The 105,093-nt window shown below is 44.1% G+C and overlaps 6 protein-coding genes across 12 annotated transcripts; 3 read left to right on the top strand and 3 right to left on the bottom strand.

Annotated features, from left to right (window-relative positions):
• Positions 1-1,803: 1,803 nt before the first annotated feature.
• On the top strand, positions 1,804-7,370 carry ccs (copper chaperone for superoxide dismutase). The gene is made up of 8 exons (XM_029526525.1): positions 1,804-1,928; positions 2,192-2,264; positions 2,739-2,876; positions 3,555-3,729; positions 4,352-4,412; positions 4,812-4,889; positions 5,167-5,270; positions 5,681-7,370. The coding sequence occupies exons 1-8, from the start codon at positions 1,905-1,907 to the stop codon at positions 5,838-5,840; spliced, it is 813 nt and encodes a 270-aa protein (XP_029382385.1). The 5' UTR covers positions 1,804-1,904; the 3' UTR covers positions 5,841-7,370.
• Positions 7,371-7,543: 173 nt separating this feature from the next.
• On the top strand, positions 7,544-17,318 carry rbm14b (RNA binding motif protein 14b). Of its 5 annotated transcripts, none has more exons than XR_003842147.1 (5): positions 7,558-7,742; positions 9,177-9,529; positions 9,824-10,895; positions 11,090-13,783; positions 14,244-17,318. XR_003842147.1 is itself a non-coding variant. In XM_029526648.1 (4 exons), the coding sequence occupies exons 2-4, from the start codon at positions 9,181-9,183 to the stop codon at positions 11,409-11,411; spliced, it is 1,743 nt and encodes a 580-aa protein (XP_029382508.1). In that variant the 5' UTR covers positions 7,558-7,742; positions 9,177-9,180; the 3' UTR covers positions 11,412-17,316. The 5 variants fall into 5 exon arrangements, 3 of the variants coding, with proteins under 3 accessions (XP_029382510.1, XP_029382508.1, XP_029382509.1); XR_003842148.1 differs by having other exon boundaries at positions 11,090-14,369; positions 15,197-17,316; XM_029526648.1 differs by having other exon boundaries at positions 11,090-17,316.
• A 671-nt stretch (positions 17,319-17,989) lies between these two features.
• On the top strand, positions 17,990-41,426 carry actn3b (actinin alpha 3b). The gene is made up of 21 exons (XM_029525797.1): positions 17,990-18,124; positions 31,770-31,884; positions 32,371-32,490; positions 33,031-33,117; positions 34,170-34,257; positions 34,450-34,528; positions 35,150-35,231; positions 35,662-35,747; positions 35,861-35,953; positions 36,431-36,661; positions 37,060-37,207; positions 37,502-37,652; positions 38,400-38,508; positions 38,603-38,743; positions 39,296-39,478; positions 39,785-39,919; positions 40,091-40,270; positions 40,367-40,513; positions 40,644-40,709; positions 40,811-40,969; positions 41,268-41,426. The coding sequence occupies exons 1-21, from the start codon at positions 17,990-17,992 to the stop codon at positions 41,424-41,426; spliced, it is 2,694 nt and encodes an 897-aa protein (XP_029381657.1).
• prkd4 (protein kinase D4) lies at positions 38,352-50,271 on the bottom strand. Its single transcript, XM_029525798.1, has 19 exons — positions 50,176-50,271; positions 49,652-49,818; positions 48,512-48,650; positions 48,055-48,186; positions 47,800-47,954; positions 47,522-47,717; positions 47,017-47,100; positions 46,435-46,585; positions 46,008-46,131; positions 45,594-45,671; positions 45,276-45,489; positions 45,073-45,098; positions 44,904-44,976; positions 44,548-44,654; positions 44,295-44,456; positions 43,972-44,070; positions 43,615-43,882; positions 43,278-43,363; positions 38,352-43,046 (listed from the first exon to the last, which is right to left on the bottom strand). The coding sequence occupies exons 2-19, from the start codon at positions 49,805-49,807 to the stop codon at positions 42,882-42,884; spliced, it is 2,415 nt and encodes an 804-aa protein (XP_029381658.1). The 5' UTR covers positions 49,808-49,818; positions 50,176-50,271; the 3' UTR covers positions 38,352-42,881.
• A 1,268-nt stretch (positions 50,272-51,539) lies between these two features.
• klc2 (kinesin light chain 2) lies at positions 51,540-60,530 on the bottom strand. Of its 2 annotated transcripts, none has more exons than XM_029526184.1 (14): positions 60,331-60,530; positions 57,430-57,675; positions 56,982-57,303; positions 56,436-56,652; positions 56,154-56,343; positions 55,805-55,978; positions 55,601-55,700; positions 55,151-55,200; positions 54,898-54,965; positions 54,528-54,636; positions 54,099-54,251; positions 53,786-53,910; positions 53,638-53,695; positions 51,540-53,374 (listed from the first exon to the last, which is right to left on the bottom strand). In XM_029526184.1, the coding sequence occupies exons 2-14, from the start codon at positions 57,655-57,657 to the stop codon at positions 53,291-53,293; spliced, it is 1,878 nt and encodes a 625-aa protein (XP_029382044.1). In that variant the 5' UTR covers positions 57,658-57,675; positions 60,331-60,530; the 3' UTR covers positions 51,540-53,290. The 2 variants fall into 2 exon arrangements, with proteins under 2 accessions (XP_029382044.1, XP_029382045.1); XM_029526185.1 differs by lacking the exon at positions 60,331-60,530 and adding an exon at positions 59,812-59,888.
• A 3,675-nt stretch (positions 60,531-64,205) lies between these two features.
• Positions 64,206-104,612, bottom strand: pacs1 (phosphofurin acidic cluster sorting protein 1). 2 transcript variants are annotated; one of them, XM_029526241.1, is made up of 24 exons: positions 104,097-104,612; positions 80,846-80,933; positions 79,842-79,931; positions 78,375-78,500; positions 74,316-74,460; positions 74,132-74,223; positions 73,195-73,272; positions 71,558-71,617; positions 70,111-70,271; positions 69,720-69,813; positions 68,901-68,984; positions 68,535-68,656; positions 68,224-68,359; positions 67,786-67,890; positions 67,542-67,648; positions 67,225-67,379; positions 67,024-67,134; positions 66,834-66,936; positions 66,704-66,746; positions 66,568-66,610; positions 66,338-66,479; positions 65,935-66,173; positions 65,549-65,668; positions 64,206-65,431 (listed from the first exon to the last, which is right to left on the bottom strand). In XM_029526241.1, exons 1-24 carry the CDS (start codon positions 104,252-104,254, stop codon positions 65,313-65,315), a joined length of 2,721 nt encoding a protein of 906 aa, XP_029382101.1. In that variant the 5' UTR covers positions 104,255-104,612; the 3' UTR covers positions 64,206-65,312. The 2 variants fall into 2 exon arrangements, with proteins under 2 accessions (XP_029382101.1, XP_029382102.1); XM_029526242.1 differs by having other exon boundaries at positions 68,901-68,981.
• Positions 104,613-105,093: the final 481 nt, after the last annotated feature.

Raw genomic sequence — 105,093 nt, 5'->3', positions numbered from 1 at the left:
TCCCTTCTTCCTCTTTTCCTCTTGCTCCCTCGCTCGCTCACTCCTCCTCTCATGCGCTGGGGACGGGGTTCATGTCGTGATTAGGTTTCACGCCATTTCTAGCCCTCTCTACTGTGTGTTGTTCCTGTACGCATATCAATCCCTCAGGCTCAGGTGTCACTGCGGCTCTCCTTCTCTCTCTTCTGCTCTTTAGCGCGTAGCTCATTGCTGCAGGATCAACGTAAGGGCAGAGGTTTTAGACAGTTTCCCATGTAGTGAATAAATTAACCACTGCTGTGTGGTTGATGTATGCAAGACTGAAGGCCACTAAGCTCTCACACACTCACATGAAAAGGCAGTTCTTATGCGTTTTTGAGTCTGGCACACAGTAGTTCAGCCTGTGGTCATATTACTGAGGTCAAAGGTCAAAGCCAATGAGCCGACATGTACAGAGGGAGCTCTGTTCTAACTGAGCTGCTGCTCGGCTCTCTTCTGTGTAAAACATTGGCCTCTTGGTGCTGTTTTGACGTGACAACGCCCGTGTTTCTATATCAACATGCGTGCCCAGTGAAGAATATGTGGCACTCTCTCACACTTATCATCCCAAATTTAGTTGGAGGTGACCCAGATTTTACATCATATCACGGTCATCTGCAATCTCCTGTGGCTTCTTCGTGCTGTCAAAAAGATGCCACGAGGTATCAGCGGTATATAGACACACACACACACGCACACATCCACTGGTCTCATATGAGTCTCTAAAAACCTGGGAATCAGTCATCAGCTTAGAAGTGGTCTCCCAATACGACACACAGAGCTTTAATCTGCCTTTGCAACAATAATCTGTTCTATAAACATTATGAAATTGCAGGAAGCAATCATCATTACTGCTGACAACTTTGGGGTCGATTATTTTTATGCATATGCTCCAATCCTGTGTGTCCAGATAACCCACTCACATCTCAGTCTGGCCTTGATAAAAACCAGGGAAGGCGGTTACTGTGTGGTTGCACACCTGCAGTTTTTGTGTGTTTGTGCGTCTTTACATGGCTCATGGCATCAGGAAAGATTTGAGGTTACATTTGAAAGATGAGAGTTATTTGCTAACACCAGAGATCGTGTCTTGCTGAGACAGCTCTCCACCAACAAGATGCCTAATGTTGCATATCAATCAGTATGAAATCCCGCAACAAAGCAGAATATCATTATCATCATGAAGAATTATCACATCGACTTCAGTGAAGTTTAAAGCAACGATACTTTTTTGCCCCACAGGCAGCAAAGCACGGTGATAGTGTTGGGCAGGGGAGGACACCATGATTAAATACAAATATAACTATATGGAAAGTCACAGAAAATAAGTACAATGAGCAGTTATTAAAAACATTTAAAACCACTGCTTGATTAAATGGAAATCTTTTTTAAAGAGTGAAATATATTCAAATTGCAACATTAAATTTCAACAATTGATAATTTAACCGAGTTCAGCCTGCGGTATAAATTCTCTACTGTTTTTTTACATTTTAAATACTTTTCACAATTTTCTAATTTAAATTAATCTGAATTTAATGTTCTTTTTTCCCACATTTTTAAACGATTCAAACATAGAAAAAAAATCCAATGGTGAGTGAACATAATATATTATATTTAACTGGAGTTTTTTTTTTTATTATTTTCTATTTTTCATACAAATATTTCCATTTTAATTTAAATCTTTTGGGTAAGTTGATGAATAAAACCAAACCCAGTGCAGTGACAGGCAATCGACACCTGGCGGCGGTAAAGCGCGGTGACGTCACGGTGACCTCACAAACATGGCGGCGCCCTTACTAAGATGCAGTTTGTTCGCTTCCGGGTGCAGAAAAGTCGGAAGTTTTCTCTTTAATTCGGTTTTCATCGCTCAGACGTCGACGTGCAGACACAAAATGGACACAGAGAGACCCGCAAAGGTTTGACCGTGGTTTGTTGTCATGTGTGTGTCCGTCATGACATCATTCAATCAGAAATTATGTCGTCCAAACAAAAGCCATCCTGTTTCAGCTTTTGTTTTGATGACACTGTTTTGTTTTGTTTTGTTTGTTTTTATCAGCAGCTCCTCTGTTGTATTGCGTTATACAACATGTCCGACCAAACACAGACATCGTTGTAGTTCTTATTTATCAGAAGTATTCAAACATCCACGGATGCTGACTGGTTGTTTCCTCCTCCACAGCTGGAGTTTGCAGTGCAGATGACATGTGAGAGGTGTGCAGAGAAAGTCAGAGCAGCTCTGGAGGGGAAACCAGGTGAGAAAGCCTGGCCATGTCCAACAAAATTAAGAAAAACCACTTTAGCTGAGCTTTTAGCAGCCACTTGTTTCTTTCTGACCTTCGCTGCATTTACAGTCTACTTATTGTGTTGAAGGTGAGACCGGAACCAGTGTCTGTTTACACAACCTTCCAAAAACCTGACAAAAATTACACACAGCAACACATTAATGTACTTGCAGCAGAACTCGTTAATACTAACATAAAGGTTAGTTCAGACATTTAAAATTGAAATAACTCACATGACAGGCGACATTTATGAACACAGAAAAACAGTGAAGAAGCTGAAAATGGATAATCAAATGGCTTAAACGAGTTTTTATTTGGTCTACTGTCAGTATGTTTGCATCACCGTGTAGGTCTCTCTCTCTTTCTCTCTCTCTTGTTTTTTTTTTTTTTAACTTGTTTGTGTCTGGTTGATGGCAACACTCATTAGTGCCACTGTGCTTGCAGGGGTGAAGTCTGTCAGCATTGATGTCAGCAAGGAGGAGGTGTTGGTGGAGTCAGCTCTGACCAGTGTGGAGGTGCAGGCTTTGATAGAAAGCACCGGGCGCAGGGCGGTACTCAAAGGCATCGGAGGATCAGAGCGAGGTGATAAACAGCAGGAGTGAGGCAGAGACTCAAACCTTTTGATCAGATATTTATTGACGGATACTGTTTAAGACTATATTTAATATTTGCGATCTGTGGCAAAAGGATTTGTGTTTATTTGCAGTTGAACAATTTTATTTTTGTGGATAGATGTATAAAAGTCTGCAGAAATACACGTGACTGAGACGCTGTCACTGAAATGCAGCTTCAGTTGTTCAGTCCCTGCCACTGTCCCTCAAGTCAGTAAAATACATCCAGGATGAATAAATCAAAAGTAGACGACGTGAATGCACATATTCCCAGAGCACTGGGGCTTGGACGTGGTCAAGGGCATGCTGCATGTGATCGGATGTGTACTGTGAATGTTAATATGTCCCTGAGGACAGAAGGAGGAGGAAGAGTGCCAGATCAACTGTGTGGTAAATATTTATTACAGTCGCACACACTTGGTCATGGTTGATGTGCCCCTGCCCATCACGCAAGGATCAGGAGTATGCATAAAAAAACATTCAGTGTCAGCAACATGAACTGATCTGAGCAGCCACCTTAGATTAATTTGTAATGCTATTTACTCCTGAGCGTTTCTAAACGCAACCTGATTGAATCTCCACGTCAAGATACTAAAATTGAAGCTGTGTTGTTTAGAATGTGTGTGTGTGTGTTTCTTTTAAATGATAGATCTGGGTGCAGCAGTGGCCATGCTGGCTGGTGTAGGAAAGATCCAAGGGGTGGTGCGTTTCCTGCAGTTGTCAGAGGAGCGTTGCTTGATAGATGGGACTATTGATGGTTTGGTGCCTGGACTCCATGGCCTCCATGTTCACACTCTGGGGGACCTCACACAGGACTGCAGCAGGTAGAGTCAATGAATTATAAGAGCTTCAACTGAATTTTACTACTACTACAGCAGTCCCAAGGTGTACAAACGCCCTTACTTTAAAGTAACGGTGCCAACTATAACTTATGGACCACCTCATTCATAAATCAAAGTAATACTTAAGATGAGGGTTAGGCTTTTTCCTTGTTGGCTTCATGACATGGAAAAAAATTAGAGGATGAGAGAGTTGAGCCTTGCAAAAAAAAAAAATCTGACTGAAAATACAGAAATCTCCTGGATACATGCAGAGTGGAGGTAGATGGCTCCAAATACCATAATAACCAAGGCTTTGCTGTTTGCAAGTGGAAACAGAAGAGTTGCCAAATTCATACTTCAGCAATTCGTGTCAAAAATCCCCCAAATTAAATTTAAAATATGGATATTTTTCTAAAAACAGTTAACTCATCTAGGAGAATTTTATGCGTCGACAAGTTTCAAATGTATTCAAACTGTCAATTGCCGTCCATGCAGAAAATGAACAGACCTCTTCCACCCCTCCATGCCACAAACTCTCCTAATTATTATGACCACAATAGCACACACGGAACTAATCTTGCTTACTCAATTCAAAATGATTATGATTTTGGCTTCTTTTCTGCAGCTGTGGAGAGCACTACAACCCCTTTGGGAGACAGCACGGTGGACCGGAGGACTCCGAAAGGGTACAGTTATATCGGCTTCTGGACCACTATTTTAAAAACATTATTTGCAATAGCTCATTTCATGTTTTACATTTAGATGTAAGAGGATCAAAGAGCAGAACATAAAGTAAATAAATATTCTTGTCTAATACATTTTGACCCATTTGCTCCTGAGATATAATAAAACTTAACAACACAAGCCAAATGGAAAATGGGATATCCCTACCAGATTGCCAAATTTGTCCCATGGGGGCTGTTTAGAGCCATTGCCGCTGCAGGTGTTCAATTCTCAGTAAAGCCTGTGAGAGAGCAGCAATTTTCTTTTCTTTCATGCTGAGTGCTGCTTGTGTTTTTGTTTTTTGTCTGCATGATTTTTTCACTGTGTGTAATGTTGTTATGCATCATTCCATTGTTGTGCAGCATGTAGGTGATCTGGGAAATATTGTTGCTGGACCAGATGGCAGAGCCTCATTTAGACTAGAAGATACTCAGTTAAAGGTAATACGCACACAAAGTCATATTTGGCACAAGGAGTACATCTTCGTAACTAAAGTATACTGAGCTCAAAGAGGATTAAGGGAGCAAAAACAGGACAACTCACATTGCACAACGATGAACAAATACCATCTGTGCCATATGTACATTTATGTGAATATCCAGGTGTATATAATTTATCATTATCAATGATTTATCGTTTTTCTTTATTCTCATACTGACATTTTGGGATTATATTACATGACCTGCTATGATTGATGCGTTGGTGCCTTCGCTGCAGGTGTGGGATGTGATTGGCCGATCACTGGTGGTGGATGCAGAGGAGGACGACCTGGGTCGAGGCGGTCACCCTCTCTCCAAGCGGACTGGAAACTCTGGGGAAGGGTGGGTTTTAGTCAGCTGACTGAGTGGAGAAAAGCAGTGACGGGCAGCTGCTGATCCCAGATCTGTTCTAATTATTCATGCTGTGGTTTGCGTATTGGAAGGTGTTTGTGGTATTTTGTTTACTCCCTATTCATACACTGATCTTTACTTCTGTCGTCTTATAAGTGGGTTATTCAAAAATGCAAGTTTAGGATTAAAAAAAAATTCAAAAACATAATTTATTCATAGCTTTGGTTGCCGTGCTTAGTATTGCCCTGCAGTGAATAAAATTAGTATCCATTAATTCATAAATAATTCATTTAAAATAATGCATGTTAAACTACAGCACAGTCAAATATAAGCATATGCACTTTAGAAAGCTCTAGTAAAATAACAAAACTGTTCCACTGTGTCGCTCCCCTGCTTTATAGACTGGCATGTGGGATCATCGCCCGATCTGCGGGCCTTTTCCAAAATCCCAAACAGATCTGTGCCTGTGACGGGGTCACGCTGTGGGAGGAGAGAGACAGGCCGATTGCTGGGAAAGGTCGGAGCAAGACCAGCGCAGAGACGCCGGCAGCACACCTGTGAACAAATACTAAACACCGCTCTGGCCAGAGAGAAGCAGAGGATGTTTGTCGAGAGGAGGGTGTGGAGGAGGAACGTGTTGGAAAGGCAACAATTGATAAATTGCCTTATTTTCTTGAACGTCCTCTCTGCGATAAAATGAAATGTTCCTGCCCTCTAAGGGATTTAATGCACTAAAGCTGATTAAATCAGGCTGGTACTTTGTAAAAGTCACCTCTAAACAGCTAGATTATCCATTAATGCTGCTATGTTTGTCGTATCAGTCGCCTCCAACACGACTGTCTCGTCACCATTTTAATTAGCATAAATGTGAGATCCTAGGTATCCATTTTATCTGTGTGCTTTTGGGGATAAATCCCTTTGAATCTCTGATGAGAGCATAAAGTAAAAATAACAATTTCTCATCGGCCATCTCTCACAACCAGAGGTACTTATCTCTGAATGTGTTGATGTAAAATTTAGTATGAAATATGTTTGTATTTCAAAGTTTTTAGGAGGAGAAAAAGAAGAATCAAAACCAAAACAGGATTAGAAATGATCTGACAGTGAAATCAGTCAAATCACACACAAATTGAACAGAATAATACCTGAAATATCTGAGAAGTATTGACTCCAGCTGGACCAAATGTAGGGAAAGAAGAACGAGACTGAGCCCAAACCAGGATGATTGAGGACCATCGAGTCACTCAGGCAGTGTTAACGTCAACACAACAGAAGATCACAAAAAAATGGAAATAAAAACGGAGGGAACAATGTAGCTTTAATGGAGGCGAAGTCTCGAGACACAGCTGCCACATTGGGGTGTTCATGTTAAATTCATAAATTGTGTAAAGAGATTAGAGCAAGCAGTGGAGAGAGTGAAAGGGCAAAGGAGGGGGGTAAAAGTTTCAGTGGGGGGGGGCTTGTAAGAACTGCGTGGTCAGCAGTTTTCTCATCATGGTGTCTGAGTGTGCAGTTTCTGGGGATAACTTTAAAACCATAACGCTGAAGGAAACACTGCTTTTTTTAAACTTTCCTGTCTAAGTTTGTCTGCGATTACGAGGAATGATGAAAAACACTCGTTGACTTCTGCCTTGTTCTTGATTAAGACAAATATTTGAGTATGCGCAAAGTTGTTGCATTGATTTCTCAGTTTGACCATCTGTCTTGTCCTGGAAATGCCTGAATGCACCTATTGAACAATGTTCAGTTGGTGTCTTTTTTCTTTTTTTGGTGAGAGCTGTGAATGCAAATAAGGATTATTTTGAATGTAATACATGCTTTGTGCTTAATTTTATATATATATACACATAATTTTTCCTTTTGAAATGCCAAACAATTTATGAGTAATTGCTTCAATAAGGCTTCTGTCAAAGAGAACCATATATATTCAGCTGTTGTTGCTATAAAACGAAACATTGAAGGATGTTTGTTGTTTTTGTTTGATAAATTATTAATTTCCTGTTCTTAAACAACACATTATAGTTCTTCCTGATTTATGAATCTGTCAGTCTTAAGAGTGTAAATGCTACATTAGCAGTAATCGTGCGTCCTCGGTGATTAATATATTTCTTTTCTTCCTGGCTTTTTTTTTTTTTTTAATTGAACTAACTAACTCACTTGTTGCTTCCTCCCTGTGGACCCGAACCGTGCTGCGTTCAGGTACCCTTCGTCCATCTGGACCGTGCTGGAAATGAAAGGTTCTTGTGTGGTGTTGTTTTTATTTATTTATTTAATTTTTTTTTAAGCATGCATTTGTGATTTTGCACGGCTGGGTTTAGTCTGGATCCAGCATCCTCCGGGGTGCAGCAGCGGTGGCAGCCCCAGCCCCCACCCCCCACCTCCTTCCTCTGCAGGCTTTCCAGCAGTATGCCCGACGCTCAAACGGAAGCAGGCGCTACCATTTTGAAACGCAGCACCGCCTAGGTAAGATGGTAGATCCTCTTTTTTTTTTAATGCAATCGCCCCTCTTTTCTGCAGCATTATTCCCATCCGAGCCGTCCGGGAGGTAATTAAATCCGATTGGTGTCAAAGCTGGACTGTTTTCTTCGGGTTTGTTGCGGAGACGGAGGCCGTTTTGGCCGCCTTGTTGCACTGTGTGTCCGGTCCGGTGCGGAAAAATGTGATTGTGTGTTGATACACTGTATCGATCTCCTCCTCGGAGCCTGTTGTTATGATCAGCTTTTCATAAAACTAACATCCGGCAGTGCGCTTGAAATAGTTGAATTACTGCTTTTTATTCTTTTCTTTATTTTTCCTCATTGCTTGTATTCGCCTTAGTCCCCCCCCCCCCCCCCCCCCCCCTCCCTTAAAGCATCCAGTCTCGCCATTCAGTTTCCCAGCAAACGTGGACAAAGCCTCAGTTGTGTATTTGAAACATATTTTCTCATCGTTGTTGTTATTTTATTTGCTTTTGAAAGACTCCAGCGGTGCAAATGTGTTGACTCAGCGTCGTGCTGCGTCATCACAAAAGCGGCTTCTCCTGTCTGTGGCATTATGGATGAATTACTGCAGCTCTCTGCATGTTTTCAGGAGGTGTAGCTGAAGAAATAAATACATAAAATAATGATAAATAGAAATGTCTTCCTCTGGTGCTTTGGCTGTAAAGGTTGTTCAGGTGTTGGCCAGCCTGGAGCAACACTCCTCCTCACTTTGACCTGTAGATCCAGTAGATCCACAGGCCGCTGAGGAAGGATGCTGCTATCACCCCCCCCCCTCTGTGTGACTGGACAGGTAATCACAGCCAGCTCAGAGATGGACAGCTGATAGTGTCCAGCCGTTCAGAGGTAGAAGGTGTTTGTTATTATGAATCTGGATTTATGGCCGTCCTGGCAGGAAAATGTGTGGGATTGTATCTGAGAAATTTGAATGTCAGCCGAACATGCTGTTCATTTTCTTTGCAGCAAGCTTCGCCACCGAAACCTCAAGGACGCGAGCGCATTACATTTATTTTCTATTTCAGAGATTGTCTTACAGTTCATCTGTGTTGACCTTTTGTGTTTTGCTTTTTTTTAAATATTATTCCAAGAACTGTAACCATAAAATGATCACTTTACTGGCATTAATCAGGTTAGTTTCTTCCGGCGCTTGTTGGGATCAGATAAAAGTTTCATGTTGGGGAAATATTGTAAATCTGAGTTAATAGCACCAGCTCCCTTACGGACATTTTAAGCCCCACAAAAGAAAGCAAATAGCTTGGTCGGCCACGTCCTTTTGTAGTTGTGTGTCTGTTTGTATGTTGAAACACCAGCAACACTTCCTCTTTGTCAGATTACTGGAGGGCCACAAGTGTGGTTTAGTTAATCCGCTCCCTTATCTCTGAGCAAAGTCAAGCACGCCACGTCTTTTGTTTCTCTGCAGCGCCATGGACAAGAGCCACACAGTGAAGCTCTTCGTGGGCAACCTGGCGTTGGACACCACCCAGGAGGAGCTGTCGGCCATCTTCGAACCTTACGGCCAGGTGGTCAGCTGCAGTGTGCTGCGACAGTTCGCCTTCGTCCACCTTCAGGGCGAAGGAGCCGCAGAGCGCGCCATCCGGGAGCTCAATGGACGAGAGTTTCGGGGCCGGAATCTGGTGGTGGAGGAGTCGAGAGGACGCCCGCTGCACTCCACCAAGGTGTTTGTGGGGAATCTGAGTGGGATGTGCACCACCGAAGATCTACAGCAGCTGTTCCAGACGTTTGGAAAAGTTCTCGAGTGTGACAAAGTCAAAGGTGAGTGAAGAGCCCGGAAACAGCCGGATTGTTTTCAAACACTCGCTGCTGGTTTGATCAAGCGGTGGAACCGGTGGAAGAGTGAGGCTGTGCTGGTCGGCGATAGTAGCTCAGTTTTATTTCACCTCCAGTACAAAGTTCTGTGTGCAAAACAAGATAAACTCCCTCATGCTTGTTTAAAGATAGATGAGAATCTGAGATAGTGTCCTTTCGTGCTGATGATAGCAGTGAGTGAGTAAGTGCTTGTGGCGATGCCACAGTGATCCTAATTGTTGTCCCTGCGCTCAATGACAGCCAGGCATTCCTCTTCTGCAGGCTACGCCTTCGTTCACATGGAGAACAAAGAAGATGCTCTCCAGGCCATCGAGGCCCTGCATGGCACCTCGTTTAAGGGCCGCCCATTGTCTGTAGAGCTGTCCAAGGTCCAACCCAGCAAGCAGGCCCCGACAGGGAAAATCCCCTGCGTTAACTGTGGAAAGCAGGGCCACTATGCCGGAGAATGCCCTGTGGGCAAGCCTTCTCTGGAGCAGTACCAGAGTCAGGCAGCAGTCCTGGCCGCTGCTGCAGCTGCAGCCGCCGGACTTCCTCTGCAGGTCCAACAAAGCGTGCACAATTCGGTCTACAACACCTCCACTTTTGACCCCACGTACGCGGCTCTCACTGGGATCACCACAGGCACACGCACCGATGGGAATCCGGTGAACCCGGCTGTTTATGGTGCCCTTGCCAGCCAGGTGTACGGTGCCAATGTCGCCAATCAGCTTTACGGTACGGTGGCCAGTCAGGCAGCTCTCACATCAGGTGCCACCCAAGTGTACAGCTCCATAACACCAAACATCTACGGTCAGGTGGCTGCAACTCCCGCAGCGGCAGCTGCTGCCGCCGCCGCTGCCGCAGCCGCCTACACGACACCAGTTTACACCCCAACTGTGGCCAACCCCCCCGTCTATCTGGCTGCTGCACCTGGAATAGAAATGCCAACAGCAGCGGCCGCGGTAAACCCCACCTACTCTGTAGCTCCAGCAATTTACGGTGCTGCCACACCAGCTTACACTCATTTAAGCGCCATGGGAGCAGCGGACCCTACTACAGCCATCTTTGAGGCAGCCAGACAGGCGCACTACTTTGCCCAGGGCCAGCAGGTTGTGGCCGAGCAGCAGACGGCGGCGGCAGCGGCGGCGGCGGCCGTGGCAAAGTCCGGCGAGAGGGACCGTAGTCCCCTACGAAGGTCGGCGCCTCTGCTACCAGACCCGGTGATGAAGCCATTCATGTACCAGCGAGCCAAGCCGCGCCGACCTCTGCTCCCCACACCTGCTGGGCGAGCAGCTGAAGAGGCTGTCGAGGCTGCAGAGGACCCCATGGCCAGGTAGGAGGCGATCCTAGAGATGATCCCCTGAGTCAGGCTTTTACAACATTTCTCAGAAAGGATTAATGCTTGGTGTTAAAGCCCTCTCTTATTACGCTTCCTGTTGCTAAACGCTACCATCAATGCCTTTGCCCTCTTTCTTCCTGTACCCTCCCTCCCTTCCTTAACCGGCCCCCTCTCCCCCCTTCCCTCAGGTACTATGCGGAGTACTACCAGCAGCTGCAGCAGTACCCTCAGTTCCAGTATGCCTACCCCCCACCGAGCACAGTGACAGCCATCCCGGGCATGCCGGGGGTGCAGGCCATGCCAGCAGTCCCTGCTGTGCCAGCGATGTCAGCCCAGCCGGTCGCTACGCTGGATGCCCTCAGGCCAGTGGTCCCCACTGCTGCGGCAGTGGCAGCCGCCATGGCTGCGCCCAGGGTGTATGAGCCGCCGTTGCCGCCGCCCACGCGCAAGGAGGCCATCCTCCGCCGCCCTGAACTCTCCCTTCACACGCCTGAGCCCCCCTTCCGATAGTCGCACACAGCTCTCTGCCCCCCATCCTTCCCCTCTTTGCCCTGAACCCCCAACCCCCACATCTCCTCTTCCACCCCAACTTGACCACCTTACAGCAGCTGTATGTGTGTGTGTGTGTGTGTGTGTGTGTGTGTGTGTGAGAGAGAGTGTGTGTGCGCTTCTGGGGGGCTTAAAGTGTGTGTGTGGGGTAGGGTTTGAAAATGGGGGCTCCTTGGTTTTATAACCTGCTTCATGAGGGACTCTATCAGAGAACCTTGGTCCTGTTTGCGTACACACAGTGCGGCCATGAAAGGGAGGCTCTCATCTGTTGTTCGGGCATTCTTTGTGCTTCTCAGTTTTACTTTTTGATCGTGCCAGTCTCACACTTGTGCCAGTATTAGACCGACCCAGTCGGTCGTTTCATATGCCTTTATTTCCACAACCCAGTTATGATTTTCTACGGCCAAATCTATGACAGACGAGACATCGGTTTTGAACCTCTCAGCCATCCTCCTTAGGCCTAGATGATCAGTTAGGGCAGCTAATTTGAAACCTTTTTTGCCTTATGTTGAAGACTTTAGATTTATAATGTAACCAGAGGGGGAGTCAGAAAAACACATCTTGTGTACCGGCTGCACTGCATCGTATCCAACAGAACCAAGGTTGGCGTGTTTTATTGGGGATTGGGGTCTTTATTTTTTATTTTTATTTTTATTTTTTTATCTTGAATGTGAAGTGGATGTAGTATGACTGAATGGAAGTGAGAGAGAGAGACGTGCAGGCTCCTGACCTTGCAGCACACAAACAGCAGCGTGGACTGCGCATTGCAGGAGAGAGAGAGAGAAAAAAAAAAGCAACGTAAAGCACACATAACACGTACTGTAATGTATGTTTAGATCTCTCCTTGACCTTTTTCTATGAATCCCTTCTTCATCTTTAACTACGAAGCTGAAAGACACTGCTTCACCTCTCTCTCTTTCTAACTACAGCTGCCTACCTCTGACAGTAAATTTCAGTGTAGAGTCTATTCTCTTCTTTTCTATTCTGTTCTCTTCTATTCCTGCACCTCTCACCCAGTCAGCAGTTTATTTCCTGCCTCCTCGAAAAAGGTACAAGTTCAGCAGTTTAGCGGGGAGCTGGATTTCAGTGACAATGATTTTTTTTTTTGGTAGATAGTCCTCCTTCACGTTCAGAGGCCTTTCTTTTTAAAATCGTTTGCATTTTGTTTGTTTCTTAGCGTAGTTTACATGTGATTAATGGGATGTAGTGAACTGTAAATGCGGAGGGGGAAAAAAAAACAAAACAACGTATGTGACTACTGAATGAGCTGTTTACAACAAATCTTTACACTGCATCCTTTTAGGAATCATAATATGTGACGAGCTCGATTATGTGCCTATCAGCTTTGAGTGAAGTGCATTAAGTGGAGGGATCTCCCATCTTTTTAAGTGCTTTTCGACGTTACTTTTTAAACATTTCAAGGAACTGAGTCCCCAGAAGGCTGCAGGCGTTCTCGTGGACTTGTAGTTGTGTATTACTTTAGTTTTGTACCGTCGGGTTTTGAAAAAGCCACAACTTGAGCCTTGCAGGTTCACGATTAGCCGCTGGTTCTAAGCGAAGCAACGATAGCACCAATGAATTGAGAGATGGGGCAGTGTCTTCCAGTTGCCCTGGCTATCCTCATTTTTCCAGACCTGCTTCAGATTGTATTTGTTAAAAAAAAAAAAAAAATGTCAGTGTCTGTTTTATCCCGGTTGTTGTATCCGATAGGTGGGCTCCGCAAATTCCACACATCTGGTTCTACAATCCCTTAAAACAATCAGCTTAAAATAGTTCCCCGCTCCCCCCCTTTTTTTTTTTTTTTTTTTTTTTTTTTTTGCAACTGCCATTTGACAGCGGTCTGATGCACACAGACACCCCCCCCCCCACCTCCTTCCCCCACCCCTCCCTCCCTGTGGTTTTTAGTGGCTCACAGTGTAATCTTTTTGTGTCTTATATACAAACACATACCAGTTGCATCCTTTGTAGAATCATGTGGTTTGCGAAATGTCTTGTTTGCCATGTTTGAGACGTTATTTTTAGAGAAGTATTTTAATTTTGCCTCTTTTTTTTTTTTTTTTTTTTAAGGAAAGACAAACTAAAGTTTAAAAAAAAAAAAACAGCATGCTTTTTATTGAGAATATGTATACTATAAACATTATTATAATAAAACATGTTTGGCTGACTGTTGTGGTAAAAGAAAGCAAAGGGTTTGGACATTTCCCCTTCTTGTTTATTTTGTTCTTCTCCATTATCTGTCTCTCTTGTGTAAAATGACCACCAGACCCATTTGACTGGGGACCCAGGGGGAGACAGGTGTAGATGCGGGCCCAGCTTTGCTCTCTTTGGTCAGGGTAAGTGCGGGTTGGTGCTCCTTTCTCTCTCCAGCCTCTCAAACAGTGTGCATCATCTCTGTGGCGGGAGTTTGCTTGAGCAAATGCATTTCGTAACTGAATTCTGGCAAGAAATCCTTGCTAAGGTACTTTTTTTTGTGATTTTTAATGCAGAAAGGATTTTTTTTATGCACTGTGAAATCACATTGAGAGCTGGGGAGAGGCATACAGATAGAATGGCCTGGGTGCATTTTGATCTGTGGAGCAGTCCTGTTCCTGGGGTTGATGGGTGTGCGTCTGGTCTGGTCTGGTCTGGTCTCTCCCTGCTGCACCAAATTCTACCCCTCCGTGTGTCTTTGTGTCCACTCTACTCTCAGACCTGCATGTGTGATAATCTGTAACTGCTGCAAAAAGAAACTTTATAAAAAAAAAAAAGGCCCGCGACAGTCCAGCTCTGAACTAACTATCTCAACTGAATTAGGTCACCGTGCCACCTGGAACGGCCGGCGTGCAGCCGTGCGTGAGCGTGGCAGCGTGAGCCATGGGGACGACTTTTAGCGCGACGCCAACGCAGTGGGAACTTGTTCTGTCTCTCTTCACCACCAAGGTAAATGAAAAGCAAAACAGAAACAAAAGCACTGACCTCACCTCTCCCCACCTGCCACCCCTCCTTTGACTGTGCCTGACCAAACAACCCCTCCACCCACCTCCTCTCCTCCGCCATCAACCCCTCCACCCCATCCCCACCCCACCTGTCCCTCTCCCCAGTCCGTTACTCCTCCGCTGCAATGGCAGTGCCACAACTACAGCCTTGGGCTTCTCCTCGGTGGGGGTGGGCGGGACTGGGCTGCGACCACCTGCCCCGCCCCCCCTCCCCTTCCCTCCCCTTCACAAGACTGACTCCTGTGCTCTCTGTCCTGCTGGTGTCTTATTGTGTGTGTGCGTGTGTGCGTGTGCGTGTGCGTGAGTGTGTGCGTGCATGCGCAGGAAGAGAGTGTGGATGTCGTAAGAACTTTTTGGGGAGTACTGTATTGATCGGTGAAGCTTGGCTCATGCGGACACCCCCCCCGCCCCCCCGACCCCTTTGCCCCTTTTGCCCGCTAGCCAACTCCTCTCCACCGCCGTATTCGCCGCCCTCACCCAGCTCCCTCCCTGTCCTTCCCCTCCCTCCCTCCCTCCCTCCCTCCCTTCCTCCCCCACCTCTCCCCCCCACTGTCCCTTTGCGCCTCTCCTCTCCGCCGTTTACACACACACACACACACACACAGAAACACACTGAAACACACACAGCGCTTTTTTCCGCCGCCACCGCCGTCGCCACCTTGGATCTGGGTTTCGTTGGCTCTGGCTCGGACTCAACTTCCAACCAGAACCACCCACCTGACCCAACTCCCCCCTCACTCCACCTCCCCCCACCCTCCTTTGTTACTATAGAGGCCTGGGTGTGCCGCTGCCGGACTGGTAACATGACACAGAAAGACTTCAATGGTGGACAAATCGCTTTGCTAAAACTGTTGAATGCTGGGTTTGCGCCACATGGCTGCCGAAGAGATCTCATCTCCTGTTTCCCAAAACTACTTAGCCTCAATACGTCCAAAAAAGATTAACCAACCTTTAACTGTAGAGGTCAGCAATCCCCTCACCTTTGGGGCCTTCGCAGCATGCGTGCCAATCAGAAACGTCCTATAAGATGGGCCGAGGTACGAGGCCAGCCTGACCTGTAGATTCTCATCAATCTCAGGGTTCCTATAGGACTTTTCTGGGATGGCGGCTTTATTTCTCTAAAACTGTGATCAGCTGGACCGGGTGGATATATGTGTGCGACTTGACTTGTATGTGTTCTGACCTGTTCAGATTGTCCGTGTGCTGAGGTAGAGAGCTAAAGCGGGTTTTGTCTTCTGTCTGCCTAACAAAGAAAGGGGAGTGAATAGGTGAGTTTGTAGTGGAAGCTGCTCCTTGGCGTCACCTTCCTGATCTTGGGGGAACCTATTTGTTGCTGATAATCGATACACAGGCCAGAATCGTTCTTTTAAACTGGACAGTTGAATGTCCAGTGTGTGTCCTGATGATGCTGCCTCATCTCTTTCTTTTTTTTAAATTTTTGTTCATGTGGGGAGAAATGACGCACAACCAGCCAGTTGTATTTAAATCCCTCTTTATAACATGCAGCAGCAGAATGAGCCGACCTGACCCCCCCCCCCCCCTTCCTCACCTCCATGATCAGGACGTACGGTTGTTTCTTTTGTCCATTCAGGTGTTTGTGTGTTTGGGGCTTCTTGTGCTCGGTTGAATGCAGCCATGCATCTCTTAAACGCTCCCCCCCCCCCCACCTGCTCTGAATTCACGGTCACACTGTACTGACAGCCAAAGCTCGCTGCAGCCTTCTCCCTCCCTACTTTCCTACCTCCCTCTGCCGTCTGCAGTTTGGACAGCTGAAGCTTTATAAATCTAGATGCTCTATATGCATCTCTATATGGAGATATGTCTCTGTGTTTTGTGCGTGTGTGTGTGTGTGTGTGTGTGTTGGTTTTGTTTTGTTTTTTTTTTTTTTGTGTTTGTTTGTTTGTTTTTTGATGGGATCCCGCAGGTTACATCAGCTCTCCTGCAGCAGCTGAGATGTGCAAGTGTGCGCACATTTGGAACGCAAACCGCTCCGGTTAGGTTTGAGCACAAACCCATATTAGACCATATTGCCTTTTGAGTTTGCAAATGGCGTTACAATAGGTGTCTTTAATGTGATGGTGACTATTCCAGCCCTTCTAGCACAGATGAGAATCACAGGTATCAGACTCTACTGCAGCTCGCCCTGGCCGTAGAGTCGTACCACAGCATTACCTCTGCCACAGGGGACGGACGCCACATGAACTCCTGCAGAATGAAATACAATTCAGTACAGTATCCTGCTGCAGGGTGCGGTGGCGATGCTTTGTATTCTGAGGGGTCGCTGTAATTTTGTCCTCCCCCGAGCTGAATGTGTGTTTATTCGCCACCAGATGGGCAAGTCTGTCTTTTTTTTTTTTTTTTTTTTTTTTCCTCGTGGTCCATATTTAATCAAAAATTTAAAAAGCATTATTGTTGTTGCTGATCAAATGATTTCAATCCCTCAGCTTAGTAGCAGCACAGTAACGTCTCTGATGGTAACTACAAACAGCCACACAGTATCTAAATGGGTTAATGGACCAACCTGAGTGTAGTTACATTCAAATGCCTGTTTAGTTATGATATGAAGCTTTCTAGTTTCCAAAGACACATCGGGGGGGGCCGACTAATGTGTCACCCTGAGAGAATAGCAATCTGGATCTGCTCATTTCAAATACAAAGTTAAATGGGATGGGGAGATGGGGGGGTGGGGGGTTTGTAGTTGATGAATGTTAGATGAAATGTTTGCATCAACATGTTTACTGTGAATGACAAATCCTCATATAAACACCAATTATATTGTACCGTTGTAGATTGCATATATATGCCTTTTAACTTGTATTTCTTAAAATGTCGAGGCATTCTTTTTTTCAATCTGCATGCAAAATCATGAATAAATAAAGTTTTAGCTCACAGACGCACCTGAATCTGTTTTTTATTATTATTATTATTTCTTTAGGCCATGAATATCAGCTGATGGGTTGCTGGATACGCTTCAGTCTGTTTTGTGAAAGAGAAATAAATAGTGTGGAACAAGATGGTTTCAGGTCCAGGTCTGTTTTACAGTGATTTTATTTATTTTATTTTGGGTGTTTGAGGTTCAGTCCTCTTATTTTTTTTTTTTTTTTTTTGAGGGGGGGCAGGAAGACAAACTACAGGACCAGGGTTGCCACTGCGGATCAGTAACAGCAACAGGTGCATGGCACAGGCCATAAAAACCGCTGTGGTGCGAAGGGGGCGTGATGGACAGCTCTCCCCGCCATTCACAGGGGGGTCACCCCGCCCATTCCACCTTCTTAGGGTCAGAACCTGATACCCATGCTGTCGGTTCCCATACTTATTGGGGTGCGGTCACGTGTGCCACTTTTGACCAGGAAAGGAGCACCGGCCGGCAGGGTCTTCTGGTAGTGGGAGCACCACCTCCGCACAGGCACCTCGCACCAGTGGAGTCTGGTCTCTGCAGCCCCGACCTAAATCTCCCCCCTCATATCGAGACCCCTCACGGCGTCGTCGTCGTTTCTATCGCTGAATACTTTTTTGTCACTATAAGCTGAGGGGGACCTGAGAAGTCCTGACAGAGGCGGCACGATGACAGCTGTCGAGACCCATATTACATACAGCAACTCCTACACGATCCACCATGAAGACGCGTACATGACCCAAGAGGAGGACTGGGACAGGGACCTGCTGCTGGATCCTGCCTGGGAGAAGCAGCAGAGGAAGGTAGGTTTGGGGAAAAAGCGGGCCACGCTTGTGCCACCGCCGTGCGTAATTACGCACAGAGCCACACATGCTCCAACGATGCTGGCAAGTCGTTATTTATTAAAAAAAAAAAAAAAAAGAAGCATTTTAGCAAAACATCAGGACAAACGTGACTGTGTCACATGAAAGGGGGCATCTGCGCTGTAGCTGTCCTCTCACCTGGCACTTCAGTCTGCTGGAAGCTGCATGCGCAGATATTTTAGTTTCTCAGTGTTGTCTTTCAGTTCCCCCCAATTGCCTTGCGAAGACGTCTAAATATAATCCCTGCCCTCCCCACTCTTCAGCCCTCACTTGAATCATATTTTTTTTTTCTTAAAATACCAACTGTTTTAATGATATTAATGCAACCTGGAGCAGGTTCAGAACGCCATACTGGGTGCATAACTAAACATAACTAAAGTCAGTTTGATTTAAGTGCACTTGCTATTTTAGGCCGCATAAACAGGATTGTGGACAACTGGACAAAGTGTGTGCCAAACAGTCCCTGGCACCTTTTATTTCAGTTGTGGTGTCATTGTATTTTATCAAATTGGTTTTATTTTTCACAGAAAATTTCTGACAAACGATCACAATTTTCAGTCAGTCAACAAATAAAAGAACAAATCAATAATTTCAGCTCTAGAGTGTGTTAGTTTCTAAAATAAAGTATATTGTGGTCAGTGGGGGCCCTCAAAACAAATTTTTGACCCCGGGCCCCTCTGGAGTTTAATCCGTCTATGTCTGTGAATAAATATAACAATATAAATATAATTTTTCTATTAAATGTAAGAGGAAAAATTCAAGAGTTTGAATCGTAATAAAACAAATAAACAAAAAATAAGATAATTATCGTCCTTCGTTGACTCTCTGAATGTTGGTTCCAACATCATGGTCGCCCAACATGGCGACGGCTTGAGCAGATGAGCAGCCTCAGCGTTTTCCTGAAGCTGAAGATGACAATAATGTCAGGTAGTTGTTTTATTGTGTTTTTGCTATAACGTCTTTCATTTAGCCAAAGTCACTGCTTTTACGCTTAAGATGTGAAAGAAATATTTTACTCACATGCCAGAATTAGCCAAACGTGTTGAACGTACAATCAGATCCTTAAAATGGCTTTTAAAAAGATATTAAATCGGACTATAGGAACCTGACAGCGAAACTTCTTTCAACAAAGTGTCTGCTTGACATGTCAGGCACAATTATTGCAGAAAAAAAATCCCAGCAATTGTGAGATTACTTGACACAAGATGCACAAAATGAAAAGCCAAATTTCACTCTGGGGTTTGGTGTTATTTGTGTTATTTGATTACGTCAAAGTTTTTTGTGAAGAAAATGTTGATCATTTTCGATAGATTGTTCCACCATTTCGAGATGTTGGGCTTTTTAAGTTTTGAAGAATGTACTTTATGTTGCTAATTTATGAGCTTGTTGGCGTCTCACAGCTGCTCAAATGTCAATGATAAAAATAATCAGTCACGATCATTTGAAATCTGTTCATGTCAAAAGTATGCTGATGATAATTTATAGCCTTCACAAGAGAAACGGCACCAACTTCAATTTAATTTCATCTAATAACACCTAATCTGTTTTTTTTTTTTTTTTTTTTTTTTTTTTGGTACATTACATCACACGGCAGCAGGAAAGCAGCCTGGCGCGCTCAGATGACACCTCGCAGTGAATATGCAGAATAGTTCTGTCAATGCAAACTGCCTCCTCTCCCCACTTTTAGAGCTGAGACACTGTGACAGGCTGAGAGACCTCAACAGATGGCAGAGAGAGAGAGAGAGAGACAGAGTAGATGTACACCCCGGGTTGGTTTCACAGACCTACAAATAAACATCATCCTAAAAATACTTTTCAACTTGCTCAGCTCCAGCTTTGCTCCCTCCCTCCTCGTCTTCACCGCTCGCTGTCTTTTTGTCTTTTCGCCCCTCACTTCTTCCTCATCAATCTTGAAATGTCTCGATTCTCTTTTGTCTTTTTTCTGTCTTTTGTCCATCAGAAGAGATGCCTCTGTTTATTTATTGAATTTTTTTATTAAATCTCATGCTCCCGTTAGTCTTTTAAAGGTAAGACGATATAGCAGGCCTTGAAAAAACCTCGCTCAGCCAAGCAGGCCCCTCTCTTTAGTCTTCACCTCTTAACGTCCCAGGGGGAGTAGGTCATCGTACTCCGTTGCTCTTCTCGGCATGTAAAATCAAGCTTAAGGAGCTGATATCAGCCCATAAATATAGCCAGCGCATCATTTCGCCATGTAATGAATATGAAAGGGAACCCTCGCTCCACCTGTTCTCTTTTCTGTCCTTGAAATTTCAGTGGAAAAAGCTGCTCACCACTTGACGAAGTAGTAAAGTGTTTGTCAACACACAGCGCCGGCTGAATCTGATACACGTCATTAGAAATAGTGCGTACATGCTGTGTGTGTGTGTGTGTGTGTGTGTCTGAATTCTACATCTTGACATTGGTTTATATTTATCACGGAGCAGCTCCTGTGGACTGCTAGCGAAATGATTCATGGCTCGGTTCGGACCAGGAATTTAATTTAATAGGAGCAGGCAAATATGGTGTCAGATATTGCATCTACTGAGGGGAGTCGGATGGAATGAGCTATGAAAGGACGGCGTGATTAGATACCGCTACATCTTATGTCTGCACTTTCATCGTATCAAAGCCAGTGTAAGCCTAGAAATAAGAAGGCCCGGGTTGTCGGGCTGATTCAGGAGATTAGGCGAACAGGCCAGCCTAGGACAGAAGTAGATATTTCCATGATCTCTCAGAGCTTATTGATGTCGGCCTCATTCAGATGTGCAGCTGAGAGGTCTTACTTGAGCACATCAACAGAAAACTAGTGGATTTCCTAAGCTGAATCGATACCTGTTTAAAGATTAAGTCGGTGCAGAGGACTGTCTGTAAACCTGAACACTGGGCTTTTCATTAGAGAAGGAAATATTGTGTTTGTCGTGGCTGTATCCTGGTGCACACTTCATCAAATAACCTCCACCCACACGCTGAGGTGTGTTTGTGTAATGTATTGGAATTTTCAAAATAAACAGAAAATCCCGAGGTGACTAAGCTCGTCGTCTGAGTCGCATTTTTAGTTTTAGAGTTCAGCTGCTGACTGACTAACAGAATGACTGGCTGCCAGCACTAAACTATGAATACCCATTACATTAAGATGACTAACATCCTGTTAGCCACCCGAGGAATGCTTAGTGTATACATAAAGACGTAAGAAATAAGATTAACAGGAAAGCTCTTTTTAAAGCTGCGAAATTTCTCCTTGTACTGTATATATATATATATATATATATACATAAAAAGATATATTCCTTTTTTTTTTGCTCTTCTATTCCGCAGGGTGTACAATGAATGAAGTGGCAGAAAGCGTGATCATCTTCACAAGATTCACGTGTTATAAAGTTCTCTTCAGAAATGTGATACTTATTCAATCAGCCTAACGTGACGTCCCTCTGTGTGGGCGAGGAGAGATCTTAGGGCGCCGCGTAATCACATCTGTTCTCGTCTAATCTCGTTTCGCACTTTTAACAACTCAGCCAGCGGTGCAGCAGCCAGACAGGGTCATTGATCTCACCTCCTACCTGACGTTTTTTCTGAGACAATACTAAAACACCGGCCCCTCCGTAGGTAATTATTGAAGGAGGGATTTGCAATAATTCAGCGGTGCAAACGTTGGTTTCCTCTCTTAATAATGATTAGCATCTTAAAGTAACTCATATATCAGATCCTTCCACATTCCCTCGGGGCCAATACATCGGTGACGCTGCTTTCTGCAGTTGTGGGCAAAAGTTCAACAAAATGGTTTAGCCCTTTCCATCTTTCATTCATTCTTAATTAAACTGTGTGGCATGTTTTTTAAAATGTGCCCGACCTGCACATCAAGCTGATGGACAGTCAACCTGAAAATTTAATCACATTACTGATGTCGGGTTATAAATTTGACTTGCAGTCCCCTTCACAGCCAAGATATAGCGTTGCTACATAACGGTGCATTATAAGGTGCTGTCTCTTATTAGATGGATTACAGATGAGGTGGATTCCTTTGGGCCAATAGCGAGGGGATGAAATTACACGGTTTTAATGTAGATTGATGAAAAATAGACAAAAGAGACGTTCCCTCTTCTTGAGTGACCATTAACGGGGAAACTGATTTGAATTTCCCAACATTGGACCTGCATCTTAAATTCTCTCCCATGATTCCCTCTGTCAGGGTCATGTGATCTCTGGTCCTCTCAGCATATTTTCACTCAGTTAATCAGAGACACGTACAGACAAAAATCACGCCACAGAGCAGGAAATCAGCTTTTTCTGACCTCAGTATCTAACAATAAGAAACTAGACCGGGAACACTCGAGTGGAAGGACGCAAAATGGTTAAAGAATCTCCCCCGTTTTCTTCCCTTGACAAACCTCATGACAATCCACCACACTCCCTGACACACACGAAGCAGAAATTTTGTGTGAAAACAGTGGGATTAATTAGTGCAGTGCGCTGCATCTGCTTCTTGTGAGTATGTGTTTGAGGGTTAAACGTAAGCGGAGAGGTGAGAGGAGCTCGCAGTCAGATCAAATAGCAGTTGCTATTCCAGAAGCTGTGTCCATGTAGGGAGGCTTCTATAAACTGCTTTAGTGCCGTCGCAGGATCCGTGGGAGGCCGCAGGAAGGGCTGAGGAGTGCGTGTGCGTGACATATTCTTCACATACGCTGTATTTTATTAGAATGAAATGTCTGGAGTGAGCCGCTGTGAGAGCTGGGATGCTGGTTGAAAATGGAAAAGTTCTCGTCGAGTTTTGTAATTGCAAAAGAGGACACATGATACATCGGCGGTGTCAGAATCAGCCGGTTAAAAGAAGAAATGATGATTGATGGGCTCCGAGAGCAGCCACGTTGATCCGATCAGAGCAATCCTCCGGGTCTGTAAATAGAATAAACGGTTGGCTCTGTTAGAGAAAATTACCTGGTTGACAGTGGTATTACCTCAATTACAGTTATGTCTGCAGTTTTGTGTCTGTGCAAGCGAGCTAAACTGAAGTAAACTGTGTTTGAGGTGATGCAGTTCACCGCTGCAAACATCCCAGATTTAGTTATTATTCCTCAGGCTCCACGCCGATGTCCAAAACGGAGACTCATGTTTATGAGCAAGCAGGAAGCCACAAGCTGCCAAGTGTGTGACCTCAGTAACGAATGACTCACGGAGGATAAATGTCACCTCGACCCCTCATGGTGTCAGACCTGAACGCTTGCATTTATGCCATTCGGCCATCCTGCAGTAATGAGACGAAACCAAACACAGAAGACACTAAAATGTGAACTAATCAGGGCTGAACGTCGGCTACAAGCGACAGATATTTATAGGTTTGCGGCAGCAGAAGTTACAGTCGTCAGTTGGGACTGTGCTGAGATGTTCGGTCTCTTATAATAGGTCTGAGGTCAGGATGATATCATTATGTACTTTATAATGGCTTTAAAAAGCTGCAGCCGGCTCCAGCTGAAATATCCAATTATGAGGAGAACATCATCTTCTTTGACGTCGTCCAACCCTGAGAGGTAATTTTACGTGTGAAGTGGAAGATGTTCCTGAGCTGCAGGTGGTTTTCGTTAACCTAAGACTTCCTGAATGACGAAGCGTCCAGCGGCCGCTCGCTTTCCCAACCTACGAATAACAGAATGAAATCAGAGTTGGAAGATCGTCCGACGGAGCGATTAGGTGACGCTAATGGATGCAGAAGCAGAAGCACGCGGTCGGCGGTGACTTGCTCTTTTGGGTGAATGAATAGCGTGTCACTGTCGACAGTCATAGATCAGTTCCACACATAGACTCATGGTCAAGGTTCCTGTTCACATGGAATTAGCTGACCCAAGATCTGCCTGGACAGTTTTGCCTCTTATTTCAGAGAAAGAACTCACCCACTGAAATTAGACCCACCCCCCCCACCACCAGCCTGCCTCCCCCTCTTGCCTGTACCCACAACCCGTTCTCCCCCTCAGGCCAGCCACGGCGTCATAAATCCTCCACAACTGCTTACACCGATTTATCTCCCTCGTCATCAGTCTCCGAGTCCAGAACTCATTAAACAACAAAAGACTCAGCGCTCCGCCGCTGCCAAGCGTGAACCGGTACACTCACCTTTATTCCCCGCCATCGATCTCACAGTCAGTCAATCCATCTGTCAAGACAAGAAGGAGGGTTAAAGCTCAGAGTGAACAATGAAAGATATTGATGCCGAGCGTGTAATTGGGTTCGTGTGTGTGCAGTTCAAGCTGAAATGGGTATTACATGCACGCTTGTTTACAATTTAAAGACCCAGTGGCATAAAAGATGACTTTTGAGGTTGTTAGCTTGTTTATCAAGTCGTCGGTTTTCACAGTGCAGATTAATATTCTTGTAATTTCACATCAGAATTTCAATCATGAGGGCGGCGTGTTGAAATGTGTCAGCCACAGTTTGAGTGACGGCCATTAAATTTTGTCTCTGGTGATTTGCTCCAGTGCTTCCATTAATTTGAAGGTTTTGAGAGAAGTACTAGGCTGCCATGAAAGCAGGTACAGACAGTTTCACTCCGTCATGATAAATCTGGCTTTCCTTCTGGCGCCACCATCAGGTCGGCTTCTCAGTTTGTTAACCAATTTGGTTCATCAGTCATGATTTTCAAAATGGCCTCCCAATGAGTCTCAGCTGTAGTTTGACTTGATGTTAGCAGGTGTTTCCTGCACACACTGCTGCAGGGGCACGTTGTTCACTTCTGATCGGTATCAACCTGGACCGTGCGGCAGAGGAAGCATAATGTAAGTCAGCAGAAAGGAGTCGAGCAGGTAACAAAGTTTTCTCGAGCACACAGACGGACGGCTTTGTCAAAACAAGTGATTGACTGAACCAGGTTAGCCATCCGTTTCTCTGAGGAAAGGACAGAAAATAAACCCAGCTTGGGGGAATGATGTGGTGCACGATTGTCATTTTTCATTCTTAGAACTTGGCTTCGTGTGTTGGTGTAGCTGCTTCTGCTTCAAAATCAGGTGGCTTTATTTTTAGGCCTTTCCACGTTGCAGTGCTGTCGATGATGCTGTGTTTTGAGGGGGAAACACAGTTTGGGGCTGTGGAGACAAAATTTTTTTTTAATTCCCATCAGCAGCATGTTGTTTTGTTTGTGTAAATCTCATCCTTTAAATCGTAAAAACATTAGCCACCTGTTCTCCATCTACAGTCCCCTGTGCCTACAGTGTCACTCTCTGGCATCTGGCAAAGGCTTCATCCACTAGAGATGGCCTAGGCCTTTTATCCTCTGAACGCAGGCATAAATCCATCAGTTTGGACTCAGGCCTCGCGCTGGAGGCCGGCAGCGGCCCCCCCGTTGTCAGCAGGGTCTCTGGGATATTATCCCGTTAATCCTTCGCAGAGATGAAGAGGAAAGGAAGGCTAATAAATTGATTTAAGGGGATATGATTCACTTAGTCACATGCTGAAAATGTAACTTGAGGCCACTGTTAGAGAACTGTGTTATCTGAATCTGCAAAAGTGACATTTAGTATTTATTCCTGACCAAAATGAATGACCTCTGCTTGGTTCTTTTTAGTGTTGCCCATGTAAAAAAACAATTCAATTTCTTTGTGATTTTCAGTTTTCGCCTTCCTCCTCTCTTGTTAAATTTGAAGTCCTTTTAGAGGCACAAGGATGTTAAATGTTCTTATTTCCTCGTTCCTGTCTTTCGTCCTTTCAGATTGTTGTTCATAAACAGTCGCTGCTTTAACAGAAATCTGTCTTTAACCCGTTTTTCAGTCTTTGCAAGCGTGAATTATCTCATAATGTTTATGTTAACGGTAGTGAATGTCACATCAGGTTATCTGATGCCATCATTTGCTGGTTGGATGTTGTGTATAAATATGTTTAGGTGTATGGGGGGGGGTGTGTTTGAACTGGAGGGGGTCGATCAGCTCTCGTCTCTTACGTCATCCCAGTAGCACCCAAGTTCAGGGCTCCGGGTCTCTCTGAGGAGAGAGATATTTAAAGCTCACCAGGGGAGGAGCTTTTGGAGGGGGCAGAAAGAGGGGATCGGGCTGGGGGCTCCTAAATGTCGACTCCACCTGTTGTGTGTTGTAACTCACATCTGTGCTGCCCGCTTCATCAGCGGTTGGATCTCAGTGGAGGAATTCGGGACGATTGTTTACAAGAGACCTCTGACACGAGGAAGTGATGTCATACATAAAGTCAGCTAGAAAACCAAACACAAGTAAAGCAGATAAACCCAGTTAGTCTGCTGATCTGTTGTTTTTAGGTCTTGGACTTTTTTGTTTGCTTGCTTGTTGGTTTTATTTCTGTCTACTGAATGCTGTCGCTGAATTTTGACATTTTTTGATCAGTTTGTTCCTGTTTTTTTTTTTTTTTTTAAGAAGTCCTCCTGCAACAGCACCAAAAACAGACTAAAATGTCATGATTGTATTGGACACATTTGAGTTTTGTTCATGTTACTGAAGAAGAACACCAATTAGGGTTAAACTTTCCCATTTTTGTTGAGTAAATACTTTTGACACTTGCTCAGAGGTGACAAGTGTTGTCTGCCCGCTCGGAGCTGTTGTGGCCTGAGAGCGGCTGTTCACATCCGTCACGAGTGTTGTGGTTGAGGACTTGCACAACGGCTGTCACAGTTCTCCAGCAAATCTCCAAAAATGTGACCTCAGCTGTTTTGTTTTGTGGTTTGTTTGTATTTTTTGTGTTGTATGGATTCAGTTCAGTATCCTTCTAAGACACAGATCTTTGTGTCAGAGCTATTTAAAGCTTAATGAGTCGAAATGAGTCATGTAAAAGTTTCTTGGAGAACAAACTCATGAGATGAGCAGCTACAGCAGCACCGTTGTGTGTCTGTGTTTTTAATAGCCGTTGACCTGTGGTCTGTTGACACTGAGAGCTGCAGGTATTTTATTGTGGCGTAAAGATTGACATCCTCCTCTGTGCAAACACTTATTACTGCCAGACAGCTGAACTGAACTGAGGCAGCTGTGCTTCAATGACTGTTTTCATATTTATGGCCATCAGTTGCTTGTTTATCGCAGAGCTATAATTTCCAATAATTTTTAGGTTTGGGACACTCGTGTCTATGTTGAAAGTAGATTTATATTTTCATATTATTTATACTCACTGCGGCACTAATAGATTAGCCCACATTAGAATTAATGTGTTCATGTGATGGGATGTTTGTTGGTTCAGGTTTAACAGTGTGTGTCCTTCTGTGTCACAAACACAGCGTCCTCATAAACAGAAGAGCACTGTGGTTTTATGTGCTGGCTATAATTGTGTTCTCCGAGTGGTTTGTGACTTGTTTGTGTGTGTGAGTCCAGGACATGAGTGCTGAGCAGGTGTGTTAAAGGTAGCCGTGGCACAGGTGTGAATGTGAGCTGTTATTTTTATACCAGCAATGAGACATCATTATCTGTACAAAAACCAAAAAAAACAGAGGAGACGTGGGAATAGAAAAGACTACAGTTTAAATTCAGTAAACAAAACAATTTTTCTGATGATAAACAACAAACTGATGAAACTGAGTTTAACTAAACTGGATTAAAATGACGATATCATGGGTTTAAAGGCAAAAAGGGAAAATTAAAAACAAACCACAATGAATAGATGAAGTACCACACGAAAAGTGACCCACTTCTTTAAGACTTTTGTTGCCTAACAATTCCCGACCCTGAAAGACTGAGCATAAATATAGGTAGAGATCAGACCAGCAGCATATCTCCTTCATCGGATCAGCTGCCTCTGATTGAGGCTGTAAATGAGCGAAATGGGCTACTGTAGTCTGCTGAGAGCTTAGGTGTAAATGAAACTCTGATTATCTGTCTCATTAGCAGAAGTGTGAAACCTGATGTTTTATTTCGGTGTGGGTGAGCGGTCGGAGGGCTGCCGCAGTGTAAAGAGCACCTTCACATAGCTGGAGTAACACTCGCTCCAGGCTGATCTTCAGGGCAGCTGCGGCTTAAGTGTGTTTTCACTGTGTGTGTGTGTGTGATGTGTTGTACTGGCACAACAGAGGGTGAGAGGCACGTACCTGTAACACACTGCAGCAGAAAGATCAGCTGTGTGAGGCCGTTTTGTGTCTGCGGTGAGAGTTATGTCACCGTTAACTGCAACATAATCCCGTATTTATGACTCCTCTGTCAGGGACACAGCACTTCATGAAAGGATTTATTCCAAATCAAGACTTTTATTACATTAAATCATCAAAACGTCTGGAAACATTTTGGAAATTCTATTTTTGGTCTTAGCTGAAGTTCAGGAAACACCCAAAAAGATAATTATGAAACAATAAAAAATATATTTTTTTATTTATAATTAGATTTAAAGTAAGTCTGCCATTGCTGTAACATTGCTGTAAATGTTAATATTTGAATTTCCTCGTGTGAAACAAGACGAACGCCCTCCTTTGCTCCACGTTAAGATACTGGTGTCGACTGTCCAAACTACAGCAGAGCCTCACCGAGATAAATTACGCAGCAGCTCTGTTGTGTTGTGTGTGTTGCAGTAGTCTCCCCTCTGAGGCCGACTGCAGTGCTGCGGTTGCATCAGCTCTTTGATGGACGGCCGAGCTAGCTGACATTATTAAGAGCTCTGAGCCGGTTCGAATGCGGTGTGTGTGAGGGTCAGCAGCCCTGATTCCCCCTGGGAGGCCTCAGTTATGACAGGCATTCAGCGGGACTACCGTGACCTCATTTTACGAGAAGGCTCCGTTAAGAGGGCTGAGCTGGGCCGAGCCGGGCCAGACCGACAGCTGTTGGGGGGGTGACTTCATGCCCGTGGACTCTGTAGACCGCCACCAGTATTAAAACAAACCCACGGGCCAACCGGAGGAAGAGCCTTTGGGTGCTATCATGGCAGATAATCATTTTTTTATTTAATCCCGTTAATCATTTTCCACTTTAATGAATTTGGGAATGTGTTTGTACCTCCGTCTTTATTGGCTGAATTAAATTGCCACCAGCTCAGTCTCCTCTGATGTGGCCAAGCTACCGCCGCTCAGATTTTGTGCTTTCTCAAGTTCATTATTTTAGATCCCCCCCCTCTCCAATCCATTCCTTCCTCTCCTTCCTCTCTCTCCGTCTTGGACGCTGACGGTTCACCTCAGGAATCCAGCCTTCTCAGCTGTCCGCTGGTGTCCCATAGCAACCCGATTTAGCCTCCTCCTCCTTTTTCTTGCCCTCTTCCAGCCCTCCCTGTTCTCCTCCTCCCCTACCTAATTTAGCCCCCACCCCTCCCTTATCTCTCCCTAGTCTACCTCCTCCTTCGCACACCTTCATGATTCCTCTTGGCCCGGTGGCCTGTGTGTGCTGGATTAGGAGTCTGTCTAAATTTGGTCATGCATGGCAAAAGGAGACGAGCACCTGCTGGGACCGCGGCTGGTTGGACAGGCGGCCTCCTCTTCTCTCCAAGACCGTACATCAAATTACACCAGGGCCGGGGCATTCCTGTCACTTCTCACGTCGCCGCCTCTCTTTACAAGCGTCTTTCTTTGGGCTTTCAATACAGTTTCAACAGGACAAGACGAGCTGCCTCTCTGTCCAAGTTCTGGGCTACTTTTTAAGCAAATGCGGTAAAGTCTGCAAAAAAGCAAGTCAGCCAGTTTCCCTTTGTGGATCCTTAAATGAAAATGGCAACAATGCAGCAAAAATACTTAAAAGTCCTCCTATTTGAGAAAAAAGTTCAAATTAATTAATAAAAAAATATTGTATGAATCAGTGCGGGCCATCTGCAATAAGCGTAGCATTTTATTAAATTATCATTAAGAAAAATCCTGTAACAAAGCGTTGACGGGTCCAACATTATGTCTAAGTGGCATAAAAAGGAAACGCTTTTAGCTGCCGTTATGGAGGCATTGAGACAAGAATACAGAATCAGAGGAGCATCTGCAGCTCTGCTTTAATGTGACCGTGCAGAAGTCTGAGGCTTTAAAAAGGATGCATGATTCAGACACTCAGCAGCAGCAGTTCACGTCCGACTGAGGTTGCTCCCAGCATCCTGAAAAATGAAGGATTTAGCGGTGGACTGTCTCCATGATGGCGTCTGACCATCAGCTGGCGACGCCCCCCTCTGCATCTAACTGTCCTCATCTGCTGTCCAAGTCTTATTTGTGTGATCCTGTCTTGCGTGTTGAAGACCACAGTGATAATCTTAAACCGGTTCTGAAATACATAAGTTTTCATTTTATTCTTTTTCACTTTAGTTAGCAGGAAGATTGTGGAACTGCGGCCTTCGTTCGTTATTATAAGACTCAGATCAGGCCAAAATTCATTTTATCATCAAGTCTCACAGAAATCTTCAGCACTTCTGCAGATAATCAAAATAGTTTGGATGAATGAAATAATCTCTCTTCCTACACTCGGCCATCTTTGCTTCTTTTCTCTCGGCCCCTCTCGGCTTCGTCTTCTCCGCTCTGTCTGTCACTGCCTCCTCTCCGTCCGCCCGTGGAGCTCGACAGTCACACTCCAGAGCAGACGTCAGACGTGGAGGCGCACACAGCTATTAACATACACCCACACGCTGCTCATGGACATGTACTTTTTCCCTCCTAGATTGTTTAATGTACTCTGCTTGGCTGTAATGTAAAATTTATGCACTCACCTACTGTGCACAAACCCCGTTTCATTGCTAATTTATACATCTCTCTCTCTCTCTCTCTCTCTCTGTGTTTCTGCTCAGTCTCTCGCTCTTCACTCCACCCACACTATCATCCAGAGTTAGTTATTCAGCTCATGTACTTATTCTGCTTCTACACCCACACACACTCCAAAACCCTGGCAAAGTTTTGGCTCTATAGTGGCAGCCCTAACACACACATCCACGTTTGAAGCTAAACACCATGAAAGCCTCTCAAAATGTCGTTCAGCGATTGATTGAAAGGTCTGATGGAACCAATTGAATTGTCCCCAACGTGCGTGACTGACACCATTAGGCAATTTTCCAGACAGACGAAAAGCAAGCACTCAGCGGCCGAGAGCCATTTACATCACTGCCTGCTTTAAACCCATTACGCACAGCGCCATCACCTAATGAACAGTTTGGGTCCTAAAATGAGGTCTCTGGCTTTCCTGCTCTTTGAAAATGCTCAGCACGACGCCGAGGTGACAAACACGGGCCTTCACAGCAGGTACCTTCAGGGACTGATACGGAGCAGTCAGCGCCTTACAGCATCTCCGTGACCTTACGTCATATTCTCAGTCAACATCTGAAAAGATAAAGGGATGGACAGATTATTTATCATTGATTAAAGTTCTGACAGTTTACTGATTTTTATGTAATTTGATTTATTTATTCAAGTTGGTTTGTGTTACCGTGCAGCATCATTTCCTGTCGGCTGTTCAGCAATTCAGATTTTAAACTCCAACTCTGAATCACCAGCGGCCGTCAGAGCGAGGTAAATATCTGAGAGTGTGCGCGCTCGCCATCAGCAGCCGCTGTCACGACGAGGTCACAGATGGAAGCAGACAGTTCAGGCCTGGCTAAGCACTTTGATCGAGCTGTCAGTGGGGGGAAACGTTGAGCTCTGTGCGTGTCATGCCTGTGCACGTAGAGATGGTGTAACGCTCTTTGTTTGCCCCCCCCCCTCTCTCTCTCTTTTTCTCAGACCTTCACAGCTTGGTGCAACTCCCACTTGAGGAAGGCTGGGACACAGATTGAGAACATTGAAGAGGATTTCAGAAATGGCCTCAAACTCATGCTGCTGCTGGAGGTCATTTCAGGTGGATGCCATCAACACACACACACACACACAGGAAGCTGATGGCAGGATTAGATAACTGCTTTAGATTTATTAATGTTATCACATTTTCTCTTACTCTTGTCCATCATTTTTTTTATTTTTATTTATTTTTTAGCCTGACTGATGTCACCATCCAACATGTGACTAAAATGGAAGCCCGTCTAATCAAGTCACTGGCAAAATGTGAAAATGAGGCCCGAACAAATGCTGCCTTTGTGGCAGCCTTAGCTCAGCCCATGACTCTAGATGTAGTGAAGCAGAAAAATGTAAATGAGAAATAATAATTTTTGCTTAATTAGATGAAATCATTTTTCTCCAATGTGCAGCTTAGTTTCTCAGCTAATCCCTTTTTTTTTGTTGGTCTTAAGCAGCTGAAAGTGTCGAGATGTTTGGCATTCATACTGGAAGATTAATTTAACTTTTTAATGTAAGCAATCTAACTTTTTTTTTTTTTTTTAACTTTCAGGTGAGAGGCTGCCTAAACCCGACAAAGGCAAGATGCGTTTCCACAAGATCGCCAACGTGAACAAAGCCCTGGACTTCATCTGCAGCAAGGGAGTCAAGCTGGTGTCTATCGGTGCTGAGGGTGAGAGTCCTGACAGTGCTGACATTGTTTCCCTCCCTCTGCGACCAATTTTCTTCCCCCTTTAATTAATAACGTCACAGTCTTTCCTGGACGTATCTCTGAGCGCCAGATGGCTGCTGAAGTTTACAGCATCAGGAGAATTCGGATGAGCTGGCAGTGACAGGAAAGTAAACGACAATTCATCCAACTGGGAACAAAGACGAGGGATTGGCTGAAACACAAAACGGTTTCTAATTTATTCTAAAATATTTTAATTTGCTCTAAGTGACCTTATCTATATTGAGAGCACTGTTTTCTTCAAATTACCGTATAAAATCTGCCGACATAAAATGTAATTTTTGTTGTATACCTCGATAAAATAATAAACTCTAAATTCAACATTTTTTTTCTTTAATTGCAGTCTTTAGCACCCTCCAGCTGCATGGAATACAATTTGTCTCAAAAACAAACCTTCAGACAGTTAAACTTCTCACATGGAGAGGTCTGCATTTAGATTTAATCCGTCTTCATAAATAATTGTGTGTTTGTGTGCGTTTGCAGAAATTGTTGACGGTAATGTGAAGATGACCCTGGGTATGATCTGGACCATCATCCTGCGCTTTGCCATCCAGGACATCTCTGTGGAAGGTGAAGCAGCAGATTTCACACATCGCATTCATTTCACATTGAAAACAACGCCAGCATGTGACACACATTTTGGGTTTAAATTGTAAAATGCGGTTTTAAAAATGTAGTTTGGTGATTCTGTCTGTTTCCATCTTTATGCTAATATCTAAGCTGCTGGTTGGAGCTTTCATACGATCCAGACAGAAGAGTTTAGTGAATAACAATAAGGGCATTAATATCACTGAAGGCGATTTTTGATACACAGCGCTGGAGCTGACTGTCATTCCCGAATCCGTCATGTGAGTGAAACCCACAGAGCCGGTTTGTCTCTGTAGTGTCACTCAAAATTTCACACCTCAGCATGAGGAAAGAAAGCCGTTTTTCACTTTTTCTTTTGGGGGGGGGGACACTCCCAAACACTCACTGAGCACGTAAAAGTCGAGATATTTCACACTTGAAGGACCGACATCACAAACATCACAGAACAGAGTTCCATACATCAGTCACATGTGTGAGGAAGATCTGGTGATGAGTTCATGGACATTTATCTACGACACACTTGCCGGCTTGCAGTAAATCACATTATTTTTCTCCCTCCATTGAGCCCTGAAGGCCAATTCACAATAAATTTTAATCTAGAAAGACTCGGACCTTGTTGGCCCCGTCCTTCCTCACACGTCCAACCCCTCGCCTTCAACTAATCTACTTTGACTCTCTTTTTATTGCTCCTGCTTTTCAATATCTGTTGTGATATAGCTTGGCTCCCTTTCCCGCTGACCTCCTCCTCACCTCCCATAATGCATCATTCCTCTGCTGGTGCAGGAATGTATCCTTAAACGACCACCTGTGACGACACGACTCTGAAACTAAATGTTGCTTACTGTGGGCAGAAATGAACAGATTTCTTACCCTCCTCTTGCTACTTTGCATTTCTCATAAATCCATTTTTCGCCCTTTAACCTCGCTCCTTATTCAAACCTGCCACCTTTTCGTCCTGTTTCTCCCACTCATCATCATCCATCATCTTTTTTTTAAGAATAATGTTGAGATAAAACAAATCTTTCTCTTTGCAGAGACCTCTGCTAAGGAGGGTCTGCTGCTGTGGTGCCAGAGGAAGACTGCCCCCTACAGGAACGTCAACGTGCAGAACTTCCACATCAGGTGAGTCAGCCGCTGATCCTTCTTTCACCGTGTTCCTTATTCTCCTTTTCAAATCTGTGAGCATCTTTGGGCTGAAAGTTGAATGTCCTGTCCTTCATCTCTCCTCGTGCTGTCTCTACCGACGAGTTTAACTTCTCCTTCTTTTCTTTTCATCCTTTGTCTTCTCCTTCCTCCTCCTCTTCCTCCTTCCAGTTGGAAGGACGGCCTGGCTCTGTGTGCCCTCATCCACAGACACAGACCTGACCTCATTGACTACTCCAAACTGAGAAAGGTGCCCTGTCCTCCCTTCTTTTCCTGTGTCCATCTAGTTTCTATCTTTATCCTGAGTCATGGCTGATGCTGAACATTTTGCATCTCTAACCTCAGTACATCTTAACGACGTCTCCGTCTGGCATTTTACAGCAGTAAATGTTTCGATATCAAATCTTTTATAGATATAAAACATCAGATTAAATCTTTCAGACTGATAGTGTCAGTAATATAACCAGTGTGTTGTTGAACCTGTATTTTTTTTTGTTTTAATTAGATAACAGTTTTGGGGTATTTTGCATTGTGAATTCTTTAAATTTTAATTTGACAACTAAAGATAAAAAAAAAAAAGAAAAAATGTGTGCACTTTGTGCATGAATAGCAAAGTAGACAACACATCTAATTATTATTATTTGACACAGAACAAACAACAAGAGCAGTAACAGGATCATCACACTTGCTGCCAAAAACCTCTTGAGACTGAAATGCCGCCTTATTTCATCTCTGTCTGTTCAGTTTGCGGGTCTGTTTCCTTCTTGTTGTTGCGTACGGTGACATAAGCTGCTGTTATAATTCTTTATCAGATAAATTTGTGTGTGCAGTCGTTGGTGCCTTTCTGACCAGCAGCTCTGTGTGTCTTCAGGATGACCCCATCGGTAACCTGAACACCGCCTTCGAGGTGGCTGAGAAGTTCCTGGACATCCCCAAGATGCTTGACGCTGAAGGTGAGATGGAGAAACGTGTGTGTGTGTGTGTGTTAATAACACTGACGCACACTGACAGCCTCCGCTGCAGCACAGCACACAACGGCAGATGGCACAAGGACGAGAGGTCCCTCTTACTTCAAAATCAGCCATTTGCATAAAATATGAATGTTTTTTAAATCACTTTAAAAGCATCTATGAAAGCGCTGATGTTCTGACCCACAGAAATATTCTCTAGGCAGGTGATCTCATAAGATGACCCATTAAAACAACAATAAATCACAATGTTCTTCATTTTCTGCTGGCGGTAATATTGTTTTTTTTTTGTTTTTTTTTAAGTGCATGTTTTAATTTAAAGGTTAATTAGGTGTAATCTTGATTTAAAATTATTCTTCAGGACTGTTCAGAAACTCTTATCTCAGTATTATCCTGGATGTTGTTTTGCTCACAGACATTGTGAACACGCCCAAACCTGACGAGAAGGCCATCATGACCTACGTGTCCTGCTTCTACCACGCCTTTGCCGGCGCTGAGCAGGTCAGAGAGGAGTTAATATTCTTATTAAGTCGACTATTCGAACCCCACCGTGGGATTGTTCCTATGTGCTACCATCCTTTTGTGAGTTTTATTCTCCGCTCTCTCGCTCTTAGGCTGAGACAGCTGCCAACCGTATCTGCAAGGTGCTGGCCGTCAACCAGGAGAACGAGAAACTGATGGAGGAGTACGAGAAGCTGGCCAGCGAGGTGAGAAACCGCTGCAACCAAATACTCCCACTCTCAGTCTGTGCTGCGCATCCTCCTCTGCAGCAGCGCTGTAACGTTCCCTCGGGTTCGACTCACTGCTTCTCCATAAACTTTTTCTGATCCTCCTACTGATGTTAGAAATCACCAGAGCCAAATCAATAGTGTGATGATGAGTGAAAAACCAAAGTGTCGCAGGAACAGAAACTTCGATGAAGCAGCTGAGAGAGATGAATGTTTACAATATAAGAGTGTTAAGTACAAAGAATCAGCACACAATCTGTGAAGGAAACATTCAGTTATCAACACTTTTCATGATTAAAACATTTCAACATCAAAAGCAAAAATGCTCTCAGCCTTTAGAGAAACGCTAAAGAACATGAGATCTGAAGTCCAAAGGCAGCTTTGCATGATCACGCTTGATTAAAGAACAAACCAAAGCCCTTTTTTTTGAACGATCATCACATCTGGCTCCTCCAGCTGCTGGAGTGGATCCGCCGCACCATCCCCTGGCTGGAGAACCGCGTGGCGGAGCAGACCATGCGCGCCATGCAGCAGAAGCTGGAGGATTTCCGTGACTACCGCCGCGTCCACAAGCCGCCCCGCGTGCAGGAGAAATGCCAGCTGGAGATCAACTTCAACACACTGCAGACCAAGCTGAGGCTCAGCAACAGGCCCGCCTTCATGCCCTCCGAGGGCAAGATGGTGTCGGTGAGCAGGACGGGCTTTTAGCTCCAGTTATTGTGGCTTTTCAAGTTTGTCTTCCATTCTTTAGATATTATAAAATCCCCTCAAAGCCTCATTCTTCGTGGTGCCAAAAAAGGAGCTCCTAGTTTCTGGAAATTCAACATCAGCGAGACTAGTCTCTGTAGCAAATGTTAAATAATCAAATAGAAAAGGGCTAGAAAGAGGAAGGTTCGATTTTTCATTTTTAATTCACCTCAGATGCAAATATCTGACATTACATTTGACTCGTGCTAAACTTCTTTTTTAATTTCCCAGTGATTAATGAGAAAGTTCTCAAGGTATAAATCTTTGTTAATTCCTTTCTGAAAAGATACAACCTCCAAAAAAAAACCCCTCTTAGCCACAAACGCTTCCTTGTGCAGGATATTGCCAACGCCTGGAAGGGTCTGGAGCAGGTGGAGAAGGGCTACGAGGAGTGGCTGCTGACCGAGATCCGCCGTCTGGAGAGACTCGACCACCTGGCTGAGAAGTTCAAGCAGAAGTGCTCTATGCACGAGTCATGGACTGCAGGTAAAGGGACAAAAGAAAGGAAATGGAAATAGCTTGAGGATGTCAGACTGTTCCTGTTTGGAGTTTGTCCCATTCATAAAGACAAAATGAAGACATCCACATCAGATGGACTTGACAAATTACTTTCCTGTCTGCCTGCTGTCACCATAAAGAGCCCAAAGAAAGGAGAGTTCAGGTGTTACTGTCAGTTAAAATCACAACTTTGACCTTCTGGCCTTTTCCCGGTAGAGAAGAGCAAATTAAAAAAAAAAAAAAAAAAAAGCTTCCAGTGCACATCAAATGTCTGTGTTTCAGGTAAGGAGGACCTGCTGTCCCAAAAGGACTACGAGTCGGCCTCTCTGATGGAGATCAGGGCCCTCATGAGGAAGCACGAGGCCTTCGAGAGCGACCTCGCCGCTCACCAGGACAGAGTGGAGCAGATCGCCGCCATCGCCCAGGAGCTGAAGTGAGACACTTTCAGGAAAAGGAGAAGAAAGTAGTTTTATTGCTAGAGAAATATTCTGCAGACGTGATGGAGGTGGATGAAATAACTGTTAGGGAGAAGGAGAAATGGGAGTGAATGAGGAATAAGAAAGGTTATGGTAATTAAGGAACTGTAGGAGGTGAAGGAGGACGGGCGCCTGAAGTGTGTGAGGAATCCTAATGGCCGCGGCAGGAAAACACAGCCAAGAACAAAAGATGCAACAGATGACTGTAAAGCATATTAATGAGCGGGATGAAAGGAGCAGAAACCTCTGATCTCACGCCGCTCTGCCGGCCTTTTCCCACAGTTTGGAGGCGATCCCTTTGATGCCATATACAGTATAATGTGAGCTGTTCAGCACCATAATACTGAATATAATTCATCACCACCTCGAAAACAGACGGTACATCCTCAGATGACCCTACGATCACAGGAAGTTCAAGTCTCGTTATACATATTTGGAAAATGGGAGTTTTGTACGTAAACCAGCTGTGCATTTACAAACTTTTTTTTTTTAACTTTTGAGTTTACCCAATTTTTACAATCATGAGGCAGCAAAGAAAATATAATAATTACACATGAACGCTGACTCCAGCAGCAGTTGTGAATACAGATTTAGTTTTTTCACCTCAGTGGTTCACTTCCATTATTAATAATAATAGTAATAGTACAGACAAAAGATGGATGGATCACTAATATTTTTTTATTTATTTGTTTTTACTCCTCCAGTGAGCTGGACTACCACGATGCTGCTACAGTTAATGCCCGCTGCCAGGGCATCTGTGACCAGTGGGACAACCTGGGCACCCTCACCCAGAAGAGGAGGGACGCACTGGAGGTGAAGTCCAATTCGCTGCTTTGTAGATGAATGTTTTCACTTCACAAGACCGAGTTGACCACAGTGTTGTGCGTTTGTGTTGCCGTGTCTGCAGCGTGTGGAGAAGCTGTGGGAGACGATTGACCAGCTGTACCTGGAGTTCGCCAAGAGGGCGGCGCCCTTCAACAACTGGATGGATGGAGCCATGGAGGACCTGCAGGACATGTTCATCGTCCACAGCATTGAGGAGATCCAGGTAGAGCCAGCACCACGCATGAACACACACGTTTATTTTTTATTTCTTTATGTGAATCATTTCATAAATATAACACAGAACAATTATCTCAATCACTTCAGATAAAATGAAAGTTTGTAACTTTTGTACTAAACAGTTGGTAAAGAGCATTTCAGTGATGATTGATGAAACTCGTCCACCGACAGAATCTATTCAGTGATAACAGAAAGAAAACAGTACAAAACTGCATATCAACGCCCCTCAGTGACAGATTCATCATTTAATGTGTCAGACTCACAACAGATTCGAGTTTATGTGATATTCTGCTGCAATACAAGTTCAAATTAATGAGCTGATGTCTGACCTGGAGAAATAATGTCGGGATAAATTGAGTATTTGCAGCTGTGAAAGCAAATACATAATATACAACTCGTATGTGATTGATGAGGAAAATGGCAGGTCAGAGCAGATTTGAGGAATATTTTACTGGGCCCCATGAGATTAAAAAGAAGAACGCTTAATACAGATTTAATGGAATGTAGGACGCATCTGAATGTTTTCCTTGTGGTGCAGAGTCTGATCACCGCTCACGACCAGTTCAAGGCCACCCTGCCCGAGGCCGACAAGGAGCGCATGGCCACCATCGGCATCCACAACGAGATCGTGAAGATCGCTCAGACCTACGGCATCAAGCTGTCTGGAATCAACCCTTACACCAACCTCAGCACCCAGGACATCAGCAACAAGTGGGACACTGTGAGTCCAATTTAACAACGCTCAGACCTTTTGAATCCGCCTTTTGTTTCTGTGGCCACCATGTTAGTTCATTCCTCGAGAAAGACTAACACGTGACCAGAGCATCACAACTTTCCTACATGGTTCAGAATTTACTGAAAGAAAGTCCGTCATTTAGGCAGCATGGCTTTAGATCGATTGTTGTAAATGCATGTTTAGATTCATGTGCAAGAAAAAAACACTATCTTTTGCTCCCCTGGAAACACAGTGGCAGCATGTTTTAGTCCTAAACAGTCCTAAAACACCCCCTGTCTCGTTGAACTTCAGGTGAAGCACCTCGTGCCCCTCAGAGACCAAATGCTCCAGGAGGAGGTGGCCAGACAGCAGGCCAACGAGAGACTGAGGCGCCAGTTTGCCGCCCAGGCCAACATCATCGGACCCTGGATTCAAACCAAGATGGAGGTACAGTGAAAAGGGAACGCTAATATTTACTTAACACTCCTGTGAGTCATGTAAAACAGATTTGTGTACACGCACAGACACAGGTCAGATGCTGCTTCTAACTGCAGATATCATCCAGCAGCTGGACTGGACTTGACTGAAATACTGTGCGCATGTCTGCTGTCTCTGCAGGAGATCAGCCACGTGTCAGTGGACATCGCCGGCTCCCTGGAGGAACAGATGAACAGCCTGAAGCAATACGAGCAGAACATCATCAACTACAAATCCAACATCGACAAGCTGGAGGGAGACCACCAGCTCAGCCAGGAGTCCCTCATCTTCGACAACAAGCACACCAACTACACCATGGAGGTACAGTCGACTTAAACCATCTCCCTTTACCCCCCCCGTGCCCCCCCAGTCCGTGTGTGGCTGAGCTGTTGATCTATTTTCCCTCCGCTGCTGCAGCACATCCGTGTGGGCTGGGAGCAGCTGCTCACCACGATCGCCAGAACCATCAACGAGGTGGAGAACCAGATCTTAACCCGCGACGCCAAGGGCATCAGCCAGGAACAGCTCAACGAGTTCAGAGCTTCCTTCAACCACTTCGACAGGGTGAGGCGCTCACTGACTGCACTGTTACACTTATTTTGAAACACCAAAGAGAGCCTGTTGTGTTATATCCAGACTATTTGTTGGAGCAATTAATTCAGATTTTTTTTTTTTTCTTTTCCCCCCTTTGCAGAAGAGAAATGGCATGATGGACCCAGACGACTTCCGTGCCTGCCTCATCTCCATGGGTTACGATCTGGTTAGTCTGAGAGCTTCTCAGGAAAAATGAACTTTACCTTCACGTTAGCGTGACTGTGTTCGACTCCCTGATCGACTAACACGTCCTCCTCCGTCTGACAGGGTGAGGTGGAGTTTGCTCGTATCATGACCCTGGTGGACCCCAACAACACAGGCGTGGTGACCTTCCAGGCCTTCATCGACTTCATGACTCGCGAGACTGCCGAGACAGACACTGCAGAACAGGTCATGGCCTCCTTCAAGATTCTGGCCTCAGACAAGGTAAGCATCCTGTTAGCTTTAACCCCGAAGTATCAGAGCTAATACTCAGACCCAGATGTAAAAACAATAACTACAGTTGAAGCAGAATCATCAGTAAAAATAACCCATAATGTTTCCCTTTAAATGTGGACAAATAGCTGCTGTTTTTTTGTTCAGACTGAATAATGGCTTCAGCTGAGACGCCCACAGCTACTGGAAGAGTCAATATTAGTCACTAGTCTTATCTAATCCTCACTGATGCATCAGTGGATTTGTGCTACGAGCCATTACGACCCTTTAAAAATTCTCCCCTCTCCAGAGTTACATCACAGTGGAGGAGCTGCGCAGGGAGCTGCCACCCGAGCAGGCCGAGTACTGCATCAGCCGCATGACCAAGTACGTCGGACCCGACAGCCCCGCCGGCGCCCTGGACTACATCTCCTTCTCCAGCGCCCTCTACGGAGAGAGCGACTTATAAGCACAGCTGCTTCTATTTACCTCCTCCTCCTCATCCCTTTTTCCCAGCTCCCCCTATTTCTCCTGTTTTGGAGAGAGCAATTTAAAACCCTTCCACTGTCCTTCTATACGCTTTGTTCTTATCATCTTTTCCTCTTTCAAATCTTAACTTCCCTCCCCTTTACTCATCCCCCACCAACACTGCCAAGAGAGGGTGAAAGTAGAAGACTCTGTTCAGACTTTAAACTATGTTTGGACGGTCCCTCATTTCTTTTTGGGTGCCTATAAAAACCAAAAGTGAGCCGGGTATTGCGCTGAGCTTATGTAAGATACATACATATAACATACCTGTCTCAGGTGGTGATGATAATGAGGGAGAAAGAAGTTTCAAAACTCTTCATGAGCAAAGCCTCCTGCTCTTCACCCTCTCTCTGAGATGACTTTTTTTTGTAGAAGGGTAATTAAAGAAGAAAACATGATAAAAAAGCTGGTTGGTCAGTTGGCTTGGTTGGTTGTGTATTTGTGCAGATGCATGCTATGTTGAAGTTTAGAAATGCTGCCTTTGAGTCTCTGACTCTCCCTTAATCACACAAAAACCCCAAACTGTGTTTCAGTCAACAGAGGAGCGAAGCCACTCGGGCGCTGCAGTCGCACACTGAAAGAAAAAAATAATAATTAAAAAAAAAAACAAAAACAAACCAGCGCACTGTGAACGTTAGCATCTTAAAACACGAAGCTCAGGAACGAACGGAGGATGAATGAGAGCATCTAAAGACTGCAAACAGAGCAGCTCAAAGCAAAGCACTGTGGGTAAATGTAGGCAAAGAAAGGGCCATGGCTGGATGGGGACTCAAGAAGGAAGGCAGAAAGAGAGAACGATCCCACACACCTCTCTCCTCTCTGTCCAACTTCCTCGGGTGAGGGGAGGAGGAGGAGGAGGGACACAGACAGAGAGAGGTGTCGAGCAGTGGCAGACAACAGGGCATCAGGGAAGTTGTGGACTAAAGAATCGATCCTGAATGTGGGACCATGGCAGGCCTATGTCAGTGAGGAAGCTCATAGGGTTTTGGTCCCATTTTTAAAAGACAGGTCGGCCATGAGAGCCAGTGTGAGTTGACTCGTGATTTTTTTTTTTTTTTTTTTTTTCCTCCTCCCCCTCTTGATCTGTGCTCCATTCTCCTCATCCTCAGCTCATTGTGTCCATTACTGACACCACAAAAACTCACTTTCACACAGTTAAAAGGTTAAAAACTATAACTTGGAATAAAAAAGGAAAATTATATTACTAAACAGCAGTTTGTGTTGTTTTTTTCCCATCAAGTTCAGCGCTGGCCTTTTTTTTTCTTCTCTGTACAAGAAGAAATAACTGTCCTCGACAACATATTAAACAATTTGGTTCACTGCTGTCCCACAAACTGAGTGTTCGTGTTGAGCTGCACACACTCAAATGTCTGACCTTTGACCTCCCATGCCAAGGTCACGTTTCAGGCTCCTTGTTGGGGTCCCAGCACAGGTGGGAGGGGAAGTCTAGACCTCTCTCCTGGGCGTGGCGTATCCAGCGCTCCTCGTCTCCTTGGTGGGTCAGGTACCTGCAACCCATCCTCTGCTCAAACTCTCTCAGGTCGCACCACAGCTGGAGGTCCTGCAGGAGAGACAGAGGATGAAGGAGAGATGAGTGTAAAGATATGCTTCTATAAATCCTGTGTAAAAAAAGAAACATAAATGTTTCTATTTCAAATCTTTTTTTTTTTTTCATCCATTCCTAATTAGACTAATTGAATTGACCAGTATCATACGTGGCATAACATCTGTGCAGTAATTAAATTGTGGGCTGTCAAAATCGTTTAAAATGATTATGTGTGATGTATCCGACCTGCAGCCAGGGGTGTCCCAGAGCTTTGCCCACACTGAACCGCTTCCTCACAGACACCTGCAGCAGGTTATTGATGAGACTCACAGCTGGAGAGAGAGAGAGAGAGAGGGAGGGAGGTTCATTTAAGGGATTTTAAAAGTGGTGCACTGGAGTCACCCAGTGGCCGAAAGGAGAAAATGGTGAAAGATGGCAAATATGTCTGAAATTCATTAAAACATGAAATTCTGCCGTAAAACGGATGGATTTTAAATATGTCACTCGCTGAACATTGCAAGAGCTGAAACAGGTTCAAAGAGGGAAAAGAGAATTAAAGCTAAATGGAAAAATAAGGAGTTACCCTCCAGGGAGATGGAGGCCCAGGTTTGTCGTGGGTACATGAAGGCAGCGTTGGTGATCTGCTGCTTGATGTCCTCGTCCTCATTGAAAGGGAACGTCCCGCTCAGGCTCACATACGTGATGACGCCCACCGACCACATGTCCAGGGAGCGGTTGTAGCCACTGCTGCTGATCACCTCGGGGGCCAGGTAGGCCGGGGTCCCCACCACTGAGCGGCGGAACGACTTCTCGCCAATAATGCGGGCGAAACCGAAGTCACAGAGCTTCACCTGCAGCATAGATAGCTGAGCTGATTCGAGTTTGGAGGGTATGACGGCTTATTTCTGCTGTGAAATGTGTGAAAAATGTAAAATCCCACCTGAGGGAAGGGATCTGCAGAGGCCAAAAGGACGTTCTCAGGTTTGAGGTCACAGTGAGCGATGTGTTTGAAGTGCAGGTACCGCAGAGCCTCAAGGATCTGTGGCAGACAAAAACAAGAGATGTCACGGCTCAGTGCTTATCAACTTCATTAATGCAGGAGAATGTATTTTGTAGCAAAATTCTCAGCGTTCGAAGTAGAAACTAAGGAAAATCTATTAAACATGAGCCACCAAACTAAATAGCTAAACCTGCCAACGTCTGACAAACTGAATTCTCATCACTGCAGTAATTCCACAGCGGTCCCTCGTCAGTGCTGGTTACCTGAGTGACCAGGAAGCGAGTGTTGCGTTCAGGGAGTCGTCCTTTCTCACTGGACATAATCATCTCCAGCATGTCTCCGTGGAGCTTCTCCATGATGACAAAGAGGTGCTCAATGGTCTCAAACATCCCTTCCAACTGAACCACACCAAGGTGTGATAGATTCTAGACAACACGCACAAACACACGCACATTAACCAGTACAGGAAACGAGTTGATAATAAAAACAGAGCTAACACACAGGTGTGATGAAAACCTGCAGTATGGACACTTCGTTCCTCAGCTGTCTCTCTTGTCTGGTGGGGAAACGCGTCTTGTCGATGACTTTGATGGCAACAGGTCGACCTAACTTCCTGTGAGTACCTGAGAAATAAGAAAGGATTCCGCTGTGCTTACTGTGAGTCCAGATCTCTTCACATCAGAGTCCTGAATTTCAATTTTGCTTTTTATTCTGCTTTTTCACTATCAGATTTAAAAGTTTTCATTGCAATTTTATGGTAATTAATGCTTTAAAAATAGAATTTTTAAGAAAACAAGCAAAAACACGTTTTTCTTCTAATTTGTCCCAATGTAAATGTCATAATCTGACAACGTGGTTAAAATAATGATCACCTCTGTAGACCACTCCAAACTGTCCGGACCCCAGAACCTCATCTGTGAAGATCTGATACACGGTGCTGATGTCCTGAAACACAACACAAAGGCAGAACTGTTCAACACACTCAAGTGTAACAGACAAATATGGCTTCAGCACAAAAACAACTGGCTGATTGATCCTTACCATGCTGTCTCTTTGTGAGTGTTCATCTGGAGACACAACAGGACAGATGAGGTCATTCAGATAGAAGCAACTCATTGTTTGTCAAAAAAACACAAACAGGTTTAGTTGGTGTTCCACGATCATCATTAAAAATTTGCGTCATTAGTTATTGACAGATAATCCAATCAGTTTCTAATTAGTCTAATCAGTCTCCTCCTCCTCACCGTGCGTCTCCTTCCCATGTCCTCCGCTGCTCTCCACGGGCATCAGGCCCTGACGGATGGCGTTTTCCCACGCAAGCTCGTCCCCTCCCGTCCCAACACAGTACACCACTGAGGCCGTCTCCACCTCGAAGGAGTGGGTGCTGTTGCCTGGCAACACGGGCATGGCGAGCTGGGCGGGGCCTCTGACCTGCAGCACCTCACAGAGAGGGATCTCCTGCAGGAGGAAGAGGATCTTATCAAGGTGACTAAACTGAATCAGTTCAAACTAATAATATGGAGGACTTTGTTTCCTCAAAGTCAGAAACTTTCAGCTTTCACCTTGTAGTACTTGGTGCTGCTCTCGTTCTGGTACAGAGTGATGGCCTTCTTGTCCAAGATCCAGTAATGACGTTTCCTCTGAGAATAAGAAGCGAAAACAGAAATAAATAACTGATCAGACAGCAGTGTGACTGGTGACAAAAACATATGCTGATCAAGTTAACCTTCTGGCGTGATAACATGTGTAAAGACATAAAATATTTAAATGAAGTTTACAAACAAAAGAAGGTGGAAATAATTAAACTCGTATTTGTGAATTTTTATTTCTTTTATGGTTGGGTTGGTCAGATTTCTTTTTAGCTGCTGTCTCCACAGGTCACAATCAAAATGTTCTAATATTCCTTAGAACATTTAGTAACATTGAAGATTTTTGTGAAACTGCAGCTCTTGAATGTGTGTTTGTGTGTTTCTCACCAGTGTGTCTGTGTTGGTGTGGTGCAGCAGCCAGCCTTCTCTCAGGACTCCACCGGCTCTCCTCTTAGTGTGATGCACTGACTGGACAAGCCTCATCAGGGGGATGTAGCTGCTGAAGCATGGACTGCTAGGACGGAAGAACAGGCAGAGGACAGCCAGAGGACAGGCGGTAAACAAAACGAGACTGGAACTTTTTTTTGTTGACCAACCAGTCCTCCGGGGTGCCTCCAGGTGGCAGCGTGTTCCAAACCATCACTGACCACAAACAGGTTTATCCTGCAGCGAAGCTGAGTCTTAGTGTGCACGGCACACAGTAACAATTGCAAGACTGTAACTTCCTGACAGGACCAGGGCATCGCGCCCACACACACCGCAGCCCCCTTTCAGAAGAGGTGATATCATCTGAATGCATGAACAGCCCTCTGACCTGATTGGCTCACATGGTTGCTCGACCTTGTTGAGCTCCAGTGACTCATCATCGGTGGACATCTCGTCATCAGAGGCGTCTAGTATTGAGAGGTACTCTGACTCAGTGTCGTCTGAATCTGGTGGGCAGCTGTGGCTGGCAGCTGTGGACCCTGGGAGGACAACATGACATCATACAACTGAGCTTCATCACAACCTGTATATATAGTTTTTAAAGTCGTACCAACTGTCCCACTCTGAAGACATCTTGCTGTTTTTGTATTTCCTCACATTATTATTTCATTTGGAAAAAAAAAAATCATATCCTGAAGTACTAAAGGATACTCTAAGGTTACTCTAAACCTAACAAGCTTTGATCCTGTTTTAATACCACTGATTCTGATTGCTGCCGGCACATGTGACGTTTCCAGGAATTTAAATAAGGCAGAGTCCTGAATCTATCAAATATTCCGAAGGAAGGTGAACCCGCTTTGACTCATCACGGTGTTATGAGAAGATCAGAGCGGCGGCCCTTTAGAAAGAAGCATGATCTAACAGAGTGATTGTCAGGCCCAGATTACAAGCTCCAGGGACCGCTGCTCACCTTGGCCACTGACGCCTCTCCTCTCTCCCGGACAGTCTCTGGGAACTAAAGGCTCACAGCGCCGGTGGCAGTTAAACCTGCAGTCTGAGAAAGTGAAGAGAGGATGAAGAAAGGAGAGCTGGCTGACAGGAAAACAAGGACGCCTAAGACCCATCATGAGGGTGAATCTTGTATGAGTAAACTATAGAACGTGTCAGAAGTCAACAGAAGTGATTTCAGTTGACTTTCCTTCATTAAAATAAATTTTTCTTTCAGATTAAACCCTGAAAATGTTTATTCCAGTCAAATACATTGGCTTCACTGGAGAACGATGTTTAATATGCATTAATATTTAGGAAAACTCATTCTTCATTGGTCTGTGCAAACTTCTGTTTAATCAAAATGTGATAACACAACAAATGTTAGCACAACATTATAGATGTTGCTAGAGAACACTTGTGATGTGATTTGAAATCTTCCTGCGGAAAACGAAAGCACTTGTTCTTCTTTCATCAGGCTGCCTCACCTGAGCACTGCAGCCCCTGTCTGAAGAGCCCTTTGAGCAGCCGGTGGCAGTACTGACACACGGTTGGTTTGGTGTAGCTGTGGATGTGGAACGTGTGAGGGACCTGTGCCCTGCTCTTGTCACCACAGCCAACAGCCAGCCACACAGGAGGCTCTGTCCAGGACGGAGGCCTGGTTGAAGGCTTGGACATGCTGATCTGCCAAAGGACAGACATGTATACTCATGAAAAGCCCTTTTATTGGATATCTGACTGTAAGAGAAGTCACCCTTCTTCTTACCTCCTCTAGACTTCCTCCTGCCTGATTTGAGAGGGAGTGTGCGCGAGGTCGTCGGGGAGGAAACAGGGAGAGGCTGGTGCTGACTTGACGCCGTGCTCGACTGCAGTCGTTGGGCAACTGGAGAGCGCAACGTTTATGGAAATCCAGTCCACAACCTGGAAAGGGGCACAAGAGGGGAAGCTGCTCAGACGCTGGACAAAGACACTGATGAGCAACGTGAATAATGAGGTGAACGGAGGAACTGAGCAGTGTTACCGTCACATTTTAAGCCCTGTCGAACGAGGCCCCACAGCATCTCTCCACAATGGTGGCAGAAAGTGGGAGTCCGGTACGACTGGACCACCAGGGAGTGCGGACGGATCCTCATCTCGGTCACAGAGGCCGACTCTGAGTGAGATTAAAGAGAGAAGACAGACTTTATTATCGCAACAGTCTCCAGTCAGGTTCTGCAAAAAACTGGAGATGATGGTGCGTGCCTGTCAATATAAATATTCAACACACATCAGTTGTTTTCTAATTTACGTCATTTTTTTCTGCTTTTTGTATTTAAAGGTTTTAAATAAACTGTGAATCAGTCAATAAAAGAATAGACCTCAGGCTTAAGAGCCAATAGATTTCTGATAATAAATCCAGTGATTTAGCCCAGAATTTTTTCTTTCCCTTAGTCTTTTCTCGACTTGGCAGATTAAAGGTCAGCCTGTTGACCTCTGACCTGCGATGATGACCTCAATGAGGTCTCCGTTCCGCAGCTCGTCATGGTCTGTCAGACGCTGCAGCAGCTGCTCGGAGGCCGGCTGATGTCTGAATAGCAGAATCTTCTCCCCAACACCGACCACGCTGCAAGTTGGAGCCTGAACGCACAGACAGGTGGAAAGACGACTATTTAAAACTAAATTGTTTTGTTTTCGTTTGAAAGGTTGTTTTACTGATTCCCTAGAAGAGGATAAATGTGCGGTGAAGCATTAATATTGGAGATGCAGCACTTCACCCAGCAGTGACACAGTATGTGACATATCTGCAGCAGTGTACTCATGCAGTAGACTTTGTTCTGTGTTCAACGACATCTGCACACACATTCTTCAGACAACATTAAACTGCTGCCTGGAAACTCAGCTGTGTGAGCTGAGCAGCTGTGTGTGTGTGTGTTTTTTTTTTGTGAAACAAGGCAGGAGAGGCTGTGGTTGGAAAGTTTTCTGCTCTCTTGTCGACCACACAGTCTCCTTAACAGCTCAGGCACAGAGACAACGCCTGCCATTTTTAATAAGAGCTGGTCTATAACCTGTGTAATCGGCTAAAACCACTACAACACCCTTCAAACGCTGCACCAAGCACATCAATGCATAACAATTTGGAGGTTGCACTCATTAGATAGTAGCGTACACAGTTCTCCATGCATGACCTTTTCAAAAGTCCACTTCCTGACAGTGGGACTATGCAACTTATTTTATTTTTTTTTTTTGGGTCGCGTAATTGTCAGTTTGGTGCCACTGCAAATTTCTTCCTGAGCAGCGGTCGGTTGAATTCTTTGTCCATGAATGTCACGTCATTGTCGTCACAGCTCCGAAAAGCAGGTTTTATCTGCAGCTGTGGGAAAAACAAAAAGACCACTCCGACGGACAGCAGCAGGTCCATCCAAGCAGACGGAAACATAATTCACAGCGGACTGTTTGTTAAAGGGGTATTACAACAAATCTCCTGCCTTGAATATGGATATTCATATTCAACACCATATAAATACCAGATACCTAAAATGGACCTCCAGTGCAGCAGGACAATTGAGGCTGCTCTGTTAATGAATTTCTAATATAACCACGCTCCAGCTTAGCAGAAACCAGACTGAAGATCTGATTACCTTGCGCTCTATGATCTCTGTGGCCAGCTTCTTGGCATGGCGGAAGCTCAGGTTGCCAGCTGGGACTTGAACCACCTCCCTGAACAGGCCGAGCTGGAACTGGACTAGGGCCGGCCCCGTCAGACTGGTGGGACTGGAGGGAGCCACTGCGGACATGGAGAGACGGCCTGTGAAGGCAAAAACAAAACAAAAAAAAAAAAGATATATGAGGTATTGTGATGGAGATTCTGGTCTTTTTTATTTTAAGAATGACACAAAGCTGCTGAATGTAGCATTTCAAAATAAAACCTTTGTGGCTTCTCTGTAGTATGCCATCCAGTCACTGATCATCACAGACATGATTCAGTTTGAGCACATTTCATGTGTCCAATAACATCAACCTTGTCATTCAAAAAGTGAAATAATCAAACGATAGTAGCTTTAAAATCAGGAGATTATCAACAACAATAGTTTTTTTTTGACTTCCCATCCTAATAAAAACAATGAAATGCCAGAGATGGCATGGTGGATGTGAGCAGTCTTACTTTCTAATCCTGGTTCATTCAAGCTGCGATCATTCACTTCGGACGCAGAGCAGCAACAGGTTTCAGCAGATCAGTCTGTCAGTGTGTCAATTCTCCTCATTGCTTCTGGTGAGTCTGGTTTCCTTTGCGTGGGGTTAAGCCATCTATGAGACAGGAAGTTATAGAGAGATACTGGCAAATGTGAAGGCAGTGAGTGTACGGTTAACACCCCCAGGTTTAGCTGTGAAAATACACACACACACACACACACACGCAGTATGTCGTATGTGTGTTCAAAGCAGACTTCGAATAAATCCAGCATCAGCGGTCAGTATGAAAACGTACGAGACGCAGAGTGGTTTGAAAAGTGGAATTTGTTTTTATTGAACCTTTGATAAAATACACATCAGGTTGGCCCCTTCACAATAAGATCTGTCGAATCATCAGCATGTACAGCAGCTGAAATTAGTAGTCCCCGCACATATGAATGACCATCATACTCACAACATTTACCACCCATGGCTCTGCGCACATATATTGATCACCATAAATATTTGGACAAGTAGATCAATGAGGCAAATATCTGATTTATCTTTGAAGCTTTGGAACATAATCCTCCCGCGACAGAGATTCAAGATAAATATTTACAACTGCAGCAGTTTGAGTTTTGTCTCGTCTATTTTACTGAGCTAAATAGTGTTAATATTCGTATAATTATGGGGCAACTAACGTTCAACCCAGGGTAACTGACAGGTTACCAGAATATGCGACTGATATATTGATGACATATTGACTATTATTGGTATTATTGCATGTGTGTGTGTGTGTGGAGAAGGAGCTCACGTTTTGAATCTTCATTCATAAATTAGTGATTACACAGCTACTGTGCGTTGAGTTTGTGTATGTGATTGAAGGAATATCCCATAATTCTTGTGTGTGAATGTGACATACAGTAAACATACACAAAAAGGTCGTACACATAATTCTGTACATTATTTGCTGCGAATGAGACTTGAAGCACTTTTCCTTTCTCCTGTTGTCTTTCTAAAGCACTTTCTTTTCTTGTTTACTCCTCCGTTAAAACACTTACTTCATCATTCCTTCCTTAATTATAATCCTTCACCTGCAGACAGCACAATCAGAAGCTGACAGAAGAATCAGCACTTTTTAGACTCAGCAATGTGACTTCAGAGAGTGATTTTAAAGAAGATAGATTTGGCCACGTGGCGATGGTCTGATCGCGCCTACGTTGACAAAACGCCTTCAAAACAAATCTCCATCTTCTCATTTTTGAAATCACACACAGGCTATGCAGAATTCACCCTTTTAAACTTTCTTTCATCGAAACAAACAAAATAAAGGCATTTTCGACGGCCTGATCACAGTTGTCTGATGTCGACATACATTCTTCGGACAGTTTTCTTTGTATTGGTCTCATTTTTTTTTTTTTGGTGGAGTTCATCTCATAACAAAACATAAAATCCAGTGTCAACGCCACCGCACCCCACAATCCACATAAAAAGTAACATTCAAATAATCAGTTTTCAAGACCTTCAACATAAAAGCTCAGGCTTCAGCACAAAATTCACTGAGGAGAGATGGTCTTGGGTCAGATTCCTGTTGAGTGATAAGATCCATCCAGCTCAGCATTAAAAACACCACTGAGGATTGTTTCATAAAACAAAAACACATATTCAAGAACAGTAAACAAAAAAGAAAATCACTGAAAGTAAACATAACGTAGCTGAAGCTCTGCATCAGCTTTGAACAAAGGTAGTTCCCCATATTACTAAATGAGGGTTGATGCTTCAAATATCCAGCTGTGTATGATTGTAAACAATTTATTGTTAAACATTTTTTCCATAAATCCTTCAGTATCATTCTGACTTATGGCTCTGTCACTTTCTTTGAAAATTACTCGTTCGTGGGAGAAGAAAGTAATGATTCTTCTTTGTAGCTTTACTTTTAAATGAACTTTCTGGCACCTTTGTGCATTTCCTTTTCTTCCAAGACCAACTTTCAAATTGCCAAGAAAGTTCATTGGAAAAATGTATTGTTTTAGTCTCCAAGCACGGCAGCTGGAGGGCCCAAGTGTAAATTCAGATACCAACATGGTTTCTGGAGACACAGGCCAGGAAGTACAGGAGCTATACAGAACCTTTATGCCCAAAGTGCTTTCATTGGTTTAGACTGAACCCTTGATGATCTGGTATCTTATTCTGAATGTCAGCCAATTTAAGTGATTCAGGAACACAATTTATCAGCATTTTTCAACATTTACACAGTTTAGGAAGTAGCCATTTAAATATTTCCTTTGATCGATTCATCTCTCCCTCTCTTCTTTCCTTCTCTTTCTTTCCAGTCTAACCCATTCAGGCAAGTAGCATTCTTTCTGACTGAGAGTCTTCGACCAAATAAATTGTAAACAAACAAAAAAAAGATGTGCAATATATACAAAGAATGAAATATCACATAATTTAAAACTGTATGTACATAAAAAAAAAAACAAGAAGGCAAAAAGTGAGGTTAAATGATTAGTGCTGTTTTCTGAAAACCAAAGATTGTATATCGTACGCTTCTTGTGTATTTAAATCTAAATTACCATTGTACTGTTTTTTTACTGTCTCTGATATGCGTTCAATGTGTGGTTAGCATTAGCACTTCATGCTACTGGTGAGATACACAGAGGGCAATGCCTCTGAACTGAAACCTGGGTATTTGTAGCCTACCTAAGGTTGAAAGTCTGCACGAGAGTCTACATTAAGGAAACGGACTTGTCACGGTGTGGATATGATGCTTTGCTACGGTGCTATGAGTCAAGAACACGAAGCGTTCAGGTGCAGACGTTCCACATTCTAGTAAGCAGCATGCTGATAAATCTAAATATTCTCTCTTCTGATGGGTGGCAGCAGTTTTTACAGCGAAGCAGCAGCAGCGACTGTGTCTTACAGGATGATGTTTGTGTGGTGAGTTTTTTTTTTTTTTTTTTCAGTGTTCTATTAAAAATATGTTGCAAGTGCAAGTGTTTGAACTCTGCTTTGAGCTTTAAGTGTGTTTGTTTGATCAAACCAAGCTGCAAACAGCCTCTCCTCGTCGGGCCACTCTACGCCTCCTGAGTCCCACCTCCTGTCGCTGTCTAGCCAATGAGGGAGCTGCGTCTGGATAGATCCACATTGCTGGCGCTCAGTCCTCTGCAGTCTGACAGCCCAGAGTTAGAGTCCTGAAAACAGTCCAGCGCCTGTTAGTACTGTAGTAAATGCCTTCCAGAGATTTAACCACCAACATCAGTCACCATCCCTTTAATATCTCAGGCGGGTTTATGTACTGAGCGAGGACAGCATGATTAAATTTGTTTTTTTTTCTGGAATTTAATTCCCAGATACCAAATAGCTGATATCGCCATACATTTTTCAATCAGTGAGCAGTTTCTCCATCCATGTGGTCAGTTGATTCATATTTACATAAATGCAAATACAGACTTACTTGTGTGGTCTCCTCTGTACTCTTGTTGAGGAAATTGAGGGAGCTTGCTCTCTTCATTCTGAACAGGCAAACAACAAATAAACCATAATCTTGCCAACGCAGATGAGAGCATGAGAAATAATGACGCGGAGCAGAAAAGTGATCTCACCCTGGGTTACGAGGCTCTTGAGGGCCGCTCCCCTGCAGCTTCTTCACCAGCATCTCGCTGCTCCTTCTCAGAGCATCACGGATCTTCCCAAAGGAGCCGCTGCGCCGCAGAGACCCGTTACCATCCTGAGGAAAGAGCACAACATGCAAATGGAGACATCCTGTTGGGGCTGAGAGTTTCCACAACAGAAGGGAACCTTTTAAATAATCACATTGACGTGATGGTCACAGTTTTGCTCATATTTGTCTGGACTTGATGACTCAAAGTGGACTTAGTGTTATTATTATTTATTATTATTAATCTGTGAACTGACCCCATTCCACTCAGCAGAGTCGTCGCCTTCGTTCTCCCCCCGCTGTCCCCCCGGTCCATTGGTTCCTTCCCTGCTGTGTCGTCTGTCGCTCCCTCCAGCTCCCCCATCCTTAAGCAGCTCCACCACTTTACTCTGGTTAATGGCATCAATACCCTAAGCGACCACACACACAGAGACACAAAAAGATTAACAGAGTGACTAGGAAGATTTAGAAAAGAGCCAACACCATGTCTATGATCTTAAGTTTTCTTTTCTACAATGTAAACACATCAACTTTGTCCTTTAAAAATCAGTTTGATGTAGTTTATGTGCAAATAACCTCCAGCTGTAATTTCTAGAAGTAATAAGGCTTCTTCACTGAGAGACCTGAAAAGAGTCCAGATGACTAATCTAACAGCAATAACTCTAACTAGCCTGTTAGTGTCGTACCTGTTTACGTGACTTGCTGGCACACTCTTCCAATGTTTCTGCTGCTTCCAGTTTGCCCTGGCGACGGTACAAAGCTCCCAGGCTTTTGAGGGTTGTGTTCACTGTAGGGCTGCAGCAAAAAAAAAAAAAATCCCTATTTAATAAGCTTAGATTATTATCTTATTTTTTTCATCCATTCTCCTTCAATGACTCAGATGGATTAAACCTTTTTCTTCACAGCCGTGTGTATGTAACTCAAAAAACTCAAATATACTAAATCCTGGCTATTGACAAAAAAATGCCAATTTTTATATTTTATTTACGGAAACTATTAAATGTAATATCATTAATAGTTTTAACTATATTTTTGAGTCCTAGATGTCTGACTCACCTGTCCACCTTGCAGGCCTTGTACCAGCTTCCGTACTCTACATATGGCCCAGAGTCCTTACGCTTACCCTGACAGAGAGAGTGAGAGCGAGAGGGAGGAGATGCAGCAGACATCAGTCATGTTAATATGTCCTGGATGTCACATCTCCAGTCTGCTGATCTCCATCACTAGTGTCACTGTCCAAGCCATTAGCCATTAAGGGGCATCTGCCAGCCAATGTAATAAATGGAAAAGGTCATCTTGAGTAACTGACCTTGCTCTCCTCTCTCTCCTCTGCATGCATCCAGATGGGCTTGTTGTCATCTGAAACAAAAACAGGACATTTGATTTGATCTACTGGAACACAGTTATGGCAAAAATCAACTAAGTGAGGAAAAGCATTAATTCATGATTTGCCCACAAAGTGACACCCACACATGGCTGCAGGCTTCAATAGCACAAAACAATCCTACGACCTGCTGAGGGTGCAGGGAGGGATCAGGGTGTGACTGAAGCTGACTCCAAAATCCAAACACACAGCAACTGTTTTGCATTCATTGTGAGTAAAGGCAGTTTAAAACTTTATCAGGGATCTCATTTTTTCCCCTTTATTTATGTCTGAAATCCCCACCTGAACCTGGACCACGTCCACCAGTACTTGGTCTTCTCTGTACAGCCCAGGAGCTTAACTGACAACACTGTGGCTGTTACTACTATTACTTACTGTTGACAGATCCAAACTCCTTCTCATGTGCCCTGGTCAAGATCTCTTTGTACAGAGCCTCTGCATCTTTGAACTTCCCCTGCTTCAGGTAGCACGTGGCCTAAGGAGAACATGGACATGTTGAAACCATGAATCTAAAATGTCTGCGGGTCAACATTTTGTCCAAACAGAATCGAGTATCCAGCACATCAGTGATGTCCCCACCAGGTTGTTTTTGGTCTTGGCCACGTTTGGATCATCAGCTCCCAGTTTGGACTCATAGATCTCCAGGGCCCGTCTGTAGTAGTACTCCACCTCGTCATACTTGCCCTGGTTCTGACATAGCAGAGCCAAGTTGTTCAGCTGCTTGGCAACATCTGGATGGTACCTGCCCAGCACCTACACCCAGAAGGAAGACAGATTTGACAGGATATGATGTGTACATTTTCAAAGGCCAAATCATGTAATATTCACATTCACGAAGCCCAGTTCTGTACTCTGGTTCTGATGTCTGTCTTCATGTCTATATTTTGACTGATGTTTTGTCAGTTTTCATGTTAATGATGGTCTTCACCTTCTCTCTGATTTCCAGTGCTCTCTTGCAGAGGGGTTCAGCCTCCTTGTATTTGCCCCTCTTGCCATACAGCACAGCCAGGTTGTTGAGAGTTGCAGCCACAGCTGGGTGATCCTTCCCCAGTGTCTTCTCTCTGATGGCCAGGGCATCGTTCAGGAGGTGAGCTGCTTCTTTGTATTTATTCTGGTCTCTGGAGGTCAAATAAGAACCAACAATACTTTAGCCAGACTCTGAAGTATGTACACGTGTAGGTCATCACACAAACTTCTTTCCAATCCCCACCTGTACACTAACGCCAAGATGTTGAGCATAGTGGCAACATCAGGGTGGTCGTGTCCAGATGTCTTCTCCAGGTCCTCCAGGGCTTGTTTGCACAGCGGCACAGCTACCTCGTACCTTCCCTGCGAGGCGTACTGGATCACCAAGTTGTGAAGTGTCCTCAGGCGGGCTGGAATCTCATAGCCTCCCTGCTGGGCTGCCACCTCTCCACTGGGTTGGGCTGGAGGACAAATGGTAGGGTATTGGTATTATGTATTATAAGAGAGCCTATAAGAACACTCCTACGGATAATTTATAGTCACCAATTAACCCAAATATGCACATCTTTGGACGGTGGGACGAAACCCACGCAACCACAGGGAGAACAGGCAAACTCCATATCGAAAGGCCCCGGGAACTACTGCTTGCATTTTATCTTTTTTATATTTCACATAATCAGGCCAATAATTTAGAGTGACTGATAGTAAAAACATTAGTTGCAGCCCTGGATGAGCTGTATGAATATCTATCTTGCTATCATCCTTTCTCACACTGCTGCCGATGTCATACCTGGTCCCTGGTCATCATCGTTGGGGAACAAGTCGTCCAAACTGTCCTTTGAAGTGTCTCCTCCTCCACCAGCGCTCTGGCTTTTTTCCTCAGATGGAGACACGTCATCGTCAAACTTCTTTATCTGATTCATAAACTCCAGGTGCTTCTTCTCCTCCTCCAGCTGGGCAACACTCTGCTCGCTGCACTGCAGCTTGTGCTGCGTTCCTGCCAGCTCATCGCGCAGCCAGTGGTTTTCCTGGCAGAGTCGACGCACCTGAGCACGCAGCTTCTGTTTCTCTGACTCCACAGCACTAAGGTGGCTGGATAGAGCGATGATCACCTGAGGAAAAAGGCAATTAGGCTTTACAAACTGAAATATATATATAAAAACAATTATAATTATTATTATCATTATTTTCCTTTAAGAGTTTGCATCTTTACTAAAGTTTGTGACTATGTCGCTCACCTGTGCCTCTCCCAAGCCAAGCTCAATAGCCTCCAGACTCTTGCGGAGCAGCCCCGACTTCTCTTGGGCAGCAGGCGGCTGGGTGCAGTCCAGCAGCGAGTTGAGGAGTTGGGCATGTTCCCCACGCAGGGTCTCCAGCCCCTGCATGACAGCCTTGGTGTTGAGGACAATCTCATCCTGGCTAAGTCGCTCCAGGGCTTCCTCACGTGGATACACCATGGCGGACATTGCCTGATTTCATGCACGCTATAAGGAAGATGAAAGGAAATGACATGAAGGAGTATCCCTACCAATATCTGCATCTTTCATTTATCAGGGAGAGACGACATTGTGCGTCATTCTTTCCCATTCTGTCCAGTTTGATATTCTCACAATTTACCGATGAGCTGCTCAGTGTAACAACATTCTTTACCCGTTGGCTACCGAGGTCAACAGGAGACAGAGGAAGCAAAACAAAAGAGCTTTGGGAGAGAGGATGTGAATAGGAAACAATAAAAATGAGGGAGTCTCAGTGAAAACAGAGAGAACGAGGCAATAGGGCAGTGGAAAGCACAATAAATATACCAAAGTGTTATTCTCAGAGGCTTTATTATGAGGGCAAAAATGACTTGAGGCCAGTAAGTTAATCTGTTGCTTGAATGTAAAAGCCTTTAGGCCTGCATTTACTACGAATTTCTCCCTGGTTGATATTTTTCCAACCATCTTATTGACCATCTGGGCGCAGATAAGAAATCTGTCATCTTACACACTTAATGACGCAAAGAGAAAATAACAGTTAAAATGACCTTAACGAAGCTGCTGCTGGGAAAAAAAAAAACAAAACAAAAAAAAACAATCAGAGCTCCTACTTTGTCATCTTTGAGTCCAATTTCATAGAGGTCCACAGTTTACATGTCGTCATTGCACAATGTACCCTTTGGGCAGCTTTACTGGATGTAAACAAATAAGGCACAAGTGTGTATGTATATTTAACACCCATTCAGATTACTGCAAGACGATTCTTCTGTTCCTGACACTGACGCAACAGCTGTCAGTGACCAGTTAAGCCAATTAAAATGAGATATTGTCACTCAACAGATCGGCTGCCCCAAGTAGAAACTGATTCAAAGAGTCTGGACAAAATCAGACTGTTACATCTGCCACACCAACAATTTTGGCTGATTCTAAGTGATCACAGATTGAGCAGAATCATTTTATCATCTGCAAGTAAACAAGAAACCACATTGAATAAATGCACCTTTTTAGAGTAACTACAATCTTTACACTAACCAGAAAGCTTATTTTTTAACTGCTAATTAACTTATTAGGTACAAATATTGGCCCTATTTCCATCAAAAAGGTCTCATGGTTAAGAGACATAGTGTAAGTTATAATAAAATGATTTTTAAGCTCTCAGATATTGTTATGCATCATAAAGACAGCATTGATGATCTCTCTTGGTATTTGGATGACCCAACAATAACTACAAGGTTGCAGATGAGACCGATCTACATCTCTCAGCTGAGGACCGGCCTGAGATGAGAGATGTTGCACTGTGGAGCTCGTCACGGCTAAAATATCGATCAGCTGTAAGTGAATCCGTTGCAGCAGGAACAGGACAGATTAGCAAACTGTGCACTGTGACTTTCTCCCTTTTCCTGCTTTGATGATGGAGGCGCACCTGTTCTCTTTTCCTGCTTTCTCCCCCCTCCCTCCCTCACTCACCCATCCTCCTCTCCTCCCCCACCCCCCCCCCCCCTGCCTCATACACTCACTGCAATGCACCAATATTCACTCTTCCTCCTAATCCACCACCTTCCAAACGCAGAGAGAGGCAGGTGTAAAACGTGAAAGAGAGGCATCCAGGAGTTGTTGTTGTCAAAACATTCGTAGATTTTTTTAAATTGGACTATTTTAAGCCACAATGAAATGACAAGCCGGCAGATGGGTCGAGGCCTGTGGCCGGGAGGAGGAGGGGAGCCAGCGTTTGGCTTGGCAGCCGATCAACCAAGGTGATCTGTCCAGGAAGCACAAAGCTACGAGTGGTGATCCAGTCGACTGTCGAGCAATCACTGAAAATTCATTACAATGTCAGGTCCCTGTTTGTAAACACTGCAGGATGTCACACAAATACACACAAATGCATACAATTTGAGTTGTTGTACTTCATTTAGCACATGCACGGATGACGGCGCAGTAAAAGTGTTTAAAGTGATGCTTTGCACCTGCAGACGACACATTTACTGACCTCGCGTTATTTATTTATTTATTTATTTATTTTGCTTTGATAACTTCCTATAAATATACCGGCAATTATACACGCAATAACTCACCGCCTTTCTCACGCACATCAGCGAACCCCAGAGCTCGAATAAAATATAATTCATCCACATTTCTGTTTACCTTCATCGAAGACAGGTGCGACGCTTTCTGCCCCTCGAACAAAGCAGGACAACAATGTTGTGATGCTCCGGACACACCAGCTGCAAGTGCGCTAACGCAACACAAACTGCTTCCGGATGGGGTTTTCAAAATAAAAATAAAAAAAAAAACCCTCAAAAGCACTGCAAATTAGGACGGCGTGAGAAACCGAAACACGGCAGTTAAGGTTGTCACTGCATATTATAATAATAATAACAATAATAATATTGTATTTTTAAGATGTGACGTAGTAAAGTAATGATGATGATACCGTGAGATGATAATTAACGCCAACCGACGAATTAACGTTGGTCTTATTTTGAAGGAGGCTGAGTTCCGGAAACCGAAGATGGCGTTGTCGTCGTGTTCTTAATTAAACGCTACACACGTATCTAACGTAAAAACACACCGAAAAAAGGCCACACACCGCCGAGTTGAGCTTAATCCAAGAAAAGGTCTGTAGATTAGCTAACGACTCGTTTAACGGTCACTTTAACTCACCCAGACTTCCACCTGACAACGAAGCAGACTGTGCAAAGAGAACTCTTTAAATGTTGTCCGTTTCTCCTCTCTGCAGCTTTGATCCGTCTAAAAAACGGGTGAAGCCGAAGTGCACCGGCTTCGAAACGTGGCTGCCAGGAGGGGAAATAAATCCAACAATAATTAGATGAAAAATGGCCGGCTCCCAGATACGGCAACCAAAGATGAAGCAAAACATCAAGATGACCAACTGCAGAGAGTAGATCCCGCGCATGCGCGCTGCCGAAGTGCCGCTCCCAGTGATATTCAGCGAGCATTTATTTTTATTCAAGCTTTTACTCCTCCCTCTGAAATAAAACTGGCTCTTCTTTTCTTTTCAGCATATTTTATTACTAAAATATAATCCAAACTGACACATTTCACTTTATTATTGGACGCTCATTTCGGTTTTAAGATGATTCAAATGTATTTTAGCGGCTTAATTTGGCATTTAATTGGGTATTATCACTAATAACACCAATGATGTAGACTTCTGCTTATTGTTTGTCACCCTAGAAAATGCAATGACCCATTTATGTAGAATGAATGTATGTTTTTTGACCTGCAGGGACTCAGTGAGAATATCTCTGGTCTGTGAAATTTCCATGCAGTTTCTGCAATTTCCTATTTCTCCTTGCAGTTTTATGACAGTTTTGTTCAGTTTTATTTTTTATTTATTTATTTATTTATTTTATTTAGTAGCTATTACAAGCTACAGACCTACAGAAACACACACACAAATATATCCTACAAGTCAGAAATAAGCGACAGCTACAAATCATGAATATTTTTATTTTATAAAACAAATGAAACAATGAACACTCCCACTTTTCATCCCACATCTGTTCAATTGACAAACGTAATCATGAAAAAGCAGTACTACAAAACGTGAAATTAAGAAAAACAAAAAAGACAACAACAAAAAAAAAACTAGAATACAATATAACAAGTACTATCTGATATGTACAAGCATTATAGTTTGTGTAATATAGTTATTGTTATAGGCAAAAGGCAACAAAGCTGAAGACTGCTGCTGAAGAAACAATGGCATGTGCAAAATACTCTCCACAAGTCCACAAGCTTAGGACGCTCTGAACCACGTCAGGCAGAGGTCTACTGCTTTCATAGGCAAATCCCGTTCCCATGAAGACAAATGGCAAATTTACAAGCTGTGAGGGAATGGGAACAATTTCTTTTCCGAAAGCTAAGCTTGTGGAAGCCTGGTGAAGAAGACTCTCTCATCATCAGAGGAACATATTTCTGAGGATGGCAGCGAGAGAAGACACTGCTGATCACTGACAGGGATAATCGATGGACCGAACAGTTCTTAATCTTTAACCACGACTAATCAAGGACAGAGGAACCATCGTTACAGCTTCACAAACACAGGTCGACACAGGTCTACAGAGGTACAGGAAAAAACACACAAGAACAAATTCAAAGACTTCTGCACAGAACGACCAGCATTTTCAGAGACTTTAGGGAAAACGTGAACAGTCAGAGTGAAGGGAAGAATGAGGAGACAAAGAAAAAACAAACAGCAGGACATGTCTGCGATGAAAATGCATTCAGTTCCTCCAAACATTGAAATGACGTAAAAACAGGGATCACTTTGATGCCCATGTGTTGTAAGTTATCAGCAAACATGCCATAGATCTATCTGAATATTGTCACATTGTAGGTTTTTGGCAGTGATTTTGTCTCATTTCATGATGTGAAATAAATCTGAATCAAATTTTCGTTCAATCAGTGAGCGGAGTGAATGCAAAAGAGGCATCAATAAGCTATGAGTTTAGACCATTTAGGAAAAGTTACGTTTTGCTTCACGCTACACGGCGAAGCACATTTTGAGTGACTCGAGATAGATTCTAACAGCAGATATAAAGTCAATGCCCCTCCATGTTTCAGCTTTAATTAAAAAAAAAAAAAAAAAAAAAAAAGAGAAAAGGGTTTCATTTCAAAATGCCAAAATTATATAAGATCAGTTATTAGAAAATCAGCTTGCTTTGTCTGGAAATGATGCTGATGAGCAAAATCAATGAGCTCAAACTGGCTCTGCAGAGCTAGAGTGGTGGGGAGAAATGTTGGGTGTCAGTTTTCTTTGCTTTTTTTTCCTACCAGTCACCACTTCCATATTCGACACCTGACCCATTGTGAATGTAAAAATGTTGATTAGTGCAGCTTTAAAGAGGCATTATACAGCTGAAGGGATAATTCATGGAAATTTGGTCTCAAAATCTGGCAGCACTCAAGTCTTTTCCATTCAATAGCAGCTCAAAGTACTTATTAACATTAATGAAGTTATAAGTGGCAAATTATAGAGTAATTTGGTACCATCATATCTCAAGTCTCAGTTTGGATTAAGTAACTTGTAAATCAAACCCTGCCTCTTTTTGGAGGCCATCAATCAGTTAGTCTTGTAAGCCCTTTAGTCTACAGTAAAGCAACTCAAATGGGGAAAAAAAAAAAAGAAATATATATATATATAGAGGTTTCAAGAGGCTGCGTTCAAGAGGCCCACTGGCCGTTTGACTTTTACTGTTGTTGTTTACATAGAGAAATGTCCAAACTCAATGTCGGTCATCTCAAGTGACTGCGCTACAGTGGTGGAGCAGTTCATGTCTAAAAATCTGGAATCAAGCCGATTTACGCTAAATGGTGATTTTCATAGTGGCACATAACTCGGCTGTTGCCTTGAAATCAGGTGTTCACAAAGATGCAGGATAGCAAATGTAAACTAAAGTCGATACATTCGAATCTTTGAAAGTACTTCTAATCAATCAACACGAGGCTGAGCGTGTGTTCAGTGGTGACAGATGAGCGCTTAACCAAACAGAGAGCGAACAGACCATCCAACAGGAAACCTTGTGCAACAGGTGCTGTCCAACAAGAACAACACAAAGGAAGGCAGAGTTTGAGACATGCTGCTGATATCACAACTGCAACACTGCACTTTCTATTCTATTATCAAACTGAAAAAAATGAATCATTGGCATTAACAATATCAAAGAAAGAAATATTTAGCTAATACTGGATGGAAAGTGTTACAATGCAGGTGACACAAGGCAGAGCTGCACAGCTTTGATTTCTTTTAAAACACACACAATTATAAACCACTAATCCAGATACATTCTTTGAGTTTGGATTTTCTTATTTTTTTTTTAGCCATTTTTGAATTGCATTGATATTAAAAAAAAAAAAAAAAAAAAAAAGGATCTTTAGTAAACATCTGCACTCACCTTGTACCAGGCTGCAAAGTGAACAAACCCACCACTGCAGCTTTTGCAACCCTAATCTAATAATCACATCACCAAACAGTGCCGACACGCACACCCACACACACACTCATACACACAAACCAATTGCATGCCCTCTGTTGCAAGGTAGAAAAAAAGTATCTCTCCTGTTTAGTGATTTTTTTTTTTTTGTGTTTGTTTTATGATTTCTGACCACAATACATTTATTTCACCATATACACACACTTGTTACCTTTTACTGTACACTCACTAATCACCTCACGACATCTTAGAGAAAGCATGAAGGAAGCAGACCTGTGCCAAAATATCTCAAACCCCAACATGGCCCCCCCCTGTTATAATTGGTAAAAACGATGGGACACTCCCAAGACGTGCATTTTGACCAGGTCTGCTGTTTTCTCTGATGAGAAAGCTGCCAGTCCGTTGCCAATAAAGAGAGGACATTTTGAGGACAACTGGCGACAACGTTGTGCTTTATTGCAGGTAAGTAACTCCCATTCTTGTGGAATAAATGCGCATGAAGAAGCTGGGCTTACACCCACCCTCCAAAAAAAAAAAAAAAAAATCCCATTAGCACTGCTGTTTTAGACTGTCTAAATATGCATTTTGTTTCCTGTTGCATATTTGGTCGGGCCTACTGTTAAGAGGGTTCTTTTTTTTTTTTATATACCAGCTGCAAACACCCAGATGGTCTGTGTGTAATCATAAGTGCATAGCAAATATGAAGATAATGGAAACTGCACATTAAAGTAGCCCCCTGCCCTGAAATCCAGGAGCTCTTCACAAAAACGCACATTATGCATACCGAAACAGCATTAAAGGGAAGGGTTGTCACTATTATTCACGAGAGCACATTTAATAAAACATACACCTCCCCTAGATTTTCTTTTTTTTTTTTTTTAAAGGAAATGTTTGACAGTAGATCTCCAAATGACTTGTTCTGGTACAGAAAGAAATATCTATTGTCACTCGAAAAGCCCTTTAAAAATATATTTTTTTTAAAAGACTGGGCTGTTTTGAAGGGGATGTGTTCTACTGATGTAGAATAGGTGGAGGAGAAGCCTTTTATTGAGGGCATTTTTTGAGCAGATGAGACTTTTTCTTCATGCAAACACTGAAGCCCTGCTGCATTACTGTTTGTTCACTGTGAGTTACTGTTTCGCGGCACATGAGTGGTGTACATCTGTTCGTTTATTGCATGCACGTGTGGATCGGGTCGCTGAGGTTCTCCCAAAGGTCAGGTGTCAAAAGTTGAGGGTCAGATTTTAAGGGCTTGAAATCGGTGAGTTGTTGCATGCTATTGCATTCCATAGAACGGAAACATAAATGGCAGTTAGCTAATAAACTTGTGCTGTAAGCCCCTCATAAACACACACACACACACACACACACACACACAAACACACGATACATTCAGGTGTGCATGCACACTTTCCACACACACACAGAAACAGAAAGGGGCATTAAAGTGACTAGTAACAGCGCCACACCCTCCTCCTTCTCCTCCTCAAACACAAATAAGACAACTGTAGCAAACATGAAATTAAAGAAAGAAAACGTGTCCGGCCACTCGACGTCTTCTCTCAGCTTGACAGCTGCTGAGAGGCGGGGTCTCATGTGTGTGTGTGTGTGTGTGTGAAGATGTGATGGGGGTCGAGGAGAGTCAAAGGTCAAGTCTGCGTCAGAGGAATCAAGGGGCGGTAACCCCTAGGAAGGGGGCTTGCTGTAGCCAAAAAGTCCAACAGGTAGGTATTTGACGTGGGTCGGCCACTGGGCGGCCAGCTGGAAGAACTTGACGTCGTTCCACTCCACACCATCTATGGACACTGGAGGGAAACACAGTGCGTCAGCAGATTTAAAGAGAAGTGAAGATTTAAAAACTCCAAAGAAAAACACTCCTTGTGGAGACGAGCGAAGGCGCGACCACAAACGTTTCAGGTTACCTTTCAGGATGGTCTGCTGCTGCTTGGCAGAGCAGATGAGTCGGCTGATGCCTTCAATGACTTGGCTCTTTGAGTCCACATCCTTTTCCTTGGGCTTCTTTCCTAAGAAGATGGTGGGAACTGAAAGGAGAAAGGTGGAACAGAAATAATTGCAGGGTTGGATCTTGGCTTTCATCTACTGCTTCGGTTGAATTTAATTAAACTCCAACCAGTTTGGTAACATTTCGTTTCACTGTGTCAGATAAACAGCACTGTTAAGTGAAAAATAGATCCTCTCGCTAACAAACAAATGGCTTAAACCTTCCACCGTTCAGGTCAGTACATTGATTTCACAGTTTGAAACCTTCAATCAAAACTGGCAGCAGCTAAATGTGACGAATCTTCACCTTTCTTGTTCTTCTCCTTGGTGACCACAGTCATGGCCATGGTGCTGACTTGGGCCTGTGGGTCACTGCTGCCCCCGCCTGGTAGCCTGCTAACCTGCAGCGAGCGGAAGGCGCTCTTCAGTGTATTCTTGCAGCCCGTGTCACGTCTCTCGCCCTCCCGCCGCTTCTCGGCTAAGGAGGCCAGCCAGTAATCCACCTGCAGGCCGATGGCGTCCACGCCGTGAGACATGCTGGGACTCCTGTGGACACAAAGTTCGATATTAAAAAAGCAAAACAAAACACTTTCCTGGCACAGAGAGGATAGTCGACAAAGCAGTATGTGCCACAACTCATTTAAACTCAGAACTGAGTATAAAAGAAGAGACAGAGGGAAGATAAAGAAAGGAGGGGAGGTGAGTTTTACCCTTGCACTGTCAGGACGCTGCCCATGGAGGGGGAAGAAGGGGGAGTAGCCGCCTCTTTTATCATCCCTGTGGGGGAGCCGTGGGAGGGGGGAGACGTCGAGGGGACGGCCAGACTCACGGCCACGCCCTCTTCTGTATCTCCTTAATGATCATTACAACAAGAAAAATGTTAGAAAGCTGTCAACCGCTTCGAATCGGAGCAGATAGATGAATCATTTTGAAGGATCACCTGTTGGAGAAGGACCAGACTCAATGAGACCGACCTTCACTACCTGGAAAGGGGGGGGAGCAGATAATCTCATATGAGCATTCATTTCTTCAGTGCACAACCTGCTTTAATTCCATCCCATCGTGAACAATCTTACCCCAATGAAGGGAATGAATTTCTGGTAAGAGTCTTCATCTCGCCTGAAAAGGGAGAACAGAGAATATTCAAGACAGCTGAAGAGTAGATAAACAAAGCTGTGCTTCTCTGCGGGATCTGTTTGCACTCACGTCCTGTGTTTGCAGGTCAGCATGGCCTCGGCGATGGGCAGCTGATGTGTGACTGTGGCGCCGCTGATGTACTGGGCGATCCTTCCCGCCACATCCAGCTGGTCTGGAGGTAACAGAGGAGGAGGAGGAAATTTAATCGCAGACAGGGGGCGGATTTGTGTGTCGTGCAGTGACTGATGACGGGCTGTACCTGTCTGCGGCGGCTCGGCGCGACCGAACACGTCCCTCCACGCTCCATCCAGGAACGACGAGCTGTAGCGGTTGTCAAGTGCGCCGAGGTGTTTGGCAACCGGGTGGGAGCCTGATGGAGAAGATGGCGATCAGTAACGAAGCCACGCCCCCACCAAAACATAACCTCTGACCTCATTAGTCACCATGGAAACACTCTTACCTAGAGGCACCACCAGGAAGCGCATGTGGTTGAGCCAGTCCGATGTTTTGTTGGCAAGCTGGGTGACGAAGAACTGCAAGATGGCGCCGAGGTAACTCTGGCTGCCCACCGCCGCCACCTTGACTGCTCTGGGCATGGACGAGTTACAGTTACAGCTGCAGGGAGAGAGAGAGAGAGAGAGACGCTATCAGAAGAAGAAGAAGAAGAAGACGCTCAGAGCAGTGAAAAAGTCAAAGCTGATGAGTCATCCTGCCAACTAAGGGCCACCATGAATCAGAATGTGTGTGCGCGAATGTTGGCTTCCCAGAAACACTCACAATTTCTGGATGCGAGTGAGCACAGCAGACAGCACTGCCTGGATCTCAGCCGCCGAACACGTGCAGACGACCGGGTGTCTCTGGACCTGGAGCTGCTCTGCAACATACTGCAACACACAGACACACAAAAAGCGATTAAAAAAAAAAAAAAAAAAAAAAAAAAACAGTGAAAATGTTTTGGGGCTTGTTTGTTTTTGTTTTTTTTTACTTGGATTTGATTTACACACACAGAGATAAACCGTACCTGCCCCTGCCAGTCCGTTCCGTTGACGAGGATCAGATTCTCTGGGAGGGCAGAGTCCGACAACAAGATCTGATTCAGCTGGTCGTACACAGCCTTCCTCAAGACCTGCAGTCACACACACACACAGATTCTGAGTACATAAACCCCTCCTGCAGGGATGCATTTACTCTCCAGGTGACTCATCAGCACATAAATAATTCATTTCTGAGCTCCAGGTGAGTCAGGAGGCGTGTGGACAAGAAGGGGGTTGGAACGATGGAAGCAGGTCCTCTGAAGTGTAAAACCCTCTACGGGAATACTGCAAAATGGCAATCTATTTTTGTGTGCTGGGTTTAAACCATGCTGCGGCTTATGGAGAGATCCTGGAATGAGTGGAGAAAAAAAAAGACAAAAATCTCTTCATTAAAATGTTAATTTTGACTCTTTTCAGTCCCATACCGGTGTGCTGTGGCCCAGCTCCGGGGATCTCTCCGAGTCTGAGCTGTTGGTGCGCTCACTCAGAGGTTTGGACAGCTGCCTCTCTTTCATGGGAGTGCTGCTGCGCTTCTGTCGGGGTGTGTGGCCTCCGTCCAGCCTGGAGACCGAACCCATACAAAGGTGGAAAGACTTTATTTATTATTCACTATTTTTTTTTTTAGAAAAATTAGAAGAAATTGCACAAACACAAAAACAGCAAGGCTTCCTATTTTTCTGCACACATGTTGAAATTACACATCTGAGTTCAGCAGCTAATTTTCTAAATGTTTTACCGCGGTGACGGCATGGCCTGGATTTCACTTCTACTGCTCTTCATGGGTGTACGAGGTTTCTCCGCCACTGACACAGTGATGCAGGGGCCGACCTCGGCGAACAGCTCCTGATCTGTCAGCTCCTACACACATTGGCACACACCACACACAGTCCAAAAGACAAACCGTCAGTGTCAAAGAAAGGAGATATTTCCCATCCTAAAGTCATCCTCTCCGGCACATCTTAATTATTTTTTACCCCTCAGTCTGTCTCTCAATCTGTCTCGCTTACAGCACAGATGGCATCCGAGCCCCCTCAGAGTGATATTAAAGATCCCCCCACACACACACACACGCGCTCTCTGACTTGCAGTGTAGGAGTCATACCAGTGTGTCAGTCTCAGACAGGGCCTCCTCCAGGTTGCGGCTGCGGGAGGGTTTCATCTTCTCCAAAGGAGGCTGCTCCCCCTGCTGGGAAAACAGCAGAGCACCACAGATACAAAAATCAAAACAGGCACCCTCGTGCAGCCAAAGTGCTCAGCTTTGATGGAGAACATTAACACCAGGCAAAAAAAAAAAAAAAAGAAATCACACAAGATATTGGGCCATGAATGGAAATCAAAAGGAAAGCCAGATGACGGCCACAGCACTAAATCCTCATTGCAATGTTCCTATTAAAAAGGGGGACTGCAGCCGTGTCAGTGCAGCAGAGGTGCTAAGTGAAATCTTGTCAGCTCTGCTTATCGAGTGGATGCTTTCTGCCACTGAGCTATGAAATTAAGCAAACGTTTGTCAGAAGCTTTCCTGAATGCAACGGGAACCCCAGCTGTGGTGATTCTCATTTAGCTGTTTAGTTCTGCATGGCGTCTGCTCTGCTTTTCTGCTCCTCAGATTTACCTTTTGACCCCTTTGGTGATGAAAATGCTGCTCACAGGGTTTTTTGGCTGCCTTAACAAAAAACTTAAAATGAAGCAATGGCAAATCCTTCATGAGATTAACAGCTTAGCACTATCAGCGCACACCGGCTGCACTTATCTGCAGACCACACACTGCACCTGTCGCACAGGTCTTAGCGACGTCTGGTTGTAATGGCAGACGCCCATCGAATACAAAATCCACAGAGCTCAGCTCAAACATATCAGATTTTGTTCAGCCTACGTCAGCTCGACTCCCACTGACGCTTCCTGGCGAATCGCAGTTACTCACCGGACTGAAAGTGTCTCGGCCCAAACTGCCTTTGCTATTCAGACTGCCGATCTCCGTCTGCGAGCTCGACTGAGACATCCCCTCGAAGAACGGCCTGAACGCACAACAACATAAGGAAGGAGCTCTTATTATTCGAATCTTGGTGTTGGTTTCTACGACAGAAATACTTAATACTTGAATTTATTAAATGTTAAATGTGATGACAGTAAGAAGTTAAAGAGTAGTTTAGCAGCTTACGCTGATTTATATTTATATCTGGCCTGTAAAATGTGTTTGTGTGTTGCTGTAATGGGCAGTTTTCACCAGCAGATGGAGTCCCATGAATTTGTGAAACAGAAATACACAGCAACAAAAGTGTGGGTGCATATGGTGAATATTAGTGCGTGCCGACCTCAGCTTAGGTTTGGGGGTGCTGAGGATGCTGTCGGTCTCCTCCATCTCTGGCCCGCTGTCGCTGGGGTTGTACATCTCCAGGCTGTCGTAGAGCTCGTCCAGGTCCTCCTCCACCTCCTGGATCTGCTCCCTGGACACGTGCTCCAGACCAAAATCAACCTGGATCAGACACGGTGAAGACAAGAAGGCCGATGGGCAAAAGTTGTTTTTCAGCTTCAAACGTTTAGTTTTTTTTTTTAACACCCCCATTCATCTTTTCTGTTCACTCATAAATGCTACAAAAACTAGAAATATGTCGACCCCAGCAGTAATGCTGTGCACAGACGACAGCCAGTTTGTGCTGCTGACACCAAATCTTGCCCACAAGGTTCTCAAAGTCTGAGCTTTCACAGATGGTGGAAAGGAAAAACGAAAGGAGAGAGATGTTTACATGCCACAGTAAGCTGTTTCATTTCAGAGAGAGTCACGTGGCTCGGCAGACAGTGCGTCTTTAACCTGGTTACTGTGGCCCAGTTATGGCACTTCAACACACCAGCCTAAAACTGGATCAACACGGTGCATGTAAACACGTGTATCCACGTCTCCAATGGCCTTTTTACTACTGATCAATATTAAATCTGTTCACCTCACCATTTCAGGACACTCTTCTTGCTCTTAGTTTTGCCACGGCATCATCTCTATTTAAAGGTAAAACCTAAAGTGAGTCCATGATAATAAAACACGCATTATAATATTTTGTGCTTTGTTACTTCTTCACATCTCCAGGAATGATATGAGATGAACTAAAAGGGGGTTGCAATAAGCAGCTGGTGCATCACTGAGCAGCGGCAAGAAGTTTAATAGCTCTACCAGGAACATTATTAACACTTATTAATCAAAGCAAAGTTGTTTGCAAGAGGAAGTATTAAAAGTGCAAATGGAGGAGGCGTAGCTGTGGGAGACGTCATCGGGTTCGATTAAAGCAGAAGATTTTAAAGTCACAGGATCATTTTCATGCACGACCTTCGTTTGATGTGAATAAAAGATCCGGATTGATTCACAAATGGCTCCTGAGGTTTGGTGCCTTTGACAGCTGCTCAGCCTGTGGTCAAGAATGAACTTCAGCGACAGAGCTTGCAGTAAAAATAAACATCTCACAGAGTCTAAATAAGGGCACGCAGAAGATAACCAGCGGCATACACAAGAGACACAAACGCACACGTTTTGGTTGATGAACAAACACACAGACATTTCTGTTCTATTTTAATCTATGGTGTTTAGTGTTGCCTTTTTTTTTTTTACGCCGCCAGCTGAATCTCAGTTGTTCTGCTGCATCTTTCGTACGCTCCTCTCCGTTTTCAAAGCTGAACTAAAAATCATGTTGACTCAAGTGACACCTCTTAGTGCAGACATTAGGATCTGTGAGTGACATCTGCAGGGGAAGGAGGAAATGATGCAGCACCTACCTCATCTGTGACTTTAAACCTTTTCAGCAAGGCGACAAACTTCTGCTTGATGTTGGGTTGCTGCAGAGAAATGAAGAGGACAACATGAGATGGATGTTCACATCCTCGTGTGTGAGTGGATGACAGAAGTGAGATGTATCGGGAATTTCTGAATTCCTTTCACGCTTGATGAGTCAAGACAACAGCAGCTAATGGATGCAGCGTCTGGACATATTTCTGCATGTCACATAAAGTTGAAGTGTGAAGCCCATGCAGGCTGTGCTGTGGCTACATCTTGCTCTACGAAACAGGAATATGTTATTCAGGTTTTCAAGTCGACAGTTTTCATCGCAGATATTTGGCTGGATGAGCGCAAAAGCTTGTTTATTATTAAAACAAGGCGAGTTTTTTGAAAAGGAAAGTGTAACATATCAGCGGTGACTCAGCAGCTCAAGGTTTTTTCTGGAAATATGCTTTTTTCTCTGAGCTTGTTGTCTCAAAGTTCAGCTCATTTAGAGCACATGACATCTGACAGAGACGAGAAAATGACTGTGAGCCAGAGCTGTTTGAATTATTTAGCGCGGCTACAAGAATTTCTTCATAACCTTGAATAAGTGATTTTCATGAGTTTTTCACCTCTTAAGGATAGAAGATGTGACCACAACACAGATAAATCTTCATCTTTTAAGCTTGTAAAATGAATATACCTGGAAACAGTTATAGGTGAACATTATCATTCTTCCAAAGAATCTAAATACATTTTTGTTCTGTTTTTGCTCTTTAACGTCACCAGAAAGGTGAAGTAAAAGGGTTCATTGTTTTCCTTTTTGAAATTCTTTACGAACATGATCAAAAATGCCAGAGGAACGACGAAAAAGGGATGACAGAGGCTCTATACACATTCCTGTGTTATTAAAAAGCACCTCACTCTGTTACTTCAGGGAACAACAGCTGGACGTGTGAGAACATATTTTGGGCTGAAGGAGGAAACGTAATGCTCCTCTGTGTCTGCGTGGCTTTAGAGAGCTGTTGCGTTTTGGAGATTGTGTCCTTATTTTCCGTCTGTGTGTGTCTGCCTACTGCAGCGGAGGTCAGAGAGGATGCTGTGATGGCTGTTGATTGTGTATTTGCGGTCATGTGTGTACTTCTACTGCAGAAATTATGATTGTGTGTGTGTGTGTGTTGTGCACAGGCGGTGGTGTTGGGCAGCAGTGACAATCTCACTGAGACCTCCACAAGAGTGATCCATTAAAAACCTGCTTAGACAAACACCTGCTGTTACACACACACACACACACTGCTTAGCTTCTGTCAGTAACAACTGTATTTTTCATGGTTGTCGAGAATTGTGTGTTAATCTGCGTCTCTGCTGAGTCTTGTGTATGTATGTGGTTTGTGTTATTGCATGTCCTTGTAGTTTGCCGTCTCCCCCCAAGAAAATTGGTCGAAGTTACATGTATCAAGAATGAAAGGGAGAAATGGATTCACAGAGAAACCAACGGCACAGAATGGAGAGAGCAGTCGAATCAAATTTATTTGAAAGAGCTTTTTCTCGAAGCTGGTTTGCAGCAAATTGCTTTTCAGAAATAACAAGCAGGTTCAGACAGACAGAGGAAGAAGGAGAGAGATCGGGATAGTAGAAGAGGTATTTTTCTTACTCTGGTGATGGCGGCGTTGGAAGGGAGCTTACGCCTCGGCTTCTTCTTCCTCACCTCGTCTTCTTCATCATACAGATACTGGGAGGGAGAGCGAAAGAACATGCCTTAAAATTTATTTTGTTCTTTTACAAGATTTACAAGATCTCCTGACATCATTTCTTTTACGTATGAAGAATTTGGTCTCATCGAAGTTGCAGCTACAAAACGTTTAAACAGCACAGGTTATTGTTGAGACCACATCAGTTTGAGGTAAAACCAAAACTGACGCACAAAATGACACAAAGTGACATTCGGTGCAGAGTTCACCTTTACTCTCTCCTCCAAATCATTTTCTCTACACTGACAGCACTTCTTGTAGTGGCTTCAGTGTTATTATCACCAAAAGCCCAACAGACTGAAATCCTCCAATCCTCCATCTTGTCCCACAGACCAACACCTTCCTGCCGCTCAGCCTCCCTCCATCCCTCCTTTAGCCTTTTCGATCCAGTTTCCGAAGCTTTATCGCTCTGCTATCTGCTTGCTACTTTCTCTCTCTGACTGACAGCTGACTATTCTCCTTCACGACCCCCCCGAGGGCTGCTGCTTTCTCTCTCATAATCCGAAAGGAAGGAGGCATCACAGGACACAAAAACACAGGCTCTCTGCTGAGCCGGTTTGTTTGTGGACTCTGCCGCTTGTTATCTCAAGTTCTTTAACAGAAGCGAGCGAAGAAGAAAATAGAACAAAGCGCGAAAGCGGGTCATTTTCTATAACTGCTGTTGTCTGCTGTAGTCACATATTTCCATCATTTACAGATGAGACCGATGAACCAAATACGTTTAGTAATGAAAATAGGATGTGTTCATAAAGCCTGGATTAATTCATGAACCGAGCAAAAGCTGCCAGTAAAGTGACTTTATGAATCATGACGGCCACAGCAAACCGGCAGATTACTCACCTGCCCGTGGATGGGATCATCGCTGCCCTCCTGCTCCGACGAGTAGCTCTCCTCCTCTTCCTCAGAGTAGTTGTCAATGTCGGGAGAGCGATCTGTGGAGACAGAAGCATAAGAAACCATAACATGGGGACGGTTTGGCAGAGAGAAAGAGGAAGAGGCCGATGAAGTGGAGTGATGTGCCTACCTGACATTTTGGCTTTGGGTGCCTCGTGGTCGATGGGCTGGCTGGACAGGGAGTAGACTCTGACCTCGGCGACTGGCACAGAGGCGTCCTTCAGCTGGCTGTGGAGCCCCAGGACCTGGGCCCCTTCGCTGGGGTGCTGCATCACCTGAGGGGAAGAAAAAGCAGAGGGGACTGGCTTTGATCACAGCACGGTGCGTCAACGTAAACCTCAGGAGGTTGTTTATGTGGGAAACCTACGAAGAAGCTCAGGTCTGCTCGGCTGTTTTCAGCATGGGCCGGCACAAAGCCAAACATTGTCATGTTTTTGTCAGAATGGCCTTTTCAGATTTTCTTTTATTGCAAAGAGGAAACATGTACATTTCCTCATTTCATTTGGCAGACGCTGAACGCAGCAGCCTTAAAAAACAGGAAGACAGCAAACACTCGTCTCAGATCACAAAAGATGATTTCATTTCCTATATCAAAAGATGTTTTGATCTCTGAAAATAATGAAGGCCAAAGGCTTCTATTCTGCACATTTTTCTGTTCTGTATGTAATTTTAATAAAATGTTCTAAAAACAACTAAGATGCATCAGAAAGGTGAAAGCGTTACATGCAAAAGGAAGCAAGACAGTTACTGAAACAAAAAGAGCCAAACGCATAAATATCTGGCAAATATTCAGAAGATAATTAATTGTGGTCCTCCTACACACTAAAATAAAACAGGATTACACGCAGACGTGGAAGAGGAGGAGAAAGAAATACAGAGACAGGCAGGTAAGACAGAAGCAAGACACAAGAAAACAGATGATGGCAGAAAGATGGCGCAAAAAAGGGAGCAGTAAGAAGATAAACAGAAATTGCAGTTGGGGATTAACCAAATCAAACCGCATCTACCACAATGACAGATGAAATACAAACATGTGAGGGAGCAAAAAATAAATAAATAAATAAATGCTTTGGCTCTGCAGCTGCAGCCCGAAGCAGCATCCTGTGTGTGTCTGAATAAGTGACATCCACCTTCCCTCAGCAGTCTGGTCACACTCACGGAGCTAATGAAGTCTGAGCAGCTTATTATGGAGACCTCAGCCACATTAAAGGGAAGAAACACGCCTATACATCCATTCACTCGGACGAGCTTCAGCTAGAGGCTGCAGATGAATCCAACGCAGCCGGTTCCTGCTGCTAATTTTAAAACATTTTCCCGTCAGAAAGACAATTATGCAAATCTGACAAGGCAACCAGCACAAAGTTGCAATGTGCATATTCATGAGAGACTGGTTAGAGGGACCTCGTTGCCAATTTTACTCATGAAGAGGCTAAATCCACGGATGGATTTACTTCACGTTCATGTTCTGCCACAGCTTTTTAAAATTCATTCTAAAAAAAAAATAAATAAAAATAAAAATGGCTAAACTACTGATTCTGCTGCTGCCTTGACTAATGTGATGCCTAATGTTGAACAGCATGCAGTAAATTCTTCCCCAAAATATACTCTCATCTCACAGATAATTAAAATGTACTGAGCCGGTCAATTTTCCTCTTTCCATTACTGCACGACATTAGTTGATCCGAGTGGTGGGAAAAGAGTATAAAGAAGTTATTTAAATCTAGTTAAATGGAAACAGCTCATAAATGACATGATTTTGCATTATGAAGTCATGTTATGGGGAAAAAAAAGGCACAAAAGTGTGCAAGAGAGGCAGACAGGCAGCAGAAGCTCTTCTTACTTTCTCATTCACCAAAATTACTTATTTGTCCGCTTAAAAATAACAAATGAACTGGACCTCCCTCCGCCATCAACGTAACGGGACATCACACTAAACCTGCAACATGAGCGAATGGTTCATGATCTGCTTTGGAGTTTGCAGCTCATGCCACAGATATGCAACCTTTTAAAGACACGGGAGTCAAAACGTACGTCTCTTTCAGAGAGAGAAAGTTCAACTAATCAGCATGCAAATGCTTTTTAACTCAATCCGCTCAGGGCTTTTGCTGGCAAAGTATTTTTTGCCAATTTGCCAAGCATTTCATTACGTTGGATTTATAGCTCAAAAAAACATTTGGGTCCTCAATTTTGAGAACTTCCTGCATGTTTTTCCTTTTTAAATCATATATGATGGTAAATTAAATGCCTTCTTTGGTTTTGGACAGTAGGTTGAATAAAAGAAAAAATAATGGGCAGATTGGTTTGTAGCTAAAAGAACTTAAGGCATCAAAGAAACGAGGCGTAATCCGCTCTGGTTTCATTCTGATAACATCTAAAATGTACAGGAAATATCTTCTCCCTGCAGTCCCTGCTGGGTCAGAGCAAACTACCTGTCACATCAAACTCAGACGATGCCGTCAAAGTGACAGTTCTTCATTAAAATGTACCATCTGGAAAAACCACAGTGTGTCCCCTTCAGCATATTATTTTTCTGACACACACACACACACACACACACACACACACACGCACGGCACTCTAGGCAGAATATGCAAACCATTTTGTTTGTTGTTTCACTGCAACTGCCAAGAAAAGGAGTTAGAGCCTTTTAAAACACGAGAGTCCACATTTGTGTCCTTTGCCCTCTGAAGCAGTTTGCAGCCAACCTGCCTGTGGGAGCAGCCTCATGAATAAAATTTGACTTTATTTTACATGCAGAGACAGCCGGCAGGCATCCCCACTATTTAGATAAAGACGCCTTTTCATCAGTGCCGGCATTTTCCCTGCAGATTCGCACTACATATCGGCTTACTCTACTATTGTGTTTTGTTTAATTTGTTTCTGATAAGAGACGAGACCGTCTGGTTCTGGAAACCAAACCTGCTCCCTGATTAATTCTGTATTTATGTTCTGCTCTCTTCATAAAGTATTTTGTGGTGTGACAGTTCGTTAAATGTGTTTTAGACTCTGAATAATTTCGGCTTCACTCAAAGACAGCCTGCAAAAGTCACCATGTGAGAGCAAACTGTGCGCACAGCCAAGTGGACTAACACACACACAGACACCATAAATTACAACCCTTTTGAAAATGACTCCTTATTGTGGCAGACAGAGAAATGCACGGAGCTTTTGGCAGAAGAGAAAGAAATTTAATCGGACGTTTGATTCATGGTGGCGAAGAGGAGAACACAGAGCCAAAGATCAAAATCCAAGTTTCATTTTGAAATGCACTCACTTGAAATGAGTTGAGATGAAGGTTGCCGCTAAATAAGTTTCAAATGGCGTCGCCATGAATAAAATTTTCCAGACTATAAAAGGGTGAGGGGGGGGTGAAGCAGGACGAGATTTGCATGGGAAGCAGCGCGAAAGCGGTAATGGGCCTAAGACGACACTTAGCGAAATGAAGTTAAACTCAGATTGGATGGAAGCAGGGAAACAAAGGCTGCGTTTAGGGAAATGAGCCTTTGACCGGTAGTTTGTTGGGTCAACAGCTCAGATCAGCGGGGACATTTGTCTGGCTGAAGAGGATGAGACTCCGCTGACTCAACAACTCACAGCTGACGTGCCCTAAGATATGCAGCTTAACCTCCGTCTGCTGCTGCAGAGGTGCTCTGCTGAAAACACACTCCTAATGAGGAGCTTTGTGTCGCTCTCTCTCCATTCATCTGGACAACACTTTCAAGTGCAGCTGCTCTGTTCTTCTTGCTTTGTGCAGTTTTTGTTGTTGTTGTTTGAGACTTTAACTAAAAGAAACTGGATGTTTTTTTCCCTGCAAGCACAGATTATTTTAGACTCACTTTAAAATGGATTTCAAAGTGGGATTGTTCATCATACTTAAATGCAAATTGCATCCTCTTGAAACAAGGACAGAAAGTCCTTTGTTAACAGCTGTGCTGCAAATATAACGGAAGTTTTACTTTCTTAATTTCTGTCTACTGTTTAAAAAATGAAAACAAAAGCGAAAAAAAAAAACACCAATCAACGCACTGTAATCACACAACGTTACCAGATAAACTGATTTAAATTCAGTAGAAACTCATTCGCTCTCAGTGGCTCCTTTCTTTAAACATGAGAAATCCTCAACAGATTCAGGGAAAAGTGGGAAAAACTAACTAGCACAGCCATCACAGGTCGAGTCAAGCTGCGATACCTCTGCCATGTTGATGAGGCCCAGGGCCAGCGTCTTGTAGCCCAGGATTGTGCGGTTCTTGTATCGTTTCCGTCGCTGCAGCATGATCTGTAGCTTGTTGGCGTCCCTCTTAAGGAAGTGTGGATACTGCAGGTGCAAACACAAACACAAATATTAAAAAAATAAATAAGGGCGTGATGAGACAGCTGATAACTGGGTCGATCCAGCTGGTTCGCTGAATAAGGCCTCCACACCACCTGACCCCTCCGTGGCGTCGCATCTGAACTGTGACATAAAGCATCCATTAAGGATCTCAACGGCTGCGCTATAAAGAGGAATAAAACCAGCTCCTGTAGCACCGTTCAAAGACATGAAATCACTGCGCCGCTCAGTTTTAATGGGCTTCCGCTCAGCAGTGCTGCTGCTGAAACTTTAATGTATAATATACAGCGTCTGCCTCAGTGTGCCAGTAAAAAGAGGAAAACTCCCCGACGTTTTAGAAACAAGGAAATTGTGAATGGTGATTGAGAGTTACGATCACCGTGCTCGGGCTGAATGCACCGACAGCCAACGATGGACGCTCTCTACTAATTGCAATATAGTTGGTCTAAGATCTTTATTTGACTATCGTGGCTAAAAATAAATTTTTACTGGCTCTAGATATGCAAATATTCTTCGCTGTTTTGCCATAATATTGTAAATTGAATCATGCAAATTAACTGTGAAGGATTGACTTTGGAATCTGAGCCAAATCTAAATCCATCAAAATCAGCATTAAGTAATCTAATAAATCACAATTCAATAAATCCAGAGATAAATATATATAAATAAATTGATGAATTATTTTCTTGAAATGACTTTTATTGATTAGAGCAAACTTTTATTTCTAAATGCTGAATTTATTATTGTTATTTTCATGTTATATTCAAATGTGGCACTGAATCATTCATTAATATTTAATATCTGTATTTAGTTATGTGTGCATGTATTTATTTATTTATTTAACGTAGCTCTGACTGTCGTGAGAAGGAAACGGCATCAGGTTTCACGAAGCTGCTCTTCAACTGGATCATTCTTTATGTGAAAACTGGCACCATTTCTTTTAGTTTAACTTCTGTTTTTTTTTTTTGCAGAACATATAAAAAAGCATTGGTCTTGTAAATTGAAGAAGCTCATAAATTCTAGGACAGACCGGGCAAAGCTTTTTGGAGACGGCCGGGTGGTTTATCACGTCCTTGGCACACAGAAAATTTTTTCCCCCCTCTAAATATTATATCGCCTGTCTGTTCACAGAAAATAATTCACCTCTGATTAGAGCTGTGCGTCACATACGGTGGTCTCTGATCTTTTACAAAAGGTACTCGACACCTGCCCTTATAATCCTAAATATTTTAGCTTCATATCAAAGCTCCATTCCGTTTAAAAATTTCAGAAAAGGTTGATGGAGATACAAACAGCGCTTTGGCTCCCCTGAACCTCGGTCTCTACCTGCAGGGAGAAGGTGAGCTGCAGGTCAGTCTCCGTCAGTCCTGCTGACGACAGCAGGATCTCGTTGGAACGCAGGATCCGCTTGGAGCCCTGAAGAGGTGACGGGGACAAAAGACATGAGAGCAAACAAACTCTTATGTAGTGAGAGGAAACAAAGGAGGATGAACAACAAGATGAACCCGACTGAACAGCTTTAAGTACATTATGGTGTTCCAGAAAGAGAATTTATTAGTTTAAAACATGATGTCTCCATCATGAACAAGTTACTGGGAGTGGAGAAACAAATGGCTGTTGCTTTATATCAAATTAGGACTGATAAAGCTTTGTTTTTAAATTGCTGCGGGGCGTACTCTGAAGAGTATTTAGCTCAAAGAAAGCTGGAAAGATTTCTGTTTTTCTCAAGAATATGAGTGTGAATATGAGTAAGAGAATTCAAACACACGAATGTGGTGGAAAGTGTTTGGGCTGGAGAGGAAGAGGGAGTTTGTCCGGATCCAATAACCCGACTTGCGGACACAATGAACAATAGAACAGAAAGAGAAAACAGGAAGAAAAAAAAAAAAAAAGTGGTTTGTTTTTGGTTTATTCAGCAGCATTTATCAGGAAACTGAGTGAAAGTGAATTTCAAGGCTTTATGTCCTAAAATGCCTTTTTAAAGAAATAATTTATCAATAAAGCTGAATCTGAATTCAAATTAAACTGTCACCAGCAGACAGTTTAAATATTTCCATGAGAATTTAATCAGATGCGTTGACTAAATGTGCATTCAGCTGGTATTGAATTCAGATAATAAAGACAGAATTTAAGAGCTATTTTAACATTATTGCTGCGATGAGGTGAGATTAATGTTTAACGCAATTTTCAAGGTAATTAAGTTTAAAAAGATAACTTCTCTGACCTTTTCTCTTCTATAGTGAATTATATTGATATGAAGTTGAAATTAATCAGCTTTAGCAGTTTGGGCTTCTACATTTTTTTTTATTTATTTTTTATTGTGCTCATACCTGCAGTTTGACAGCGATCACCACCGAGGTGAGGTCTTTATCCAGCTCCTTCAGCATGATCAGCTTCTTCAGAGTCAGATTGAACAGCCTGTAGAAAACACAACACAGAAATATAGAAATTTGATTTAATATCCATTAGCATCGCGGCGCCCTGGACTCTCTTCACACCACCTTGATCAACAAGTCCCCAGAGGTTCATCCATTCTCTATTGAGCTGAGCTGCCAGGGCATGGAAGTAAACAAACCAAGAAATTGACGATGGCTGAATTTTATTTCACATTCATCAACCAACAACTGCTCCGATTTCTCCGCTTCTTTTCTTTTTTTTCTGCTTATGCAATTCCCTCTGCTAAATATTATCTCTGCCTGGAAAATGCTAAATGGTCAACACGTAGTAAAACATTGGCAACTCTCAAAAAAAAAAAACAAAGCTTGGATGGATGATATGCTCTGAAAACATTTTTAGATTTCCCCCAAATTTATTTGTGACTAAACCCAATTCGGCCGGGTAGTTGCTGTAAGTTATTAGAATTAATACAGAATTAAAGGAGATTGCAGCAAGAACATCAAACCTTTTGCTCCATTTCATCAGAGCAGAAAATGGCCTCAAACTGAAGAGTTGGAAGTTTCAAAATTCCCTCTGATGATAAAAGTCCTAATTTGATTCCCATCTGTGGTTATTAGTAACAGGTTGAGACTGAGCCACTGCTTTTTCATCATTCATGAGTACTGGCTGGATGACAGCAACAGCTGTCGTTCTAACATTTGTGGGAGAAAAATCAAACATAGAAACAAGGCAAAAAAAAAAAAAAAGTAGATCAGTCGCATCAAGCTGATGGCCGATCCACGCAAAAAGGAGGGAATAGAGACAAATCCCAATCCAGTGACTCAATCCTCACAAAATTGCTTTAAATAATTCTTTAAAGACAGAACATAGAGGGGCATCTGGGAGCTGGTGTTGCTCAAACCCATTTTGTAATCTGACATTGTGTCATCCTCTTCCTGCTCCATCTTTCACTTCTCTAAAAAAACTCATTGCAGCTTTTTATTTTTGTTTTTTTGGGGATGGCAAGCTGTTACAAAAAAATAAATAAATGAATAAATAAAAAAAGAGAGAGAGAAAGAAAGAAAAAGATTCGATTCAGCCCACATCGGGACTCAAAAGTGTTTGCTATTTTTGTAAAACCATCGTTCTTCCATCTGAAGCCAACACTTGCGTCAGTGTGACAACACGCACAAACAGAATTCTGCTGGATTTCATCCATCTGACAGTCATTGAAGAAACAAGAGCTTGTGCAAGTACAAGTTTCCTAATGCCCACACAAACGCACACACACACACACACACACTTAAACTGGTCAAAAACAAAGAAAAACATACAAAACCAGAAGCACAGTGAGAGATTTAGAGAAAAAGACAGACAGCCAAACAGCAGCTGTGCAGCTGGGGGGGGGTCAGACTGTTCAATAATTAATCTCCAGGCCTTCTGAGACACAAAGTAAACCACTAAAATAGGCCTGCTGGGGCTGGATGGGGTGAGACAAGAGACGGGAAAAACAAAAATAGACGTAAGTCAAAGTGATATTTGGGGAAAAAGCCAAGTCAGGGAGGATGACAAAAGATCGGGCACACAAAAGATGAGAAGACGAGGGCAAAATGAGAAAGATGGAGACACAGGAATGAAAAGAGGAGTCAGACAAAGTTGGGAGGGAGAGAGAATAAAAACTGACGGAGACGTCAAAGGAGAGAATAGAGATCTGACAACGACAGCGGCTGCAACACAATGTGTTGACAGAGATGAACTGTCTGACATTCACTTAGAAAAAAATAAATAAAAAAGAGAGAAAATGTGCCATATTTCCAGCAAAAGTGGGCCAAGAAGATAAATAACCAATTTAATATTTCCAATAAAGAAAAAAAAAAAAATCTAACTGATTCCAGCTTCAGTTGAAGCACAGACACACTTGAGTCTCTGATGAAACTGGAAAGATTAAAGGCAGCCAGAGTGGATTCAAACACGGCTCTCCACCCTCAACTTCCCTCTCATCTCACCTGGGCCTGCCTCCAAACCCTCCCCAACCCCGGCCTTTCATCTTTCTTTCAGCGCTCACGTCCCGACACCGAGACGGACGAGTGGCCCCGACTGCTGATGCAACTGCGGGCAAAAAAAACCAAAACAAAAACAAACAAACATCGAGAGCTTTTCCCCTCCAAGCCTTCCAGGGATAGATGAAAGCGGCCAGGAGAGCTTAAACCGATGAATAAAAACAAATCAATTTATTTTTTCTTCCAGCTAGAGGAAGAGCAGATGAAGTGCTGTGTGACTTACACCTGCTGGGTCTGAGTGGACTAACACAAGATGGAGGGGAGGCCGAGCGCCAGGAGTCGATTTGGGACAGGACTGAGGTAGGGCAAGGACAGGGGACAGGCAAAGAGGACTCTGCTGCAGTGTTACATTTCAAAGTCAGATCCAGAGCTGCTGTTGCTCTACATAGAAACGAGCAACATAATCATTTCTTTTTTTCTTTTTTTTTTTAAAGGGAATTACTCCGGTTTTTTGTGCTCCGGCTACCCAGAAGAGCCACAACTATTACTGCCCTACTTCTACGACAATGCAAATAAATGTCTGCCTGAATTATTGGGATGTGTTCAGATGTATCATCTCTTAGTGGGAAGTTTGAAGAAGCTTGTATGATGTCAGTCTCATTATTACATCATTAGACTGTAACTGCCCGGAAGCAGCCCCCGCCCCCGCCCCCGCCCCCTGATGGTGATTGATCAGACAGATTTACTGTTTATGACACCACAGAGGCCTTCGTCATTGGACATGGCTGTTTCGAGGGTCCTCAAACTCCTCCTGGGGTATGATGAACCAAGAACGACACCGGCAGGGTGACTGCAGACTGACTCAGGGCCGCAGAACAGCACCAGCACCAAACTGCTCCATTCAACGGCGGCTCAGTGGGCGTAACATAAAATTTCCCCGGAGATAAACTTACAGTAAATAACTAAACAGTACTTCATTGTTTCCTCATAAATGGATGCAAGCGCCCGTGGGATTTCCGCAAAGTCTGCTGAAACACAAACCGTCCATTAAAGCATCACGCAGAAATTCACTCCACGAGCAACCCAAAGGAAGCCTTTTCACGAGTCATATGGAGAAAGATGGCGGACTAACATGGTCCTTGGGTCCTGTTTTTACTCGTTTTAATGATGCGTCTCATGCTTGTGTGACCTTGTCAGTGACCCCTGCAGTCTTCGCTCAACCGCTGCAAATCCCTCTGGATGACGAAATCAGCCAAACGCTTCAAAAAAACAAAACAATAGCCTGCACGCAGTTCCAGCTACGCTTCGCCACAGTCGGCGAGGGAAATCACATGGTAAAGGTCAAAACGCTCCGCCTGCCACGACCGCTTCCTCTCCGGTCCACTTCTCACTTCTCTGTCCCGTCTCCCTCCCCCGACAGCTTGTCGCCGCGCCTCCACAGCTACACGTTATTATCAATCTGAGCAAAAAGGACAGAAACACGCAGAGGAAAAATAAATCTGGGAGAGCAGCTCACAGTAACAGCACAAGAGAAGCACAGCATTGTTGTTTCGCACAACTAATTGCAAACCTGCTTATACACTGCAAAGCATAATGGAAAGAACAACAAACCAATTCGTCCTTCAGGGATTCTAACTAAACCCGGATTTTGATTAGATCCCACCAGGACCAAACTCTTTTGGGGTTAAAATCTGATATTAACATTCCAGTTTCAAGGAAGATCGCAAACAGGACAGCTTTATTTATTCATGTCAAGAATTCCTGCCAATAATTTCAGCAGCAGAAGAGACGGAGCCGCAACTGAAAATAAAGCAGCTGTTTGCTGTGGAAGGGATTTCCTGATGGGCGGGGCTGGAAGTAGTAATTAACCGATGTGAAAAACGTTCCTGGGGTCTGATGCAGGCGGCCCCGCCTGTCCGACAGCGGATTTAAAACCGAGTCCGCTTCCTTTCACATCAGAGAGTCGATACCTGTGTGAGCTGAGGGGGGAAACCCCACAACCTTTATTGTAAAACATGCATTAGCACATCTTTTCCAGTTTCGCTTCCTCTAATGTTGACGTCGGGGACACATCCAGTTCCACAGAAGAGGAATGTAAAGAACGTATGTGCAGGTTTGCTTCACTGACTACGACTGGCGACACTTTTGGGACCACCAACGAGTTAACCGATCGATTAATCGAGCCGACGTTTTTGGGATCTTCATTTCTGCCCTGTTTCTGTGTTGTGACACTGCGCTGCAGCATTGCTACAACGTTACATAATAAAAAGACAAGAATGAGACAAGAACGCACACTGAGAACGTCTCCAGGCGGCTGGGTGTGCGTTGGTGTGCGAGTTCGACTGACAAAGTGCGTGGCCTCAGTGTGTTACTGAGCGCATCAATTTGGTAAAGAAAGTCTCCATGGTTTGACGGGACAAACTGGAGGAAGACCCAAAGGGCTGAATCACCAGCACCAAGTACACGGCGAATGGCCTTTTGGCTGAGAACGCCTCGTGTTTCCCAGCAGTCAGTGCTGTTTAGCTGTTTATTTGTTTAGGGATGAGGAGGCGGATGAAAGCAGGGAGCTGACGGAGGCAGAGAGCAGTTCAATAACGTCTGTGGGAGGATTGACCTCTGACATTTTGGAAAGGCCAGTCTCTGAAGAAGAGACACAGACATGACGTTTAACAAAGACGCCAAAGGTGGTCGTGCAAATACACTCCATGGAATACCAAAGTAGCAGAAAGATGAGAGAGTTGAAAAATGTTTAGCTTTTGTTTAGTAAAGATTCAATTTATTGATCTATTGAGAAAATGATGCTGAAGCGAAATTATTTTTTTTTTTAATAAACAAAAAAAAAACGAAGAATTTAGAGTTGAATTTAATGGTCTGAAGGCAAACAGCACAAAAGAAATACAGATTGAAATTGCTTTGAAAACGAGGCCAATTTATTAAACCTCTTAAAATGTGACGGCGTGAAAAATGGTTTCTAAAAATCACATTTTAGAAAATCTTTCTTCGCTGAATAATGAAAGAATCATTTTCTGCCAAACAGTTCAAGTATGAGCCGACGACAAGAGAGAGAAATGAAAAATGTACGCATTAAGTGGACGTCCGAGACTGTGAGAGTCTAAATGTGGCACCATATACGGTACAGGATGTGCGTCCAAAAGTGTGAGTGGCATGCTGTGATGTGTTGTGTTGTGTTGTATATGAGCGGGTGGGTGGGTGTGAATGCCTGTGGCTTTAAGAGGAAGGTGCTTATGGTTCCCCCGACAACAACCCATCATGGGAGGTGTGACCTTGCCGTTTTCACCCAGCTCAACAACGCCCTGTCCGCTCCTTTACTTTCCTTCCTCGCCTCCGTTTCTCTCCTTGTAATGGCCTCTAGCTTCCTCTTCCTCCACCTTTTCCTTCCTGCCATCAGTGCATCGTCTCCCCCCTTCCTTCAGGACACTTAAGGACAGATGTCCTCCCTCTGTTGGTTTACAGTAAGTCAACTCTTCTCTTTCTCCACCTCCTCGTGTCGAGGTAACTGTGATCAATGGTGTTGCCATTGACCTGCCGCTGAAAGAATAAGAGTCTTTCCCTCCTTTGTTATTAGCTTCCCCCGGCTCTTTCCCTCCAAACTCATTATCATTCCATTACATGGATTAGTCTGAGATGCACAGCTGGGGCCGAACGCTGCTCACTTTGGACGCAGTGTAACACACACAGACATTGTGTCTGCTGAATTTAAGCCAAATGTTTTTAAATGTCGTCACGAATAAAATGAAACGAAGGAGAATCTTAAATCAAACACGCCAATCTGATATTAATGATATTTGTGAAATCAAAACTACGTCTAAAACTAAACTAAACTCATTCTGTTTATTCACCATGTCATCATATATATTAAGGTTCAAAAACTCAAACAGGACACAACGGATTGAAAATGCACGACATATTGAAAAACTGTGAAAGCATCAGTTGAGGTGATGCTGAGTCAGACGTCAGCTCCAACATCCATCATCATCATCATCCAGGAGGACTTCTAACATGGAAACCACATTACAGCTAAGCTGTAGAAAAAACAAAAGGAGTAAACGCCCTTTATCGTACGATGGATTATTTAAACTATGCCGAGCCAAAAAGCAGCTCAGACTTGTGAAACTTTGCGGGCTAAAGGCAGAAAAACAAGAGCTCAGCCGCCGCTCGAGCCGCGTTGTCAGCCTGAACCTTCGTTACAAGGACACTGATGGAAAGGGAACAAAAATAGTCCATGCGACAGTTCGACAGAGATTGACAGCAGGACTGAGAGCTCTCTGACAGATTATTTAAAAGCCTGTCGTAGGTTCAAAGAAATCAATGTAATGGCGTCAGCTTGTTTTTTCATGTATGCACATTTCTGATTTGTAATAAAACTTAATCAGATCTAACCTGATTTGCTGCATGTTTCCATTTATTATTTTTTTTTTTTTTTGCTATTGCATTCCAGAAAAGTTTGAAAAATGTACTTTTAATTAAAATCCTGCTGCAGGCACCCCAGCAGGGTTACACGCAACATACAAATAGATACATGCATCGCAGGACATGTTGCACGAGCACAGCTGGGAGTTAATTACACACAAACACGCAACACACCAGAACGTGTGCGTCCCCGTCTGAGCACTAAAGTAAAGTCAGCCAAAGCCCTCTCCCCCTTCATCCACTTATTAGCCACCTTTCCAGAGTCACTTTGATCCTGGAAGATTTACAGCAGAGCTCGACTGCCAGACACACAAGAAGTGGTGTAAAAAGACCCAGAGAGCTACAGGATGAAGTTCGCAAACATTCATTCCCATAAAACTGGACATGATATACTAAAAAAATAGGCTTTCTGTTCTTGTACACGAGTGTGAGATGAGTACGAGTTTATGTGGATGTGGATATTTTTAAGAGAGGAGGTGGGAGCTGATTTGGCTTAAAGCCTCACATGGGGGTGGGGGTTTGATCCCGAGGCCCTCAACGAGCTTATCAGTGGCCTGCATGCAGTAACCCCTCACACACTTCTGTGCACAAGTGCTCTCACGCATACAAAGGAAAATAAAAATAAACGCGTTCATTTCAATTAGTGAGTGCATGAAAACGAGGGCACAAAGACAAACATTGTTAGGAAGCAGATCGAGATAGACAGAAGAGGAAGAGTAACAAACATTCGCTTTCTCACTAACAGCGGTCTTTAAATAGCTCTCGGCTGAGCAGAGACAACATGTGAAGATGTCAACAGTTTGCCAGAGCATGGCTGCTTTTTTGTTAAGATGCAAACTGCTCAACTCTCAACATACATTATTACAACTGAGGACGGCTGATAGCACAGAAGCAGCATGAATCTGGCAAAGTGTGACACGACAACTGTGCCTCGGTTGGACGAACAAACGCGTTGTGTGGTTAATATTTTATGTTTCCAATTCGCTGGCTGTGAAGGAAAACGTGTGCCCGAGTGAGACGGTTAAGATTTGTGCAAAATTCATTGTCAAAAGACTAAAATGTGTAGCTGTGTTTACCTCCCGTTTTTAGGGAGGCTTTCCAAAACAGCATTTGTTTATCAAGCAATCATCTTTCCCAAATTGAAATAGCATTATTCATATCACGAAGTAACTAATCAAGCTCTCACAGCTGATAGCAACATTAGCATAAGAACTTCACAATCACTGATACTTGATGCTGCTGTCTACAAACGGAGAAGAGAAAATTTGTGAACACAGAAAAATCCGTGTTCATCGGAAAAGTCAGGTATTCACAGAAGGATCCGTGTTCATGGGAAAATTCAGGTATTCACAGAAGGATCTACAGGATGTTGTCAGTTCAGCACACATTTCACTTCATCCAGCGTGACCCAAGGACCAGCTTTGGTTGGACTGCAGGGCCCCCACCAGACCAAAACATCAGCGCTTGACACCATCCATCATGGAGGGGTCTTGCTAGAATTTGCTGGCTTGAAGAGCATTTCGGAGTTAAATTCCTTCCACTTCTATCACAAAACAGGACTTTTTCAGAGCTTGCTGAAATTGCAATTTGGCTACGTGCGATTGAGGAGCTGGAGTCGACTTCATTCTGTCTGAAGCCCCCTCTATAGCAGCACAACCTGCCTGCAGGGTGGAATGAGTCATGAAGCTCTGCAGTCTGCTCTGCTTCTCATCCACGACCCTCTGACATCCCTCGGCCGGCCAATGAGCTGCTGGAGGAGGCGGGATGAAAAATCATTGGGGATAAAAATCGCATTTAATCGTAAAATGGGGCTGGATTAAAAAAAACAGATATAAACCTATGTGTATGTGTAGGTCTGTGTTTGTGTGTGTCTGTGGCCTGGTCTTATAGATAATTAACATGCTGGTCACAGCAGCAGTCAGACTCGAGTCAGGGTGAGGCTTCCTCCTCCTTCGCCCACAGTGGTGCAGAAGACTAACGCTCCAGTAACATAAAAATGAATAGGCAATACAGCAGGAGCGTCTGGCAAACACTATTACTGAGATACTCTGTGGTCAAGTCGATGGTGCTGCGTTTTCATCTCAGCTGGAGGAGCAGATCTCCTCTTAAAGAGACAAAAGCTGCATTTCCTGTCAATTTTTCCCAAGAAAATGTTTCAACTTCAGTGAAAGACAAAGCATGAACTGCCTCAAACATCACGACAATCGTTTCGAATCAAGGCTGTCGTCAAAATCAAGCCCAATGAGCAACAGTCAAGACGTCATCGCTCAGATTTGTCATCCTGAGGATTTAACGGCTGAAGGCCAAAATCGATTCCAGCTGGTGATTCAACGGACGACGAGCTGCAGGATGTAGAATAAAAGACCTGGTTTACTAAGGCAGACACCTTGAGTGCAAAAGTTAGAGTCAGAGGAGCAAACAGAAAATCAGATGCATGTGGGAGGAATCGCATTTAAGATCGGCTGACTCACCGAGCAGGAGATGATTTAGAGAACGATTTTGTTCCCACACAAAAAGCATAGCACCACCTGAAGTTTAGATTTCAGAGCTATGCGAACAGCAGTACAGTGAACAAAAGGCTCCTAAATGTAACCGTCTCAGATCTCTGATACAGAGGAAACATTTTGTTGGCTGTATCGCTGAAAACAGTAGTTTCCAGGTCAGCTGCTCCACTAATCAGTTGGTGCTGGATTAATATTGTCAGGAGGGAAAAAAAAAACAAAAAAAACCCAACAAACTTTCCTAAACCAAACAGAAAACACTGAATCCACCTCATCTGGATGACGTGCTGTGAGCCCCCTCCCCCAAAGTTTATAATCTCTCCCCAGCTATGGCCGGCATACGCTCACCCTGATCCGAATCTTATCAGCGTTTGTCCAAAGGGAACCAAATCCAGCCCTGCTGACACACATTAGATGGAGCTCGCTGGCAGGTGGGGGGCAAACAAACGTGTCCACAGAGGAGGCTGATTGCAGTTCAGATGATCAATATTCATGAACGCTTTGGTATTAACTAAACAGGGGAAGAGAGACAAAGGAAGGAGGAAGTAGAGCCAACGAGCAAGAGAAGAAAAAAAAAAAAAGAAAAACACCAATGCAGCAGCTTTTAACGGTGCAGATCGATGGAAGACAGAGTCTGTCTGTCTGTCCGTCTCTGCCAGAAGCGTTATGTTGACATTACAAGGTACACAACTCTGAAATATCTCCACTTTCTCATAACAAATCATCTTCAGTTGCTACAGATATATTATCGCATTAGCACCAGAGTTTACCTGCTCTGATGCCTTTAATACAGACTGACTCAGTTCAACTTTCCTTTTTCTGCTGTAAATAAGGAAAAGAAACATACAATCCTGAGCATTTAAACCATGAACGGTGATAAAATTACTTTTTCTTTTTATTCCCATCCAATTTCATGAAAACATCCACACCAAATATCTCATTCTGATTTCTCAAATATAGCTCCTAAAAGGACTTTCCTCGATGTGCCAAGTATTGTGTTGGTTTTTCTTTTTGCTTCCATGCTGAAATTCTGTCAGAAGCCCGGTTCAATAAATCTTTCGTATTGAACAACTCTTACATCAGATCCTTGGCCCCTTATTTCAGTTTCTTGTTGCCTTGAACCTTCATCAGAATAGCAAAGACAGGTAAAAAAAAAAAAAGTATAATCAGGTGTTCCTCTTTGTATTACCCTGCCATCATATTTTACTTTTTTTTAAACTGAGTAAAGTGGGATTAATCAGGGTTAACGATTCCCAGGCATTACTGCATCTTAGATTTTCAGCTACTCTGCTTATTAGTTTGTTTGTTTTTTAATGATATTTAAGCTGTTTTATTGGAGAGCTATTTGTGTCGGATTGGCCGTTCAGCTGGACTTCATTCGTTCCCCTGCCAGCAGGCAGAGGAAGCTAAATCTGTCCGAGAGGTGAGCAGCATCAAAAGCCTCAAAAATAATTATGTCCTGCTTAAAAATGATCTTTTGGCTTACTGCTCCTCTTACATCTCGATCTTTTCTTTTCAGATGTGCACATTGAATTGCAAAATAGGTACGACGACAATAGAACCAAAGCTCACCTTGACCTACAAGGTGAGTTTCAATGAATAATAATTGCAAAAAAAATAAATAAATAAAGCGTAATATTAAACTACCCTTCATCAGCTAATGGCTTTGGGAGACGCGGGGCTCCTAATCTCTTTGTCGACGTCTCCTTTTGTTGTTTTGGTTCAGGTACATGGGAGATTTCATGGAAACCTGGGAGAAGGGCTTTATAAGTCCGCGGCTATAATTAAACGTGACTTTGAGACAGGAGGGGAGCGCGGCCGCTGGGAAAAGAGACGTTTAGGACCAGAATATTCTGTTCGGAAAGATTAGACATGAAATGAAGCTGACCGCCAATCCTGCCAGTCTCTGTTCCTCTTCTGTGACATTGCCCATTTCCATTGTGTGTGTGCGTGCGTGTGTGTGTGTGTGTGCAGAAGAGACTGCCAGCATCTGCAAACTGAATCTATGAATAATTCCTCTTCCCAGATCTGACATTGTGGGTTCAAGTGTTTTTCAGTAAACGTCTAAACAGATCAATTATCAACATTTAAAGGTGTGATAAAATGCATTAGGCCTGTCAGTGTGCGGTTTTCTGTGTTTGTGTGTTTGTGTGTGCTGCATGTTTGTCATCCCCTCACTCTTCAATTTCACCCACGTCTTATCTCTCCCAGTAACACAAGCTGTCCACCATTGTCCGCCAACAAAAAGCAGGGCTATCTCTCCTTCTGCCTCTCATCTTCTGCCCACTCCCTTCTCTCCATTCAAGGCTTTCCCCCCCTCGTTCCTCTTCTGGCAATTCACAACTCTCCATCTGCCTCCATTTTCCCTCCATCCCGTCATCCTGCTCCACCTTCAGCTCCCATTTTTCCTGAAGCCTGCTCAAACCCCGAATTTGCCACACTGCTGTGCTTACTTTTGCAAATTCAGCTTTTGGCAGTTTCATCTGAACTCTCTGTGTCTTTCCATGATCCATAACTTCCACCATTTATATTATTGAAATAACTTTTTCATTACGATATCTTAATATAAGGGTTATATAGTTTTTGTTTTCACCGCTGCGTGTTGAAAGATTGAGTGTGGCCTTCACATGGCAATTGCATGCTATGAATTCTTAAAGCCTGAGTAAATTCTGTTTTATCAGAGCACATCAACTAAACATTATGAGCAGGAAGATGCCACAGTTTTGTCCGTGTTCTCAAAATGAGAAGTCTGGATTTCCGATGTAATATTGGAGGCAAGCTGCCAACCAGCTACCAAAAAGAAAAATGACATTTTAAATCAGAGAAGGCAATAAATTCCCAACACCAACGTTAGCTTGCTGAACATATATATATCAAAGATAATCTTGTCTGGGTCAGGCTGTAATTTTTAATTTTTACTTTTTTAAATCAGTGCCAATTGATTAGCAGAAAAAATTGTGCTGGCCAGTATTGTGCTTAAAAATGAAAGTGATGTGATTTTTATGTGTTCATAGAAACATGTTGCACTTGGCAGGATTTCTGTTAAATGACACATTAGCCTCAGAAAACTGTCAGACAATCATTTTGCAACTAAATTCATCACATCAGAAGATTGTCTGAGGATCAGTGTGAGTCAACTCAGGAGGTGAAACCTACTCCAGACTGTGCCGCCCAAACTGACAATTGATGATATTCAGACCCGAAAAAACTAATTTCTGCAACCTTTCTTTTGAAAGATGCCGCTAATATCACGTGACATGGCAACCATGACCTTTGTGAACACACAAACACACACACACCCCCGCCATAGCATGCCTACTCACGATCTCTCAGTGTGTTTACATTTCTGAATAAGCAGTCTGCGTGTGTGTCAAGGGAAAAAGTGTATGAATGGGAGGAACAGAGTGGGTACAGCTACATAAGTAGGTTATAGATAACAGATAACACAATAGTTGTGTGTGTGTGTGTACCACATGGACCTTATGTACTATATGCATCAGTGAGCATGCAGTATGTGGTTTTCCCGTACAGCTATAAAGGCAGTTGTGTGCTTTCCTGCACTGTGACTCATATTTGATCTGAAGGCAGAGCAGAAGTGATTCCTTATTACAGCTTTAAAAAAAAAAAAATAATAAAATATGATATGCATGTGTGTGTATTTGTGAGTGTGTGTGTGTGTGTGTACATTCGCACAGACCTATTGCTCACCACAGAACTCATCAAGTCCAGATCCTGGTCTGGCTCTTTGCTGTGTGCTTTAGCCCACTGCAGGGGAGCTATCTGAGCGTGTGACTGCACGTAGGTGGGTGGGCACTTCATCTTTTTTGATGTTGTTATATTCAGCCATCTAGTGTGCGTGTGTGTACGTGGGAGGCTGACGCCTCGTTTTGGAAGACATGAGAGTGAACTGTGTAGCGTGTGTGTGTGTGTGTGTGTGTGTGTGCAAATCCATCAAATCAAATCCTCAGATAGATACAAAAATTGAGAAATTCGGGGGAGGTAAACAACGGTGACCAAAACATTTTTGGACAGGCCAGTAGCTCAACATTTCTGTGCTTAACGTGACTTGGCAAAGAGGAACAGCGAGAGCGAGAGAGAGCAGAAGAAGTGGATGAAATGAAATAAAGAAATAAAACAGGTCGAACAACTGAGAGAAACTGAAGTATGTGTCGAGTGACACATCAGATTTTCTCCCTGATCACAACAAATCTCTGCTCTAATACAACTTTTCTGTTATTCATGCTGTTATGTAATCTTTTAAACAAGTGGCTTGCAGATATACATGAGTAGAAAGTGCTGCGGTTTTTTCCTTGTTGTTGGTTTTTTTTTTGTGTGTTTTTGAAAGGAGAGAGAGAGTGACAAATAACACCCTATGGCCTGGATTCAGTCTGTGAAAGGGGCAGAGCATTTTAAAGCAGGAAGACACTGACCTTATGGTGCCTTCCAGAGGTGGCATGTTGTTTGTACTCCTGACAAAAGGGCACACAAACATCGCAAAAACTCTGATTTTTAACCGCGGCTGACGTGGAACGACGCCTTCGTCCTCTTCACTGAACTCGACTGAGAGTCGGCTGAGGTGAGAAAGTGAAACTGGAGAATAGATGAGATGAAATGAAAAGGGAAAGTTTAAGAGTCACAAATAGCAAGCCCAGGCAGGGAGAGAGAAAGTGAGCACCTCCAGTCATGCTGCGTGAACGCAACAGCTTTGTGTTGGTGAAACAGGTCGCACAACTGAAGAGAAAGATCGGGAACTTCCAAACAACATCTCCAAAATTAAAAGACAAACTGGTCTCCACTTTAACACTGCAGAGCACATTAAAGGACTTTCAGGGACAACCTGGCGCTCAACACAAACTCTGAAACATAATAATCAATAATAAAAAAAGGTAAATGAACATGTCATCCCTTTAACGGCTCACTGGCAGCAGAGAATGAGTTATTCTGCTTTTCTCATGAAAAGCTTTTGCATTTATATTTGCATGTATTAAATACGCATCTACCGAAAAGCGGAAACAACTTCGACGAGACACGGCTGTTACAGAGGCGACGGTCGCCATGTTGGTATCAAATCTGCGGCAGCAGGTGAGCCGGATCTCAGGTGGCCATAACGGCTCCTCCAACAATGGCAGCCGAGGCGAGACTGCAGATTTGTCACGGCTGTTGGGAAAGTTGAGGAGATGGCTGCGAGGCCGGAGGAAGGTATATCAGAAGGACGGTTAGCAGAGATTATTAGAGACAAGAGAACGACTCCGTGGAGAGGGGTCGAGGAAAGAAAGATGGATGGAGAGGTGTGAGAGAGGAAAGGGCGAAGGTATGGAAGCGTACGGCCGAGCTAATTCTCTAATATCTCCTCCTTCTGCCGCAGCTGCTCTCCTCCCTTTTCACCAACTCTCCACGGCTTTGATGTCCTTTTCTAATAAAGCCTCCCTTTCTTTTCTCTCTCTCCCATCCCATCCCATCATCCCCACCAGCCTCTCCTCTTGTCACCTTCATCCGCTGCAGCCCATTTTCTACCATCCATAAGATAATCCTTGATCCCTCCCCAGCTCTCATCTCGCCGCCTGCTTTTTCCCAAACGGCCTTCTCTCTCCCTCTCATAAAGCTCTTCTCTTTGTCACGTCCATGTGCGTGACGGACGCCGGTTTTCAGACATCGGACTGAGTGTCTGTGTTGTAATTCAGGCGGTCAACGGCAGCTTCATGTTCAGATGGTTTGCTGGCCACTAATGCTGTCCACTCAATCCATAATGTGGGAGAAGTGTGTTGGTCCGTAACAAATAGGTGACACATACTTCAAACATAGAAGAGAGAGGAAAAAAAAAAAGCGTGGATTCATTCAAAATTTGAGACCACAGTTTTAGTTAGCTAAAGCCAAGAAAAGAAGTATTTTGAAAACACCAGCCTGAGCTCAGAGTGATGATGAATTTTATGCACTAATGATGACAGAATATCTTTTTTTTTTTTTTTTTTTTTAAATCTGCTAAAGGCAATCCTCGTTAGTTGCAGCTGCAGCTCACAGATGAGTCCGGCAAAGTCGCACAAGCGTCTCACTGGCCCAGCCAAGAAAGACCGACATTTCACAAGAGCAACACCGGGCTAATTTGCAAACGCTGACAAAACCAGAGATGAGGGCGACGGCCCGGCGGTCTGGAGCAAGGCTAGCTTCACCCTTCACTTCACCGCTTCCTCCGCTGCGTTGCCCTGAAGATGCCTCATCACTCTCTCCTCTCCCTGCCTCGTTTTCCCTTTGCTGGGCTTGTTAAGATGAACAGTCACCACGCTGACATGAGCTGACACTTAGCCCCGAGAATGTACACCCTACAACACACACACACACACACACACACACACACACACACACACACAAAGCCAGACAGCTAGGTGAGGCAGGACTATTTGCACTGTGAAGGATTCACTGATATTACAAAGTAGGGGAAAAAATAAAAAAAACAAACACCACAGGAAGGACTCTAAAACACACACACATAAATGCAAGGTCAGTCAGGCCGCCGATTCAAGAGCTGGCAAACATAATGAAAATGTCTCCGCTAAAGGCGGCGTTCAGCGTGGAAGCAGAGTGTGAACAAACAGCGCTCACACTCTCAACCAGCATTTGATGTGATGCGCAGGGGAGACGGGGCGCGTTTAAGTGCAGCAAAGAACGCAGTGAAGATGGCACTTAGAAGCGAGAACGGTGTGAAGGAGGGCGGCCGTGAACGTCACACCACCACCACAAGACAGAAAGAAAGCGTGAGACGGGAAAACGGCGTGACGCTCTACCAAACACCACGGCGAGGGGCGCCCTCTCAATAACACACCGCCAGTGTTCAATGAAAATTTCCAGGTGAGACCAGCAGCGATGGATGACGGAAATGACTCTCAGCACCATCAGTCTTCAGAGCTGGTCCGCTCAATATCCACTACAGGAAACAATCAATTTAAATAAATGGAGGCTGTTTCGATAGACAGTCACATGTGACTGCAAGATGGATTGAAAAGCCATGCTGTGTAGTTTCTCCATTTTATTTGGTTTTCCGCGTAGTCCTCTCTCTCTCTCTGCATTATAAACATAAAAGAGAATTATATTATCTGTCCTAACAGCTGAGAGCTGAAGAGTGAATCCTGTTCGTGCGGTCAACTTCTTTTCAGAACTTTTTTTTTTTTTTCCCCTCTGCAGCAGGACGCCGATATATCAACACAGAGGTGTCACTGAAATGAAGGAGGAGCACCGCTGGAGCACTAAATTCAGCCTTAACTGAAAACAGCACAGGAGGGAGCGTGTTGGTTTTAAGTCACCAGTGAGGTGATTAATTACGTCCAGAACCCAGAGCCTGTCCCGTTCAGAACCACATGTATGATTTATGACTCACTGACGTTTATTACATTTTGACTGCGTTTTTACGTGAATGTTTTTTTTTTTTTTTTGGGTCACATGACGCTCTGCCAGTCCCCCACTATGTTACAGTGTGAACTCATTTCAGCCCTCAAGATTCAATTAGACGAATACACACACGCACACTCGGGCAGATTGAGGTATCTGGTGTATTTAAAAAATGACCTTTTGCTCTTTCACTCACTTTCATCTGCCAGGTTTCCCTCCGTCTCATTAAATTCTATCCTCGCTTTCTCTTTTTCTCTCTCCATCTCTTTCTGACTTGCTCTACTTCCCACAGCCACAGGCAAGGACACGAAGAGGCCTGTCGCTTCCTAAGGAGGGCAGAATCAACCCACAGACACACACACACACACACACACCTCTGCCAAAAGCTATCGTATATGTTCACAAAACAAAACAGCACATGTGCAACAATGTAAGGTTTTATATGTGTTGAGGCGACAAAACAAGATGAAACAAACAACAACAAAAAAAACATTGTGTTGTTACAAGTTGTTGTTGTTGCTGGTGGGTTTGTTAATCACAATTTTGCTGGTTTGCAATTTGTTATCCAGAGCACAAGCTTGTGGTCTAGGTTGTGAGACTGAGCATGTGACCTGTTGAATGCGTGTGTGTCTGAGAAGATAAGGTCAGGCTTGCGTTGACAGAAAGAGGAAAACATCTGTTGCTGGTGCATCTATCTGCGGTTCTCTGTGTGTGAGTCTGTCCCCCTGCAGGAGCACGTAGTCGGACACCTCCTTTTGTTCACTCACACACACACACACACACACACACACACACACACACACAAACACAATACAACTGACCCTTCGTTAAAGCGATTACAGATTAATGAGCAGAGCACCCGCTTAATCCAGTTTAGCTCGAGATGGGAAGACGATGCCATCGGAGCTCACTGTCCGCCGCCGTGCACGACCACACGACGCCGGAGCAGAAAACCGCCATTTGAGTGGGTAATCATATCAACCTCCTGCTTATCAGCCAATCAGGGCCCACCTCAACCCCGTCATACTGGGCCGAGGGTAACAGAGTGGCAGTGAGGAGGAGCGACACACACACACACACACACACACTTTGTCTGGACAGTTAAACCTGAGCTCTTCAGTCAAACTTTAGCTTGAATATGATTTAAATTCTCAAAATGTGCCAGTTTGCTTTCTTCTCTGTCACCTGAGAGGAATATGCAGCTGGAAAAAGCCGAACTGGCTCAGTCCAAAGGTAACAAAATCCTAATGTGGACAAACATCGAGGTGGTATTGATCTTCTTCTCCAACTCCAAAAATGGTGAACAGCTTTTTTTTCCTCCCCTCCAACTATTTCATGTATATGTCATTTGGGGGGGGGGCATGATCAGATTTTATTTTCATTCGTCTTTTACATGCTATTTTGGAAATGGATTCGCTCGGTTCTGCTGTGTTACTGAGGGAAAACATGAGTGTTACCTAACGTATTATGGCTTATATAACACAATAAAAAATATGATTGTGTATCGAGGGAAAGCATCCTCCTGCCATCATCTCTCTGAAGTCGACCGAATGAAATACAACCGGTTTAAAAAAAAAAAAAAAAGAGACAGGAAGGAAAAATAATGAAACAAATGCACCAAAGTCACTCTATCTAATGTAGAAAAACACAAACAACTCAGAAAATCTCTGCTTCGACATTATAAAACTGTTGGCCAGTCGAAGAAATGTCAGTAATCCTTAAACAACAGGTACCATGTCAAGGTCAATCTATGATAAGTGTATTACAAGCTTGTGTTGTCACCCAGGAACAGTGTGTAACCTGAGCTGCAGAGGATTACAGTCGCATGCTCGCATTATTTGCATGGACGTCACATGCGGCTATGCAGTTGCAGCACAGACGCACAAAAGTCCTCACAAGCAAATTTTCACTGCGTGACGGGACGGTTAGCTTTCTCCAGAAACACTTCCAACGTGTTACCGAAACTGAGGTGTCCGTCTTTAAATGGCTTTGTGTGTGTGTCTGTGTGATTTGTGTTTCCTACACAGCATGTTTGTTTGTGTGACTGGACGCCAGCGCATTTTTGTATATAGCACATCAGATGAGAGCAAAACATATGTCAGTGACACTGTCCATGAATAGGTGTCACTACACCTCAGAAATGGAGAGGTGTGTGTGCGCGTGTGTGTGAGTCCGTGTACATGCACACTAGCTGCCAGATGGGAGTCCACGATTCCACAGCACGCGTCTCGCTGCCAGGAGATATAAGCATTACGACTCTCAGACAGTGTAGCAAAGGCCTCATTAGACAGCAGCAGTGTTAAAGGCCGTCAGACCAAACCGACAAAACGCACAAAAAGATACATATTTTTACTGGAGATTACATTTAAGAGGGGCGATTGTGTAATGTCACAGAGTGCTAATTAAAACACAAACCCCTCAGTCACTCCAACATATAGCATTAACTTATGAGTGTGTTGATATTCCTTTTTTTTGCATGTGAAACACAGACCATAGATGAAGAAGGAGTCTAAAACTCGCCTTGATTATCTCTTCCAACGGTCAAAGTGTGCAGATTTAACAAGCTGGACAAATGTAGCGTTAGCTTTAATGGAAATATTTCACTTCAGGAGAGTAAACGCTTCCGACAGGAGGAAAGATAATTAAGGTGAATTTCCCCAGCAACACCTGTCTCAAGATGTTTTCGGTTTTTCTTACATTAAAATAAAAAAAAAAAACAAAAAAACTGTTTCCCTTCTAAAATTGCAGTCATCCAATATGGACCCTGTCTGAGCTCCAGCTGGAGTTCAACCAAAGCTGGTTTTTATGGTCTGATACCTGCGATGGAATTCTTTTTATCTATTATTAATTATTAAAACTGACTCTTCTGGTGTGAAATGAAGTCTTAGAGAAACAAATAAAAAGCATTCATGTCACCATTGCGTGTTCCAGCACTGAAAGGCACACCAGTGTGATACTTTGAGTGGGTGAGCAGCTTTTTAAAGCTGGGTGAGAGCTTTCTCTGCGTCTTTCTACATCTTTTTCAGCTACAGTAGGAACGCTGTGGACGACAGTGCCGAAGACGCTCTCCTGACTCTGTGCAAACAATCACTGGCAGTCAATAACGATCACGTGTGTCATTATCTTCCGTCTCTCCCCGAGGCTTCAGGTTGGAAGGCTGCACTACCAGAATTAGGAATTATCACGAAAAACGGCGGGGTGTGTTCGGAGGAGGAAGAGGAGCTTTGACCTTCATCGGGGAAACTTCAGACCTCTCGGCCGCTCAGCTGTGCAGAAGAACGAGCAGCGCCGGGGCAAGTGGCCAAGTCAAAGCGCCTTAATGAACACTACTACCCTGCCTACATGTGTGCGTATGCAATAGCCTGTTGGCGCTCTCCCACTTCTTTTTCCATTAGTGTGTGCTCAGCAGCCGGAGTTTAGGGGGCAGAGAGGATAACGTGAAGCCGACACTTGAGGAACAAGGAGTGTCGTCCCTCTGCTGCGTTGCTGGGCAATTATAGCCAACCAGTCCAACAAATGCTCGACGTTTCTGCACCGCGCTCCTCCCTGCCAGCACATCTACTGTTCACCGTTTATTATAGCTCTGAACGTTCTGTAGCACAAAAGAGGAACCGGCTTACATTTCAGGATTCCAGTAACTAATAGCAAAGTATTTTACTGAATGTTTGGTGTCACTCATAGAGGAGAGAATTTTTAAATTCCTGTGAGTGCCCCTGTCTCAGCCTCTCAAAATGTGTGATAACGTCAGCTGTGGTTCACAAGCTCTGGAGTTATTTCCTCCAGTTTCTAATCTGAAATCATCAGATATGGCTGCGATGTTGGTGCGTTTTCTCCTTTTGCAAATAATAATAAGCAATAATAAATAATAGTTTTCTGGGAAACGCTCCCCTCGTGCACGCTCCTGATGAGAACAGCAGGTGGGTTTGCTACATAAATCTGGACAGTTGTAGGATAACAATGCAGACGGCAGGGAAAAAATGGCTGCTTTCAAAAATTTCAGTTTTCTCCCAGTTTTTTTTTTTTTTTTAGTAATTGACTGCATATTTTATTTCTTTGGGCTCCTAAAAAGTATTCTAACAAGAAATAAAAGCCTCTTTCATGGCCACTTGGGAAAGAGACTCCTCGGACCACTCGTGGCTCAGACGCCACAGTGAAGCAATGAGCAAAGGCCGAGCATCCATCTACGGACTTTCCCCTCTGCTCCCTTTAATAATGCAGGACGAGGATCTCTGCGACGGCGCCCATTCCTAGAATACTTGAAACAGGGAAGCTGCTGGAGGAGGGCTTAACTAAACCCCGCTGGATGCTGGAATCTGAACCATTTGTGGTGCAAATGCTGGCAGACGCTGCCGACGGTGAGTTGGCAGTAACAATAAATACACCTGAGAATTGCTGATCTTTATTCAACACTTCCTAAATATGTATGAGGAGAGGCTGTGAGGCCGGCGGGGCAGCTCCTGTACTCATCAGGGGGATTATGTGGCTGCAGGATAGGAGACAAAGTAATGAAGCATGCAAAAAGGGCGACAGTGGCAAGCACCGGTTTTATGTTGTGTGTTTGTGTGCACCGATGCCACTGACACTGCAGAGCATTAAAGAGAGGAATCGCCCTCTGTGAGCCACTCTAGGTTTAGTGAAATGGCTTATTCCTCTCCAGTAAAGAAAAGAATAGCGGGTCAGGAGGGCTGAACGCCAAAATGACCTCACACTGTGTTGATGGATATGAGGAAGGGTGGAGCTGATTATCAGATGAGCCCTGTGCCCCGTTCACCGTACTGCCGAGGAACACAGATTTGACTCCCAGCTGCTCAAACAAATGATATCATCTCCTTGAATGCTTCCTGTCACTCCCCCATTGAACGTGACCCATAAAATGCCACAAAACAAACAAAGTGGATGGTTGACATGTTTCACGTTTCCACGTTCCCCATGAATTGAAACAAGCAGCCAAGAGCATGTTTACGCCTGGGAGGGAGAAGTCAGCCCACAGCGCTGCACAAACAACACACCGAGTGGTGTTGTGGGGAGACAGGAAGAGGTTGTAGCACTAACAGTGCAGCTATAGTGTAATGGTAATGGTGGTGGTGGTGGTGGTGGTGGTGGTGGAGGGCGGAGGGGGGGGGCTCCAAGTCCTGCAGGAACAAAGATTAAGCAAAATGGGCTGACTCGGTAGCAGACGCAGGTTCTCCTCACGATACCACAGATCAGCTGCCAGCTCCATTCCTGAGGACTTTTCCTGTGTCTGCAAGAAATCCCATTTAAATGTGGATGACAGTCTCCGCTTCCACTTCCACCTCCCAGACTCATCCTGTTTCTTTTCACCACAATTTTTTTCCCCCCCGGCACTGCGAATCTCTCTCTGTTGCTGCGACTGCAGTGAAATCGAAGATATTTGACAGACCATGACGGCTGCAGAAAAAAGCCCCGTCCAAATAAACATTTAGAATTTAAAAAAAAAAAAAAAGATCCACACTTTCATTCTGAAGCACAGTGCCAAGGTAGCGCACAAATGGTAGCAGTCTGTATCTTAAATGAAAGATCAGGAGGAAACAACGGGTGCTTTATTCATCCGAGCTGTTCAAAAATATAGATCCAAGACGGTATCATTTATTCACAAGTGCACGGTGCTCTCACACATACACATCGCCAAAATACTAAGAAGCAAAATACCCCCTTGAGGCTTTGCTTCCTACCCAGTAAAAACCCCAAAGCATTTTTGAAAGCTGCATTAAGATGTCAGCATGTGAGCTTTGAGTGTGATGCCTCTACCAGCGTGCTTCATTGTCACTAATTGCTCTGAGTAATCTAAACATCTGGGCTCATCTCAGATGAACTTAGCTAACCAGGAAATGAAAATACAAATTAAAAAAAAAAGGGGGAGGGGGGGGTAAATGTTACATTTGTAGACAAATTCAAATTTACAAGCGAAGCTCAACTGGTGATAGCCGCAATAAAACGTCACCATAAAAGATGAAAAAAAAAAAGAATCAGTACTGCCAACAAAATTTGTTGTGATTTTTTTTATGACCTTGGCCTTCATGCGGTCTAAAAATCCATCATCAGCTCTGTAATTGTACGTATAGCCAGGCCTTTGAGTCACATGAGCGGCCCTTCAGTCACCACGGTTAACCTTTGACCTTGACTCTAACTCATGACTGTAATTGTTGCGGTGGCATCATAAATGGGGGAGGTCAAACTTCGGCTGCAGCAGCACATATGCAGAGATGTGTCTCTCCATGCAGATGAAACCAGCACAGGTCTCTCACACACACACACACACACACACACACAGCAGCCAGATGGATCCCTTCACAGGCCGGCTGTGGAGGCTTTCACTCAAACAAAGAAGCCTACTTCAGAGTCTTTGTTTGGGGCTGAGCTTGTGATAAGGTGTCTCGCCCACTGTGACCTTGCTGCGCTGCCCATGTGAGCACAAACAGCAACTTTCATTGCATCACAACCAGCAATGACCGACCCCCAACACCACCACCACAACAACAAATGCAGCCTCCTCTGCTGAATGTGTGACATTAGAGCTGGATCAGGTGTGGACACGGAGTCTCCGCCGTCTGCAGCCCCCCCCCCCCACCCCCGGTGCTTCACCAGTCTTTGTGTCTGCATCGATCAGGCGGGCAACAACTGGGGCAACTGAGCAGGGAAAGGCTGCAGCTGCCCCAACACAAACAGCCCCATTGAGCACCCAAGGTAACCAGGAGTCATGTCCATTCAGATGGTGGTCAAACTGCGGTCTGAGGACCTGTGAGGGGGCGTGGGGCCCCACATTGGAGTCCAGATGGAGAAGTACCCCCATTAGACAGAAGGAATTCTGCTAATTCCCATTATAATGAATGAAGACATCACGGTGTTTACCCCCCCCCCCCCCCTTCACATACCTCGGCACACAGCTCGGGGAGGAGCGGTCCACCTCCCAGGTAGCGTACAGGTTCATGTGCACCGGCCGGTTGGAGGTGATGCTGACCGGCTTGGAGGGCTGCATGTGCGGCGAAGGGACGCCCCCGGTCCGCGGGAGCCCTCCTCCTCTCTCCGACATCCTGGAGGCTGGAAGCTGGCGTTCAGCTACTGTAGGGGGTTGAAGGGGGTGGGAGGATTTCTCCTCCGTGTCCGTATTATTATTATTATTATTATTTCTCTGCGCCTTCTTCTTCTTCCTCCGCCTTGTTTTTTCAGGCTCCTGCTGGCGCAAATGCGTAAAACCGGTGCGGACGGAAAGTTCCTAATCTCCGCTTGTCAGTGAAAACATCTCGATGGGGACGGAAGGAGGTTCGGAGGGAGGAAGAATCCTGGTCCTGGTTCCGGTCCGGGTCCGGGTCCTCTCCCCCTCTGGTCCCCCGCCTCGGTCCGGACTCGCTCGGCTGCGGCGCGTCGCTGCAGGAAGCGGAAATTTTTTCTCTCGCCTGAAGTCGCACAATGAGCCGAAAGACGAGAGCGACGCCTCTTCAGAGAGAGAGGCCGGCCCAGGAGGAGGGAGGAGCGGGGGAGGGCAGCCAATGGAGAGCCGGAGACCTGAAAAAAATATAATACATAAACCACACAGCTTAAAAATGTGAGGTTTATTCATCTATTCTAATAATCTGCTGCTCCAACACATTCAGGATATTCAAAGCAGAACACACAAAACTTCATCTCACATCAAACTGAAGAATCGTTATGTTAATGTAGATTTAGTAATCTTTCATTTTGATTGTATTTAGTTTTGAGAAATTGACTGAATGCTTGTTTTTTTTTTTTTTTTTAGGTGAAACATGACATGAGCATTTAAAGTGTGCTTTGTTAGAAAAAGCGCCCTTCGTTCTGGCAGCTAATCATTAAATGCTGCATGTATTAAAGCCTCGATGTTCTGATTTAATGTGTTATTGTCATCACCAAAAG

Source organism: Echeneis naucrates, chromosome 18 (genome assembly GCF_900963305.1).
Source record: "Echeneis naucrates chromosome 18, fEcheNa1.1, whole genome shotgun sequence".
NCBI classification, from domain to species: Eukaryota; Metazoa; Chordata; class Actinopteri; order Carangiformes; family Echeneidae; genus Echeneis; species Echeneis naucrates.
This window is presented reverse-complemented; position numbering and strand designations above follow the sequence as displayed.

Bases quoted from the DNA above. Each gene is read 5' to 3' on its own strand.
- ccs (XM_029526525.1), top strand. From the start codon at position 1,905: ATGGACACAGAGAGACCCGCAAAG. The intron at 2,265-2,738 runs GTGAGAAAGCCT...CTGTGCTTGCAG, and splicing joins AGCTCTGGAGGGGAAACCAG to GGGTGAAGTCTGTCAGCATT. The intron at 3,730-4,351 runs GTAGAGTCAATG...TCTTTTCTGCAG, and splicing joins CTCACACAGGACTGCAGCAG to CTGTGGAGAGCACTACAACC.
- rbm14b (XM_029526648.1), top strand. From the start codon at position 9,181: ATGGACAAGAGCCACACAGTGAAGCTCTTCGTGGGCAACCTGGCGTTG. The intron at 9,530-9,823 runs GTGAGTGAAGAG...GCTCAATGACAG, and splicing joins CGAGTGTGACAAAGTCAAAG to CCAGGCATTCCTCTTCTGCA. The intron at 10,896-11,089 runs GTAGGAGGCGAT...CCCTTCCCTCAG, and splicing joins GCAGAGGACCCCATGGCCAG to GTACTATGCGGAGTACTACC.
- actn3b (XM_029525797.1), top strand. From the start codon at position 17,990: ATGACAGCTGTCGAGACCCATATTACATACAGCAACTCCTACACGATC. The intron at 37,653-38,399 runs GTGAGACACTTT...TTACTCCTCCAG, and splicing joins GCCATCGCCCAGGAGCTGAA to TGAGCTGGACTACCACGATG. The intron at 38,744-39,295 runs GTAGAGCCAGCA...CTTGTGGTGCAG, and splicing joins ACAGCATTGAGGAGATCCAG to AGTCTGATCACCGCTCACGA.
- prkd4 (XM_029525798.1), bottom strand. From the start codon at position 49,807: ATGTCCGCAGTGGCTCCCTCCAGTCCCACCAGTCTGACGGGGCCGGCC. The intron at 45,672-46,007 runs GTGAGAAACACA...TCTTATTCTCAG, and splicing joins ACACCAACACAGACACACTG to AGGAAACGTCATTACTGGAT. The intron at 43,047-43,277 runs GTCGGATACATC...TCTCTCCTGCAG, and splicing joins TGGGACACCCCTGGCTGCAG to GACCTCCAGCTGTGGTGCGA.
- klc2 (XM_029526184.1), bottom strand. From the start codon at position 57,657: ATGTCCGCCATGGTGTATCCACGTGAGGAAGCCCTGGAGCGACTTAGC. The intron at 55,979-56,153 runs GTGAAGACCATC...TTCTGGGTGTAG, and splicing joins CACTGGAAATCAGAGAGAAG to GTGCTGGGCAGGTACCATCC. The intron at 55,201-55,600 runs GTAAGTAATAGT...TTTTTGTTTCAG, and splicing joins GGAGTTTGGATCTGTCAACA to ATGACAACAAGCCCATCTGG.
- pacs1 (XM_029526241.1), bottom strand. From the start codon at position 104,254: ATGTCGGAGAGAGGAGGAGGGCTCCCGCGGACCGGGGGCGTCCCTTCG. The intron at 74,461-78,374 runs GTATCGCAGCTT...TCTTCCCCTCAG, and splicing joins GCCTCATCAACATGGCAGAG to GTGATGCAGCACCCCAGCGA. The intron at 68,360-68,534 runs GTAAAACATTTA...TTCGGTCTCCAG, and splicing joins CAGGCCATGCCGTCACCGCG to GCTGGACGGAGGCCACACAC.